Genomic DNA, 144179 nt, shown 5'->3' on the forward strand with positions numbered 1-144179 from the left:
ATTTTAATTGGACTACATTTATATTCCGTTCTTAAATATGACAATACCGTATTGATTTGCCATTTCTTAATCTACATAAACAATTTAGAAGGCCAATCTGAACAATCATCTTTGATTGTTTGCAGATGATGCTGTTATTTACCATCTAGTAAAGTGATCAAAATTAATTACAACTTCATATAAACTATGTATCCGTACGGTGCAAAAAAATGTAGTTACTCTTGAGCAATAAAAACTATGAAGCCCTACATATGACAGCTAAAAAACTTCCAGTACATTTTAGTTACATGATAAATTACAAAATTTAAAGATTTTTAATTCACCTAAACATCTAGAAATCACAATTATGACCAACTTCAATTGGAACCATCACTTAGAAAATGCTGTGAGAAATGGGAACTGAAGACTGTTTTATCGGCTGCACACAAAAAAAAAAAAAAATACTAAAGAGTCTGCCTAACACTATACTTGTCCATCTTCTTTCGGAATACTGCTGTGTTGCATGATATCCTTGCCAGACAGAATTGATGGGGGACACTGAAAACATTCAAGAAGGGCAGCTTGCTTTGCAGTATTGCAAAACAGGTGAGAAGATGTCAGAGATATGTTTGCCAACTTGGGCTGGCAATCCTAAAAGCAAAGGCGTTTTTCAGTGCGACAACACCTTGTCACAAAATTACAATTGCCATATTCCTCCTCCAAATACCCAAGTATTTTACTGACTCCCATTTACATAGACAGAAATGACTATAACGGTTAAAACACAGAAATAGAAGCTTACAAGGAAAAACTTGGATATTCATTTCTACCACTGCTGTTTCAGAGTTGAACTGTAGAGAAATATAAGTCTGCAAATTTTTGTGGCCATTGTCACTGAAACGAAAATTTTCTAGGTTTGTTAGGCAGCGTCATGTTTCTTCTGTACGACTGATGTGCCAACCCCTCGACTGGAATCTTCTTCAGAATCTTGTGGTATTTACACTTCACTGAACACACACTATTCAGTCAACACTGGACAGCAGAAGATCCTGAATAAGATCCCGGCAGAGGCGTTGAAGAGTTGATTATATAAAAGAAATATGACACGGCCTAACAACCCAGAACATTTTACCTTCCGTAGAGAAATAATCCTGACATTTTATAAATCCTCTGCCAAACTCCTAAGTGTGGATTGCAGAATAATAGTGTGTTTGCAGATGTTCCCTTTCTTCATTTAATATAGGGTGACAATTATTAAATTATATATGGCTTGAACACCACGGGACTTAACTTCTAAGGTCATCTGTCCCCTAGAACTTAGACCTACATAAACCTAACTAACCTAAGGACATCACACACATCCATGCCTGTGGCAGGATTCGAACCTGGGGCCGTAGCGGTCGCGTGGTTCCAGACTGTAGCGCCTAGAACCGCTCGGCCACCTCGGCCGGCATTAAATTATATAAAAAAAAGAAGGTAAATTAGTCACAAACTATGGTGTGCACACACTTTATTAACATGTGAACGTCACTGCAGATATTCGGATTTAGGTTATGACATGTTTGATATGCCTGCCATCATTGGCAATGATGAGGCGAAGATGAATAGCGAAATTCCACAGGACATCGATGCTGTTGATGACCTCACGAATGGGTTTTCTGCTCAGCAATGGATTTAGGGTTGTAGCTGTGTTCAGATCCGGAGAATACGATGGTCAATCGAGGCCCATGCCACTGACCTTTTGGTGCCCCAGAGCCAGCATGTGGTCCCCAATGTGCTCCTGCAGGACATCAAACAACTTCCTGCTTCAATCTCAGTCTTGCACAAACCTTATCTTATCGAAATAAGGGTCACTTTGGATAATGGGAATGAAATCACCTTCCAAAACCTTCACATACCATTCAGTAGTCACCATGCCATCAAGCAACATCACACCGATTATTGACTGGACATTACACACCAAGGAGTCACCGATTGAGGGTGAAAGACTTCTCGGTTGCGAAATGCGGATTCTCAGTCCTCCACATGCGTCAGTTTTGCTTATTGACGAACTATCCAAATAACAGTGGGCTTCATCACTAAACCAAACCATCATGTCCATACCAATTCCCATTATGTCCCACAGCCGACTGAGCATTGAAACTGCAGGTCGACCGTTCCGAAGTTACAATGATTTTATTTCATATAGTTCAATAATTATCACACTGTTTCTTTAAAACACATTTACAGCCAGTCCAATGTATACATAGACGCTGATACTATCTTGTATCTTCTGAATGTGGTTGTTTTTAACCAGGGGGAGGGGGCAGATACTGAACATAACTGCATCTCACATACAGTATATGGCAATATGCAGACCATTTACATTATTGTGTGTGTGTGTGTGTGTGTGTGTGTGTGTGTGTGTGTGTGTGTGTGTGTGTGTTACATTCTCTCTCTCTCTCTCTTTCTCTCTCTCTCTCTCTCTCTCTCTCTCTCTCTCTCTCTTTCCATAAAGTGATTTCCACTTATGTTCATTATCCATTTTTTTTAAACACACACACACACACACACACACACACATACACACACACACACACACACACACACACACAAAAAAAAAAAGAACTGCACATTTAGAAGAGAGCCACATATGGAGTTTTCACCTTTTATGCGAAAGGATGCTCATTTGATTCTCACTAAGTTTTTTAGACTTTTACTCTGCAATTATTAATGAATTTGTATTATTAATTAACAAATCCTGAATCACATTTGTTCAATAAAAATTACATCTTCTTGTTTTCAACTACCAATTACATGAAAATGAAAGTATAGACAATAAATTAAAATTTGGTATCAAAATGCGCAGCACCTCGTTAAATACAGAAACAATTTACACATCAATAACACTATTTAATATTTTATAGCTTTCACAGTTTAGGCTGTAAGATGGAATTTACAAGTCTTGTTGCTGAATATCAATTCTGATTCTGCATTCTCATGTTGATTGCGAACAAAACAAAGAATTATGTTTAAATACTGTTAATTACCATTTCAATTTGACAATAAATCTAGGGATTTAAGAATATGAAAAAAGCACCATTTAATGTGAATTGAGCAAATGAACTCATGATTACAACATTAAAATGCTACTGAGAAGTGCCTCGTACGGCTGTAGATAATTGATGTCTCAGCAATAACCACCAAATCTTTCAAGTATTAAGGAAATCAAAGAGGGTAAGTTAGTCCATAGTCTTAGCAGAAATAAAGGCAAAGAAAATTTGGCTGTAAAAGTAGTTAGATAATGATATACCTGATGAGTAAACAGAGTCATATATTATTACAATACCTAATTAGTATGAAGAGGACAAACAAAATAAACCATACATATTGAAAATGAAATACAATAACTGGAGGCACTATTTCCATATACACCACTGATAAAAAAGAATTACAACACCAAAAAATAATGAATTTAAAGTAATGAAATTTCAGGCTTACATTTGTGTAGGTAACATATTTAAGTGATCAACATTATGTGATCATAGGTCAATGTGTGAGATAAGCCATTGCAAATATGGAATGCTGGTACATTAATAGCCAGTGTAACCACCACAATGTTGAATGCAAGCACGCAAAAATTCATGCATTTTGTTGTACAAGTGCTGGGTATTAGTTTATGGGATGAAGTTCCATTCCTGTTGCACTTGGTTGGTCAACAGAGGGACAGTTAATTCTAGTTGGGGATGATGCTCAAGTTGTCATTGAATAATATCCCGTAGGTGCTCAACTGGAGACAGACATGGCGATCAGTTAGGCTAAGGCAACATGTTGGCACCCTGTAGAGAATGTTGGGTTATAAGAGTGGTATATGGGAGAGCATTACCCTGCTGTAAAACACCCCCTAGAATGTTGTCCATGAATGGCATCACAACAGGTTGAAAGACAAGACATACGTACAAATCTGCAGTCAGGTCGCATGGGATAACCACAAGAATGCTCCTGCTGTCATGCAAAATCGCACCCCAGGCCATAGTTCCAGGTGTAGGACAGTGTGTCCAGCATGCAGACAGGTTGGTTGCAGACCCTCAGCTGGTCTTCTTCTAACCAACACACGGCCATCACTGGTACCGAGGAAGAACCAGCTCTCATCAGAAAACACAACAGACCTCCAAGCTGCCCTCCAATGAGCTCTCGCTTGACATCACTAAAGTCACTGTCAGTGGTGGCTGGGTCAATGGAATGCATGCTCATGGCATCTAGCTTGAAGTTGTCTTTGAAATAACCGATTTGTAACAGTTTGATGTGTCACTGTGGGGCCAACTGCTGCTCAAATTACTGCTGCAGATGCATTTTGACACACTAATACTGTACGCTGAACACAATGGTCTTCCCTCTCAGCAGTGCAACATGGTCACCCAGAGCCCAGTAATCTTGCAACTGCATCTTCTTGTGATCACCACAGCCAGCATTCATGTACATTCCTGCCAACTGTATCTGCAAAGTTGCAGAAGTAACATCCAGCTTCTTATAGCCCAATTACAGCATGCATTTAAAGCAAACCTGATTTTCACTCTCATAGTGATGCTGCTAACGCCACTCTTATGGTATTGGTGCAAAATTTGAATAGATATCATCCTTCAGATGTGCCCACACCCCCTCCCCCGCCTCCTCCAAATCAGTGTACATAGAAATAATTTTATTAAAAAATGCAGCAATGCAAAAACTAGCACATTATAAAAGAGAAATAAATATTTAACACTCCAGTTATGCACAAAGACAGGGAGTTGTACAGCTGCTGCTTATTTCATTATATTTTTTAGTTGAAGATTAGTAGGTAATAGAGCTACGCAAAGTACCCTCCACCATACAATGTAGGATGGCTTGTGAACTATAGCTGTAGATCAGAAATAATATAGGTAGGAGCATTAGAAAGTGGCTTCCAGTCAGCTTCCAATCATGAAATAGAATTTGTCTTCATTGAATTATGCTTCACGTGTTCTAGCCCACATTCAGACAAACTGAAGTTTTTTTTAACTGCATGTTATGGACATCTTATATTGTTACTTCCAAGAATAATCTTGAACAAATACAATGTTGGTAAATAATACACTTTATTTGTGTTAATCAAAACTCAACAAAAATTTGTAATTACCTTTTGACATAAAAACTTTACAACCTAAACAGCTGAAGTGTACCCACCAACAAACTAAAACATAAAATTACACTTACAAAGTGTGTGCCCATTATATACCACTCAACTGTAGATACAAGATCCAAAATTTCCCATACAGATGCCCAGCACATCTGGATGAAAATTTATAAGATTGTAGTTGATTTATTTCCCCACAAAACATATCCAATATCAATCATTCATCAATGCAATAGATGTTGCAGTATTCCTTGTCGAATGAGGGGTTCACACTGTGATCTTGGCAGGAGATGCTGGCTGTTTTTCTTCAAGACAATCACTTCACCATCATCCAGCTCAAACTTACCATAATCAACAAGGCATCGGACCTGTACACATAAAATAGTGAAAAGTTTTTTATGCACAAAAGAGGTGCCAACATGTGTAGATATTTTTACATAAAATGCACTTAAAGAGTTCTGAAATTTAAATGAACCCTATAAACTTACCTCAATGTATAAAGATTTTGGTGGTTTCAGATCTTGCATCAAATTTAATCCATGATTATCACCAATGGATCTCATATATGATGCCAACGTTTTACTGTAGTTGCTAAACCACTGTATCTGCATGGATAAACAAAATACGTAAGAGTAACAAGGCAGACAGCATGAATGACAAACTGTTTTACAATATATCAATACTAGTCTATGTATCCAAAAGTCTTATAGAACAGTGTTGTTGTTGTTGTGGTCTTCAGTCCAGAGACTGGTTTGATGCAGCTCTCCATGCTACTCTATCCTGTGCAAGCTTCTTCATCTCCCAGTACCTACTGCAACCTACGTCCTTCTGAATCTGCTTAGTGTATTCATCTCTTGGTCGCCCTCTACGATTTTTACCCTCCACGCTGCCCTCCAATAGTAAATTGGTGATCCCTTGATGTCTCAGAACATGTCCTACCCACCGATTTGTGCCACAAATTTCTCTCCTCTCCAATTCTATTCAATACCTCCTCATTAGTTATGTGATCTACCCATCTAATCTTCAGCATTCTTCTGCAGCACCACATTTTGAAAGCTTCTATTCCCTTCTTGTCCAAACTATTTATCATCCATGTTTCACTTTCATACATGTCTACACTCCATACAAATACTTTCAGAAACAACTTCGTAACACTTAAATCTATATTCGTCGACCATTATCAGTTATTTTGCTCCCCAAATAGCAAAACTCATTTACTACTTAAAGTGTCTCATTTCCTAATCTAATTCCCTCAGCATCACCCTACTTAATTTGACTACATTCCATTATCCTTGTTTTACTTTTGTCAATGTTCATCTTATACCCTCCTTTCAAGACACTGCCCATTCCGTTCAACTGCTCTTCCAAGTCCTTTGCCGTCTCTGACAGACATACAATGTCATTGGCGAACCTCAAAGTTTTATATCTTCTCCATGGATTTTAATACCTACTCCGAAATTTTCTTTTGTTTCCTTTACTGCTTGCTTAATATATAGATTGAATAACATCATAGATAGGCTACAAGCTTGTCTCACTTCCTTCCCAACCACTGCTTCCCTTTCACATCCCTTGACTCTTGTAACTGCCATCTGGTTTCTGAACAAATTGTAAATAGCCTTTCGCTCCCTGTATTTTACCCCTGCCACCTTTAGAATTTGAAAGAGAGTATTCCAGTCAACATTGTCAAAAGCTTTCTCTAAGTCTACAAATGCTAGAAACGTGGGTTTGCCTTTCTTTAATCTTTCTTGTAAGATAAGTCGTAGGGTGAGTAATGCCTCACGTGTTCCAATACGAGGTCGGCTTCTACCACTTTTTCCATTCATCTGTAAACAATTCGTGTTAGTAATTTGCAGCCATGACTTATTAAACTGATAGTTCGGTAATTTTCACAGTGTCAACACCGGATTTCTTTGGGATTGGAATTATTATATTCTTCTTGAAGTCTGAGGGTATTTCACCTGTCTCATACATCTTGCTCACCAGATGGTAGAGTTTTGTCAGGGCTGCATCTCCCAAGGCTATCAGTAATTGTAATGGAATGTTGTCTAATCCCGGGGCCTTGTTTCGACTTAGGTCTTTCAGAGCTCTGTCAAACTCTTCACACAGTATCATATCTCCCATTTCATCTTCATCTACATCCTCTTCCATTTCCATAATATTGTCCTCAAGTACACTGCCCTTGTATAGACCCTCTATATACTCCTTCCAACATTCTGCTTTCCCTTCTTTGCTTAGAACTGGGTTTCCATATAAGCTTTTGATATTCATACAAGTAGTTCTCTTATCTCCAAAGGTCTCTCTAATTTTCCTGTAGGCAGTATCTATCTTACCCCTAGTGAGATAAGCCTCTACATCCTTACATTTGTCCTCTAGCCATCCCTGCTTAGCCATTTTGCACTTCATGTCGATCTCATTTTTGAGACGTTTGTATTCCTTTTTGCCTGCTTCATTTACTGCATTTTTGTATTTTCTCCTTTCATCAATTAAATTCAATATTTCTTCTTTTACCCAAGGGTTTCTACTAGCCCTCGTCTTCTTGCCAACTTGACCCTCTGCTGCCTTCATTACTTCATCCCTCAAAGCTACCCTTTCTTCTTCTAAAGTATTTCTTTCCCCCATTCCTATCAATTGTTCCCTTATGCTCTCCCTGAAACTCTCTACAACCTCTGGTTTAGTCAGTTTATCCAGGTCCCATCTCCTTAAATTCCCACCTTTCTGCAGTTTCTTCAGTCTTAATCTAGTTCATAACCAATATATTGTGGTCAGAGTCCACATCTGCCCCTGGAAATGTCTTACAATTTAAAACCTGGTTCCTAAATCTCTGTCTTACCATTATATAATTTATCTGATACCTTCTATTATCTCCAGGCTTCTTCCATGTATACAACCTTCTTTAACGATTCTTGAACCAAGTGTTTGCTATGATTAAGTTATGCTCTGTGCAAAATTCTACCAGGTCTCTTCCTCTTTCATTTCTTACCCCCAATCCACTTTCACCTACTATTTTTCGTTCTCTCCCTTTTCGTACTATTGAATTCCAGTCACCCATCAATATTAAATTTTCATCTCCCTGCACAACCTGAATAATTTCTTTTATGTCATCATACATTTCATCAATTTCATCATCATCTGTAGAGCTAGTTGGCACATAAACTTATACTACTGTTGTAGGCGTGGGCTTCGTGTCTATCTTGGCCAGAATAATGCATTCACTATGCTGTTTGTAGTAACTTACCCGCACTCCTATTTTTTTATTCATTATGAAACCTACTCCTGTATTACCCCTATTTGATTTTGTATTTATAATCCTGTATTCACTTGACCCAAAAGTCTTGTTCCTCTTGCCACTGAACTTCACTAATTCCCACTATATCTAACTTTAACCTATCCACCTCTCTTTTTAAATTTTCAAACCTACCTGCCCGATAAGCGATCTGACTTGCCACGCTCTCATTCGTAGAATGCCAGTTTTCTTTCTCCTGATAATGATGTTCTCCTGAGTAGTCCCTGCCCAGAGATCTGAATGGGGGACTATTTTACCTCCGAAATATTTTACCCAAGAGGACGCCATCATCATTTAACCATACAGTAAAGCTGCAGGCCCTCAGGAAAAATGACAACTGTATTTCCCCTTGCTTTCAGCCGTCTGCAGTACCAGCACAGCAAGGCTGTTTTTGTTAGTGTGACAAGGCCAGATCAGTCAATCACCCAGACTGTTGCCCCTGCAACTACTGAAAAGTCTGCTGCCCCTCTTCAGAAACCACATATTTGTCTGGCCTCTGAACAGATACCCCTCCATCGTGGTTGCACCTACGGTACGGCTATCTGCATCAAGGCACGCAAGCCTCCCCATCAACAGCAAGGTCCATGGTTCATTGCGGAGAGGGGGGGGGGGGGGGGAGGGGGGGAGATAGAACAGTGGTCAGTTCTAAATCAACAGTTGTCTGCATTTTTACTTGTGGTGTAAGTTTCTATGCACAAGAAAGCATACTTTTACTCTATAGGAATGCTGCTAGGTATCCCATTAGACCAGTGGTTCCAAATCTGGGAGTAATTACCCTCTGTGGGATTAAATGTAATTTTCTAGGGGGACTCAACTGTGTTATGATCATGAAACGAAATTTTTAAAATTTTGTTACTATTACCACTATTTTGTAAGCCTGAAATACTAATTACATAAGTTACCAATAATTACCATGATGCAATATAGTTGAGGCTACAACTTGCAAAACACTTGTATGTAAATATTCCTCATATAGGCCATCCACTGCACACATACTTTGCACTTTGCACCATGCATCAATGACAGTACAAATGAGACATATATAGCACACATGCTTAAATATCACATGAAAATGTCTTCTCAGAGTTGTAGGTAGTTTTACAATGGACTAGAAATTGCTTCATTATTCATTTTGCAACAAGAAATGAACTATTTTGTTCTAATGCGAGTTCACAATTTTGTGAAATTCAGACTGTCTGAATGTGGCAATCTTGTAGTTCACCCATGAGATGAAATGGTTATTTGCTTCCAGTATGATGTTTTTGATCTCAGATTACGATGCAGATGTAAGGATAAAGATTTGGAATGGTGTTTTTGATTGTATGCCACAACACATAATGCATACAGTGAATTTCTTATGAGTAAGTGCTGGAAAATTGACTTAAAGGGCCGAAATTGGCCAGTCTCACAACAAATGAAGGAATAATTACAGCCTACTATAGACAATGCTTTCTTTTACAGTAAACAGTTTAATTGAAAGCACAACAACGCAGTAACAATCTAACAGCTACTACACTGCTGTAAAGCCTATGCAATATTATTATTATTATTATTATTATTATTATTATTATTGGCAGTGGTAATTTCTTTCAGTTGAGGAGCAAGAAATTCAGCATTCAAGTGATTACGCACAGTAGACCCAAGTATAGTGCAACATTTTAATCTGGTTGATTTCAGATGGGGGTGTAGGTTGTGGGTGACGCGAGAGCCACTAGGAAGATGAGTGGTATATAAGAATTAAATTTTGTTGTAAGTGTCTACCCTCACAGTGGATAGTTAGCTTTCTTTTCTGAGAAGAAATTGTAAGTAACATTTGCGATACACTGAAAATTGCTTCATCCTGCTATAAAAAGGGGTTGTTAGTAACAAGCAGTACAGACTGTATCAGAGACTCACTAGTTCATTGTTTATTTAAAATGAAGGCATTCAAAGAAAATTGCTGTTCATTCTAAAGTTTAGCCAGGCACTAACATTGATGAGGGGAGGGGAGGGGAGGGAGGGAGGGGGGGGGGGGGAATACCTAATAAGCTAATACCCGATTGCACTCGGGCATAATGGTTTCAGAAATGTTTGGGAAACCACTGCATTAAGCCATGGATGTATCATAAGACACAAACACCACTTACATTTAGGATGTACGTTGAAGCACCTACTTTTCTTTAATACAATACTCCAAAAGCAATAACCTTTTACACAATTTTCCAGTCAGTTGCAGATTTGAATCCTTAAAAGATTTAAGAGTGAAACTCTTGATTTGCAACCTCTTTAATGCCACAATGTTGTAAAATGCTATCGTTCCACAATTCCGTCACAACAGGAACAATGATACACATCTGGTGTTAGGTTTGACAGTACTCAGTATTGTTCTTCCATCTCATCCTGTTGATGAGTGTGTCAAAACATGGGATGCTAGCTACAATAGACACAGATTGGGAAACCAGATGCAGCCTTTTCAAAGGAACCAGTTGTGTAATTACTGTAAGTGATTTTGGAAAACCATCCAACGGCAAGGTAATCAGCGCCCTGACGCTTATTAAAACAAACGAATGTGGAGAAGTAAAAATTGTCAAACACACATGCCCTCGGAATGACCACATAGTCACTATCTCACATGCACTAAAACCAATGAGGAAGGTAGACAGCTAATCGAGAAATTAAAACATAGGGAAAACAAAACACAGGAGACCTAAAACAAAAGCACAGCAAAATGTGACTAGGTGAGCTAGCCACTCTGTTGACACATTAAAAACATGTCCCCAAAATCTTGTTAGAAATGTTGGACAATTCACAAAACTTTAAACTGCGAACCACATTCATTTGATCATTACTTAAAATAGATTGCAGATCTGCCGCAGTCCACTGGTCAGCAAATAAAATGCGGTCCAATAAAATGTGGCACACCAGGATCTGCACACCACAAGCACCACACATTGGAGGGTCCTCCCGCCGGAATAAAAATCCATGCGTCATAGCTCTGCAGCCAGTGTGAAGACGAGTAAGAAGGACCTTCTCCCATCGACGTGGTTGGAAGGAAGTTCTCCACGGCCGAGTTGTGGGCTTGACGATACGGTGCTTGTTGTCGTTCTCTTCTAGCCACTCATCTTACCATCGACACTGGAAGACCTGACGATCATGACATGCCTCCATGGCTGCTCAATCCACCCTTTCATTCCCCACAGTTCCCACGTGTCCTGGTACCCAGCAGAAAGACACCTCCTTCCCCAGCAGCTGTAGTTGGAGGAGGGCGTCCTGGATAGTCTGGATTACTTTATCTGCTGGGTACAAACATTGGAGAGAGTAAAGGGCACTCAAAGACTCTGAACAGACGACAAGTCTAACACTGGAAGAATATCTCATCTGCTCCAGGGCCTGCAAGATCGCATATAATTCTGCGTCGAAGATGGTTACTTCGGGAGGCAGTCTGACATTGAGGACATGATCCGGGAAAATGACAGAGCAACCAACAGAGTCACCCTGCTTAGAGCCATCCGCCATAAAAACAGCTACATGGTTGTGGAGCTCAGATAAAATGGTAGAAAATACCACATTAAAAATGGAAGGAAGAATGCTGCCTCTGCTGTACCGCAACAAATCTAAAATCAGTCTGGGTCTCTTCAGTAACCAGTAACCAGTTAGTTAAGGCAATGCTCTGATAACTACTGGGACATGTGCGGTCCTTTCCTGCTTTGAGGAGAGGGATCAGAACTGCCTCCCTCCACAAGTTGGGGAAGTTGTCTGTCTGCCATATTAGATTAAAACATTCGAGGAGGATTTCTTTCAATACTGCTGGCAAATGTCGAAGCATGCAGTAGCAGACGTGGTCAGGACCGGGCACTGTGTCGTAAGTCTCAGTCAGTGCCTATTCGAGCTCTCACATTAAGAAAGGGTAATTTAGGCCTCAGAACGGTTGAACATGAAGTCCAACTTTGACCTCTCTACTGCGTATGGTAGCGACGAAACACTGGATCCTTGCTTGCATTGGCAGTAGTTTGTGCAAAATGCTTGGCCAGCATCTGTGTAATGTCTCTGGGTGTTGTTTGGAGGCACTCCAGTTTCAGCACTGCTGTTAACGGTATAAACGGCTGTGTGTACCAGAAATCCTCCGAATGGCTTCCCATACTTTTGCGGAAGAAGTGGAACTGTTGATGGAGTCCAGGAACTCCCGCCATGACCGTTCTTTGCTCTCTTTAACGACATAGCGAGCCTCGGCTCTCGCGATTCGAAAGGCGGTGAGATTGTCCACTGTTGGGTGGCTTTTAAACTGTCGAAGAGGTGTATGCCTGTCCCGGATGGCTCAAAGACTTTGATATGGGTAGGTCAGAAGCATGATATATCATATGTGTGATGTGATCACCCATTCCTGGATGCTGTCTCAGTGTTCAAACGCAGCCAACTGGCTGAACAGCATCCAGTTAGCTTGCCTGTCATTCGTGTTGGTGGCTTCTGTTATAGCAACACACAATCCAGTAGATGAATGCAGATGTGAAACTGGTCACTGGAATGGAGGTCATCAATAAGCTCCCAGTGGACAGAGACAGTGGGGGATGGAGAGCAGAGAGATAGGTCAATGGCTAAGAATGACCAAGAAGGAGCACAGAAATGAGTCAGAGTACCAGTGTTTATGATTCATAGCTCTCGAGATGTCAGAAGTCTCTCCAAGACTCGACGCTGAGGGCAAGTAGAGGTTGAGCCCCACAGGACGTGACGGGCATTGAAGTCTCCCATGAGGAGAAATGGTCAGGGGAGTTGTTCCATAAGGTCTGTGGGAGCCTCAGCGTGTACTGCATCCAGTGGCGGTAAATAAAGAGAGCAAACTGTAAGCCTCCGATGTGGATGAAAACTGCTTTCACATCAGTATCCAGGGGGAGAGCAGAGGAGAGGTGCCTATTATCGACGAACACGGCAACCCCTCCTTTGCCCCTTTCCCCAGTCAGGTCATCCTTGTGATATAGTGTACAGCCCCTTAGTACAGGAGCATAAGACGCTTTTAAATGTGTTTCCTGTAAACACAAGTACAAGGGACGTTGCTCCGCAAGGAGTATCAGTTCCTCCACATGTGTCCTGAATCCATTCATGTTCCATTGTATAATGGGAGTCATCTATCAGGATGGTAGTACTTTCATCCTGACTTTCTGCCGGAAAGGGGAGCCCATAGTGGATGGAGGCTCAGTTTTGGGGTGAGATGATTGCCCCAGTCCGACATCAACCTTCATGGACTCTGAAGAAGATTTGAGAGACACGCCAGATAGAATGACATCGACATCATTGGACTGTGTACTGCCTGTCTCCTTCAGTGGGCAATTCTTTGACTTCGATTTTTTGGTCTCAGGTGGCTTTGGAGCCACTATTTCAGAAGTGGTAGGGGGTGTAGCAGCATTGGGCAGTGCACAAGACCTCACCTGCGGAAGGGCAAGAAAGTCCATGATGTCAACAACCATAGCCTTGTATGAAGTTTGGTGGGAGGGGGACAGGCTTCAAAGGAACTGCAGCAGCACATGTGCATTGACAAACGCAGGTGCTAGTGCGGACAGTAGCAACCTCCTTTTGTGTATTGGCATCAGTGTTCAGGACTGGCTGTTTCAGAATGGAAGAAAAGGATGCAGCAAATGTGGGTGGCTGCATGGAATTGTACAACTTCTTGGCTTCACCATATGGGATGTGCTTTGTTGTTTTGATCTCCTCGATCTTCCGCTCCTGGAAAAAAAAAAAAAAAAAAAAAAAAAAGAAAGAAAACTCTGCAGTTCCTGATCCACACAGGGTGATCTCCAAAGCAGATGACACAGGCTTTGGAGGCGAGGAGCAACCAACTCCGTCACGGGCAGCTTTACCACATTTCCCACAAGTGGCTTCTCCTTTACAGCCCAGAGTAGTATGCCAAAAATGCTGGCATTTAAAACACCGCTCTGGAATTGGGTAATAAAGCAGTAATACTGAGGCTTAGGAAACATGCTTTCACATGTTCTGGTAGTTTGCTGTTGTTAAAAGTGAGGATACAAAGAGTCTGACTTTACGAGATCGCCATCCACCCATTTCATAGCACGTTGCACATCAAAAATGGCTTCCTGGTACCATTCGGCTTTCAGTTCTTCTCGGGGAATATCAACTAGATCCCTGCAATCACAATGCCTCTGCTGTAGTTCAAGGTGTTGTGTAATTTAGGTTCTGTCGCATACTCCCTGACGCATTGAGCTTCCGGAAGGTTCTTGACTTGTTGGGAGCTAGATGTTTCAACAACAGGGTCCCATTGCAGGTTTTGAAACTCTTTCAAAAAAAAAACCCTCTTTTCTTTTAACTATAAGAAACACATTCTGCAAAACAGCACGCCTTCTGTTACTAGTGATTGAATGAGAAGGACTGGCTACATGAACCCTCTTGTTAGGCTGGGTCTTGGTAGCTTCTAGCAGCCCACCCTTTTCACTAGGAGGGGGTAAAGAAAACTTCAGAGGATCCATTTTGGTCTCACAAGCAGCTACGGAAATAAGGGTCTACTCAGACAGAGCCCCACATGCCTGAGTAAGCCTTATACAACTGAGGTGCACCAGGTTCCCCAGAAGCTGCCCACTAATGACTGTTTCATCTCAACTGCTATGCATCCGATCAGCATGTAGAGGTTTATTCCGTCCTTGCAATCCGGGTGGTCAAGCCAAGATCCCCGTTTCATGAGACACACAGTGTTAAACCACCACGCCACATGGTGGTCACTGAAGCATGCCCAGAGCTTACGGTGACAGAGGACTGGCGCTTACCAGTCCCAAGCTCAGGAACCCAGGGTCACCAAGCCCGTACCTGACAAATGAATGCCAAGCCCCTGGGGGCAGAACCAAACAAAAACGGGAAAATGAGCACTAAAAGGGAAAAAAAGCAGTGGAAGCTATTATAAAATAATATAGCAGATGGCCTGGGCTTGCTGATCATAAGAATAAAAAGGATGAACCAGCCACTCTGTAACATACTAAAACTCCTGCCAAAAAACACAAGGTAAAGAAACACAAACAGAGAAAAGACAAACAAACAGTAAAGAAAGAGCAAGGAAGAGCTAAAAAAAAGGGGAGGCTTGTGAGAGAAGGCCAGACCCCTATGCTTAGATTGAGTAAAGAAACCTATCTCTCGAAGAAAACATAAAACTAGATCAGCTGTTGAGGCATTGTCTCCCAACACCATAGGCAGTGTGGTGGGAAGGTTAAAACACCTCAGAGTGTGTAAAACCGGGCAGTCCAACAAGATGTGGGCCACAGTCATGTGGGAACCACAGTGACACTGAGATGGGTCCTTGCGATGGAGAAGGTGACCGTGAGTCAGCCAAGTATGGCTAATGCAGAGTCCCTACGAGTGGCTCACATGGATGACCTACACAACTTCGTTGTTTCCTTGATAACAAGTGTACTGAGAGTGCGCCATTAGGTATCCCAGATCCTGAAAACTTAACCGTGAAAGACCGATCAGCGATCAGTCTTCGGCGTGCTGATATCCAGAGTCGGTTTACTGGTAGCCTGTTTAGCTAGCCTGTCAGGAAGTTCATTTCTTGGGATTCCGATGTGTCCTGGGGTCCAAATGAAGGCCACTGAACAACCATGGTTTTTGAGGGCATAAATAGACTCCTTGATAGTCATTACCAAAGGATGATGAGGGAAGCAGTGGTCAAGAGCTTGTAGGCTGCTTAAGGAGTCACTACAGATGAGGAAGGACTCACCTGTGCAGGAGGGGTACGCTCAAGAGCAGGACAGATGGCTACGAACTCTGAAGTGAAAACACTGCAAATCACCCGGCAAGGAGCACTGTTCAGTATGTTCACCATGAGTATAAGAGAATAAACATGACCATCGACCACTGGGCCATGAGTGTAGACTCTTTCTGAACCCTGGAACTCACCAAGAATAGAGAAAAATTGGCAGCGGAGGACCTCAGGAGGAACTGAGTGTTTTGTGGGGTGTGATAGGTTCAGACAAAGCTGTGGCCAAGGCTGGGATTATGGAGATTTACACGAGTAGACCTGGAAGAAATGTGGCATAGGGAAAGACACAAATTCAGTGAGAAGGGCGACTGCAATTGGAATCCCCGATCTGGGCCCCTGTTGTAGGAGATGAAACGCCATGTTGGGGAAAAGGAGACAGTAATTCCGATGTTGAGGCAAACTACAAGTTTGGGCATTATAATTTGGAAGGAGATGTTTTCACCTGATCCACAATGGAGGAACCCCAGCTTCCATGAGCAGGCTGTCACTGGGCTTGTTCAGAAAGCTCCTGTTGCAAGTTGAACTCCACAGTGGTGTATAGGACCCACAAGCTGCAATGCTGAGGGTGATGCTGAACCATATACCAGGCTCCCATAGTCAAGACGGGACAGCACAAGGGCTTTGTACAGCTGCAGCAGTGTAGGGCGATCTGCACTTCAGTCAAGTGTGGCTCAGGCACTGAAGAATGTTTAGATGCTGCCTGCACTTTTCCTTAAGCTGATGAAGATAGAGAATCTAAGTTAAGCAGGTGTTGAAGACCAGGCCTAAAAAGTGGTAAGATTCCACTGTGTTAAGCAGTTGGTCATCGAGGTAAAGTTCCAGATGTGGATGGACAGTTCAATGACGACAGAAGTGGATGACGAGTCTTCGTGGATGAAAACTTAAAGCTATGGGTGAGGGACCAAGACTGCACCTTTCGTTTGGCTTCCTGCAGTCGATATTCAGCTGCACCAATAGAAGAGAAGGAGAAGGAAATACAAAGATAATCAGCATAAAAGAAAGGGGACACTGAGGATCCCATTGCAGCTGTGAAACCATTAATGGCCAATAAAAAGAGTGGAACACTCAGTACAGAGCACTGTGGGGCACCGTTCTCTTGGATATAGGGTGCACTGTGTGAAGCACCAACTCGAACTCCAGAAGTGTGGACCCATAAACAGTCCCACGTACAAATCAGGAGCAGGCCCCAGAGACCACACTCATGCAGAGCAGCGAGGATGTGGTATAGCCAAGTGGCATCATAGGCTTTTGTTTGGTCAAAAAAGATGGCCATAATGTGTGGACGGCAGGAAAAAGCCATTCGGATGGCAGACTCCGGTTATACCAAGTTGCTAGTGGTGGAGTGATCTCGGTGGAAACTGTCCTTGGATGGAGCCAGAAGGCCCCGAGACTCAAGCAGCCAACACAACCGCTAGCTCACCATCAGTTCGAGCAGCTTGCACAGAACACTGGTGAGGCTGATAGGACGATAGTTATCCACATCTAGCAGGTCCTTACCAGCTTTCACCACTAGAACGATGATACTTCCTCACCAAGGCAACAGGAATTCTTCATCACTCCAGATGCGACTGAAGATGGCAAGGAGGTGGCACTGGTAATCAATGACAGATGTTTAATCGTTTGGGGATGGATGCCATCTGGCCCAAGGAATGTGTCCAGGGAATCAGCAAGGGCACTGAGAAATTCCCACTCACTGAACGGAGCACTATACAGCTCAGGGTGGCTTGGAACCATAGATAGGTATTGTCTTTCCACCCACCGTTTTAGGAGGCAAAAGATGGGGCAGTAATTCTCAGACGCAGAGGTGTGAGCATAATGCTTGGCAAGAAGCTCTGCAATTATGTCCAGGTCAGTATATACAGCTCCATTTGTGGAAATTGCAGGTATACCTGCAGGGGTCTGATATAAATAAAGACATCTGAGCTAGGGTCCAAACATGGGATGGAGAGGCGTGTTCCAATAGTAGAGATGTATCATTCCCAAAACTCCTACTTCCGTTGTCTGATGAGTTGACGGATGTGGTCATAGAGCCGTTTGAAGGCAATGAGGTGCTCCAGGGACGGATGCCGCTTATGACACTGGAGGGCCCCCCTAGGGTTTCCAATGGCTGCAGCAATTTCCAGTGACCACCAAGGCACTGTCTTCCGGCAGGAGCAACCTGTGGAACAAGGGATTGCCAATTCAGCTGTACCAACAATGGTAGTAATGATGGTCTGGATCACCACATCATTGTTGCAATGCAACAGAGGTTCAACAGTGGTAGCAGAGCTGAAAGCATCCCAGTCAGCCTTTCTAAGAGCCCATCTGGGCAAGTGACACTGGGGAGGGACAGGAAGAACAGATAGTGGTCACTGCCACACAAGTCGTCATGAGCTCTCCAGTGGATAGATGGTAGAAGGGCGGGACTGCAAATGGAGAGATCAACGGCCGAGTATGTGCCATACACCACGCTGAAATGAGTAGGGGCACTTGTATTTAGGAGGCAAAGGTCAAGTAGAATTAGTAGATTCTCAACACTTTTCCCAAGACCAGCAATCTTGGTTCCCTCTCACAAAGGGTTATGGGCGTCAAAATCACCCAAAAGTAGGAAAGGTGGGGGAACTGGGAAATAAGAGCAGCCAAATACATGGTACAGCATGCCACCATTTGGAGGAAGGTAGATTTTACAGGTGGTAATTTCCTGCATTGCCCTCACTCTAACAGCCACAGCTTATAAAGGTATTTGAAGTGGCACAGGTGCGTTCTACACAGAGGTATGGACTTAGAGACAGACTCCATCTGACATCCTGTTATGGTCAGTACAATATTTGTAGAATCCCAGATAGCCATGAACGGAGGGGGAGGGGGGGGGGCTGGAGGTGTGTGTCCACATTGATGGAAACTAGGTATCCTGAAGGACAGTGCAGAAAGGTGTATCGCGTAAGAGTTGTCATAACTCAGTCAGGCGCAGGGAAAAATCGCCACAATTCCACTGGAGGATGACGCTGTCTCCACCATGCCACACTGATTTCCACTGCAGCTGAGGTGTCGACGAGATCTAGGTCTTCGGACGGGGAACTGGTAGGGAGTTGTGGCATGGGTGCTAATGGAGTTTCATGTTTCTTAACAGTATTCTTCTTGGACTGTTTGCCCTTTCATTGCTCTTTAGGGGCTTGCAGGGAGGGCTTCTCAGAAGTAGCTTCAGGTACAGATGAAGACTGGGAAGCCATTCAACCAGCAGCTTGTGGCTCCTTCAGCCACTGACTGGTGTCCACTTTTGGACAGGAGGAGAGCTTGGAATGTAGGAGTCCGAAGGGACCTCTTCCATGTGAGGGGAGCCAGAGGAGATTGTTGCTTCTCTGGCTAGGATGAGTGGACTGATGTCCCCGGCATTTGTGGGAGGCGGTGATCCCAAAGGGGAACCTTTGGGAGCAACATAAGAAGATGTGCCCCCAACCACTAGGAGGGGGATGTAGATGGATGGCCCTGAGGGCCCACTGTACAATGCTGAGACAAGGAGAGTGTCATCGCTAATGAGGGGGACATTGTCGTGGCTGCAGCATAAGACTACAACGATCAAATGTGGTGCAGCCTTCCATATTTCAGTTTAGCCTGTCTCTAAGTCATCCAGTCCAGGGTCTTTTACTCCATAATTTTCCTCCCCTTTTGGAGTACTGTGCATTCCAGCAATCGGGGAGCGTGATGCTCTCCACAGCTGACACAAGTGGGAGGAGAGGCACATGGAGTATTTGGATGCAGTGGTTGGTTGGTTGGATTGGAGAAAGGGACCAAAGAGACGAGGGAAAGAAAGTGACTAATGACAGGGGCATGAAGGAAGAACACAGGTAGACAATAGACACACTCAAGATAAAACAGACCCCATAAAGAATGGAGTGGAAAGGCAGAGGGCGGAGGTGAACCACCAAGCCCAGTGGAAGCCAGTCCAACTGGGGTGAAGGGGGGAGCAAGACGGCCTGCCATCCCCTCCACCCACCGATAAGGTTGAAGGTCCCACCCTTAAATAAAGTTGTAAGAAATTGTAAAACTAGATCAGCTGCTGAGGCACTGTCAGCAATGCCAGGGGTAGCGAATCAGGAAAGCTAAAAGTCCGGCACAGGGTGTCTAAGTCGGGACAGTCCAGTAAGAGGTGAACCACAGTCAATATTGATCCACAATGACAGAGAGGGGGGTCCTCAGGATGGAGGAGATAACCGTGAGTCAGCCAAATATGGCCTATGTGAAGCCGGCAAAGAACGACAGAGGCTTTACGAGAGGCCGGTAAGGAGGACCACCACATAGTTGTAGAATCCTTTATCGCCCTGAGCTTCTGCGGCAAAGAAAGTGTGTGCCATTCTGCATTCCAAGGTCCCAAAGTCCCCGATGACATAATGCTGAGCGAGGGTATTTTTCTGGAATGCCAATAGCAAGAGATGCCCCGCTATTAGCCAATTGAGCCAGTCAATTTGCAAGTTCATTGCCAGGGATCCCAACATGACCTGGAGTCCAAATGAAAACGACTGAGCATCCACACTGCGCAACAGGAGAAAGGGAGTCCTGGACAGCTATGACAAAGGGGGTAGCGAGGGAAGCACAGGTTAATAGCATGCAAACTGCTCAAGGAGTCACTACAGATGGTGAAGGACAGTCCTGAGCAGAAGCGGACATGGTACAATGCGTGCAAGATGGCTACCAATTCTGCAGTAACAACACTACAGCCATCTGGCAAGGAACAAATTTCCGCGTGTCTCACATAGGTGTAAGCATAACCGGTGTGACCAGCAACCATGGAGCCATCAGTATAAATCACTTCTGAACAGTATAAATCACTTCTGAAGCCTGGAATGAACTGAGGAGAAGTGGGAAGTGTTGGTGGCGAAGCGCCTCTGGAGGTATACAATCCTTTGAATTGATGGAGATATCAGGACAAAGCTGTGACCGAGAACGCATCACAGAGGGGTACGTGCATGAGCAGAGAACAGAGGTGGTAAAGGGAAATGTTGGAGCTCAGAAAAGAGCAACTGAATGTGGACAGTCATGGTACGCCCACATCGTGGCCGCCGCCGCGGGGTCCACCACCTCGAGGGATTGGCCATTGAGGAATAGGTCTGGATGACACACGACTTGGCCACCGAAAGCTGAAAGCCATGGGAGAGGGCCCAAGATTGCACCTGGTAGATTGCCCCCTGTAGACAGCATTCTGCAGCGCCTGATGGAGTAAGCAATGTAGATACAAAAATTGTCAGCATACAAAGAGGGGGACACTGTCAGCCCAGCAGCCGCCACCAGTCCATTAATGGCGATGAGAAAGAGAGGAGCGCTCAGCACAGAACCCTGTGTAACCCCATTTTCTTGCCGATGGGAAGTGTTGTAGGAGGAACCAACTTGGACCCGGAAACAGTGACAAGAAAGAAAGTTACGGATAAAAATGGACAGAGCATCACGAAGGCCCTAGTCGTGAAGAGTGGTGAGGCTGTGGTGTCGCCAGGTGGTGTCATAAGCTTTATGCAAGTCAAAGAAAAATGCAATGTGGTGTTGCTTATAGGCAAATGCCAACCGGGTAGCAGACTCAAAGTGGACTAAGTTATCCACCGTAGAGCAGCCATGGCGAAAACCACCTTGAGTCGATGACAAAAGGTCGTGGGATTCAAGGATACAAAACAGCCGCAGACTCACCAGGTGTTCAAGGAACTTGCAAAGGGTGTTGTTAAGGCTAATTGGACAGTAGCTATCCTATTTTAGTAGGATAGAGGTGGCTTCCCAGGCTTCAACACTGGAATAACATAGCTTTCCTGCCACTCGGTAGGAAATACCCCCCACTCCACAGACGGTTGAAAAGTGGTGGCCAGCCACCGATAAGTGTTGGAACATTTGGTTATGTATCCGATCTGGTCTAGGAGCCCTGTTGGGACAAAGGGCGAGGGTGCTGGCGAATTCTCACATGCTAAATGGGGCATTATAAGTCTCCAAGCAGCAAGAAATGAAAGAGAACGGCAGTCATTCTGAGTGCTCTTTAAGGAGGAGGAATATGGGCGGATAATGAGTCGATCAGAAGCTTGGGAAAAGTGTTGAGCGAAATGCTCTGCGACGAAGTCCAGATGGGTAAGGACAACACCATGCACAGAAATTGGTGCAACGCTGGTAGGAGGACGATAGCCAAAAATTTGCCCGAGTTTTGCGCAGACTTGTGGAGAGGGGGTGTGCGGTCCTATGGCTTGCCACACATCATTCCCAGCAAATCCGCTTCTGAAATATGATTAGGTAACGGGCCCGGGCACGGAATCGTTTAAAGAACAGAAGGAGAGCAGTAGAAGGGTGCCGCTAGAAGCGTTGAAGAGCACGGTGGAGGTCTTTTATGGTTCCACCAATTTCCAGAGTCCACCAAGGGATCATCATCTACATGGGGAACCCGAGGAAGAAGGGATGGCTGAAACAGCTGCGGCAGGAATGGTGGCAGTCAAAGTCTGTGTAGACTCATCAATATTATTGTGTGGTAGTACAGGGGAGATGGAAGCAGAGGAGAAGGCACCCCAATAAGCTTTAGAGAAGGCCCACCTGGGAGGGTGACTGAGCGAGACATACTGAAGGTAGGTCAAAACAATCAGGTAATAATAGCTGTCACATAAGTCATCGTGGACACCCCACTGAATGGAGGGAAGAAGGACGGGACTGCAGACGGAGAGGTCAATGGCAGAGAAAGTGCTGTGTGCCACACTTAAGTGTGTGGGAGCGTCAGTGTTTAGGAGACAGAGGTCCAGCCCTGCCAGAACAGCTTTAACTGTCCTGCCCAGGGCAGTAGTCATGTGCTACCCCAAAGAGGGTTGTGGGCATTTAAGTCCCCTAGAAGCAGGAAGGGAGAATGGATCTGTTGAAGAAAAGTGGTTAGGGCAAGGGATATGGGCGGCCTGTCAGGCAAGATGTAGAGACTACATATTATGATTGGAGTGGCCAGCTGCAACTCTGAGAGGTGATGCAAATAGCCATTACAATTCCACTGGAGGATTCTCAAGCTGGTGCCCAAATGGGAAGTGAATGGACTGGAGCCGGTCACGCCGTCGAGTCGCCATCCGTCACTGATAAGGATGGGGTAATGTCCTTATAGGTGGGGTCAGACTCTGTTGGTTCATTGGCTGGAGGAGGGGAAGGCGGCAGTTCAGGGGGTACCGGAGGGGCTTTGCCCTTGTTCTTGTGTTTCTTTTTCTTCTCTTGTGAAGAAAGAGAAGGCCAGACTGCAGTGAGGTCGAGCAAGGAATTACACCTGCCAATCTTGGCGTCCACCGGCTTCGGATCGGACGACTACGATGTGGAGCTGAAGATCACCTTTCAGGGGGTGCCGGGAAGAGGAGTCCCAGGAGGGAGCTCCAGTACCAGCAGCTGCCAAAGAAGGGGAGCGCTTCCCCGGTGGGGGAGGGGAAGCAGCAACTGAAGGGGTGGGTATGGGTCCTGATGGGGAGGGGGAGAGGGAAGTGGGAGATGAGAGTGAGGCAGAAGGTGTGGGGCGAATGGGGCGGGGCTGGGAAGAGGAGGGGGTAGGTGGGGGGAATGGATGTAACTGAAGCAAAAGTGGAAGTTAGAGGAACGGGATGGAGCTGGTCATACTTTCAACAACTGATGCACACTGGCGGGGGAGCACAGGCACTCCCCTAATTGGGGGGGGGGGCGCCCACAGCACCAAAGAGAGGATCATTAGTGCAGTGGGAAGACGTGTCCAAACTGTAAGCATTTAAAGCGTCTCATAGGTGGTGGAATGTAAAGTTTCACATTACCTTCTCTGGGAGGGTATCCTCCTCGAACGCCAGGATAAAGGTGCCCGTATTGGTGTGATTGTTTGTAGGGCCTCGCTGTTAACGGCAGATAAATCAGACTCCTCACTGCTCGAGGTTTGCATGGAGCTCCTTGTCAGTTTGGAGAAGAAGATTCCAGTAGAAAATGATACACTGTACCGAGTTCAAGATTGGTGGGATGCGATGGAGACTGGGATGTCACTGAGATGGTCAGAAGCACGCAGTGTTGCAGATTGGGCAGCAGAAGATGTCTTTATGAGCAATGAAGCGGACCGCATTTTACTCATGGATTCCAGTTCGCCATACTTATCTTCAATCAAAAACTTGGTCATGGCAAAACTATTGCTATCTGTCCTGGTACAAACCAGGTACCAAGGGAAAGGTTTCAACCCAACCCGGCAAGCTTGACCTCCTTCCCAGGGGTGGCCAGGGAGGGGAATGCCGAAGGATCAGAAGAAGGAGTGTCATGTCTACTATCACTCTCAGAGATAGTGCAGGTACTAGCAGTGTGATCCCTGTGTTGTCAGGGGCCTCAGCCAAGTGGGTACTTAACAGCCCCACCACACAGACTGCCTACTGTGCTGGTGACCTAGCAGGAAGGGGGCCAGGGTGCATTGGGAAAAGGGAGGGGAGGGGGAGTGGAGCCTGCACCATGGAAATTAGGTAGGGAGTGCATCCCCAAATGGCTCACACTGAACGGAAAACTTTGGAGATGGGGATCAAACCCAAATAGGGGGCCAAAAATGCCGAAAAGAAGATGGAAACAGCAAACTAAACAATAGCACATACCAAAACAAAGCCGGGAGGATAGCCAGGTCGATATAAAGAAGTCCACCAAGAGGGAAAGGAGGAGGCAGGGAAAAAAGAGCAACGACGGAAGGAAAGGAACAGGGATGGTAATGCAGCCGGGAAGAAGGAAGGAGACTGCAATAGCTCGGGGTCACATGCACACCACACACATGCCCACAAAAGGGGCTGTGGGCCCCATGGGGGGATTTGGATGTAGTGGATGTCCACAGTGTTGACATGTGGTGCTGGAATGGCACCGGGAAGACGTGCTTGACTTTACAGCAAGTAAAGCACTGCATTACGGGAGGGACAATTGGTTTGATGTCACATCCACAGACCATCACCTTGACTTTTTCAGGTAAGGAATCACCCTCAAAGGCCAATATGAAGGTACAGGTAGCAACCCTGTCGTCTTTAGGTCCCCTATGATGCGCCAGACGAAGTGAACACCCTGACGTTCTAAAGTGGCATGCAGCTCATTGTCGGACTGCAACAGGAAGTCGTAATAACAAATACTCCCCTGGACCAGGTTGAGTCTTTTATGTGGGGTGACCGAAATGGGAATATCACCCAGCTTCTCACATGCAAGTAATGCCCAGGACTGAGTTGGGGACGCTGTCTGAATCAGTACTGACCTATTGCATATTTTAGAGAGCGCAGCCACGTCCCCAAACTTATCCTCCAGGTGATCTGCGTAAAGAGTGGCTTGGTAGCCAGAAAGGAGCCCTACCAATTCTGCTGCACACTGGACAATGAAGCAAATACAGCTCTCTTCTGTCTGCAGCCTTATGTTCATCCCATGGTGTAGTTAGGGAGGGGAATGACTTGGGGTCATATGTCTCAACATTGTATTCAACCTTGCCTTTCTTAGAGATGCTGGGAGCATTTGGTCCCCAGAAAAAGATGACTTGGTCCACTTTTTGTGGGTCATCTGCCCTGATGCCACCCACTCCAATCATGGGCTCTCCCCACAGGCGCCAACCAGAAGACAGGCATCTACTTCTTGGTGTACGTGGGGAGTTTGAAGCTCAGGCATCAGCAGTGCATTCTCTCTGCTGTCAGGGGGCTACAACCAAGAGGGTACATGACGACCCCACATGACAGACTGGCTACCCATGCTGGATATTGGGTACAAGAAATCCAATATTGTCAAGGGGGCAAAAGAGGACCGTGGACAATTTATGATGTAACCTGGATGGTGTGCTCACCCAAACAGCTCAACTGCGGGTGGAGTTGCAGAGCCATTACTGTAAGAGGTGCAGAGGTCTAATCGCAGTATGGATATACGGAGCACCAAGTAAGGCATCCTTCCCCAAATAGCCTGCACTTTTGTAGAATTTTGGAAGTGGGTGGTCAGACCCTAAAAAGGGACCGTAACATATCAGACCGAAAAGTAGGAGACTCCTTTTAGTTGCCTCATACAACAGGCAGGAATACCTCGGGCCTATTCTAACCCTCGGACCCACAGGAGGAAAATGGTATAAGGTGGATCTCACACAATACTACCAAAGGAAATGGAGGGAATTCCCTCTGCACACCTAACAGGCTACTGTGAGGAGGATAGACAAGTGAAGTTTGTAAATGCCACCTCCTGCATGCAGATGATAATTCTCAATTCTTCGTTGAACGGAGCAACTACCGGTTTCAAACTTTAGTTATATGTATGTTTAAATCGCAGAAATTCACATAAAAACTACAAAATGACAGGCGACACACAACAATAAAGACTTTAATTGCTACTGTACCAATGAATTGCTTACTTACAAGTGTTGACCAAATCCCGAAGCATGTGCATTCTTTGCCCAAAGGCATCTAATATATGCAGATTCAGATGCAGGGAGCCCAAAGTTAAAGATAAAATGCAAATAATAAAAATACTGGAGGGCACACTGAGTATTTGAACAACCACTCCTCTCAAATGTGACTCTAATACGCTAAGCACTATGGCATACTGAAGTCCAAAACAAACATTAGAACTCATTTTTCTAACGACACTGTCACTCTTATGCACTTTTTTTTTATGAAAAGAAGACGAGCATATCTGCTCTGAGAAACATCGGTAATATCAACAGCACCAGAAAGTAGTATAACAAGGGTAAGTTTCTTTGCGAATAGGATGGTTGAGCAGGAGTGTGTTACCATGAACAGTTCAGTAATAGAATATTCGAATATTCCCATCAGAATCAAAGCCAACCCACCCTCCCTCCCCATCCCTACACACACACACACACACACACACACACACACACACACACACACACACACACAGAAAGAGAGAGATAGAGGGAATATGAGCAAATTACACTGAAGTGTGAAAGAAACTGGTATAGGCATGCGTACTCAAATACAGAGATATGTAAACAAGCAGAATATGGTGCTGTGGTCGGCAACGACTATCTAAGACAATAAGTGTCTGGTGCAGTTGTTAGATCAGTTACTGCTGCTACAATGCCAGATTATCAAGGTTTAACTGAGTGTTAATGTGGTGTTACAGTCGACGCACGAGTGATGGGACACAGCTTCTCACAGATAGTGATGAAGTGGGGATTTTCTCATACAGTCATTTCACAAGTGTACCGTGAATATCAGAAACCCGCTAAAACCTCAAATCTCCAACATCGCTACAGCTGCAAAAAGATCTTACAAGATCGGGACCAACGACCACCGAAAAATTGTTCAATATGACAGAAGTTCAACCATTTCCCATTTGCTGCGGATTTCAATGCCAGGCCATCAACAAGTATCAGTGTGTGAACCGTTCAACTAAACATCATCGATATGGGCTTTCGGAGCCAAAGGTCCACTCATGTACCTTTGATGACTGCACAACACAAAGTTTTACACCTCGCCTGGACCTGTCAATACCGACATTGGATTGTTGATGACTGGAAACATGTTATCTGGTCGGATGAGTGTCATTTCAAATTGTATCATGCAGATGGATCAAGCTGGTGGAGGCTCTGTAATGGTGTTGGGCGTGTGCAGTTGGAGTGATATGGGACCTCTGATACATCTAGATATGTCTCTGACAGGTGACACATACGTAAGAATCCTGTCTGATCGCCTGCATCCATTCATGTCCATTGTGCATTCCGACAGACTGGGAAACCCGGCAGGAGAATACAACAACCCACATGGCCAGAATTTCTGCAGAGTGGTTCCAGGAACATCCCTCTGAGTTTAAATACTTCTGCTGGCCACCAAACTCCCCAGACATGAACATTATTGAGCATATCTGGGATGCCTTGCAACATACTGTTCAGAATAGATCTCCACCACCTCATACTCTATTCAATTTATGTACAGCCCTGCAGGATTCATTGTATCAATTCCCTCCAGTACTACTTCAGACATTAGTCCAGTCCGTGCCATGTTGCGTTGCAGCACTTCTGCATATTTGCGGGGGCCCTACAAGATATTAGGCAGGTGTACTGGTTTCTCTGGCTCTTCAGTGGAAATTAGTAATTCAGTATGTAAGAATAGCTGAAAATATAGAGATCATTAGTGGCTGAAACACTGTAATACAGAAAGAGTAGAAGTCAGAGCTATGGGTTCTGAACAGGAATAAGAGAGGAGAAAGACTTCTTGAGTTCTCCAAGAAATTTCTGGTAGTAATAGCAAATATAAGAGGAAGAACGTATCCAAAAGAGGAGGAGGAGGAGGAGGAAGTGTTCTTGGAAATGACCAGGAGAGAGAAAAAGATATTAGCTGGATTCAATATGGTGAGCTAGAGATTCCAAGCTCAGATATTAGATTGTAAGACAATCTCAAGCAGCATAATTTAGTACTGATACAGAGTAGGCACAAGTTTAAGAAAGGGACACTGTAATACTGAAGAATGATGTGCATTTGAAGTTCTTTGATACTGTGGTTACTGAGATAATGTACTGTTGCAGAGGGTAATTACAGAAGCTGGACAGGAAAAAACACATGCTAGAAATGTAATTGTGAAAAAAATGTGGACAACAGAAGAAAGACTCCAACTGAGTGATGAAAGAAATATAAAAATGCTATTAAAAAGAAATGATGTAAATAAAATAGAAAGAAACTTCCACATGGGAAAAATATATTAAAAACAAAGATTCCAAGACTTACCAAGCAGGAAAGTGCCGGTAGACAGGCATAATAAATAAAACACACACACAGAATTTATACAGCCCTGTAGAAGAGATTCCACAGTTAAACTAAGAACAAAGAGCATATACTGAAAAGAGTACAGTGAGGGCCTCTGTGAGAGGGAGGAAAAGCCTGAAATATGATACAATAAGAAATGGATGTGAAGATAGGAGACGTAGAAGGTCCAGTATTGAACTCAAAGTTTGAAAGTGCTTTGGATGACTTGCAGTTCAACGAGATAGAAGGGGTAGATACATGTCTGCAAAACTTCTAAAACTGAAAACCAAATTCAAAGGAAAATAAAGAATTTCATCAAAATAATTCACAAGACAGCGAAGGCATATAATAACAAAAACAACATCAGTGAGCCGAAACATACCGACTTAGTGGTGGACTACCTCTGGAAAACAATGCAAAGTGATCCTGCACTGCATGGATTTGACAAATCCTTAATAGGTTTCTGAACATATGTGGCACCAAATGTCAATGGACTGCTCACGTAAATCCCGTAAATTACAGGCCAGAGATTTGTGGGTGCAATCTGGTGTCCAATATTGTCTCAGTGTGTTCAACTGGGTTCATATCAGGCAAAGTTGATAGCCAGGAGACCAATGTATGTTCACTATTATGTACCCCATTCCATCATACACATTCTTGCCAAGTGGCCTGCTAGAAGGTAGCATCACTGCTGCAAAAGACATCAAGATGAGGAGATGCAAGTGGTCCACAATAATGTTCACATGGTCCACAGCTATCATGGTACCTTCAGTTACTACCACAGGTCCAATGCAAATGCATTTGTGTGTCTACCATATCAAATGACTGCCCCATTAAGCTAGCTGCATCAGTGACACGGTTTATGTTTCAAGCAGCCTTTTACCTGAATGACACCATATACGGACACAAACAGAGGAATGTGATTCAGAGATCCTCTGTCCACTGCAGTTGTAGTTGACGATTCCTTGGCTAAACACAGAATCATCTAAGGGTCATCTGGCAATGACCAACAATGTGCACTCAATAGTGTGCTCCGAAACACTTGTGCCTGCATAAGCATTGTACTTTGTCATCAGATCTGACACATATTGCTATGTAATCTGATTTACAGAGCGGGTAAGACCCTTGACCTACACAGTCTAAAAAGTGGACATCGAACAGCTTGTCGTCTACTCTTGGTTTTCACTGTTCTTCAATCACTTTCCATAGATACGACAGTAGCTGTGAACAGCTTCACTTTTTCTGAGATGGTGATTTCCAGATGATGGACCATTACAAGCTGCCCTGTGTTAAAATCATTTATGACAGTGGATTTCCCCCTTTGCAGCCTGTATTGTCACTAGAATGATGCCCCATTCATCTCTGCTCTGCTTATATACTTTCCTTACTGCATCAAATGCCCTAAAGGCCACCATGCACATTCAAGCTCACAGTAGGCAATGGTCAGAATGCTTTCGCTCATCAGTATATCAAATGATCAGCTAAACAGCTCATGCATTTAAGTTGTTGACCACAATAACAAGACAATCAGTTTGGCTTTATGAGTGGTAAACACTCTCGGTAGGCAGTTATGATGTTATGCTTCATAATGAAAGCAAGATAAATCAACATTTTTCATAGGACCTGTCAAGTTAAAAGAAGCAACTGACAATGCGAAGTGGTGCGAGGCATTTGAAATCCTCAGAAACATAGCTATAAGCTGCAGGGAAAGAAACACAATATTCATTATGTGCAAGAACTGAAAGAGAATATTAAGAGTGGAACACCAGGAGAGATGTAAATGAATTAAAAAGCATGCAAGGGCAGGGATACAGTCATTCTCCTCTAGTACTGACCCTGTATATTGAAGAACCACTTAAGGAAATAAAGTAAATGATAAGTGGGACTGAAATTCAAGTTCAAAAATATCAGTGACAAGATTCACTGATGACACTATCCTCTATGAAAGTGAGGAAGAACAGCAGGACCTTTACAATGGAATCAACAGCCCACTGACCACAGCATACTCACTGAGATAAGCCAAAGGAAGATAGACATACTGAGTAGCAGTAGGAATGAAAATGGCTTCAAATTTAACATCAAAATTGGGATTACAGAGTACATCTACATCTACACTCTGCAAACCACCATGAGGTCCATGACAGTGGGTACATCCCATTGTACCAATTAATAAGGTTTCTTCCCATTCCATTCACTTCCAGAGCATGGGAAAAATGATTGACTGAATGCCTCTGTGCATGCAGTAGTTATTCTAATCTTATTCTCACGATCCCTACGTGCACGATATGTAGAGGGTTGTAGTATACCCCTAGAGTAACCCTTTAAAGCCGGTTCTTGGAACTTTGTTAACAGACATTTTTGGAACAGTTTATGACTATCTCCAATACTCTTCCAGTTCAGTCCCTTCACAGTATCTTTGTGACACACTCCCACAAATTAAACAAACTGTGACCATTCGTGCTGTCCTTCTCTGTATAAGTTCAATATCCCCTGTTAGTCCTCTCTGGTGTGGGGTCTCACACACGAGAGCAATATTCTAGAACCAGTCACACAACTCACTTGTAGGCAATCTATTTTGTAAACTGATTGCAGTTCTCCACTATTCAACCAATAAAATGTAGGCTACCACCTGCTTTTCCCCACGACTGAACCTATGTGATCATTCCATTTCATATCCCTACAAAGTGTTACACCCAAGTCGGCCAATTCAAACAGTGACTCACTCCCGAACATTCAGAGCAAGTTGCCAATCTCTGCACCACATTGAAATCTTACCAAGATTTGACCGAATATTTATGCAGCTTCTCTCAGACAGTAATTCATTACAGATCACTGTGTCACCTGCAAGAAATCTGATTTTACTATTAATATTGTCTGCATGGTCTTTAATATACAACATGACCAACAAGGGTCCCAACACACTTCCTTGGTGCACACATAAAGTTACTTGTGCATCTGACGATGACTCTCCATCCAAGATAACATGCCACATCCTCCATATTCTAAAGACCTAAAGCCAGTCAAATGGTTCAAATGGCTCTGAGCACTATGGTACTTAACATCTGTGGTCATCAGTCCCCTGGAACTTAGAACTACTTAAACCTAACCAACGTAAGGACATCACACACATCCATGCCCGAGGCAGGATTCGAACCTGTGACCGTAGCAGTCGCCCGGTTCCTGACTGAGCGCCTAGAACCGCTAGACCACCGCAGCCAGTTCAATCCAGTTACAAATTTCATTTTATACCCCATACGATCATACTTTTGACAATAAGTGTAGGTGCGGTTCTGAATCAAATGCTTTTTGGAAATCAGGAAACACTGCGTCTATCAGGCTACCTTGATCCAAAGCTTTTAGTATGATCTATGAGAAAAGCGCAAGTTGAGTTTCACATGATTGATGTTTTTTAAATCCATGCTGGTTGGCATCGAAGAAGTCACTTTGTTCAAGATACCTCATTATGTTTGGGCTCAGAATAGGTTCTTGGATTCTACAATAAATCGATGTCAAGGATACTGGGTGGTAGTTTTGTGGATCACTTGATTACTTCTACTTCCCTTCTTGTAGATGGGTGTGACCTGTGCCTTTTTCCAAGAACTGTGCATGGCTCTTTGTTCAAGGGATCTCTGATAGACTACAGTTAGTAGAGGCGCTAATTCAAGTGCATCCCCCAGGATGTGGCTAATCCATCTCCTTACAATATGCTTTCACTCAGGAGTGCTATTTCACTAGTTATGCAAGGAGAACTTCTGTGAGGTGCTGGCGAAAGTACCTCACAGTAATAAGTCATGTTTGGGTATCTCAGTTGGTAAAGCACTTGCCCAAGAAAGACAAAGGACCGAGTCCAAGGTTCAAGTCCCATGCAGCACACATTTTTAATCAGCCCGGATTTTTCATGGTTTACGTAGTCTGAAACCATATCAACTTGGTGGAGTCATTCAGACATTTTCTTAGCATCTTGGTAAGGCAGGCAGTCTAGCATTTTATATTTCTAGATTTTCTTTTCCTTCTTGAAAACTAAGTGTGTCGCTGAACGAGGGGAGGGGGGGGGGGGTATGGGCAGTTTCCGCAGATATGGGGGTTGTTCACAAGGCGCAAGGGCTGTCCTCATGTTATCCTTCTGCTTGTCCCACGAGTAGCCTTATTAATACAATGGACAGCATGGTACCCACAACATCTCAAAGGAGGAGAAAAATACATTTTGACATCGCATCTAACAACATGTCATTAACTTCATGAGGTAAAATATTTCCATCAAAGGCTCGGATGCAAGGGCCAGTGTCCTCCCTATTATCCTTAGACCCTTCTGGAATGCAACCGACAAAATGTACTTTACACCACTGTAGGTCAGTGTGCAGTTCTTTATCTGTTTGTACTGTTAATTTCCATTGGAAGATGACATCTTGAGTCCTGTTGAGTATGTTATGAGAAGAGATTGTGACTGGTGTGTTTCCAACCTTGCCACAGACCAGGAGTGCTTGAATGGTTTGACCAACTAAGATCTATGTCGCATTTTCTCTATTGCAGCAACCTCTCCAAAAATTACAATCAATATTTTCAACAAGAAACAATGGCTCCATTGTTGCATAAGATTTTCTGTCAGTTCCAGAGCATACCACAAACGAGTGAATTGTCCGCCTTGATTTATCTTTGGCTGACTCTCATCCCATGGCATGGTCAAAGACAGGAATGCCACGGGGTTGTAAGCCACTGCATTAAATTCTTGTTTCCTGTCAGCTACGATACTGGTATGGGTGAGTTCGGTCAATTTCATTACAGATAATCCCCTTTGATGCCACTCGCTCCAACTGGAGGCTCTCTGCATATGCGCCACCCAGCTAAGGCAAAGACTGCTTGCCATAGTATTCATCCCACAGAGTCCCAGTGTCCCGGATTGGACAGGCACCAACTCTACAGCATACATGGAGAGGTTACGCTTAGTAATCAGAAGTGTGATCCTTGCCTTGTTGCATTGTCAGGGGGCTACGACCATGAGGGTACAACACCAATCCCCTCCATGACAGAGTGGCTACCATGCTGGATTTCGGGTGCGAACATGAATCCATTCTAAAAGTAGGTGCGGAAGAGCAGAGCGTGCGGTGCACAGAATATCTGGGTGCAGCTGGGGTCTGTTACTATTCATATATTTTGCTTGACTATGCTCTGGCATGCTACATAGCCAAGATCTCTTTACTGGTTGGGTATTAGTGCTCACCAGTAGTCCTCTCAATCAACTGGGTGCATCTTTTGGTAGAATTTTTAGGCTATGTTGGCATCCCACAGCAGCTAAGGAAATAATGGTCCACATACATGTGCCCCACTTGCATAGATAAGCCTATACAACTAGCATGCAGCAGACACCTCAGAGTCTGTCCGCTAATGACAGTTATGCCTCCACAGCCATCCACCCCATCATGTTTTCTCCATGCCTTGCAGTTAAGATGACATCCACACATTCTGATGCACACAATATTCCACTGCTGCAGGGCTTGTGGCATTTATCCGTCCCTACCTCAGAAATATGGGTTTCCTCAAACCTGCACCCAGCCAATAAAGACTAAGCTCTCTGAGGCACACAGTTTGGCATATCCTGAGGGCAGCTGCAGTTTATTTAACTCCATGGACGTGATAAGCATTATCCCTTCCAAGAGCAGACTACTCTTTCTCAAAAAGCAACCAGGAAAAACTCTCTCTTCCAAATCCTTACATCTATGCCAAAATTTAGTAATATGTATGTATTTATGTAAATCAAAGTTAAGTCAGTTTAAAGTCATTTCAGTTTAACACAGTATCTGTACTGCAATTTGGTCTAAATCAGGAAGGGGTTAGGAGTTGTCTTGTACTACTGGATGTCCATAAGGACAGTATTAGACAAGCTTTTACAGAAGGTCGAAAATTATCACAGACTTTGATGTGAGATGCTTTTAATAGATTCTACAATGAAACTCCATCTTGAAATGTGGCAGAAAAATCCAAAGAAATTTTGGTTGTATATAAAGTATATCAGCAGCAACACACAGTCTACACCTTCACATAGCAACAGCAATAGTAAAGTTACCAACGGCAGAGCTGTAGTGTCACTGCAGCAGGTTTATTTAACACAGTATTCTGGAATTTCTTCACCAAAGAAGGTGCAGTAAATACTCCAGACTTCAAACCAAGAACAGCTGTCAACATGTGTAACTTGGAAGTAGATACCCTCAAAATAGAAAAGCAATTTCTTTCAATTAATAAAGGCAAGTCTTCCAAACCAGATTGTATACCAACTGGATTCCTTTTGGAGTACACCAATGTAATATTTTCTCTGTATATGCTCTGTATTTGATGACGACAATATCACAGAAAGGAGAGATATAGCAGAGATGTTGAGTCGCAGACTGGCAGAATAAAAAGACTACTAAAACATAGGCTTTTGGCCAAAGGGCTTCTTCTGAAATGGACAACACACACACACACACACACACACACACACACACACACACACACACACACACACACGACCACTGCCTCTGGCTGCCAAGGCAATCCTGGATTTTCCATAGTTTCATATTTAATAGTCATATACAATGATCCGGTCAACATTAAGATCTGTATCTAAGAACTGAAAAGTTGCACAAATCCAGTATAGAAACCTTCACTTGAACTGTACAGCTCAAACCATGTCCATGATACCAAGCAATCAAAACTCGTTCATATGGCTGTTATCAAAACCCTAATTTGGCAAAACACAAAAACAAACTTCAAGATAGCCACCAACCACAATCACTCACTACCACCTTAAATGCAACATCCAAATAAAAACATAAATCATACCCCCTCACTTCTCCAAATCTCCCCCCCCCCCCCAATCCCAACAAAGACATCAACTTGACACTCAATATCCAAACCCAAAATTAAACCCAAAATTAACCCCAACAAAACAACTCAAACCAAAGTAAACATTGGTGTCCTCCTCTTCCACCAACCCAATCATTAAACTAACTTACAACCTTTGGCCTTTTAAGTATTGTCAATAACCTTTAACAAACTATGGAATGGATAAAAGTTACCTGGAAAAAGACTTCCTCCAGCCGTACTCATCTATATAAGACTGCAAGGTGGAAGAGCATCTCTCCCCCCTTCCTTTATTTAACATTCCCCCATTACCCTTCTATTGTATTTGCACAAGCCTCCATTCAACATTTTTTAAACTCCACACCACGAATGAAAACTATATGCTGAAATCCCCAGTCCCTAAATCCCTGTAAGATGACAATAACTTAGAAACAATAATAGACCCATCCTCAATATATTCCTCAAACAACACAATTAATATCAGTTTTGTCTGTCTACCCACTTCCCTAAACCAATTCCAAAATACTCAGCCCTTGAAGTAACAGCCTTCCCTCCACACCCACAACACCACTACTCCAATACATCATCTTCCTAAACGCAAACTCATCAATTTCCACAATATTCCCCCTCCCAACTGTCACCTTTACTTAATGAACTCTGAACGAATCTCCCTACACAGAATGGTCGCAAATGCCTGTCACACCCAATGGATGAGCAAAAGCAAAAATAATATGTTAACAACACAGTGGGCTATCTCAAATGGCCAGCCCATACTTCTAGAACCAGGAAACCCTCCAAGTGGATCACCAAACTCTGTCACGCCGACAGTGCCACATGTATTTGGTGCTGGTCCAAGACACAGCAACTTTGATTAAAATCATAACATCACCATAAATGTGACGCTTTATGTATGCACTAATCAGCCAGTAAACTTCATACCCATATCCATAACTAATAATAAATGAAAAACAGAATTAACTCCCTAACCATACACAACACATCACACTAATAACTCCAAAGCTAAAAACAAATATCTAGCCAATGATTGCCTATGTTAAAAAAACTCACGAACAAACAATCAAAGACACACTTCCAATATGAATTTTAGCAAATGGCACTCTAGCAATCCACTTACTTACTACCATCAATCAAAACAAAATTCCAAAACATCAACATTCAACATCCGAGTGTCACCAGATACTCCAAAATGCCCTCTTCAAACACAGTCTTCCTTTTGTGCTGATTACTTGTCATACCATATCATTAAAAAATGTGCACCCTTAATAGTTAGGGCCACAGCTGACATATGCAATAGCTCACTTTCTGAGGAAATCTTCTCTCAAAAGCTAAAAATAGCTATAGTGAAGACAGTGCACAAAAAAGATGAAAACCAGATGTAACAAATTACAGGCCAGCCTCTCTACTTCTCTGCTGTCTGTTTTTCTAAAATAATTGACAAGAAGTTTTACGAAAGACTCATGGATGACACTGAAAATAAGAAAAAAACTTTTCTCGATCACACAGCATGGTTTTTGGAAAGGTAAATCCACTAAGGCACCTATTATCAATTTCCTAAATGAAGCTTTGCAGACATTAGACAGGAAAGAACACATAACAGCAATAATCCTAGAGCTGTCAAAAGTATTTGACAATGTTAACCATGGTCTATTGCCTATAAAGCTAGAAAATGTTGTTGTCAGAGGTCCAGCCTGTGAGTGGGTAAAGTCATACCTACAAAACAGACAACAAATAACTGAAGTCTTATACAAAGAAATAAAAAATTTAATTTCCTATCATTCAGAAAAGCCACTCTGTTAAATACAGTATGCCACACGGTTCCATACTGGGACCAGTCTTGTTCTTGGCATTTGTAAATTACTTGGAACCACCCAGGCTTAACCCTAAGTACATTAAATATGCTGCTACTACAAATATTCTGATCACATGAAAGATCCCAGAAGATCAAAATGAAATGGAAAAGAGCACTTCACATCAGAACGGTCTGCTCTGTACAACTTGATAATAAACACAAAATGAACACTATGCATCTACACACAGTGCAGAATAAATAGCTTCTAACTGTAATCATAGAACTGTTAGGCAAAAATCTTGGAACTGTAAATACCACTGAATTTCTAGGAGTTTGGATTCTAGATGACCTAAGGTGGCAGAATTACACACACCTATGTAGTAAAATATTATTTGTTATAGAATTAAAATTCTTGCTGCAGGCACATCAATTCAAGTCATGAAAAAAATGGCTACTACGCCCAAGCAGAATCGCTAGGGAAATTCTCCAACCAACAAAAGTTGTTTCATTGCTTAAAAAAGAATTATAAGAACCATGGAAGGCACAGCATCTCGGCCTTCACGGAAACCTTCATTTAAAAAGGTTCATATTCTTCCATTACCAAACCTATAATGTTTACAACGAAAACCACAGACAACAGCAACATTGCATATATATAAATCTCCATTCATACAACAGAAGGAATAATCAGGATTTATATGTGCAGTTTGCTCATACAACACTTTAAGACCCCTGCAAACATGAAAAAACTGTACAAGTAACCACCTTTAAAAAATTATGGCAATAACTGGCTTGCATAAATTCAAAACTGCACTGAGTGACTACTTGCTATACAACTGTTACTTTAGTGTTGATGAATTTTTATCTACTATGTAAATATATGAACAAATTTAAATAACTTACACAATTAAGGCCAAAATAAGAAATGTGTGTATAAATTTGTGTCTTCTGTGTGTGTGTGTGTGTGTGTGTGTGTGTGTGTGTGTGTGTGTAAAACATATATATAGAGTCTGCTTGTGTCTGTGAATGTGCGGATGGATATGGGTGTGTGCGAGTGTATACCTGTCCTTTTCCACTCCCGGGATTCTAACGACTCCTTACCCTCTCCCTTAAAACCCACATCCTTTCGTCTTTCCATCTCCTTCCCTCTTTCCTGATGAAGCAGCCGCCGGTTGTGAAAGCTCGAAATTTTGTGTGTGTGTGTGTGTGTGTGTGTGTGTGTTTGTGTGTTATTTTATTGTGCCTGTCTACCGGCACTTTCCCGCTTGGTAAGTCTTGGAATCTTTGTTTTTAATATATTTTTCCCATGTGGAAGTTTCTTTGTATTATATATACCAGATGTTCATAGCATCCTCCTACAGGCCAACCGCAAATTAGAACAGCATGCCACCCTACACCTCAAAAAACTATCCAAACTCCTGGTTTCCCACCTCCGGAAAGGCAACTCACTCACCCTCCACAACCTTTCCAACAAACCTCAACCTCCTCTCATTGCACACAGACCCAGTCTCTCCCATCTATTCAATCTCCCACTTCCAGCTCCACTCCCCACAACACCTCAAAATTCTAGTCAACACAATCTGGAACCACAACACCCCAATTCAGTAGTTAACTTTTCCTCCAAACCTCTCTCCCAATCCGAAACCTCTGTCCTCTCCAAAGGCCTCACCTTCAGCCCCACTCCCAGGTTCAACCAAACTGCCCTTGTCAAAGATTTACTGTCCTACACTCGTAGTCTCTGCTGGAAATATCACTTTGCCACAAAGAAAAATAATCCTGATCCCACTCCTAATGATCCAACTCCCCAAGACACTATCCAAATTGAACCCTGCCTGAAACAGTTCCGTCCTCCATCACAGCGGGACCCACCTCCTCTTCCTCAAAATCACCCTCTCCAAACCTTCCAGGAATTTCTCACTTCCAGCATTGCCTCTCAATCTTTCCTGAAAAACCTTAATCCTGAAATGCGCACACTCCGCTGCAGAGTGAAAATCTCATTCTGGAACCTTAATCCTACTCCCAACATCACCACAGCCGAAGCCCAGGCTATCCGTGATCTGAAAGCTGACCGATCCATCATCATTCTTCCGGCTGACAAGGGTTCCACGACCGTGGTACTTGATCGTCGGGAGTCTGTGGCCGAGGGACTGAATCAGCTTTCAGACAACTCTACATACAAAGTTTGCCAAGGTAATCCCATTCCTGATATCCAGGCGGAGCTTCAAGGAATCCTCAGAACCTTAGGCCCCCTACAAAACCTTTCACCTGACTCCATCAAACTCCTGACCCCACCGACACCTCGCACTCCTACCTTCTACCTACTTCCTAAAATTCACAAACCCAAACATCCCGGCCACCCCATTGTAGCTGGTTACCAAGCCCCCACAGAATGTATCTCTGCCTACGTAGATCAACACCTTCAACCCATTACATGCAGTCTCCCATCCTTCATCAAAGACACGAACCACATTCTCGAACGCCTGGAATCCTTACCCAGCCTGTTACCCCCGGAAACCATCCTTGTAACCACTGATGCCACTTCCCTATACACAAATATCCCGCACGTCCAGGGCCTCGCTGCAATGGAGCACTTCCTTTCACGCCGATCACCTGCCACCCTACCTAAAACCTCTTTCCTCATCACCTTAGCCAGCTTCATCCTGACCCACAACTTCTTCACTTTTGAAGGCCAGACATACCAACAATTAAAGGGAACAGCCATGAGTACCAGGATGGCCCCCTCGTATGCCAACCTATTTATGGGTCACTTAGAGGAAGCCTTCTTGGTTACCCAAGCTTGCCAACCCAAAGTTTGGTACAGATTTATTGACGACATCTTCATGATCTGGACACAGTGAAGAACAACTCCTGAATTTCCTCTCCAACCTCAGCTCCTTTGGTTCCATCAGATTCACCTGGTGCTACTCCAAATCCCATGCCACTTTCCTAGACATTGACCTCCATCTGTCCAATGGCCAGTTGCACACATCCGTCCACATCAAACCCACCAACAAGCAACAGTACCTCCATTATGACAGCTGCCACCCATTCCATATCAAACGGTCCCTTCCCTACAGCCTAGGCCTTCGTGGCAAACGAATCTGCTCCAGTCTTGAATCTCTGAACCATTACACCAACAACCTGAAAACAGCTTTCGCATCGCCCAACTACCCTACCTACCTGGTACAGAAGCAAATAACCAGAGCCACTTCCTCATCCCATCAAACCCATAACCTCTCACAGAAGAACCCTAAAAGTGCCCCACTGTGACAGGGTACTTCCCGGGACTGGATCAGACTCTGAATGTGGCTCTCCAGCAGGGATACGACTTCCTAAAATCCTGCCCCGAAATGAGATCCATCCTTCATGAAATCCTCCCCACTCCACCAAGAGTGTCTTTCCGCCATCCACCTAACCTTCGTAACCTCGTGGTTCATCCCTATGAAATTCCCAAACCAACTTCCCTACCCTCTGGCTCCTACCCTTGTAACCAACCCCGGTGTAAAACCTGTCCTATGCACCCTCCCACCACCACCTACTCCAGTCCTGTAACCCGGAAGGTGTACACGATCAAAGGAAGAGCCACGTGTGAAAGCACCCAGAGATTTACCAACTGACCTGCCTACACTGTGACGCTTTCTATGTGGGAATGACCAGCAACAAACTGTCCATTCGCATGAATGGACACAGGACACAGGTCAAACAAATCTGTCAGCATTCATCCTGCCATTTTCTGTATAAGTTCAATATCCCCTTTCATTCCTATTTGGCAGGGGTCCCACACACTTGAGCAATATTCTAGTATGGGTCATACAAGTAATTTGTATACAACGTCCTCTGTATACTGATTGCATTTCCCCAGCGTCCCACCAATGAAGTGCTATCTGCCACCCACTCTATCTACAACTAAGCCTCTGTGATTGTCCCACTTCATACCCTTATGAAGTATTACACTCAAATATTTGTTTGAATTTACTTATTACAACTGTGATGTGTTGATACTGTAGACATAAGAGAGAACTTTTTTATTCATTTTGTGAAGTGTGCAACTTTACATTTCTGAACACTTAAAGCAAATTGCCATGCCTAACTGTCAGTCATTTTGTTATGCTGATCTACATGTAGTGCAACCAATGGAGGTGCTGTTCCAGTGTACAAGAGTCCTTAAAATGTAAACATGACATAGAAATCTAATACTGTAAGTACAAGCATACGTAATAGCTAGGATCATAATAAGATTGGTATGCTCTATATCAGAGTGTTAACACTGATGTCTGGATAATATAAATGACAATCATTGGAAGAAACTTTATCAGATAAATTTAGGGGGAAAGGGTATTTGAGTGAAACTAAGTGGTAATTCCAGGGCTGCCATCAGGTATCTCATGTGAGTATCATGAGAACAGAGATTATGGCATGCACAAAGGCACACAGACATTAATTCTTCTCTCGATCTATATGCAAATGGATTAAAATAGAAATTCACAAATACTGCCAGCACGAAGTATCATCTGTGATTCTCTGTAATGCTGTGTGAAACTATTGTGCATAGTTATGCTCATTCTGGGAAAGTTCATGAAGATCATCTACACATCAATGCAAAATATCACGTCATGCAGATTTGTTTTACTATTTGTCCAATACACATTTTTCAGGAAAAGCCCTGCAGCTCCATGGGTAGTTCTCCTCCTAACAATTAGAAAGCATTTGAGAATGGCACAATCTTTTATTGATGTCTTGGATGCATCCACATTGGAAGATCAATGGTATTATGAACAGGATACATTGCTACTCATTGTAAGGATGACACTCTGAGTTGCAGAAAAAAGTGCTATACATTGAGCTTTTGCCCAAACCCTTCTTCAGAAAAGAAAATACACACAGTTTCACACAAGCAAACACACATCACCACTATCTCCCTTCACCCCGGCCAGAATGCGACTGTCACACTGAATGAAAGCAGCAATCCAGAGCGCAGTGGAGAAGGGAGAGAACAGCAGGGTATGGGTAGGGGAAAGAGGAGCAGTGTCTGGCGAAGTGTGCAGAGCTAGTTGGCGGTAGGACAAGGCGTGCAGCATTAGGAGGCTGTGAGGAAGGGAGGGAGGGATTTGGGGAGTGGGAGAGGGAGAGCAGGAAAGAAGAGGAGCAGAGAAGGTGAAAAGACAGATGGTTGAGTTGGCAGAGTATGATGCACAATGAAGGTGAGAGGACATGAACTGGGAGTCCCATCCTGTCCTGACTAGAACAACTGAACCAGCCCATAATCAGGGCTTCGTTATTATTCATCAACACCTGAAATGAGGAACAGCCTACCCAAATTGTTCCCACCCCTCCTGAAGTGATCTTCCATTGCTTACCCAACCTTCACAACACCATAATCCTTCCCTATGCCACACCCAACTATAACCCCTTGCCATTGGGATCATATCCCTACAGAAGACCCAGGTGCAAGATCTTCCCAATCCACCCACCCAGCACTTCCTACTCAAACCCTGTCAGAGCCTTACCCTACCCCATTATAGGCCATGCCACCTGAGAAGGCAGCCATGTCATATACCAGCTCTGCTGGAATCATTGTCAGCTTTTGATGTTTGTATGACTACTAACCAGCTGTCTACCAGGCTGAATGGCCACTGCCAAACTGTGCCCAAGAGCAAAGTGGACAACCCCGTGGAATAATACGCAGCTGAACATAACACGCTTGATTTCAATGGCTGCTTCACAACCCAGGCCACCTGGAACCTCTCCTCCACCAGCAGGTTTTCTGAAATGCACAGATGAAATTTATCCTTACAATACACCCTCCACTCTCAATGTTATCCCGATCTCAACCTATGGTAACCTACTGTCCTCACAGCCTCTACCCAATATTTTAAAAACTGTTTGTTAACTTCGCTGTATTGAATTTTGACTCTTCAACTGTATCTCATATGAAATGTAAAGGTCATATTCTTTGATGGTTGAAAACTGAAACCAATCGGAATAAGTTAACATGCATTTCTTAAATATATTCATGTTTAAAACTGTTGCCTAAAAGAAAAGTCTGAAGCTCCACCCAACAGGTTCCATCCATCTGTCCCCTCACACTCATTGTTCGCCACTCCCAAAGCACTCACTAGTCTTTCCCCTTACCCTTCTCCACATTTCCTCAACCTTCCCCTCCTCCCTCACAGCCTCCTGGTGCTGCACCTGGCAGTCTCATCCTGCTGTCATCTAATCCATGCATGTTCCACCAAACAGTGCTCATATCTCCCCACACCCGTATTCTGTTAATGTTCCCCCTCACTCTGGATTGCTGCTTTCACCCAACACAACAGATGCAATCTGGCCAGAGATAGCGGTCAAGTGTGCATGAGGTGTTCTTTCTTGTGTGAATATGCCTGTGTTTTCTTTTCCGAAGAAGGCTTTGATAGAAAGCTCAATCTGTAACAGTCTTTTCATTGTGTCTATTTGCAAATCAGCAGGTCATATTTATGGGGAGAAGCACTCTAAGCTCTTCATAATGTTGTTGCCTTTGATCTGTTATATCTGTATGGCACTACTAATTTCTTATGGCGTGTGAGTGGGACTAAATAATGTAAGAGCTGCTTTCTCTGGTATGCTTTTACTAATGATTTCCTTTCTTCTTCTCATCCACTCTCCTCCCCCCTCCCTCCCCACTCCACACACCAGCATTTACTTCCATGTTAATTTTATAACCTCATACTTACACAAGTATTTTGGCCTGTTATTATTGTTGTTGTACAGTCGAGAGAGAGAGAGAGAGAGAGAGAGAGAGAGAGAGAGAGAGAGAGAGAGGGGGGGGGGGGGGGTAGATGTGTACCAAATAGGATTAGGGGTATTGAATATATACAAATAAGGGTAGTGCACTAATGGTCACATGTTTGTTGGAACTGTGGGAGAGTGTCAGGGATGTTGAAAGACCTGAACTGGCAAACAGACAGAAACGATTCTGATGAAGCTACTTACAATGTTTAAGAACCAAATTTAAATTATGGCTCTATGAATATACTACAACTCCCTACATATTGCTGTCATAGACAGAATGAGGATAAGATTAGATAAAACTACACCACACACAGACACTTAAACAATTCCTTTCTGCAACCTATATGTGAATGGAATGGGAAGGAGGCCTATAACTGGTACAATGGGACCTAACCCCTGCCATACACTACACAATGGTTCACAGAGTACAGATGTACTTTTTGACGCATTCTCAGTAAGTAAAGTGCAGGTTTTTCCACCTTGCCATAATGTGAACCACCATGAGAAACGGGGAATGAACACAAATGCTACATAATTCCACTTGGTCTGGGACTACTTTCAAAACCATTAGAAATCTGAAATGAGTTTATCATAATGAACAACAGTGTAGTGCTGCTTCTTAAGAAGCGAGGCAAGAATGTCTTCATTGTGCAAAAATTTGCTGTGAGAAAAATATGTAGTGCTCACCCATGATCATCTTATAGACATTTGCTTATGGAGTTGGGAACTCTGACTACTGCTTCGCAGTATATTTATTCCCACCACAGTTCAAGAAGAACAATGAGGTACATAATTACAATACTGAAAGGAAAAATGACATTCATTACTCCACATAAAGTTGTCTTCAGCACAACACTGCACCAAAAAATTCTGACATTTACCCAGGGATATAAAATGTCTGACAGATAGCAAAGTAAACTTTGATAACAAACTGAGGAAGTTTCTCCTTGACAACTTCTCCTATTTTGTCAAAGAATTTCTACTATTGTAATGTGGAAAAGTTCGTTTGTAGGTTTTATTTATTTATTTGTTTTGATCCTCTGAATCATACATTGTACAGAAATGCACATCATGATACAGGACAGGTCATTTGACACATATTAGGCATTTATAAGAAGAGGTGCATGTCTATGAATCTATAAAATGATTACATATTTTTATCACATGTGTAATATACTCAGGCCTTATATTTATCCTGTACCAGAATTTAGCATTTATACCAATAAAACTTACATTCAGTTATGTTACGTAAGGTCAATAGTTTGGGATCCATTATCTGATATTTTCGTTGAGCAGTTCATTATAGCATTTCATTAAAGCATGCTATTTTCGAGGAATTCCTGTATGCTGCAGAGGCAGTGTTTAATTAGGAGTGACTGTAGTTTTACTTTGTAAAATCCTTCACTTGTGTAATGTCCTTCACTGCTATTGGGAGATGATTGTAGTTTTATTCCCATATATTTGAGGAACTACTCATACAGAGTTCTTTGACCTTGTATCATGTTGGTGCCAGTTTGATTTATATCTAAGTTGGTAATATTTTTCTTGGTAAAACATAGTAGGTCCAATATATACTGACATGGGAGGGGTAATATGTTCAGATTCTGGAACAGTGGTTAACAAGATTCTTTCTAATCTTGAAACATACTTATCTCACTTTGGTGCAGGTAATATCAATATGACTTCTCCATGTAACAGTAATGGTAACACCCAAAAATTAGGTTTCCTTTACATAGTTGATTTTATCATCACTCAGTGATATATTTGGTACTGGTGGGTTTTATTTTGGACTGTTTGGAAAGTAATACTAGCTGTCTTTTTTATATTTAGGAATAGTATGTTTGAATTAAGCCATGAGTTTAGTTGTGGTGTGCTCCTGTTTATTGTGTCTTTAAGATGTTCATTTGAGCCGGATATCATAATTGTGGTATCATCAGCAAAGAGGAAGGTTCTGTCATTGTGTAAATTTAAGGGGAGGTCATGATTTTTTTCCTTTTTGTACAAAGAAATAGAAATGTGCAGAATGCATGTACAAATTGATTTGCGATGTGAATGTATAATCATACATTTCATATCATTACAATTTTTTTTGCAAAATGATCCACACAGCTTGTTACTAACTTACAGACATAAGCGATCATCCCCACTCCCCAACCATAGCTTAGAGTCGAGAGTATAAACAAGTATACGAAAGATTCCCCTCTTCATTCATCAGCAATCACCGAATAATGGCAGCAAGTCTAATTAACTAAAAATATGTCCACAGCCAACAACTCAACCCAGAACGACACATTACGGGAATATGCTCTACTGTCCCATTATAATAACAACATTAAAAAAACACAATGAAAGAGAGAGAAAGTGAGGAGGGGGGGGGGGGGGGGGGATGAAACTAAACACATTAAAATGTCTTACCTCTGCCTCAGATAAATTATATTTGACGTCAGCTGGTAATATACTTCCGAATTCCCATCGCATTTTCCGAATTTTTTGCAAACGGTTGTATCTGGAAAACAATGCCGCAATTGTTAAAAATTTCAAAGAACTGTCCACTTAGATACACACGAAATTACGCAACAGGAACTCACATGTACGCTAGAAGGCACCTTTGATTTCTCTCTAGGGCCGTATGACGCAAGTGTACACCATGAAAATAAGACGCATTTCCCGAGACGGTGGTGTTTCTGAAATTGTGTTTGTTATAAACTTCGTCGCAACTAATTTATCAACGAAAGCTACACTACAGCCTGTAATTTACTTACGCGTCCTTTAAGTTCTGTTCATACAGGGCTTGCATCTCTTCTAAAACCTGTCTAACCAAATCATCCTGGAAATTAAAATGTCAAAAGTGTGAGCAAGAATTTAGAAAAGTTATTCCAAGCTATATACATCGGATCAGTGCTTAATTACATTGAATGCTGGAAGGTTATCCGCTGCTCTCTGGAGGTCCTTAATTAAGCGGAAGGCTTTTTCGCAAAACATAACTACAGAAAACTAACAATGTTTGTTTACTTAAATTCGTTCACATGCTACCCGCATTTCGCGCGTTATTACGCATAACGCAAGTCTACTGTTCAAAGTTAGCAGCTATTGTGGGTGTAACATCGTTGTTGATATAAGCTTTGCAGGACAGAAACTTTGACATACCGCAAAAGTGGAACAGAAGAGTTGCTCAGAGCGGCGGTTTGTTTAAAAAGACAGTTTATGTGCATGATGGACCCGTTGTACATGGCTTTAAGCTCGTATCGCAGGCGAAAATATGACCAGTGTGCATCACTTTGCACAGAATTACTGGAGAAAAATCCATACGATCAGGTATAATACTACACGAGTTACAGCATGAATTATTTAACTATTTAGTAAATACCCATATAAATTTATGAATAACAGTACTTGAGCTCTTTCTAATATAGTATTTGCCCGAGAGTATACATTTTTTACTCCATTGTGTACGTAAAGAACGATTTCTATTACGCTGTTTTTAGGCCATATGGACACTTAAAATGAAAGCCTTGACAGAACAAGTGTATGTGGATGATATAGAAGCTGAAGAGGAGGGCATGGCGGATGCTATACTGGACGATGATATCATAGCCCAGGTTCCTCGCCCTGGAACTTCGCTCCGCACATCATCTCAAGTTCAGCGTGGTGTCAGCCAGGGTCAGAGGTATGTTCAGACCAGTGATAACAGACTAAGCATATGATAGAAGAAGAACTAGCATGTATAGTATTTATTTGAATTTTTCACAGGCCACTGACACAAACTGGTCGTCCACTGAGTGGAGTTGTTCGACCAGGTACTCAGACAAGTCGGCCAGAAACTATTGAACAGGCTCTGAAAACTCCACGCACTGCACGGACAGCTAGACCAGTGACATCCCGCTCTGCACGAAGTGTGCGTTTGGGAACAGCATCCATGTTGACAGAACCAGGTGGACCCTTCATACAAATTTCGAGACTAAATCTTGGAAAATACGCTGCTAATCCTTCCATCGCTAAACCTCTTTTTGAATACCTGTTTTACCACGAGAATGATGTGAGACATGTAAGAAATTTACTGTTGACGTCTTATGCACAGAGTGGTAGTTAGCCTCATGCACTTGGAAGTTTGGAGGAGGATGCTGTTGCCAACAATGAAGCACCACTGTACGTCTATTTCTTTGCACTTGTTTCTCTTTGGATATGTTATGTTCTCAGATGGAAATACATATTATTGTTTTGTTGATTTCCTGCTTGTTTAAACTTTATTGTTAGAATTAGTTGTTATGATAATAAGAAACTAATGATTCCTTAGCAAAGATAAAGGTTACTCACTACTTTTTTTCATTATCAAATATTCGTCTATCACAATACATTTAATTGTAGTTTAGGCCTATATTATTCATTACTGAAAAGAGTGTTTTTATCAACATGATGAAATATAAACACAAAAGGCACACACAGAATTAAATGATGAACTGTGCTATTACAATGCAACTGAGTAGAGATCATTCTGGTATTTACATGTCCCCTTAGGGAGGAATAGGGTTCAAACTTAAGAGTGATTGTAGTAATGTTGCCAAAGCTAGGCCATGGCCAATTTCTTCCCCTGTGCTATTACAGTGCAGCGGAGTAGAGACCATTCTGGCATTTACGGATCAAACAAGATTTACAGTTTTAGCTCACTGAACTTGCCTTAGGGAGGAATGGGTTTCGGACTTCTGTGTGGTTGTTGTAATATTGCCAAAGTTAGGCCATGGTCAGTTTCCTTCGCCATTGTTGTCCAACTGAACTAGTGTTTCTACATCTGCATTCATACTCTATAAATCATATGGCACAAGGCCCTTCCTGTTGTACCACTTTCACCCCCATGTCATTAATGTGGGATTTCATGAATGCTTCTGTGGATGGTGCAATTAGCTTAATTTTGTCTTCATAGTCCCATTGGGAGTGATACCTATGTGTCCAGAGTATATTAATAGATTCTTTACTTAATACTGGTTCGTGATACTTTGTAAGTAGCCTTTCATTGGATGGCTGACACATGTCATTGAGTGACAGTTGATTCAGATTTTAGAGCATTTCCATTATGCTTTTCAGTGAGTCAACTCTGGACCATCTGTGCTGTCCATCTGTGTATGCAATCCCCTGTTAGTCATATTAGGTATGAGCATTATTCTAAGGTGGGACGTGTAAATGTTTTATAAGCAGTCTTCTGTGTAGACTGACTGCATTTTCCTAGTATTCTGTCAATGAACCCAAGTCTGCAACCTGCAGTTGACCTATGCTACAAGGGCTATCCACAAAAGTACATTACGTTTTGGGATTAAAAAAAAAGTATTGGAATTTTTTTATTATATACAGATGAAAGCCACACTTAAATACTACTTTTCTACATAGTTGCCATTTAAATTAAGGCACTTATCGTAGTAATGGACGAGCTTGGAAATTCCTTTGTCGTAAAATTCAGCCGCCTGTGCCTTCAACCACATGGTTACCTCTTCTTTTGGGACAGAAAAAGTGCGATTTTTGTGGATTACCTGGAAAGAGGCACTACAATACTCTCTCAAAGGTGTTGCCAAACTCTGCACAACCTCAGAAGAGCAATACAAAACAAGCGCAGGTGAAAGTTGGGCTCAAAGACCTTGCTGATTCATGACAACGCCTGGGCCCACACGGCAAATGCCACTCTCGAATGTTTCAAGTGGGAGTTGTTTCCTCATCCGCTGTACAGTCCCGACCTGGCACTGAGTGACTTCCACTTATTCCCAACAATGAAGAAGTGGTTGGCTATGCAGCATTTTGATGACGACGCACAGCTTCATAAAGAGGTAACCACGTGGTTGAAGGTGCAGGCGGCCAAATTTTACGACAAAGGAATTTCCAAGCTCATCCATCGCTACGATAAGTGCCTTAATTTAAATGGCAACTATGTAGAAAAGTAGTATTTAAGTGTGGCTTTCACTGTATGTAATAAAAAGAATTTCCAATCCTTTATTTATTTTTAATTCCAAAACGTAATGTATTTTGTGGATAGCCCTCATATATCCAATTAATATTCCTACAAACTGTCACATCTAGGTAATTTTGACTGACTTGATTTCACTTGTGACTAGGTGATATTGACATCATATATTACTTTTTTGTGTTTTATAAATTGTACAACTTTACATTTCTATACATTTAAAGCAAGTTGCTAGTCTTTGCACCACTTTCACATCTTATGAAGATCTGCCTGAATATTGGTACATCTTATTTCAGTTTTTATGTGACTATAGATAACTGCCTCATCTGCGAAAAGTCTGTCGTCCACAAGTGCCATTTTGCAGCATGAATAGCAAGGGTCCCAACACACTTCCATGTTGTACACCTGAAGTTACTTCTACATTTGTTGATGATTCTCCATTCAAATATGTTGCATCCTCGCTACTAAGAAATGTTAATTCCAATCACAGATTTTGTTAATACCCCATAAAATTGTGTAATTGCTGATAATTTTGATGTGTAACTGAGTCAAATGCTTTTTAGAAGTCAGGAAATACTTAATCCCCCAATTGTCTTGATCTGTGGCTTTCAGGATGCCGCATGAAATGCGAGAGTTATGCATGACATGTTTTTGGAATCCATGCTGGGTGATGTGAAGAAGGTAACTGGAGGTGCCTCCTTATCATTCAGCTCAGCATATGTGCTAAGATTCTAAAACAGATGGATATCGAAGACTTTGGATAGTATTCCCAGGTAGTATGACAATACTCCTTATTAGCACAACACACAGAATTTGTTGTTGTTATTGTGGTCTTCAGTCCTGAGACTGGTTTGATGCAGCTCTCCATGCTGCCCTATTCTGTGCAAGCTTCTTCATCTCCCAGTACTTACTGCAACCCACATCCTTCTGAATCTGCGAAGTATATTCATTTCTTGGTCTCCCTCTATGATTTTTACCCTCCACGCTGCCCTCCAATACTAAATTGGTGATCCCTTGATGCCTCAGAACATGTCGTACCAACCGATCCCTTCTTCTGGTCAAGTTGTGCCACAAGCTCCTCTTCTCCCTAATTCTATTCAATACCTCCTCATTAGTTATGTGATCTACCCATCTAATCTTCAGCATTCTTCTGTAGCACCACATTTTGAAATCTTCTATTCTCTTCTTGTCCAAACTATTTATCGTCCATGGTTCACTTCCATACATGGCTACACTCCATACAAATACTGTCAGAAACGACTTCCTGACACTCAAATCTATACTCGATGTTAACAAATTTCTCTTCTTCAGAAACGCTTTCCTTGCCATTGCCAATCTACATTTTATATCCTCTCTGCTTCGGCCATCATCAGTTATTTTGCTCCCCAAATAGCAAAACTCCTTTACTACTTTAAGTGTCTCATTTCCTAATCTAATTCCCTCAGCATCACCCGACTTAATCGGACTACATTCCATTATCCTCGTTTTGCTTTTGTTGATGTTAATCTCATATCCTCCTTTCAAGACCTTTGCTGTCTCTGACAGAATTACAATGTCATCGGCGAACCTCAAAGTTTTGATTTCTTCTCCATGGATTTTAATACCTACTCCAAATTTTTCTTTTGTTTCCTTTACTGCTTGCTCAATATACAGATTGAATAACATCGGGGAGAGGCTCTAACCCTGTTTCACTCCCTTCCCAACCACTACTTCCCATTCATGTCCCTCGACTCTTATAACTGCCATCTGGTTTCTGTACAAGTTGTAAATGGCCTTTTGCTCCCTGTATTTTACCCCTGCCACCTTCAGAATTTGAAAGAGAGTATTCCAGTCAACATTGTCAAAAGCTTTCTCTAAGTCTACAAATGCTAGAAACGTAGGTTTGCCTTTCCTTATTCTTTCTTCTAAGATAAGTCGTAAGGTCAGTATTGCCTCACGCATTCCAGTATTTCTACGGAATCCAAACTGATCTTCCCCGAGGTCGGACTCTACTAGTTTTTCCATTCATCTGTAAACAATTCATGTTAGTATTTTGCAGCTGTGGCTTATTAAACTGATTGTTCGGTAATTTTCACATCTGTCAACACCTGCTTTCTTTGGGATTGGAATTATTATATTCTTATTGAAGTCTGTTTCATACATCTGGCTCACCAGATGGTAGAGTTTTGTCAGGACTGGCTCTCCCAAGGCCGTCAGTAGTTCCAATGGAATGTTGTCTACTCCGGGGGCCTTGTTTCGACTCAGGTCTTTCAGTGTTCTGTCAAACTCTTCACACAGTATCGTATCTCCCATTTCATCTTCATCTACATCCCCTTCCATTTCCATAATATTGTCCTCAAGTACATCGCCCCTGTATAGGCCCTCTATATACTCCTTCCACCTTTCCGCCTTCCCTTCTTTGCTTAGAACTGGGTTTCCATCTGAGCTCCTGATATTCATACAAGTGGTTCTCTTCTCTCCAAAGGTCTCTTTAATTTTCCTGTAGGCAGTATCTATCTTACCGCTCGTGAGATAAGCCTCTACATCCTTACATTTGTCCTCTAGCCATCCCTGCTTAGCCATTTTGCACTTCCTGTCGATCTCATTTTTGAGACGTTTGTATTTCTTTTTGTCTGCTTCATTTATTTCTGCATTTTTATATTTTCTCCTTTCATCAATTAAATTCAATATTTCTTCTGTTACCCAAGGATTTCTACTAGCCCTCGTCTTTTTACCTACTTGATCCTCTGCGGCCTTCACTACTTCATCCCTCAAAGCTACCCATTCTTCTTCTATTATATTTCTTTCCCCCATTCCTGTCAATTGTTCCCTTATGCTCTCCCTGAAACTCTGTGCAACCTCTGGTTCTTCAATCTTCTTTGGTATGCCATTAATGCAAGGATGCTGATGACCTTGCTGTTTAGCGCCCTCTGCCATAAATTGTCATCTTCATCATCATCAAGGCTTTACCACACTTTCTAAACAAGGCATGAAGGTAAGTCAATATATGAAACAGAACACTCTTAATTCTAAAGTGGTCATATTGATAAAAACCTGATTAGAGTAGATTTGGTATGCATTCAATAGACCCAACAATGAATGGTTTTCATGGGTGTGGAACTAGTCAAGAAGTGTAACATAATAAACATAAAATTTGAATATAATACTTGCTACCCTAATATTTACAGAATTAGAATGAAACATAGTTATGCACTTTAAATAAATTTGTCATACACAGAATACCTAATCTTGACTGCTGTGACCAAGTCCTCTGAAAACTGTAATCTGACAGACATTTTTACTTAAGCTTGTCTAACAGTCCCTGTTAGGATACTCATTTATAGAGTAGAAAGAGTTAGTTGCCTATCAAAAAATCTTTCAAACTCTGTTTAGACTGTGCTTTATCAGAAACTAAGTTTTTAATGGTTGCTGGCAATTTATTGATAATGTGTATTCCTGAATATTGGACCCCTTTTTGAACCAAGGTAAGTGATTTTAGTTCTTTATGTGGATCGATACTACGTATTGAGCTATTGGTTGGAAATAAATATGTATTACTTGCAACAAATTTCTTTAAGGAATTAATATACTGAGAAGCGGTGGTTAGAATACAAAGTTTTTGAACAGGTTTGTACATGGTGTTTTTGAATTCACACCACAAATGAATTTTATCTCCCGCTTTTGCACTCTAAAAACTTTTTGCTTGGTTTGATGAGTTGCCCCAGAATATGATCCCATGTGACATAATGGAATGAAAGTATGCAAGTTTTTTTATATATCACATCTAACACCATTCTCACTGCAGATACAGATTTATTTAGGTGGTTCAGCAATTCTGTAGTATTCCCTTCCCAACTAAATTTGTTATTGAGTTGTAATCCCAAAAATTTAACAATGTCAACCTCTTCAATCTGCTTGTCTTCATAAGTTATACATATCCTGGAAGGAAATCTCTTACAGGCTTTGAACTGCATATAATGGGTCTTCTCAGAGTTTAATGACAGTGAATTGGCTTTAAGTTATTTATTGATGACAGTGGAAGTTTAATTAAGATCCAGTTTTAAATCTGTACTCGACATGCTACTTATTGCAAGCTACTTACTGAACTGGAAATTGCAATATACAAATCGTCAACAATGTACCAACTCTACAACTTTTGCATTTCTGATATCATCATATTTTGGAGATGAAAATTTAAAAATGTTGTCTTACTTTTTCTACTTTCATCCACTTATGCCTTATGGCATCATTTTCAGGGGTAACTCATCATTTAGGAAAACAAAATCTGTTGCACAGAAGCCTGTAATAAGAATATTATGTGATGCTTACTCCAGAAGAACTTAAACAGTTGGGTGTACTGACACTTAAATATAATACTGTAAGGAGAAACAATTTTAACTACCAATCACTCAGCCTTAGTGTGGCACAGAAAAGAGTGATGTACTGAGGTGTAAAAATCTTTTATCATCTATCAAGTTAAGGTCAAAAAAATTAATGGATGATAAAATTAACAAACTTTCTGCACTGAAAAGGTTAAATTTACTAAAATTCCCTGGACGATAATGCCATTGTCTTCTGTGTTCTGTTAGACAACAGCCCACTGCATAATAGCCTAGAGAATTTTAATAATTTGAACATAGTTAAGTATAAATTATTATATGCAGGCAAAGAAACAACCTCTAAAGTTATCATGTAAAGGGTCAGCAAGTTGCCACATTTTTCGTTTGGAAAATAAACTATAATTGTAAAACTGACTTGTTCTGTATCATAATGAAAGCTCTCAATTATCATCTATGGAACATACAAACAAGTAACTGACCATTCTGGAACACGTGAAAAAAATCTATCATCTGGCAGATACAATCCGAGTTTATGTATCTCATACCCTTTTACGTATTTTTGCCACACTGGGCTTGCACATCTCTATCCATTTCTCTTTCTTGTAGATGTAGTTTGCTAATGATATTAATGCCTCCTTGATCCCTGTTCTCCACCTCATAATCAAGAAAATATAGGACATTGTGAACCTGCATTTCACCACCTACGTTAAATATACACGCAGAACCCTGCATTCAGCAGCTGCTGGGAAATTTTAGTAGAATCTGACATAGTGAAATTTCATTTGTAGTTTCTAAGCTTTCACTGTTGTCATTCTCAGGATTCAATCCTTGCCATAGAAATTTGCGAAAGTTGAACAAATGACTGCTAAACTTGATCATAAAAACAAAAATGGGGAACAAATACTAATTCATAATGAAAAAGACTACATCCATTTGCAGAGCAGTATAAGATCTGCTTAACACACCTGTGGGCCAACCAGAATGGTATATACTAAAGTAATAATGTAAGGAATCTGACAGAAATAGTCTTTTCAAAGAATGGAAAGTACAAGTGGGAATGTCAACAATAATGGAAAGGAAACATTGCTGCTTACCATAAAGATGACACATTGAGTTGCAGATAAGCACAATGAAAAATTTGTTACACATTCAGCTTTTTGCCAAAGCCTTCATCTGAAAAGAGAAACACACTTGCATTTACAGAAGCAGGCACTCCTCCCATGTACATAAGCACTATCTGTGGCTGCTCAGGTGATACTGGCCTTCAGCCGAAAGCTTAATGTGTAACAGTATTTTTGTCATGGCTGTCTGCAATTCAACGTGCCATCTTTGGTGAGTGGAAACAGTGTTTCATGTCATAGCTAGTTTTCTGTTAATTATTACAAATTGTACTTCGAATCATAAACACTATGATAAAGGAAATTTTAAGGGCACACCATCTCACTCGTCATATATTTAGTGTATCATGAAATAGGTAACAACAGACCACATTAAAGATTTTCAACAAGGTCTTTGTGCTAACTAAGTTGTTGTCATCCTCTGAGTCTCCTATTAGGAGAGAACTCATTACTTTAGTCATCAGCCCCTCAGGTGGAAGCCTTGACAGAAAGTTAACGGAATGCAGTGGTCACATGTGTTCTTTACACTCAGTAGGGGATAAGTGCCATTGAGAAACAAGTCAGTTAATTCTGTAAACATATTTATTAAACACAATTCCTTGTCATTGCAGGCTATCTCATCATATTCCAATCTTCTCGGTGGTCAGCCAAGTGGTGGTGATGTCGTGTCACAATGTTTTGATGAGTTTCGTTCCCATCATCTTCAAGCAAAGCTATACTTGAAAATGATGAGTATGAAACTGAACTGCAGGGTATGGGATTTTACTCACTGGAATGTTGAAGCAAACCCACTGTGGTGCAAGAGAAATTTGTAGCTTGTACAAATTGAGGGTATATACTAATATGTGATGGGATAATACTAAGAGTGTTACCTTCTCTGGAGATGTTACTGTGTTTACTAACTATCATACTTGTTACAGGCTATGGAACTTGCTGTGCAGGCAACTGAGGCCTCTTTGTTCAAAGACTGGTGGTGGAAAGTACAACTTGGGAAATGTTACTTTGTAATGGGCCTGATGCGAGATGCAGAGCAACAGTTTCGTTCAGCTCTGAAGTGTCAACAGACAGTTGAGACATTTTTGAGGTTGGCAAGGGTTTATATTCGTCTGGATCAGCCTCTGACAGCACTCGATGTTTGCAAGACAGGACTAGAGTACTTTCCTAATGAAGTGACACTTACAACAGAAATAGCCAGGTGGGGCACTGACATCGCATTAAATTCTTAATATAAGACACCAAGAGTGTCTTTCCGCCGTCCACCTAACCTTCGTAACCTCTTGGTTCATCCCTATGAAATCCCCAAAGCACCTCCCCTACCCTCTGGCTCCTACCCTTGCAACCGCTCCCGGTGTAAAACCTGTCCTATGCACCCTCCCACCACCACCTACTCCAGTCCTGTAACCCGGAAGGTGTACACGATCAAAGGAAGAGCCACGTGTGAAAGCACCCAGAGATTTACCAACTGACCTGCCTACACTGTGACGCTTTCTATGTGGGAATGACCAGCAACAAACTGTCCATTCGCATGAATGGACACAGGCAGACAGTGTTTGTTGGTAATGAGGATCACCCTGTAGCTAAACATGCCTTGGTGCACAGCCAGCACATCTTGGCACAGTGTTACACCGTCCGAGTTATCTGGATACTTCCCACCAACACCAACCTATCCGAACTCCGGAGATGGGAACTTGCCCTTCAATATATCCTCTCTTCTCGTTATCCACCAGGCCTCAATGTCCGCTAATTTCAAGTTGCCGCCACTCATACCTCACCTGTCATTCAACATCATCTTTGCCTCCACACTTCCGCCTTGACTTACATCTCTGCCCATACTCTTTGCCTTTAAATATGTCTGCTTGTGTCTGTGTATGTATGGATGGATATGCGTGTATGTGTGTGTGCGCGCGAGTATATACCTATCCTTTTTTCCCCCTAAGGTAAGTCATTCCGCTCCCGGGATTGGAATGACTCCTTACCCTCTCCCTTAAAACCCACATCCTTTCATCTTTCCTTTTCCTTCCCTCTTTCCTGACGAAGCAGCCGCTGGTTGCGAAAGCTCAAATTCTGTGTGTGTGTTTGTGTGCTTTATTCATTGTGCCTATCTACCGGCGCTTTCCCGCTTGGTAAGTCTTGGAATCTTTGTTTTTAATATAATATAATTATTAGATGAACATAGAATACTGTAGAACAAGAAAGGAAGCCACATTGGTGCATTGTCCTGACTGGTATATAAATTCTTAGGAAACACCGATCTCCAGGTTACATATAAAGCTTCAGGAATGGAGGATATCTGCAGAAAAGATCAATATACACACTCAGTTTAGTTTCATACTCATCATCTTCAAGTATGGCTTTGCTTGAAGATGATGGGAACGAAACTCATCAAAACATTGTGACATGACATCACCAGTTCTAAAATACGTAGTTCTCTTTATTTGCCTTAGGGTCGTTTAATATACTTGTGTAGGATACATCAAATACATTACACATATAAAAACAAAAACAGTCAATTTTTGGCAAAATAATTTAACTGGATAGATAAAAAATTTACTCACCAAGAGGCGGCAGAACAAACACATAAGATGGTTGTAATGGGCAAGCTTTTGGAGCCAGTGGCTCTTACTTCAGGCAGAAGGAAAAGGACTTACATAAACAAACAGTTACACATTGTTTATGTAATTTTGTTATTCTGAATGTATACAGTGCACAGAAAATTGTGTGTGATGTTCAACCTGTGTGAGACTCTGCACAAACTGACCATAAGAAACCTTAAAGTCAATAGAACAATGCAGAAACTCAAACCAAAAATATTACAAAAAATGGAATAACACGCTGAGAAAAATGAACTTGAAAATGGGAATCATTTTCCACAATGCATTGCATAAGGTGATAGCATAAAAGTTGTTTATAAACAAATCCATAATTTACATGAGCTATCCTAATTAATGTTGAGACAGTTCTCATGTTATAAACTTGACTCCAGAATGAGATGTGTGTTCCTCCATGCAGCAAATAATTGGGGCAATGTGAAACCACTTTCTACATAAAAATAACTTTGTATGATTTTTCTGGGATTAATTTTGGCCAGTGTCTTTCAGCCAAATTCTAAAACTTTCTATGAAATCTTACGTAATTTCTTTTGCTGTTTCACGGGTGCAGCCTGTCAAATACAGCAAACTGTTAAGGTAGTTACCCTTGGTGTAAAACATTTTTCAAGGTCTTGCTTATAAGCTATTCACAGGAGAGGGCTCAGAATGCCTCCGTTAGAGAGAGCACTGTCAACTATCTGAGGCCCAGTAGTATTTACACTGTGCTTAACATAGATTTGTTGTGTCTGGCATCAAAGATTTAATTCCACATATAAGTTTAAGAGGCGATCCAGTTGGAACAACCTTTTTTTTCCAATGCTGTGGTTTTCACGTTATCATAAGCTCTGGCCAGCCATATCACAAAATACCGAAAACAAGAACCTCTTATTCACGAAGGTCTTGAGCTAAGTCTCGATCTCATTCTGTAAAATAATAAAGAGTCTACACCAGAAGGGTTGTTCTATCATCTTTCATGGCTTTGGTAAATCACACCAACAATCTTCCTTGCTTTAAAATGACATGCTTTTGTTTTCTATCTTTGTAGTCAAATTATTGGTTGAGACAGCCATTATGGTTCGCAGTGTTTGTCTTTCCTCTCCAATCCTGTCTGTCAAATTTTCTCCTTGAAAAATTTATCATACAGCAAAAATGAATTTCAGTTTTATGAAAAGGACAGCTGCCTATGCAGCCAGAGACTATGGTCATGTCGTGAGTGAGTGAGTGAGAGAGAGAGAGAGAGAGAGAGAGAGAGAGAGAGAGAGAGAGAGAGAGAGAGATTCCGATGACGGCCTTTTTGGCTGAAAGTCCTTTTGTTGTGCCTAAGTACGACTCAGCATCTCCAGGTTGAGTACCAGCTGTCCTTTTCATAATATTTTTGTTATTCCATCCTGGATTTTCCGTTGTTAAAAATACATTTCAGCAAGATCAAGATACATTGACATGGGTGCAGATGTTGAGGTCATAAATTTTTTAGCTTGGTTCCACATGTTTGTGAACATGGGACTATCCACTTTCTGTTAGTGACAAAAACTGTCTAGTTGTCCGCATTAATTGCACTAAGGCTACCAAGTGTCGTTGTGAAATACCTATGCAGTAAGCAGTCAGTCTTCTTCTGACTGGGAATTAATTACATGTGGTGTTCCTCAAGGTTACATCTTGGGTCCGTTGCTTTTTCTTGTGTGAGTTAATGACCTCTCATCTGTTATATTGCCAGATTCTAAGTTTGTTTTGTTTGCAGATTATACAAACATTGCAATAAGTAGCAAGCCAAGTACATATTTAGAAAAAGCTGCTAATAAAATTTTCAGTGATATTAATAAATGGTTTAAAGATAATTCACTGTCATTAAACTTCAAGAAGATCCACTACAAGCAGTTCAAAACCTGTAAGAGATTTCCTTCCAGCATGTGTATAACATATGAAGACATGCAGAAGTAGTTGACAGTATTAAATTTCTATGATTACAACTTGATTATAAATTCAATGGGGAAGGGCATACTACAGTATTGCTTAAGCACCTAAACAAGTCTGCATTTGCAATGCGAATGATGTCAGATGTAGAAGATATATTTATTAAAAAAAAAAAAAAACGCATACTTTGCTTGCTTTCATTCTATTATCTCATATGGGATCATATTCTGGGGCAACTCATCAAACCAAGCAAAAAGTTTTTAGGGTGCAAAAGCATGTGATAAAAATCATTTGTGGTGTAAATTCAAGAACATCATGTAGAAATCTGTTCAAAAACTTTGTATTCTAACCACTGCTTCTCAGTACATTAATTCCTTAAAGAAATTTGTTGCAAGTAATACACCTCTATTTCCAACCAACAGCTCAATACATAGTATCAGTGCTAGGAATAAGAACATTCTACATAAAGACTTAAAATCACCTACCTTGGTCCAAAAAGGGGCCCAATATTCAGGAACATACATTTTCAGTAAATTGCCAGCAACCATTAAAAACCTGGTTTCAGATAAAGCATGGTTTAAACATAGTTTGAAAGACTTTTTGGTAGGCAACTCCTTCTACTCTAGATCAATATCTTAACAGAGACTGTTAAACCAGCTTAAGTAAAAATGTCTGCTAGATTTTAGTTTTGACAGCACTTGGTCGCAACAGTCGAGATTTATTAAAAGTGCATAACAATGTTTCATTCTGATAGTGTGTTAATTCTGTGAATATTATCTGTTCTAGTTTACCACATTGTATTCACATTTTCGATAATCTCCTGACAAATGATGAGGGTAGTAAGTATTATATTCAAATGTTTTATGTTATACTTTCTGACATGTTTCACACCCAAGAGAATCATCTCATTTTTTGGGTCTATGGAACGAAAACCACATCTAATCTGTGGGGCCACTTGTGGTGAGATACTGCCTTTTCGATTTTCTCAGTATCCCCCTGCACAGATTCATTACAAACTTCTGTGTCTACTCATTCCACTGTTTGCATGCCACTTGCGATTTTCATAAGAAGGATTTCAGTGCAGTTGATGATGAGGCTATTAGAAACTGAGAAGTGTTGTATGAGTTAATGAGAATTAAATGAAACTTTAAGCCAGGTTGAGTAAATACAAAACTTAGCAGATTCATTCTATCCAAGTATATTTTTTTATTTGTTTACTTTATCATTATTGTTCAAAATATCTAGTAATAAAGGCATGCTAGTTCCAGCAATAAAGACTGCTAGTTGTATGTATATTGTAAACTGTTCAGTCATTGAAAGTTTGTAAGAAGTAAAATGAAGTACTTTATTTTTTAAACAGTGTAAAATCCAGGATGGAATAACAGCAATACAGAAAGGACATATTGTTACTCATCCCATAGGGGAGGCATTGAGTTGAAGAGTGGCAAAATGAGAGAAACTGCTCAAATATGTAACCTTGTGAATGAAGTCCTTCCGAAATAGAAAACACGCACAAACACATTCACACAAGTGCCACCCTCACGCACATGGCCACAGCCTCTGGCCACTTTATTCACATATAGTGGAGAACTGCTGAATTGAGATACATAAAGGAAAAAAAAAATGACTGTTCTTATCATCCCATAGCTATTACCTGCATTCTAAAATGTGCGTTGTAAATATTTATAGGTAAGGAGTGACCAGTGTTTCTGTTGATCAGTTTGTGTGCTTAAGTTGAAACGATGTAGATGGGTAAATGGTGAGGAAGTTTTACATGAAAAATGTAGGTAAACTGCTTCATCATGTGATGTATAGAGGTTCATTGAGTCCTGAACCTTGAAGAAGGAGTTTTCTTTCTGAAGTACAGTACATATAAACTCAACAAAAAATTAAAATATAGACATGTGAACAACTTTCATTAATAAAATATATTACTTGGTCTGGTTATAATTTTTTTGTTTTTTGTTGCAGGTTGTTTGAGGGCATGAACAAGATAACAGTCTCTGTAAAATATTATAAAGACATTCTGAAGGAAGATGCCACCCATGTTGAGGCTATAGCATGCATAGGGATGCAACACTTTTATACAGACCAACCAGAGGTAGCTCTTCGATTTTACAGGTTAGATTTATTCCAGTAGTTCATTGCTCTTTTTTTTTCAGTTTAGAAAGTAAAGAAGAGAAAGATACACAAATCACTATTTAGCTCAGTTATAAATGTGGCACACTCAAACTAAGAAAAAAATTGAATTTTTGAACTTGAAAACTCTGATTCACATTGTTAGCCTGATGACTTGTTTCGATTCTGTGCGATTTTCTTATACTGTTTTGAGGCAATTGTAATGCTTTAAGAATTTACACGTAAATTCTGGAACCACTCAACTTTCTGCCTCCTCAAACACTAGAGATAAGTGAGAGAGAGAGCCTATTTACTGCACAACACATATCTGTGTATGCAAGATTGACGTTTGTCATGGGAAAACAGGAGCTGCATTAGACAAACGACACTGACAAGTGTTTGCCTTAAGCACCACAGACACTGTGGGAGAGGATATGGAGTAATTAAATGCTACTCTTTGCTGTATTAGTGAATGGGATTGTTGGGAAAAAAAAGAAAAATGAACATTTGACTATAGACTTTTAACTCACTTCATATCTTAGCTCTGAACGAAGCAAGTCATAGGGGATATCTATAAATTATTTGTTTGTTAAAACCAGACGATTGTGGTTATGTTTAATTGTATCTAACGGGTGTTGTCATAGTTGACTTACAAGAATTTGTATGTTTATGTGAAACTTGTGGAGATGAAAATATACCTAAATTGAACTGTAAGTATGAGGTCACCGAGGTATTTCCAGTGAGAGGGAGAGAGTATTTGTTACTTCCTCTAACCAGTGATGATCGATGCAGCCGCATATCTAGAGAAGAGGATCAGCTAAAAGTTTCAAGTAAGTCAACTGCAGTAAGAGAAGTGTTAAGATTACAATCCAGCTTTGCACCGCTTCTCTTGTCACCAAAACCGTTAGAACATGGTGACTGACATGATCAAGACTCGAAGAAAGAGGAATTTCGAAACAAAATAAAAATAAAAGGATATTGTGAGTTGCCATAGCAGCCATTAGTAACAAGACAGGGAAATGGTTCACAGAGTTGGATTCTGCATAAACGGCAAAAAGAAATGAAAATTAATAAATATGATATAAGAAAAGACACAAGGAAAATTTCAACAGTTTAGACTAAGAAGAGTTACGATGAGACCTATTCAACGACGAAGATCCAGTGTGAGGAGTAAGCAGCCCGCACACACATAGTGGGGGTGTGGACCCTGTAACCAGCAATCGACACTGACGACACCAGCTGCTGCTCATTGGTGCTGACTACAAATCTGTTCACCAATGCTAAAACTAACCTTTGATTTCACCGGCACAGATTGCACGCCTGCTCACCAATGCAACCTAAAACTCTATGCCGGGTGAGTGAAAGACAGTTAATTGAGTGTGAAATTAAGGACACTGTTCAATAATAGACTTTTAGTATAGGTATTATACTTAGAGGTTAATTTTGGTTTTAATGATAACTCAATCTAAAAGTAGGAAGAATGTGGATCAAGAACAGCAACTCACAGAACCAGCCACCGCTATTAGAGTGACTAGGGAAATGCCAGACTGGACTGAAGCAGTGAATTTAATCAAAGCTCAAAACACCCAAATTACTACTTTAAGTAAAAATCTAGAAGCTCAGAGTTTAAGTTAAATTCAGCTACTTTAAAACAAGAACTAAGTCTTAAGTTAGATTCAGTAAATACTCAGTTAAATGATAGATTAGCTGAACAATAGGTGGATTCAGTTGGTATAAGAAAGGAACTAAGTGCTACTTTAAGTGAAAAACTAGAAGCACAGGGTGAGGTTTTAAATGTTAAGTTCAATGCCTTAAATGATAAAGTGGAGAGTTTGAAATTAGATTTAAAGAACGAATTAAGTAATTCCCTTGCCATTCATGTAAACCAACTGTTCACTGACTTTAGTCGGACACAGAATAACCAATTTCAGTACATAGATAAAAAACTAGAATTCGATATTGAAGATAAATTTAATAATGTAGAAACTGAACTTAGCGAAAAGTTAGGATCATTTCAAAGTGTATCCAGTGTTACTTTTGATGCTGTAAAGCATAGGCTGCACCCCTTAAAAGAGAGTTTGGACAAGTGTCAAATTGCAGATGTGACCATTTGAGTAGACGACATGGAACGAAATGTTAAAGAGAAACTAGCCACTTCAGACAAAGTAAATATAAGCAATCTGGAGGAACAGGTAGAGGAAATAATTGACCGAAAAGTTGCCGAGAGGGTAACTCCCAACAACATCTCTTCAAATTTAGCTTCATAACTTAATGATACTAAGAGAAAAATAGGTAATTTATTGAAAGAATTCAAACTTATCCAGGATAAGGTAGACAAGAAGGTGATTTCTCCTAACATGGTGTTAACCAGTGAGGTAATGACCGACCTACAATGGGGGGCAAATTCTGGACTATCCAGACAGTTTCCGAAGTTTAAGCTAGATGAGGAAGTATATCCTACTCATTTTATGAAAAGGTTTAATCAAGCCTTGCCAAAAAAACTGAAAAGATTGAATTTGCGGTGGGGTACCTTTTTGGAGAAGCGTCAGAGTGGGGCACAGTGAACATAGAGACTTTTTCGTCTTGGGCAAACTTCCAGAAAAAGTTTAAGGACAAGTATTGGTCAGTGTGCACCCAGGAAAAACTAATATCCAACTTGTGGGACCCAAAGTATTACAACAGTTCGGGAGTGAGCTCCCTGCCGTCATCTCGGATAAGCAGCAGCAAGCCGTACTCTTAGCTCACTTATTTGTTTCATAGTTTAATTCTTGATTTCTCTGAATGTTTTTGAGTAATTGCATAGTTTAACTCATAAATTTCGTGCGTATTATAGTATTTGAGAGTTGTAGCATCGCGTTTTGGTACCCGTGTAGTGCAAATTCGCATAGACATCAGTCATCTGTTTATTTTGAATGGCTTGTGAGATAAAAGAGAGGAAAAAAATTGTTAGCAATGGACAGGGACTGCACCTGTTGTGTGCAGATTCAGGCGGAATTGGCCACTATCCGTATGGCAGGAAGAAAGCCATTGTGCACTCCATGTACATACCGGGGAGAGTCATCCAAGATGTGGAAAGGGTCCTTCCGGATGCCATGAAGGGTACAGGGTGCAGCGAACTGCAGGTTGTGGCTCATGTTGGCACTAATGACGTGTGTGTCTATGGATCGGAAGAGATTGTCTCTGGTTTCTGGCAGCTATCTATTTGGTGAAGACTGCCAGTCTTGCTAGCTAGATGAAGGCAGAGCTCACCATCTGCAGCATCGTCGACAGGACCAATTGCGAACCTTTGGTACAGAGCCGAGTGGAGGGTCTTGAATCAGAGGCTCAGACAGTTCTGCGACCGTGTAGGCTACAGATTCCTGGACTTGCGCCATAGGGTGGTGGGGTTTCGGGTTCCGCTAAATAGGTCAGAACATTAATCACATAACGTAAATCTACTGTCTGGGTGAGTCAAATGGATGATGATGATGATGATGATGATTTAATTTGTTGTTCTGCTTGAAGGGTAGTCTGTGTTAGAATTTTTGTGTAAATAATTCAAAAAAGTGAGTGTGTGTGTGTGTGTGTGTGTGTGTGTGTGTGTAATTTCACAGGAGTTTAAAATGTACTGCAGATGACATCCTAATCTAAGTTTTTATTTTTTAAAAGTTAAATAGATATTTTGGATCCATGCAATATTTTATATCAGGCTAAACCAGAGTCTTCAATGGCACCGTGCTTGAAGACTTGCAGTCAAACCACCCTTGTTAATTGACTACAGCTACCAAACTCGTTGTTCACAACTGTGCTTTCATAGTTGCTTTCTCTTTCAATTTACCACTGTGCCTCCATTGACTCTGAACCAACTTGAGTTATTGACATAATTCTGGAATAGTTTCATTTTTTAAAACTTCTCTCGATTTTTGATGAAGAAATGTCGTATTCCTAAAGCTAGAATTCGTTTTTCCCTTTGGTTCACTTTTACGTTTGCCATTATGTAGTAAAAGAAGATCATCTCATTTTCTTGTTTAATTGTTGTTTAATTTTAGAATTTTTCTATTTAGTGTAATTTTAGTTTTAGAGTTAAAGATATGAGGACCTTGAACATAAAGGACATGATAAAAATTCCAGTAACAATCTGCAGATAAGAAAAGAAACATAATAATCATACTCATAGCATTGACATTGTGGTCCAAGATGCTTGAGTTGTCGGTTGTATGTGTGTGAATGGTGTGTCTCTTTTTTACTGATGAAGGCTGTGGCCAAAAGCTTTATGTAAGTGTCTTTTAATTGTGCCTGTCGGCAACTTGACATGTCTTTTTTATGGTAAGTAGCAATCTGTTTTCTCCTACATTGTTGATATTCCTACCTGGACTTTACATTGTTTAATCGTAATCACATGTAGACATCTTTGTGTAAGCAGGTGTTATTCATTTGATCACACATTATGATCAATAAAGCCAGTCATGAAGCAGAGCCTTTAGAAATGTGAAACAAGTCAAATCATATATTGTGCTGTAACATACCGTTTTGAGGAAAATGATGCATTACCCCGTGTCTCCTGACCTACATATCACCTTTGTGACTGTAGGAAGAGGGTGTTTTAAATTTTGTCACGCATACTGTGGCAGAATTTGTTTCTGTCGTAGATGTGCACAGATGTAGATGGTTGCAATATGTTGTTTGGGCAGTTATTCCATGCTCCTACACTCATGTCCAGGAATTGCAGTGCGGGCCACAGAACAGCAAACATTGTGACAACTGTGGAGCTGTCACAGTAAATGAAGGCAGTACTCGTTTGAGAGAACTGTACTGAAAGAGACTGCTTTTGTGTACAGTCTCCTATAAACTTCTGTAAACAAATTGCGTGTGAAATGTCTTCATATTGTAATGAAAATCAAGACATACATAATTTATGTAGAAGAACTTTATGTCCCTTCCCTAAAGTAACATTTCAGCTAGCACAGAAGTAGTGGTGAAGAAGTCTACAACTGGGAGACACATGTGTTTGTTCCGACATAGTACTCCAGTACAGGTGGTCAGAATTAATAAGCAGCTGCATCTGAAATCTTTCCACAGTCAACCAACATAGAATGTGAGAATAGGAAATATTTAACAAGAACTGTAATTTGGATCTTTTTGATGTATATGATACTACATTGCAAAGGTTACACTAAATTGTGTAAATGTATGAGCCTGTGTTGTAATATTGTTTATTCACTGCATTGGTGAATTTAAGTCACCGGGAGAGTAATTAACATGAAATATCATTAACATAACATTATATCTAATCATTAACTGAAAATACGTTAAGACATATGTAGACAAATGCCTAACCTAGCATTTACGAAATTTGTACATGGAAACGTGATAGCTAGTGTTCTTTAGCTAACCATAAAGTTTCAAAATTCATGTTAGTGATCAAAGCAAAACAGTATTTATAAAGTTATTAACCAAAGTAATTCAAACATTGTTGTAGAAAGGCATTTTTTGTAATTCGGTCAAGATAATTGTGATATTTCAGAATGTTAACTGATTTATAAATGCAAAGTGCCTCAAACCTTTTGTGTCAAATTGAAACAATTGATAGCTGATCCACAACTGATTACATTGAGATAGGGAACCAGTGGTCAGAAATATATGCTTATTGTGTTATGGACATTCAGCACACACCACATAAACATATGTCCACATGATGCCTCTTTTGTCATGTATAATAACAGATGCATGGGAATAAAAGAGCGTGCACAAAAATTTGTGGGTAGACTACATGTATGCATGGGTGTTCTCGTGTCCATACATTGCTTCAGTGTGGAAGCAATCTGCTATGAATTCCCTTCTTTGGTTGGGAGCTTCTGTTGTGTTTATTGTGATGAAAAGGTGACAGAAAGAGAAAGCACAAAAGTGACTGTAGGTAAATGAGTATCTAAATAACAACAGTATGAGAGATACAAGGTGGTGATAATATTTTGTGAGCAAATTTCAAAGGAGATCACAGTGAGACTTTAGATTTCTGCTTGAGAACCTACAGTGATAAGCCTGGCAATAAAATTTTGTTAGCTATTAAATAGTGACTTATATACCAGTTTCTATTCTTCATTTCAAAACAAAGCATTTCAGTAGTTATTCCTGAAATCATTTCAGTAGTTATTCCTGAAATTGAGAAATATTGAAGGGGGAGGTTCTTAATCATTATAGGAAGGTTAATTAACTTTCAATGCGTCGTTTGCATTTTATTTGCTTATGTAACTTTAATGATGAAAGATGATAGGAAGATTAACATCCTTCCACTTGAAAACTCTGGGACTTTCATAGTCATGAGAATCAGCTTCCCCCCCCCCCCCCTCCCCCCCACCAAATGTCAGGCTTCCCAGTTGTGCTTTTAAGTTGCTGTAGCATGAATATTCATCCAGTTTTCATATAGGCTCACACTTTTCATAAGTTTTTGGCTTATTCTTCTCAGTTTTTCTACTTCTAAATATTTGTATAGTATTTGACACTCAGGAAAACAAATCTCAAATTTTTATTCAAGTAATCTTCAGAAGGGGCACTCCGTACTACTTTCTTCTTTGTCTGTAATCATGTATAAACTTAAGTATGCTTCCTTAGGAGTCAGCAGACATTATTGCGCATAATTTGCTTCACAGTCTAAGCTCAACACATTACACAATCGAACACATGTGGGCCTCGGCTACCTGTTGTCTGCTAAAAAGTGCATTTTATGCACAGCCTCCATTTCCAGGAAATTATGTAGGCACAAATGCACACGCGTAGTTGCACTGTTAGAAATTTACACACTTGTGCAAAGTTGAACACAAAAAAGGCATCATATGGATGCATCTTAACAGCAACGTAGCTCATAGTAATTGTTCAAATCGATGACCGCCAGTCTCAATGCATGTATTACAATGGTGCATGCAGTTCTGCCGCACTCTTGCAAAGATCCCAGGGGTACAGTGTGGAGAGTACTAGTACACTGTGGAGAGTACTGAGGAACAAGTATAACTTACCTATCATAAAGAATGTGTGCAAGCATTGGGACTAGTGAATTTTGAGCCCCGTCTCACTTTTGTGGATGGATTATCCATCACAGTCCTGTAGTGCCAAACTTTGTACAGTTTTTATTGTTCGTGGATGAGGCCTCATTCACCTGTGATGGTATTTTCAACAGCTGTAACAACCATGTCTGGAGTGAGGACAATCCCCATGCCACCCACACTGGTGGCCACTAGCAACAATTCTCTGCCCAGCATACATTCGTGCATTGGTAGTGATCACCTAATAGGATCTTATTTGCTATATTCCTGTTTGACTGGTCAACATTACCTAGTGTTCCTGTGAGACGTGCTGCCATAATTCTTGGAGACTGTACCCCTTGTTGTGTGCAAAAGGATGTGGTTTGAACATGACAATATACCAGCCTACTTCGACATTAATGTTCACAAGCAGCTGAACAACATGTATCCTCATCGTTGGATTGGAAGGGGAAGTGCTGTCCCATGGCCAGCACAATCACCATGTCTCGCATCTCTAGACTTTTTCCTCTGGGGTTACAACAAGATGTAGGTCTATGAAATCCTGGTAGGAATGGATAAAAATTTGCTTGCTAAAATGCAAGCTGCTTGTCTCCTGGTACAACAGACACCAGGGATCTTTGGAGAGTGTGGCAGAACTTTATGTGTCAATGACATACATGTTGGCAACAGGCGGTTGTCACTTTGCACAATTACTATGATCTACGTTGTTGTTATGCAGTACACACAAATAAGCACCCTATCTCAATATAATCGGTTGTTGACTCACTGTCACTTCTTTCAATTTGACCCAGAAGGATTGAAACGCCTTGTACTGTAACATATTATAGAACCAAATTCTGTAAAATTGTAAAAGCAATCAAATTTTAACTGATAACTTTAAAAAGTCTCTTTGAAACAACATATGAACTCACATGTGATTATTAAAAAGTATATAAGAAACAACAGTTTAGACGTGGTAAATCATCTTGTAGACAGTAAACTTGTGTCAGTGTGTGGTGCAATAAATAAGTTTTTTTTTTCTTTTTTCCTTGACTATTTCACTGTTTCGGCTCCATCATTAGATTTGATTAACTAGACGTGTAGCTCCTGACACGTCAGAAGAAATCATACATTCATTTCAGGTGGAGACTATACAACCTCGCTCAGAAACAGATATCTGGTACCCTATCCCTCCAGTCAGCCATCGCCTCCAAAAGTCCTACTATCCTGTCACAGAGGAGCATGCCCTCATGTCTCAGTAGTACGCAGGGGTGGAGCAACTGAATCACTTTCTCAGCCAGGGTTTCGACTACCTCTGAAATAAGGAATGTACTGCTTGTTAACCTTCCCTGTTCTCCCACAGTGGTATTCCACCACCCACTGAACCTACAACATCCTCCTCTATCCCTGTTGTGTCTAGGAATCCTGCATACTCAGTTCGCTAGACAAACAATCAAACAACTCGCATTAATGAGCTTTGTTACAACAAAACAGTTACAATACTTAAGTTTGATAGATGTGTTTCAAGCAAAGGGTGATAGACAAAATAATCAGTCTTCTTCAGAATAGACAAACTCAAGTCTGTGCTACATCAAGAATGATAGATGCTACAATGTGTTGGCTAATGAAGTGGCTAACATTGAGGCTGCTATCAAAGTGGGCTGCCCTCAGTCGAGCGTGGCGCTTATGTCCTTTTCATCTAGGGGCCACTGCTGTTGCATTGTATCCTTGGGGGAGGTCGCTCAGCATGTGGTTGGCTGACCTCTTCTCACAGCTGTCTCTTCTCTGTCATTCCCGACTAGTGTGCCAGTGCTGACTTTACGCTGCAGCATTCCTCCACCCCCAAAGTGACTGACTGTTGTCATATATGGAGCACAGGAACGGGGAGGGGGAGAAGCAGGGGTGTGGACACTCTCATGGACCAGAAGCTGTAGCTGCAGGGGACATCAGACATCCAGTCATAAGCCACCATTCAGCCTTCACTCTGATGGAAACGTTTCCTGGAAAATGCCCATAAGGGTATGTGTCCACTTCCTGAGGCCCATAACATGATGTAGAAGATGTTGGCCACTGCAATGTGGGTGGAGCCAGCTCCATCAGTAGGACGAGAGGAGGCGAAGGCTCCATCTCCATGGGGTCGTCCTGCAGTGTCGTGCTGACACCCTCTGGCAGCTGCTGTGGCCACACTGTCCTTGGGATTTGTGAATCTGGAGGAAGAGATACAGAAGGATCGCCGTGCACGTAACAATGGCAAATTTGATTGTAAGGTCGGCACAGAAATCTCTCTGGGCCTGCAATGAGATAATGCATGTGCCAAGCCAACGAAAGATCTCGCCTTGTGCCCACTGTCTGCTGTCACAAAAAAACCTGAAAAAAATTGGTGCTGGATGCTGAGGTGGGTCGAGCAGTGTCCAATGGCAGGAGCTGTGAAGCAATTCTGATACCAAAGGTTCATCTCGTGGATACAAATGACAGGAGGTGGGAAACAGTCGAAATGTTTGCTCTCTGGTGTGAGCGGTGCAAAGTTTGGCCAACTGCCGCTTGAAGGTTTTGACAAAACGTTCCGCTTCGCCGTTTGACTGTGGATGGAACAGTGCACTAGTTAGATGCTGTATGCCATTGTGTTCACAGAATGTTTCAAATTCATTCGATGTAAACCAAGGGTTATTTTCCAACACTATGACTTTAGGCAAAAAATAGAAGACAACGCCTGAGCTGTGCTTTGTGACATCATTTAGCTCATTGGCACAGCAAAAGGAAACTTGCTGTAAGAGTCTACCATAATCAACCAACGATTGTTCCGAAAAGATCCCGCAAATTCTCTGTGCACACGTTGCCACTGTGATTGCGACTTAGGCCAGGCAGAGAATATTTGTGACATTGGCTTATCTATTTGGGTGTCCATACGCTGCCAAGTAGTGTTGACACGTTAACTGTTTTGTACAAACAATCCTCCAGTGTCCTTGGTGAAGTAACTGCAACACTTCTTTTTGCAAAACTTTGGGGATAAACACACTTGACTGTTCACTGTCATTCTGAACAAGAATCATACCTTGCTGTGTAGTGAGAGTATGTTGTTGTGCGAAGTGTCAGTGCACTACAGAGTTCTTTATGTTATGCAATGAGTGAGGCCAAGCTGTGTGAATGTATGTTAACAAAATGTTCAAATTTGAATCAGCTTCCGTTCTCTGTGCAGTTTTCCTATAGTTCAGAATTGTGAGCATCGATGTGATGAGAAGATTCAGCAGAAGCATCAAAGTCTGTATCAGGGCCAATCGGAAGACATGAAAGTGCTTTCACTTTACCATTTTAAGCTGTGGGACAATACAGAATCTCGTACTGGTATTGAGACATCAACAAAGCCCATCTTTGTAATTTTTGGGCAGTTCATAGAGGAACCAGCTTCTTTGGATGAAACAAGGACTGCATGGGCTGTGATCCATTACTAAGTAGAATTTTCTGTCATACAAATAGTGGTGTAATTTGGTGACACCATACACAATAGCCAATGCCTCTTTCTCTATCTGTGAATGGTTACACTGAGCTGTGGACAACATTTTTGATGCGAAAGCAATAGGCCTGTCTTTATCACCAAATCTGTGTGAAAACACTGCACCGATTCCGTAAGAAGAAGAATCAACTTGCAACACAACCGGTTTGTCAGGATCAAAGTGAACCAAGCATCAATCACTGACCAATGCATCTTTAAGTTTTTGAAAAGCTTCTTAGCACTCATCTCTCCAAACAAAGGGGACGTTCTTGCAACACAAGCGATGCAATGGAGCTGAAATTCGTGCAGCAATCGATATTGAGCACATATAATAGTTCATTTTCCCTTACACTGACTGAAATTCTGTGACATTGCGATGAACTGGTAGGTCACGTATGGCTAACAAATGTGACTAAAGAGGATGTACACATTGACTGACTGACATGACCAAGATACTGCAACTCATGTTTAAAAAAAAAAAAAAACATTTGTACAGTCTACACTTTAGTCCTGCATCAGATAACACACAAAACGAAGCACGAAAATTTGCAGTATGAACTGCTACAACAATATCATCCAAATAGTTTAAACTTTTTGGTACTTAAGCAGTCGTATGTTCTAAATACTGTTGGAAAATGTTGGGTGTGGAAGCACTGCCAAAAGGAAAATGCAAAAATTTAAACAAGCCCATATGAGTGTCCACAACACATACAGCGTTAGATTCTTCATCTAGTGGTATTTGAAGATATGCATCGCACAAATCAATTTTTGAAAAGTAGCGACCAGTGCCTAATCTGTCCATGAGATCCTGTGGGCATGGCAATGGATGAGTAGCAATCGCAGTTTGTGGGTTGACTGTAGACTTAGTCAACACAGAGGCAAATACAACCTGAAGGTTTGGGGAGCAAAACCAGTGGAGTTGCCCATTGACTAGCTTGTATGGGCACAATAGCTCTGCTGTCTTGCGATTCTCTGAGTTCAGCAGCCACTTTGTCCCATAATGTAATGGGACCAGTTCTGGTGCAGCAAAATTTCAGCTTAACATTGTCTTTCATAATAATATGTGCAAAAAAATCGTTAGTCTTGACTAAACCTTCAGAAAAGAGTTCAGGGAATACTCTCAGCAAGCTGGCTACATTGTCTTTGGCATTGAATGCAGTCACTGACAACACCTTGTCCTGAGTTTTAAAGCCAAACAAATCAAGGCCAAATATGTTCTCACAATCATTTGATTGTAGCACCATGAAAGTCACAGTTCGTGTATGTGAGCGATACGTGGCAGGCAAAGTACATTTTCTGAGAATGAGAATATCTTGTCCATTACCGCCGTCAGGTACATGCTAGTTTTAGACAGACGTGGGGAGCCTAATAGTTCATGTGTGTTATGATTCAGCAATGTAACAGAGGTACCCATGTCAGACTGAAATTTCACACATTTTCCATTAAAATGCAAGTGAACAAAAAGATTGTTGGACTGGCGTAGCACTAGGGAAACTGTTTGCTTGCTAGTTTCGCTAATGCCTGCAGCAGGCTTTGAACACTGCATTGATTACATGGGCCTTGTGACTAGATTTTTGTGAGTGGGCAGAATACTTACATTTGTTCCGTTGTAAATACACAGATTGTACGTGACCTTCCTTGCCACAAGCGTAACACTGTGCTTGTCTGGACAGGCAATCTTGGCATTTGTGCCTTGAATAGCACCGAGGGCATGACTTCATTCTGTTCACTGTTGTAGCCACCTGTTTAGGGAACTGTTTACATTGCTTGGTGCCTGGGTGTTGTTGCTGCCTACTGGGCCGGTTGTGAGCAAGGGATGACTCAACCCAATAAATTGGCGGTTACCGGTACTCAGATTTATCGGCCACCAGGCACCTGAATCATACTGATATAGAATTTGCACTATGTGATGAAATGATGGATCTGACTGTTTCAAAATCTGTTAGAGAACAGATTGACATCAGTTACATTGTACACGATCACATCACACAATATAATATGTGAATATAAATCACCACAAGCACATTCGAATTTGCATTTTCTTATCATACCCTGAAAATCTGTTACACACTAACAATAAGTTTGTTCTGGCCTTTTCTTGCAATGAAAGAATTGGTACCTAGCTGCCAACACATTCACTTGTTGGTCATAATAGTTAGTTGGAGAACCTACAACCTGATCATGGGAAAGTTCACTCGGAGTGGTATTAGGGAAGAATTTCTGAACAGATGAAAGACTGCACTTCCTACCCTTGACAAAAAGTAATGTGGTTTCACAGTACCTGATACTTTGTGAGCAATGATGTGGGCTTCATACAGTTGTGACCACTCGAACCATTCCTCTTCTTTTTTGTTAAACTGATGAAAAGGCGATATGGCACTCAGAGCTACAATTGTTGCATGTTGGTTGGGTGGTCGCACTGTACTTGTGTCTTGGTTGGCGAGTAACTGCTGTACCGTGTTTAGAAATTTTGCAGTCTGCAGCGTCTGAAACTGAAACATCTGTGTTAGCTGCATGCATCTATCGCTTGCAGCTGAGGCGCCTGAGCAGGGCTTGGGAAAGATGGTTTGCTTGTTTTGGAATAGGCAAATGCAAGAAACAGAGACTGCAAGCAGTAGAAACAAGCACACAAGCAAAGAAAATTTCTGCAACACCCACATAAAAACACTGAATAGAAAGAAACACTGTAAAAGACATTGTTAAAACACGCAAACACATTCCTGAGAAGAGTAGAATTAAGGCGCCAGCAAAACACAAAAGTCCACGACAAAACAAAACAGAGACAACTGGTGGCAGCTGATGGCTGGGGTTCGAATGTTAACAAATTGTCACTAAGTTATTCATTTGTGTCTAGGAATCCTGCATACTCGGTTTGCTATACAACCAACCAATCAAACAATTTGTATTAAGAGTTTTATTACAACAAAACGATTACAATACTTAACTTTGATAGCTGTGTCGCAAGGAAAGGGCGACATACAAAATAATTAGTCTTCTTCAGAAGAGACAAATACAAGTCTGTGCTACTTAGAGAATACCGTGGGCTGCCATCAATCAAGTGCAGTGCTTATGTCCTCTTAATCTAGGGGCCGCTGCTCTCGTGTTGTCATCCTGAGGGAGGTTGTTTAGCGTGCAGTTGGCTGACCTCTTCTCACAGCCGCCTCTTCTCTGTCATTCCCAACTGGTGTGCTGATGCTGACTTTATGCTGTAACAATCCCTATTCAATCCCTGCTCCCAACCCCTTGCCTCATGGCTCATATCCCTGTAATAGACCTAGATGCAAGACTTGTCCCATACATCCTCCGACCACCACCACCACATACTGCAGTCCTGTCATAAGCATCACCTATCCCATCAAAGGCAGGCTGCGATGTCCCACCCAGTTCTGTCCTTATATGGATCAGTTTTCACTTATAAATGACAGTGGTTGTTGATCGGACTTGTGATTGTAATAGGTGGACACTCACATGCAGTAAGACCTCAGTGTTGATTTCACTAATCACTTTAAGTGCTGCAGAGCTAAGCTCTTATCACACAATCTTTAATTTTGAATAATTGGAAACAAATTAGTAACTTGACAAGCAAACAAGGGTGAGGAGAGCACACAATATAAGTCATAACCACTTTGAAATAGTGACATACTCTGCATATGGGCAATATGGATCATACAGGTGTATTGCTTTTGTTACCGCAGCAAAAGACAGCTCCATGAGTACAGAATAAATCTGTTTCAAACTTGAGATACTTTTATGAATAACAACACTGAAATGTTTAGTGAAAAGATCCTGCTAAGCATTAAAGATGTATTGCTACTGTGGTGGTGTTATTTGTAATTTTTGTAACTAATAAACATCTTTCTTTAACATTATCTTTACAAAGAATTGACCACTGATTGAAAATAAGTTTTTACACTGGCATTTCCTGATAATTTTCAACGTGAAGAATTTTTGAAGTGCAACATAACAAAAACACTTTACTGCACTTTTGTTGAAACATAAATTTAGTTTGTCACACGCCCTGAATCAGTAAAATTGTGTGTTCTGAACACCACACTAATGATCTTTTTTGTAGTAATGAAAATATGCACAATATCTTTTGTTGTCTTCTTCTGTAACTGCTTTTATTATGCTTGTCAATATAATAAAATACTGGTACTTTGTACACAACCTGATGCTTTGATTACTGTGGCAGTGATAATTTTAAGCTCTTTATATAGACCTGCGTATAACCAGCTTATGATCTGAGAGTGGTGCTGATTAAAAATCACAGTATGTGAAAAGGACGTACTAAACATCTACTGAAATAATAACACTGTGATGAAGCTTGTTGCTTTTAAACACTGAACTTGTATTACTTAACTTGTACAAGAGGACAAAAATCATGACTTTTACAATATGTCCATCAGTATGAAAAATAGAATATACTGAACTTCGCCATATAAATAAATACTGCAGTCTTTTTGTGGAGTTGAGCAACATATTGCAACCTCTGGTGAGATTTTGCTACTGATGAATGGTTTAGTAGCTTTTACACAGTGGCTTCCAAGTTGTTATTCCCATTGTAATATTTGGTCAGTACAGTGGGTAATGCTGCAACATAGTGTCTGTCTCCTTCACAGCGAACGACAACTTCCCACTGGCCATCATAATAACATAGCCACTTCTGCTTGGTTGACAAATAGCTGCTTAATACTGTAGAATTATGTGTAGCAATAATTTCCTGTGCATCTGAGCCCATTTAACAATGATTATGCTCCTTTTAATCACCACGCAATACAGTATATGGAAATTGCACCACATGCTACTTCACAACCCTTCTGCCTCACAAAGAGAACACTCTGGAACTTCTTGCTGCAACATTTCTCCTGCCTTACCCTTCCATGGAGAAGTTTCTTTAGATTTCAACTTAAGCCTAAAGCCATAACTCATTACAGCTTTAATTACAATGGTTGATAATACTTTTAAAACTAAGATCTATTATTTACAGCTATACATTTAAAACACAGTTACAGAGTTTTGGTTGCATACTTCACAGGCTGGTGGCAGCACCTTACAGCAGCAAGCTGCCTTACTTTACCCTGCTGCCATTAGATGGCACATGCGCTCTCAGTGCTGTGTCATCTCACTCCTTGCTTTATACACATTTTTTCAACTGCCCTGCTACTGATCATATTTTTTAAGTTACGAAATAACTTCTACAAAATGAAATGGAATAATTCCTTCACTGTGTGACATACACTTGTATTGTTAAAAGGGCAAGCTAAGCTGCAACCACTGTGCTGTGTTCTACATGGGCTGTACAACCAACAAGCTATCTGTACTCATGAATGGCCACCCACAAAATGTGGCTAAGAAACAGTTGCTGAGCGTGCTGACCAACACAGCATTCTTCATTTCAATGACTGCTTCACAGATGTGCCATCTTGATCCTCCCCACCAACACCAGCTTTTCTGAATTGCACAGGTGGGAACCCTCCCTGCAATATATGCTATGTTCTTGTAATCCTCCTGGCCTCAGCCTTCGTTACTCAATGCCCTCCACCTGCTTATTGCTTTCCCTGTTTCCACAAACACACCCACAGTCTTTCTTCTCCCCCCCCCCCCCCACCTGCCCCCCTCCACTGTCCTCTGTCTAACCTCCTGACTGCACCTAGCTGCCCTTCCCCACCTCATCTCTGTACATGCTCCCACAAGCTGCACTTTCCCTTCCTCCACCCCTACCCTGTTATCTCCCACACCCCAGGCTGCACCTTATCCACACCACCCAGGCTGCTTTTCCCATCACGCACTGTAGCTCACAGTTTGGCCTTAGCAGCGAGAGTTAATGATTGATTGTGTGTGTGTGTGTGTGTGTGTGTGTGTTAGTTTAATTCAGAAGGCCAAGAGCTTACTTGAAACCTCCTGGCAGATTAAAACTGTGTGCCAGACCGCACACTCCGCAAAATGAAAATCTCATTCTAAAAGCTTACTTGCTCAGCAAGAAGTCAAGTAGCTGAATTGTAGCCACAGAAGCTGGTCGTGTCGTGTCTTAAATGGAACACTTCATCTTCATGAAGTTCAGTGTAATAGGGGAATGAGGACCATCAACTTGGATTACTAAATTTTATTTTTGGTGACTAGTTTTGGACTACATTGTCCATGCTCAAACCATAACCTTCATTGTAAATGTTAACATACATTTCCACCCTGCACACACATAGAATAGCCATAACTGGTATTCTTATATATTTATGCCATACTTATACTTGCACAGGATCCAATAACTTCACAAAGACCAGAAATGACAGCTCCCTCCAACTGTCCATAGTGTGCACCCATTCTGGCTTAGTTCTATGACAGGACTGAGAAACACTTCAGTACTAGTAGGCAGGGCAACCATGGCAGGCAACGTCTGTAAAGTATACTGACTACAAACTGATGTTTTTGCTAATATAATCATACTAATAATAATGGGACTGACTTTTAAATTACTTTAATATGATTTTACTTTAGTTTTGAGTATGTGAAGATGTCTGACTGATCTATCGGCAGACTGTTACATACCTTTGCATCAGAATGTAAAACTCTGTTATGAACCTTAGCCAGGCACGCATAGCCTGTATAGATATTAGCTTTAGTTCCAGTTTACGACCATCCTAGTCCATCCTGTGCAGCCCTCTTTCTCTCTGCATAAGTACTGCAACCTACACCCTCCACCCCCACTTAACCTACATAACAGTAATCAAGCTGTGGACTTCTTGTACAATTTTCACCCACCACACTCTCTTCTGTTACCAAATTGAAAATTCCTTAATACCTCAGAATGTGCCCTGTCAACTAGTCACTTCTTTTAGCCAAGTTATGCCACAAATTTCTTTTTTCCCCAGCTCTGTTCAGTACCTCCTCATGTGCTGCTTGATCTATCCATTTGATCTCCAGAATTCTTTTCAAAAGTTTCTGTTCACATTTACTCTGAACTGATTATTGTCCACATTTCATTTCAGTATAAGGCAACACTACTGACAAATACTTTCAGAAAAGATTCGCTAGAAAAGATACACTAGCACTTAATTAAATTGACGTAAGATGCTAACAAATTCCTCTTTTTGAAAAATTCTTCTATTGCTATTGTCAGTCTGCAATTTGTATCCTCTCTGCTTCAGCCGTCATCATTTATTTTGTTACCCAAACAACAAAACTAATCTACTACTTTTAGTGGCTCATTCCCAAATTTAATTCCATGAGCATTGCCTGATTTAATTCAGCTACATTCCGTTACCCTTATGTTACTTTTGTTGATGTTCATCTTGTAATCTCTTTTCAAGACAATAACCATTCCATTGAACCACTCTTCCAAGTCTTTTGCAGTCTCTGATAGAATAACAATGTCATCGGCAAAGATTAAATTTTTTATTTCGTCTCTCTGCTCTTTAATTATCTTTCCAAATTTCTCCTTTGTTTCCTTCATAGTTTGCTCAATATACAGATTGAATGTCACTGGGTAGACTACAACCCTGTCCCACCCCTTCTATGATACTGCTTTACTTTCATGTCCTCCGACTCTTATAATTGCAGTCTAGTTTCAATGGAAATCGAAGGTAACTTTTCGCTCAGTGTATTTTATCCGATACCTCCAAATTTTCCAAAAGTAGTGCATCAGCACTTTCAAAAGCTTTCTCTAAATCCACAAATACTATAAATGTAGGTTTGCCCTTCATTAGGCTAACTTTGAGATAAGTTGTAGGCTCTGTACTGCCTCGCATGTTCCTTAGATATCTCCGGAACCCAAACTGATCATACCTGAGTTCAACATAAACCGGTTTTTCCATTCAACTGTTAATAATGAGGGACATATTTTGCAGCCATGTCTTATTAAACAGATAGTTTGTGACACTGGCACCTCTCAGCACATGTCTTCTTTGGAAATGAAATGATTCAGACTTCTTAAGTCTGAGGGTATTCCGTCTGTCTCATATATCTTGTACACCAGCCAAAATAATTTTTGTCATCGAGGTAAGAAGCAGATTGGCTTCAGTGGTATTTGGTGTATTAGGGAAGAGGTCTTTCAACCAATTTAGGACTGGGAGAATTCAACAATGGAAAATCCAGGATGGAGTGTGGCCTCAGCAGCCAGAGACTGCAGTCGTGTGTGTGTGTGTGTGTGTGTGTGTGTGTGTGTGTGTGTGTGTGTGTGGTCTCCGATGAAGGCCTTGTTGGCCGAAAGCTCATTTTCGAACAGTCTTTTTGTTGTGCGTATCTGCGACTCGGCATCTTCACTATGTTGTGAGTAGTAACTATCCTTTTCACAGTATTGTTAGGACTAGGAGAGGAAGTTTGTACATGATTGAAGAAGAGTCTGTGGTCATGTAACCTGGAGCTGTATACATTTTCGTTAAGATTGAGTAAGAGTGAATTTTTGAAGATATGATGTAATGGTAAAAGTATATGATGAACCCTGTATAGGACATTTATGGAAATTTTGGATTTTTTAGTGGGAACTGAAACTTTCTTCTGGAGGTTGAAAGTTCTATGTGGCATGCTGTTTAAAGGTAAAAGTCTGTCAGGGTGGGGGTCGAAATGAAAGTGATGAATACCTGCTTTTAAAATATCTCGCTTCTCCTTCCTGAATTTTTGAACACCAATAACCATGTAATATTTATCAGATCCAGACTTCATCCATTAATCCATTAACTAGTTGCTCCAATTACTGCTGCTTCACTTTTCAGTATTTTTAGCAGTTAAAGAACTCTTCTTTAATTTTAGTGAATTAATTACTGTCCAGAATTATTTTCTTCAAATAACTTCCATCATTTTTGAATAATGATGCACTTTTATTACATAACACCTGCCATGACATAGGGATGTTTAATGTCAAACTCCTTCGCCACATGCCAGCCAAGGAGTTCTTTCATTTCTGAAACTGTATCTTCAGATTCTTTTCTTCATTTAGTAGTTAAAACCAGACCTGGTAAAATTAACTCTTTTCTGTTAAATACATTTGTGCACCTTTTTGGTGAGTTGTAGTGCAGATAAAGTTTATACAACTTTTCTTACCTGAGGAACATTAAATGTCACTGGAAGGCAGGCCATGTTTCTGCAGAACCACTAAGTTGAGTACTTTCGGTGTTAGCAGAAAAGCTGAAAGATAAACAGTGCTAGCACACTCTGCTGTCTTCTCTGTTTCATGTGTCAAAGCTACTCATTCATATTCTGGTATATTCATTTCCCCCGTTTCAGACCAATATTGCCTCACGATCCCTTGAAACTCAAAACAAAGTCTGGTTCTTTTAATTCACCCAGGTCCCATTACCTTAATTTCCTACTGTTTTTCAATTTCTCCAATTTTAATGTGCAGGTAATAACCAGTAAATTATGGTCGGAGTCAGTATCTATCCCTGGAAATGTCTCCAGGTTTAAAATCTGGTTTCAAAATGTCTGTCTCAGCATTATACAATTAATCTGAAACATGCATGTTTCTTCAGATCTCATCAACATATACAGTGTTCTTACATGACTTTTAAACTGAGAGTTAGCAATGACTAAGTTATGCTCTGTGGATTCTATGAGGTGATTATATCTTTCATTCTTTTCCACCAGCCCATATTCTCTTACTATTTTCCCTTCTTTTCATTTCCTTATTCCCAAATTCCAGTCCCCTATCATAGTCAAATTTTTGTATCACACATTTGAATAATTTCCTTTATTTCATCATACATTTTTTTGAATCTCTTCATCATCTGTGGAGTTAGTTGATCTATAAGCTTGTGCTACTGTTGCAGGTGTTGGCTTTGTCTCTGTGTTGACTACGATAATGCGTTCACTATACTGTTTATAGTAGTTTACCCACATTTCTACAAACTTATTCATTATTAGGCATTCTCTTGCATTACCTGTATTTGACTTTGTTTGAATAATCTTGTACTTATGTGAACAGAGGTCCTGTTCTTCCTGCCGCTGCACTTCACTAACTTCAACCTATCTATTTCCTTTTTTAAATTGTCTGACATACCTATGTGATTAAGGGATCTAACATTCCATATGCTGACCTGTAGAACACCAGGTTGTTTTATCCTGATGGTGAAATCCTCCTGAGCAGTCCTTGCCCAGAGATCCGAAAGGGCTTATTTTACCTCCAGACTAATTCACCTAAGAAGCCAACTGCTACATCTGCACTCCCTTACAGAAAAAATTATGGCTGTAATTTCTCTTTGCTTTCAGTCATTCATGGTACCAGCACAGGAAGGCCATATTTGCTAATATTACAAGGCCGGATCAGTTGATCTTATCGACTGTTGCCCCTGCACTTACAGAAAAGGCAGCTGCCCTCTTCAGACACCACTGGTTAATTTGACTGCTCCGCAGGGACCCCTCTGTTGTGATTGCATCTATTTTATAACTATCTATATCATGAAGTTTTTGGCTCATGGGGGGACTAATGTTTCATAGCATCATATTCTGTGAACAACCCTTCACTGAGGAAGAAAGTTTGTTGCACAAAATTATCTAATAAAGATGATGTGTAGTGTCTGCTTTAGAAACTCTTGTAGACAGTTCTATAAACAGTCATGCATACTGGCAGTTGTCTGTGAATTTACTCCACAATAAGTTTGTTGCCCACCATCAGTCACAGTTCAAAATAACAGTAACATTCGTTAAAAGAACAGTAGGAGGAGAAATGACACAACGCATTACTCAGCCCTGATGTGACACAGAGAGAGAGAGAGAGAGAGAGAGAGAGAGAGAGAGAGAGAGAGAGAGAAGTATAACAACCATATGGAAAAAATAAAGGCAATTTAGGACTATTATAAAAAAACAACTATGTTGTCGCATTTCTCACTGAGAAAATGATTACATTTGTAGAGTAACAGAAATATTCTACATCACAGTAAAAGAGTACTATTATCTCTATTGAAACTTGCAAGCTGTAAAAGTTAATGAGTTAATACCAAACACACTAGACTAAAAATTTGTTATAACTATCTTCATTCTATGTCTACTCATGTAAATAGTACCTTGTGCCTGGTTCTCATAATGGACAGAGACACTACAGAAAAAAAAAAAGCTTAAGAGATGCCTCACCGATATATCATCTCACTTACCAGTTTGCAAGCAACTGCTGGAAAGTAAGACTGTTGAAACTCGTTATAAAATTTTTATGTGAAGGAAGACACCCATAGAAGATTTAGAGGAGAGCCTTGTGGTTCATGTCTAGTGTTTATAGATGGCTTATCATCAAAATTATGTCAACAGGCTCCAACGAGCAACATTGCAATAAATGTGTTTTGCATCATGACAAGGTTTAGTGTTTCTGTGTTCCAAGATTGGATGAGAAATATATTGCTTTGTCCCACACACATTTTACATATGCCCCCTCTTCTTCCTCCCCCACTCCACCCCTCTTACAGGCACCTATTGTCCTAACCTTTCATCATTGTGACTTTGGGGTGTACTACAATTACTTTTATGTATGTTAGTATCTCCTACCTTTAGGACAATAAGCAAAATATTAAGAATAACATTTCCTTTTCAGACGTCTGCTGCAAATGGGAGTATACAATGCAGAGCTTTTCAATAATCTTGGACTCTGTTGTTTTTATGCTCAGCAATATGACATGACACTGACATGCTTTGAGCGAGCTTTAAATTTAGCAACAGATGAAGTAATTGCTGATATATGGTATAATATTGCACATATAGCAATTGTAAGTACTTTCTTTTAATTTTGTAAATATATTTGTTCTGAAATATTGGACATTGAGCCAAATCAGTAATTTGTTAACATTGTCTTTGCATGCTGTATTGGGACTGCAAATGATGTAGCCACAGAAACAAGTGTGCCCACATCCCATTCATGATAAGCAATTAACATTCATTCTGCAGTAAAATTTTATATACTAGCAGCAAAAGATGGGTCTTATAAGTAAATGCACTGGAAAATTTGTTTCTGAAAGGAGCAAGTATGTTGCCAGTCACATTGGCTGTAAGAACAAATCCCCCTCTTTTTTTAAAATCAATTGATGCTAAGTTATATATTTTGTTGTTAGGATGGCTATACCCTTTAATTTTATGCTCAGTGGGGCTTTGAAACAACTAGTATTATTTTATATGCAATGAAAGTGAATTGGGGTAGAAATGAGCCAGTTAGTGAAGTCAGGTGACTGGCAGGAACCATCTGAATGTGTATGGAGAGTTCCAAGTTAATTTTTTTGTGATTGAATTTTCTGTCTGGAATGATGTGTTCCACAACAAATTCTATTCCTGTGCCAACCTCTTCATCTCAGAGTAGCATTTGCAGCCAAAATCATCAGTTACTTATTAGATGCTTTCCATTCTCTTTCTTTCCCAACAGTTTACCCTCTAAGCTCCCTAAAGTATCATGGAAATTATTCCTTGATGTCTTAACACTACCGTATCACCATAGGCATCCACAGAAATTTATTGGGAGGAGGGGGGGGGGGGGGTAGGAGCTATAAAATGCCAAAAATTGTCATTTTGACACCTGAATAAAAGTAAGTTGTTATTTGTTCATATTTTCTCCTACCAGTCACTATTGTTTTAAATAATAGAAACTCCACATTGGAATATCAGCAATATTAGGAAAAGAATCGACTGCTACTCACCATAAAGATGACCCATTGAGTTGGAGACAGGTACAACAAAAAGACTGTTACATTGTAACGGTTGGCCATAGCCTTCTTCAACAAAGAAAACATGCACATTCACACAAGTAAGCACGCCTCACACACACATGACTGTTGCCATGAGCAGCTCTGAGTGGAATGTGACTGTCACGTGATTAGCAATCTGGAATGGGGTGTAGAAGGGGGATGAATAGCAAAGTACGGGTGGTGGGAGAAAGTGAGAAGAGTGCTGTCTGGCAGGGTGTGCAGAGACCACAGACTGCAAGGCACAGCATTGGTGGATGGGAAGTGGGATTGGGGGAGGGGGGGGGGAGCTGGACTAGGGGAGCAGAAAAGGGGAGGGGTGGGGAAGGGGAGAGGACAGGGGAGTACATTGGCAGAGGAAGGCACATAAAGAGTGTCAGGGAATGTGAAAGGTAAGGATCTGATAGGATTGGGGGGGGGGGGGGGGTAGAAACTGTTGAATGGAGGTTGTGGGAACAGTACGTTACCTTAGGTTGAGGCCGGAATAATTTCAGGAGCGGAGAAAGTATTGTAAGAACAACTCCCATCTGCACAGTTCAGAGAAGCTGGTGGTGGAGAGAAGGATCCAAATGGCCCAGGTTGTGAAGCAGCTATTGAGGTCAAGCATGTTGTTTTCAACTGCATGTTGTGCCACAGAATGGTTTACTTTGCCTTTGGCTACAGTTTGGCAGTGTCTGTTTGTCGTGGTGGATGGTTGGTAGTCATACCAATATAACTCCATTCCATACATTATACCTGCAGTGTCAAGGACTCCCTTTCCTGGTATACTGAAGTTCTCACAGGGCTTTCACAGACAGGCACTGTCCACTAAACCTAGTTTGCAAACAGATTTCCTGTGCCATTTCCCCATACACCTTCAATCCTCCTACCACCTCGAAGAGCCAGCTATGAAAGCGTGCGCCCTTCTTCATCCAGTGCCACCCTGGACTGGGACACCTGAACCACATCCTTAATCAGGGCTTTGATTATCTATCATCGTACCCTGAGATGAGTGACAGCCTACTCAAGACAGCCTACTCAAGATCTTTCCCACCCCTCCTAGGGCAGTGCTCTGTCACCCACCCATCCTGCACAACATCCTAGTCCATCCATATACCCCTCCCACTCCCAACCCCTTGCAACAGGGATCATATCCCTGTGGAAGACCAGGTACAAGACCTGCACAATCCACTCATACAGCACTTCCTGTTCCAGGTCTGTCGCAGGCTTATATTGGCCCATCAAAGACTGGGCCATCGGTGAAAGCAGCCATGTTGTATACTGCTGCTGCAACCATTGCACAGCTTTTTATATTGGTATGACTACCAGCCAGCTGTCCACCAAGATAAATGGCCACCGCCAAACTGTGGCCAAGAGCAAAGTAGACCGCCCTGGGGCACAACAAGCAGCTGAACACAGCACGCTTGACTTTATTGGCTGATTCACAATGTGTGCCATCTGGATTCTCTTGTCCACCACCATCTTTTCGGAACTGCACAGATGGGAGTCATCCTTACAACATATACTGTGCTTCTGAAATTATCCGTGCCTCATCATATGGTAACCTACTGTTCCTACACCCTCACCCTCACTGAGTGCCACCCTCTGCCAGTGCACCCGCCTGTCCTTTACCCATTCCTGAGCCTCTCCTCTCCCACTCCCCATTCCCCCTCCATGCCCCACCTCAAAACACTGTGCCTGGCGGTCTCAAGTCCCTGCATGCTTCACCAGACAGTGCTCTTCTCCCCCCCCCCCCCTCCCCTCCTCCCCTCTCCTGTATCCTGCCAGCCCCTTCCCCGACCCACTCCAGATTGTTATCCACGTGACTTTCGCACTCTGGTCGAAACTGCTGGTGGTAGTGGTCATGTGTGCATGAGATGTGCTTGCTGGTGTGAATGTATGTATGTTATATAACAATCAAAACAATCAATTATTGACAAACTTATTTAATTATATGGATAAAAAATCTACTCCTTTTTGTCCCATATGGTAAGTCTCCCATGACCTGCAGTTCTGGGTGACTTTAACGAAATCTAACCCTTTTCCTAGACCCCTCCAGTCCTTTTTCTTCACCTCTCTTCAACCTTTCTGCCTGAAGAAGGAGCCACTGGGTCCAGAAGCTTGCCAGTTATAACCGTCTTTTATGTGTGTGTTCTGCCACCACTTGGTGAGCAAATTTTTCATCTTTACAATTATATAATGTATGTGTGCTTTATGTAAGGCTCCACAATCCCAATATGTGGACGACTCATTTTTGTTGTTGTTGTTGTTGTTCTTGTTGTTGTGGTCTTCAGTCCTGAGACTGGTTTGATGTAGTTCTCCATGCTAATCTATCCTGTGCCTACATCCTTCTGAATCTGCTTACTGTATTCATCTCTTGGTCTCCCTCTACAATTTTTACCCTCCACACTGCCCCCCAATGCTAAATTTGTGAGCCCTTGATGCCTCAGGACATGTCCTACCAACCGATCCCTTCTTCTAGTCAAGTTGTGCCACAAACTCCTCTTCTCCCCAATTCTATTCAATACCTCCTCATTAGTTATGTGATCTACCCATCTAATCTTCAGCATTCCTCTGTAGCACCACATTTCAAAAGCTTCTATTCTCTTCTTGTCTAAACTATTTATTGTCCATGTTTCACTTCCATACATGGCTACACTCCATACAAATACTTTCAGAAACGACTTCCTGACACTTAAAGCTATACTCGATGTTAACAAATTTCTCTTCTTCAGAAACACTTTCCTTGCCATTGCCAGTCTACATTTTATATCCTCTCTACTTCGACCATCATCAGTTATTTTGCTGCCCAAATAGCAAAACTCCTTTACTACTTTAAGTGTCTCATTTCCTAATCTAATTCCCTCAGCATCACCTGATTTTATTCAACTACATTCCATTATCCTCGTTTTGCTTTTGTTGATGTTCATCTTATATCCCCCTTTCAAGACACTGTCCATTCTGTTCAACTGCTCTTTCAAGACCTTTGCTGTCTCTGACAGAATTCCAATGTCATCGGCGAACCTCAATAGTTTTTATTTCTTCTCCCTGGATTCTAATATCTACTCCAAACATTTCTTTTGTTTCCTTTACTGCTTGCTCAATATACAGATTGAATAACTTCGGGGAGAGGCTACAACTCTGTCTCACTCCCTTCCTAACCGCTGCTTTCCTTTCATGCCCCTCGACTCTTATAACTGCCATCTGGTTTCTGTACAAATTGTAAATAGCTTTTTGCTCCCTGTATTTTACCTTTGCCACCTTTAGAATTTGAAAGAGAGTATTTTCAAAAGCTTTCTCTAAGTCTACAAATGCTAGAAATGTATGTTTGCCTTTCCTTAACCTTCCTTCTAAGATAAGTTGTAAGGTCAGTATTGCCTCACGTGTTCTAGCATTTCTACGGAATCCAAACTGATCTTCCCCGAGGTCAGCTTCTACCAGAGTATTTTGCAGCTGTGACTTATTAAACTGATAGTTCAGTAATTTTCACATTTGTCGACACCTGCTTTCTTTGGGATTGGAATTATTATATTCTTCTTGAAGTCTGAAGGTATTTCGCCTGTCTCGTACATCTTGCTCACCAGGTGGTAGAGTTATGTCAGGACTGGCTCTCCCAAGGCCGTCAGTAGTTCTAATGGAATGTTGTCTACTCCCGGGGCCTCATTTCGACTCAGATCTTTCAGTCCTCTGTCAAACTCTTCACGCAGTATCTTATCTCCCATTTCATCTTCATCTACATCCTCTTCCATTTCCATAATATTGTACGTCACCCTTGTATAGACCCTCTATATACTCCTTCCACCTTTCTGCTTTCCCTTCTTTCCTTAGAAATGGGTTTCCACCTGAGCTCTTGATATTCATACAAGTGGCTCTCTTTTCTCCAAAGGTCTCTTTAATTTTCCTGTAGGTTGTATCTATCTTACCCCTAGTGAGATAAGCCTCTACATCCTTACATTTGTCCTCTAACCATGCCTGCTTAGCCATTTTGCACTTGCTGTCGACCTTTTTTTTTTTTTAGACGTTTGTATTCCTTTTTGCCTGCTTCATTTACTGCATTTTTGTATTGTCTCCTTTCATCAATTAAATTCAATATTTCTTCTGTTACCCAAGGATTTCTACTAGCCCTCGTCTTTTTACCTACTTGATCCTCTGCTGCCTTCACTACTTCATCCCTCAAAGCTACCCATTCTTCTTCTGTATTTCTTTCCCCCATTCCTGTCAATTGTTCCCTTATGCTCTCCCTGAAACTCTGTACAACCTCTGGTTTAGTCAGTTTATCCATGTCCCATCTCCTTAAATTCCCACCTTTTTGCAATTTCTTCAGTTTTAATCTACAGTTCATAACTAATAGATTGTGGTCAGAGTCCACATCTGCCCCTGGAAATGTCTTACAATTTAAAACCTTGTTCCTAAATCTCTGTCTTACCATTATATAATCTATCTGATACCATTTAGTATCTTCAGGGTTCTTCCATGTATACAACTTTCTTTTATGATTGTTGAACCAAGTGTTAGCAATGATTAAGTTATGCTCTGTGCAAAATTCTACCAGATGGCTTCCTCTTTCATTTCTTAGCCCCAATCCATATTCACCTACTATGTTTCCTTCCCTCCCTTTTCCTACTGTTGAATTCCGGTCACCCATGACTATTAAATTTTTGTCTCCCTTCACTACCTGAATAATTTCTTTTATCTCATCATACATTTCTTCAATTTCTTCGTCATCTGCAGAGCATGACTCATTACATAACATAAATCTAGGATTTAGTCTGATATGACCAGTGTGGAGGCAATATAGGATGATGGATTCCTTCTGGGATGAATCGCAGGAGGACCACTGTGTAGCAGCAGTCTCATTGATAGTGCAAGGTTTATTAGAGAGGCAGTAGCCCACCTGATGTATTTCCATCTCTGAGTGAAGAGAGGTCTTACTTGTACCCTTAGATCTGCACACGGGATCATCACAGTGAATGTTGAGTAGTAATCGCTTCTCTAACCAAATGGTCTGTCAGTTCATTCCTCACAATACTTAAATGACAAAGGTCAGAGGTAAAGTCATGAGTAGCAGATATCATAGGATGATCAGAGTAACATCAATCAATAGCCTAGAGGCTCCTCGCTGAAACACTACAAATTAAAACGTTGTCGAGGAAGGTTTGTTGCACAAAATGTAGGGCTCTTGTGATGACTGTTAGCTCCACAGTAAAAACAATATATAGACATATAAACATAGATCAATCCTACCTCATGGCCTGTGTACTAACCGGCAGGGGGACCAGGGAAACATGGGTAACGTAGTCAAAGGGGTCGGGCAGAGGGCTTTCAGATGCATTCCAATAATCCCAGCCGAGAGGTGTTCCTCCAGCCGATAGTTCCACCTGAGGACAGGTGGCAGGTGTGAGAGGTACTGTGCCCCATGTATGCAAAAAGAATTTGGTATGGATGGTCAGGAAATACTTGGACTGAGATTGCAAGAGTTGGTACTACCAGAAATGAAGAGTTAAGATCCCTGCTTTGGCAAGGAGACTGTCTCCAGGACTAGCCTGAGAGGTGTCAGTGACCAGTCTTAGTCTATAATGATTGACTGGGCCCAATGATTTCAAAGCTGAAGATGCCGTTCAGCCATAAACCTGCCAACCATAGTCCATTTGCACCAAGACCAGAGATCAGTAAATATAGACTAGAGTAGTGTAATCTGCAACCAAGAAGTGTGGGCAAGGAAGCAGTGTCTTAAGCTTTCGCATCAAGCTACTAGTTGACAAATATTAGGCAGGCATGTTATCAAAGAGGATTCCAAAAAGTCAGGACTGCAACAATGTCCAAGCAATGGGTACTCTAGTACAGTTCTAGGTCAGGATGGAATGTAGTATGACCAAAGGAGAGAACTGGAAGCCATGGGAAAGGTCATGAGAAAGGCTCAAGTGGAGGGCCTTCTGATGGCTCATTGGAGTTGGAATTCAGCCGAGGATACAGATTGGGAGGTACACCAAATACAAAAGTCATCAACATACAGCATGGATGTGACCACTGTTTGGATAGAGTTCACTACCCCACTGATGATGGCATGCAAGAGTGTAATCCTCAGCAGAGAGCCCTGTGGGATGCCATTCTCTTGGACCTGTGCTGAATTGAGAGATGTACCAACTCTAACACAACACAACCAGTGGGATAAAAAACTGACAAATAGAGGAAGCCAGTTCTGTTACAAAGTGAGTCGAAGGTGTTCAATAAGAATTGACATATCAGTAGTTATGCCACCTTGATGGAAGAGACCTGGGACTGCTGGTAATCTTCAAAAGCCCAGGAGGCAGTGAAACTTGACCCACACCTGAAATAAAGAGGCATGCATTCCCAAGGAGGAGACTAGAGCTCCTAGGATTCTTTTCTTACTGTGTTTAATTAGATAGTGAACCTTAGCATGTAGCTGGTAAAAAGTGTTGAATATCTTTGGTCAGCCATGGCACCAGCTGACTGTGGAGTGGGCCCGTAGAAAGGAGGGTAGCAGTTCCAGCGATGCTGGTGATTGCATCAAAGATATCTCCCACATCCTCGTTGATGCACCTGACAGAGAGAGGACAAAAGTTATGATAGAGGAATATAACTATTAGTTAGCTCTTTGAAAGTCCATCGTGACAAGTGGTCTACCAGGCAGTGACAAGGAGTGACAGGATCACTGGAAAGTGGACATTGTCATAAAGATTGTTGTGCAGTTCCCAATTAGCGAAGCCACAAAATTGAGGGAAGAGAGCATAAGGTCGATAGCTGGAATGGTGCACAGGCTGCACTAATGTGGATAAGAGTGCCATCATTGATGAGACAAATCAAGATCAGAAGACTCTAGTCAATCAGAAGGCCCCTATCAGGTGAAATGGTACTTCCTCACAAGGGTTGGTATAGAGAGAATTCCCCAAGTAGGAGAAAATGGGAAGAGAGTTGTTGGATTAGGATGACCACATCAAGCCGAGTAAATAAACTGCTTGGGTGTAAACAAGCATTACAAATGGTGACTGCTGGGGTGAACTGCAGTGGCACTGCTGAACTTTCAACACGGTACGGAGAGAAATGCACTCATCGACGACAGCTGTGCAAACTAGTGTTACAGACTCCTCCAGATGCTGGCTTGGACCCAGCACTGTTGTGATAGCAAAGAGTTAGAGAATGATCATCAGTGAAGCATGTTCCTTGGAGAGCAACACAGACTGCTGGACAAGCAGGAAGTAGTTGTAATTCTGGCAGGTGACAGAGTCATTGCAGTTCCATTGAATTATCCCATGGTGGGTGTCCTGCTTAGGCATGAAGGAGCTTGTAGATCGCACCCCAGGACCACTGTCACTGGTGGGGGTAGAACCTTTTCCTGGTATTTCTTCTTTTTCTCTTTAACAGCTTTTGGCAGTCAACAGTCTAGTCAGAGCTTATCCACTGTGGGTTTAGGAATGGCAAAGGCCGGGCAGCTCTAGAACCTACGACCCATGGCTCCTTGAGCCAGTGGCTGGTGTTAGATAGCTATGTATAGATGTCCAGGGACAGCATTCCTGAGGAGGAAGAGGAGGAGGAGGGGGATGCTTCAGCTGGGTGTACTCCCAAAAATGATGCCACAGGAACCTTCAGAGGTGTCAGGTTTATTTGTGTGACTACCAGAGGTTTACATGACCTGCCACAGTAGTATGATCATATTAATTTCTGAGCTTCAAAATATAAGAGGTGATGGATGATCTTCAGTTCCTGGGTTTTTCATTCCTGGAATATGATAGCACACATTGGGCGTTGGACCACAGTCTCCACAAATTAGGTCATATGTGCACTGGGAAGACATATGCTTGAATGGCTGGCATTTCAAGCACTGCATTGGGATGGGAAATTGGCTTCACATTGCAGCAGTAAACAGAGGTTTTGACCTGAAAAGTGGGGACGAATGCACTGGTGTCAATCTTGATGTCTGGCAGGCCTCAGCGTATACCACATATGAAGTGGATCTGTCACCTGTTTGTGTGTTTGTGTAGTTCATCGGTCAGCATCATTAGGTTCCCAGGGAAAAGGGGTGAGGCTTACCAAAAATTGTTCTTCTACAGATACCATTCAAATTGGAATGAGGAAGAAGGGCTGTGACAGTGGTACATAAAGGTCCCTCCACTATACACATATACACAATAAGGTGAGCAAAGTAGATTTAATGAGTGGCAAGAGTTGGTTTTTCTGGCGCTAGCACAGTAAGGATTTTCATGCTTTAGGGCTACAGGGATAATTATGAGATGTGAAGACGGTGAGAAGAGAGGGTACATATTTCTGTAGCACCTTGAACAAATTCATATACAGTATGGTAGAAGAGGAGGGATGTTTAGAAACAGAAGAAAGGCAAACATACATTTATAACATTTCTAGATTTAGGGGAGACTTTTGACACTGTTAATTGGAATACACTCTTTGAAATTCTAAAGATAACAGAGATAAAATATCAGAAATATAATATTAGAAAATGGGACACACAACATAGTAGATAATTTTTGCTATTTGGGCAGCAAAATAACTGATGATGCCCCAACTAGAGAAGGTATAAAATTCAGACTGGCAATTGCAAGAAAAGCATTTTGGAAAAAGAGAAATTTGTCACACTCTAACACAAATTTAAATGTAAAGTCTTTCTTGAAGGCATTTTGTCTGGAGCATAGTTTTGATCAGACTGAAGACCAAAACAAATCTGGCAGCAAGGTCATATCTAATTTCTTACATTATTCACATTGTTAGATGTAAGCCTAGAACCATGGTTGAACATGAAAAAGTAACTGCTCAAGCCTAGAACCATGGTTGAACATGAAAAAGTAATTGCTCAAAATAAAGAGCTCTTTGATGTTAAATAAGAACCCATGTCACCTGTAGGTATTGTGTGACTTATTGTTTGATCTGCCACCACAAGCTTTATAATCTGTATTTTAACAGACAATTTAATTAATTTAATTTCTGTTATGATTAAAAATGTAGTCTGTCACAGGTAATCAAAGGTAAAGTGGAGAAATGGATGTAAACAAATACAATGTGGACTGTAAGTGCTAACAAGAAATGATATGGTACTGGATGCATAATTTCATTCAGAGTCCATTACGCTAACTATGTACGATAAGTGTGAGTGTGTACTTTAGTTTGTGACTGATACGATTGATGAAAGCAGAGTGTAACCAGATACAGTTTTTTATGATATTTAATGATTATTCATCCTAATGAACACTGTGATCATGATGAATCACTTCTTCCACACATTTCTGGCTCTCAATTATTCAGAAGCCAGAATTTTTCTATAGTAGTATTGTTGGATCTTTCTCACACAACATTGTTTTGCCATCCAAAATTATACATAATTATAAATACTAGTTTATTCATATTGCAGTGCTGTGGTCTTTTTGTCACAGCACAGGAAATTCTTGGTCGGTTACCACCTCAGTTGGAAAAATCTCCTTTTTGCTTCCTCTTAGCAGAACCAGTTTCGAACCTCACACTCATTATCAAGTGCTATTTCAGGAGAGGAGATGCATAAGGCATGCAGAAGTTAGGATGAATTCAGATTACGACATTTGCTTTACAAACGAAAACTGATGCTGATCAGTGTATCTTCTGCCCAAAAATATCTTGTTCTTGCATATCACTTGACATTCAGCATGTTCAAAATAGGTTTTTAAGTTTTGACACCAACTTGCCAGCTATATTGTAATCTGTAATGCAGGCACATAATTTCTCAACACTAGACCCCTCCCTTCCTCCAATACTCGCCTCTTCCACCACCACTACCACTGTGTTAATTATAGAGGTGTAGGCTTAATGCTCCAACTCTAGAACAGTGAAAACTTGCTGAGAAAAATCTGGTTGTTCTGATCTAGAAGAATGCATAAAAGTCTCTCTTCCATGAAACATCTCAACAATGGTTCTATAACACATACTACCAGGCAGAAACAGAGGCTATTAAATAATCAGTAAAGACACTACTACTACTACTACTACTACTACTACTACTACTACTTCTATTTCTATTGCAACTTGGAGATACATAACAGTGCTGAAATTACATAAGAAGTCTGTAAGAAAAGTTTAAATATATGTGAGGGGAAAAAACATGCTGAGGCACTTACGCTAATCATTTGTGGGGGCATTGTGGAAAGTTTTCATGTTAGAGTTGCTGCAAGTTGGAGAGTCAGTTACTTGCAGTCCAACTAAGTTTTCCATGCATGCATATTGTATGAGACCTTATCATTCTCCCATCCATCTTAACTATTTGCTGAACTTGCACCATTAGTCTGGATAATTTTCGATGACATAGCATGTCTTCTACACTCTCACAGTTGAATTTATGCCAGAGCACCTCCTTTAGGTGGATCTGCGATGGGGAAACTGCAACAGGCACACTGAAATTTAATATTGAATGAAGGTAATTCCTCATATAATAATAGGACTACTGGCTGAAGTTGCGCAATATAAATGTTTTAAAGTCTTGTGCAGTTAGTATAAATCATTATGCCATTGTCAGCAGCATGATTGAAAATATTGGTACTTCATAAGCAGCATTACAAGTGTGTACTGTCATAGTCTATCAATGTGCCCAGTCACTAACATAGCCATAGTCCAGTAAGGAGATTCATTAAATTGGAAAATTGTTGTACATGTTACAAAGTGCATGTGTTGCAGGGAGACAAGCATGGTACAAAATGTCAATAATTAAACCAGTGTACTGGCTATTCAAAGATTGTTTGTATCTTCAGATGAGAGGATAGCAGCTTGTGTGTAGTAGGCCCACCAGTCTGCTGACTACATAGGTGGACAATTAACAGTACACACAGCAGGCTGTAAGTGTAGAAATATGCAGGCATTGTCGTATAACACAGTGAACAAAAAGGCATTAACAATGGCAGTGGCTGATTGATTTCTTTATTAAACCATGAAACAATTTACATTAAAACAGTAAAAAATTAACAGCATAAATTAATTTCTTATGCTGTAATTGATAATGCATTTTCTTTATATGTGATTGAAAAAAATTAAATTAGATTGAAAGAAAAATTGTACAATAAACTCTGCCGTGCTGCTGTGTTAAGTTATTTTTTTCCATTCAGATGCATATAACACTGTTTTTAGTTTCATAATCATGTACTAAACATAGTAGTCAAATTTATTTATTTTATATTTTTACATACAGTACGAAAAATATATTCACAAGGGCCAATTAAGATTTAGAGCATTTTAAAAAGTTTGAGGCAGTGAGGCATGTCGCCTGTCTTGCTGTTTTTCCGCAGTCCGAGTACAACTTGAATATTTATCCTATTTGTTCCCCAAAACATTATGCCATAACTAATAACAGAATGAAAATAAGCAAAATATATTGATATGACACGAGAAATATCACTTACCAGGGTAAAAATTTGGAGCATGTAGCACGCTGTGGAGCAGAGGTTCCCAAACTGGTGGGCACGCCCCCCTGGGAGGGGGCGTGATGATGTTGCAAGGAGAGCACGGGTGGAGTCAGCGGTATAAACCTAATATTTCTTTTTAATGTTGATATTTTAATAAAAATGAATGTGCAGGTATTAATGATAGATTATGGTGCTAAATGCAATCGTATCTCAATAACCTATCCTAGAACATACAGCTTTTGAAGATCACGGTTAAAGTGTCATGTTTAGAATGTCACACATAGAAACTCAAAATTACGAAGGCGATAAGCGTTAATTCTAATATATCAGACTTGTAAACAACTTACTTCTGACAATTGGAAAACAGGAAAGTCAGGTATTAACTATTCCGTACATTTGTACAATGAACTGAACGTAATCTTGTTATAAATTTTAGCATAGTAGGCTATGTTCATTCAGAGTAATAATCACTTATACTGCGTAACCGCAAAAATGCCGTTTTATTACCCTGTCAACCTGTGGATCCCCATGTGATGCGATTACAGCGAGTTTAACAGACTATACAATTCAAATGAACTGGCGGGTTTATAATTTGGATGCCTGGGTTATGCCCTTTGTCACCAGAAAAATGTGCACGATGTGAATGTGAAACTAGTACAAGTGTTTTTTCTGAGCAGAGTACTTTACGCCGTTCTGGAAACATTGTCGTGAGTGCTAACAATGAAACATAACCCAGCTAGGTAGACAATGAAGTATTCTTTGTATTGAACGGTCAGTACTACAGCTCTTTCATTTGGATTACTTATCTGACAAAACAGTTATTTTTCTTCTGCCTTTTAGAAAGTTTGAAATACGGCATAATTTCATTTGAAATTAGTGTACGTTCTTTGCTGCGACAATGGCTTCTTTTGATACGAGTACAGAGATAACTGCTTGGCACTGTGCACAGTTTCCAGCAATGTGTGAGGTGTATCCATGACCTTACTTAATTACTATGAAATTTGACAACCAATTCATTGATGTTATCTCAAAACTTATAACTTTTCGTTTATAAGAAACGAAAGATAGGGGTTCGATAAAGATTTTCATATAAAACCCCAGGCTGCACTGCTCAGAACAGCACCGCAGAACAGGTAGCAAATTCTTAGGGTACCTGTGGGCTGTTTCTGCCCTAATCCAGGAAAAGCCCATTTCTCCCAGCAAGAGCCCTGCCCGGCCACTAGGTCGCAGACAGACAGTGCACTGACTACCTGCGCTGTGGCTGGGCTTCCCCGTTCTTCGCCCCACTCCTCACAGGCAGTCATCTGAGGTGCCGACAGATGACAGTAGCTTTCCTTTATTTCAGTTGGTTGCTTGGAGTTGTTGACACATGTGATGTATTGGATTTTGCTGAAATTGTGTTGAATCTTTCACAGTTGTGCCTCAGTAAAATCAGTGTTAGTGTGAAATTATACTGTTAACTTCTTGTTTTCTTTTTACTTCACCATGAGTGTTGTGAAAAAATGTAAATATAATGATGATTATATCAAATCCGGTTTTGCTTCTATATAAAAAAAAAATGGTGTTGACCAGCCACAATGTGTTATTTGATATGAGGTAGTGAGCAATGATTCCACGAGATCTTCTTGTCTGGAACGCCATTTGTGGGCAAAGCATGGTGAATCGAAAGAGAAGCCGAAGGAATTTTTTGCAGCAAAATGTGATAATTTGAAACGGATGAAGTTGGACACTGCTGGATCCTTCGCTCAGACATCAGAAAAGGTACTGGAAGCCTCGTATGAGTTATCACTACTTATTCAAGGACCAAGAAAAGTCATATTATCGGAGAGACACTAGTCAAACCCCGTTTGTTCAAAGCTGCTGATATTGTTCTTGTGTCAGAAAGCAAACAAAAACTTTCACAAATACCACTGTCTGACAATGCTGTGAAACGTCGGATTGATGATATGGCCAAAGACATACAATATCAATTAGTTACGGCTGTCAAACAACCGCAGTTTTTCGCAATACAGTTAGACGAGAGTACCGACATTGCGAATTGTTGCCAACTGCTAACTTTCATTTGCTATTTAGAAAATGAAGCAATTAAAGAAGAGTTGCTGTTTTCTACAAAGTTAAAGACAACTTCAAAAGCAATTCATATAGTGGCAGCCGTCTCTGAATTCTTTTGTAAAAATGAGTTATCATGGCAGAAACTGATAGGCCTATGCACAGATGGCACCCCATCAATGCTTGGATGTTGCTCAGGGTTCGTGCATATGGCCAGAGAAGAAAACCCTAGTGTTACTGCTATCCTCTGCAATACAACGTCAAGCATTGGCAGCTAATACACTTCCAAAGGAACTCAATGATGTCTTGAAATTGTGCATCAAAATCGTGAATCATATTAAAAAGTGTGTGTTAAATTCCAGGTTATTTATGGCTCTTTGTGAAGACTTGGGAGCAGAGTATAAAACACTTATTTCATACAGAAGTAAGCTGGCTCTCAAAAGGAAATATGCTAGGAAGATTATTTGAACTTCGAGACAAAGTGTTGCAGTTTTTGGAAAATAACAAACAATCTGAATTGTATGTGGAATTTAGAAAGCCCAGTGTTCATGTTCCATTGGCTTATCTGTCAGATATTTTCGAATCTTTAAACACATTGAATTTGAAATCACAAGGTGGAGAGTCAAACATAATTTTTCATCGGGATGCCATCAAAGCGTTTACTGATAAGTTGCAACTATGGAAACGTAAAATTTTAGCCTGCAATATTCCTCCTTTCCCAGATTGTTTGGAATCCTGGAAGAAGACTGATTTCACAACTCTTTTAAGGATACTGATACTAAGAGATTTCACGTTGACATGGATGTGTTGCCAGACAGACTACAAGAGGAAGTCTAAGAAATTAAAAATGATTGTGCAGCGATGTATGACTTTGAGAAGATGGATAAGCCTTTATTTTGGGTGAAATATCTCACGGTGTATCCCAGCACAGCAGAGCAAACACTGAAGCTGTATTTACCATTTTCAAGCACTTATTTGTGCGAAAGAGCATTTTCAGTGGTGGTGGCGATAAAAAATAAGCTTAGAAGAAAACTCAGCATTACCAATGATTTGGTAATGCAGTTTCTACTATTCAGCCAAGAATTCAAAATCTTGTAAAAAAAAAAATATGCAAGCTCATCCTTCACATTGATTTATTTGATTGTTTCTTGCCATATGTGTGTGGAAATAATATTTTTATAATAAATAAGTCACATTATAAGAGAACTTGTTATTTTTCTCCAACTATCCTTACATATAGGTGATACTGTAAAATTATAAAAAAACTATTTCGAAGAAACAATATAAAATAAACATAGTGAATCTGATTTAAATATAAATACTGCGTGTGAGCCTTATGGATTCTGATTTTACGTGTGGTATGTTATTTCAACTAATAATAGTATTTCTTCTGGATGAAGACACAGCGAAAGTTTATACTAGATATGGCAAGTGAAGAGTAGTCCTGAAATCGTATACTGATGAAGAAATGGTGTGCAGCAAGGGAATATAATCAAGGTAAGGAAGTTGTTTTATTCATATTTTTTAAAGTTCTGTGTAGTCTGCAAAATTATTTCGTAAAACTTATTTGCCTGGTTGTGAGAACTGGGCATTTGTCGCCGTTCAGTAACTTTCGTCGTTGACATGAATGCCAACCTATGCGCAATGACAATGGGGAGTGCTATAGGCGTACAAATCAGTTATGTTCATTAATACTGTGAGTGGGTGACTATTTTTGATAATGAGTGAAAGTAATAAGCTACACTCAACTTAAAATAATGACCTGCATCCACTAATCTGCAAAGATTGCAAATATTTTTCCTTGTTTACCGAGAACTTTTTTTACTTTACGAGTGGCTTATAATCACAAGACTAGACTGATGACGTAAGAACTGTGACTCGATACATGAACAGCCCACCATCTTACATGACGTCACCATCAGAAATTTTTCAATAGTTTCTTGATAATTAATAACAATCTCTATATTTTTTTTTAGGGGGGGGGGGGGGGGGGGGGGGGGCAGCATGGGAGTTTTCTTTTCGGCAGAAGGGGGCGTGACAAACAAAAGTTTGGGAACCTCTGCTGTAGAGGCTGGAATTACAAGTCCTCTTTGTTGCGAGCAACACTTCCCTGTATGTTTGCTGGTAATTTTTTATAGCATTGCGAGAAAGGTGGATTAATTTGGCTGCTTTTAATTGAACTGAGGTACTTCAATGTTTTGGGATGATTTTTTGGTACTTTTTGTCACCCATTTATTTTGTTCCACAGTTGATAATGGATATTATACTTTTTGGAAAAATCTCATCAAATTTAAGTTTGAGCAGTGTCATGAAATTTTTGAATTTTCATTTGCATCTACCTCTGTGTGTACTGTTCCCCATATTTTATCTGCTATTTGTTTGACAAACTCAGACCTTTTTTGTTTAGAAAACATTCATATATATATATATATATATATATATATATATATATATATATATATATATATATATATATATATATATATATATATATATATATATATATATATAGTTTCTTTTTAATGATGTAAATAAAATAAAAAGAAACTCACACACACACACCCATTCATACACAGGCAGACATATTCAATGTCTGCTTGTGTCTGTATATGTATGGATGGATATATGTGCGCGTGGGCGTGTGTGTGTGCGTGTATATACCTATCCTTTTTTCCCCCCTAAGGTAAGTCTTTCCGCTCCCGGGATTGGAATGGCTCCTTACCCTTTCCCTTAAAACCCACATCCTTTCATCTTTCCTTCTCCTTCCCTCTTTCCTGACGAAGTGACTGCCGGTTGCGAAAGCTTGTAATTTTGTGTGTGTGTTTGTGTGTTATTTTATTGTGCCTGTCTAGCGGCGCTTTCCCGCTTGGTAAGTCTTGGAATCTTTGTTTTTAATAAATGTAGTTTCTTTGTTTTATGAAGTGTATGGACCTATTGATTTCTGTACTATAGCTGTCTCACATTGAGCAGAGAGCTGAAGGCTTTATCAGCATTCGCTCCACAACTCGTGACGTAGTAGGTATAGTAACATAAGCTGAAAAGCAGGATCAACATTAATAAATTCGTTGTCTCACGCTTACATACCTTTTCATAGAGTTATTTATTGTTGATTGTATGTATTTTATTTCTCTTTACTTTTGATCATTAAATTATTTATTTCATTATGAAATATACTGGCTGGTTTTATATTTTAAAGATTAGTTTACATAGGATTTTCTATGTTTGAGTTGTTGCATATTTTATTGGTTTTCCTGTTCATGTAGGGAGTTGGAGACTGTGGGCTGGCTTCTCAGTGCCTGAGACTATCTCTTAGTGCAGACAGTAACCATGCACCTGCTTACAACAACCTGGGTGTACTGGAACTCAGGCGGGGTCATTATGAGCAAGCTCGAGCATTCTTCCAGGCCGCTGGCTGCCTTGCACCATATCTGTTTGAACCTCATTACAACCATGCCTCTCTATCAGAGAAGGTAAAAATGAATTTTTCTTGCAACAGACTTTTTTGCACCTTTCATACACATCACAGTAAATAGTGAAAAAAAAGTGTGTAAAGACAAGACAAATGAATATCCTACCCCCTCGTCCTTGTACAAAAATACAGCTGAAATTCCCAATTTTTAGATGTTCTATGCTGACCATTAAAATTACATTATCAGGAAGGATAATAAATAATGTACATATATGATACAGGAGCAAGAATACAATATTAAATTTGTAGGTGATTTTGAGGTGCAAAGGGTGTGAAATTCGATTACCCCTGGCAGCAACAGTGGCTCTAATGTGGCTGTGCATCATCAGTCAAACTGATGTTGGATGGAAGATAAGTGTACATCATTCCATTTAGATCTATTTTGTATCTAATTATCAAGAAATATCTTGTCTCATCTTCCCAACCATTCTTGGGGTCTCATGTGCACCACCTGCCCCCCCCCCCCCCCCCCCCCCCCCCTCCTCCCCTAAATAAGATTAAATAGCCCATCCATAATCATTATAGAGACCTTTCTGTCCATAAAAGTAAAAGAATTTGACAATAACATTCCATTATAACCAAAGAGCCAGAGAATAAAGTATTTAAGATGAAACACCTAAATATGTGTTACCCTTCATATGATTCAATATGCATTTTTCTAAACTTAAAATAAATTAAGTCAGATATTAGAAATTGGGGATTGCCAACTACAATGCAGTATGTGATGTTGAAAATACTACTTAGAACAAACAAGGATAAATTTATGACAGTGGATGTAAGTAATACACAGCAGCATTAAATAATCAGTCAAGCCATTCGAAATGTTGCAGAAAATGTATACAAAAAATATTGTCTCCACAGCTGAGCAGTGAGAGTTTTTGACTGCAATGTTGGCAACCCAAATTTAATTCCCATGACTGCCACAGGCTTTCTTGGTTGGAGGATGGAAACTAACTTGTAACCACAGCTTGGTCCAGCATACCAAAGCAAAAAGAAAAATTTTAGAAAATTTTTGTTTTGGAACTGAAATTTCTTACCAACAGTCTAAATCTCTCTCAAATTGTGACTGTAAGCAAAGTCAATTAGTATCACCAATACCAAAAACTTGTAATCAGTACTGGAAATTTTAGCAAACTGGGTTAAAACTGTGTCCTCTAGGAGGCGTTTTAATGCCATAGAACCAGACTTGATTGGTAAATAACTTGCTTGACATTTTCATATGCATAATTGAAAAGGTGACAGCTGGTTACACTAAGATATTTTAAAGAGTCAGTATCAGTGATATTGCTTGGGCATCTGTCGCTAGTGTGAATTTTTTTAATTGCATGTGTTTGCACTAAATAAATTAGTTAACAGTGAATGATAAGTAAAACTTTTTTATTTATTATTATTTTTTGATGTCAGTCTAGCCATTTCTTTAGTTTGATGCAGCCTCACTTTTATTACACGCCTTCAGGCAGTCCCTACTTTCTGCTGTTGCCACTTTACGTGACTGCGACAAGGGCTTGGCATTATATAAAACGATAGCTGGTTTAGAAATAACAGTATACACCAATCATTATTTTAAGATCCTGTCCAGTATGTTTCCCATACTCCCTATTAATGGAGATGAGTAAATGTCATAATAAGCGCTTCGAAAAAAATACAATGAAAGACAGTAAGCGTAACATCTCTAAATTAGGTCTGTATTAGAGAAGTGAGACATGGGCATTTTGGCAGCAAGGGAAGAGAAGAATGGAAACATTATATGTTAGATTTTTATTATATACCAAGAAAGTAATTTTATGATATAATATTAGAAGTGGCTTTATGCATAGGGAACTTTAATATTAATGAAATTATTGTTAAAGTACTCAACTATCAAAAGCAATGTATTTCACATTAACAACAGATGATGTAATGCCGTATGATGGGGCTAGCACACTTTTATAGACCCAAAGGAAGATGGGATGTTAGCCGACAACAAGGAAGATGGAGCCATGCTCCCATTAGTTCTGGGAGATGACTCTTTTACCCACCCTTCTTTGCAGGATGGAAGAAGAATTATTTTGGGTTGTTCCAGGAAAAAGAAAACAACTTTGACAATGTTCTGAAAATAACAAGAGGTCAAAACAGTTCAGTTTTTAGACTTCTTGTAATACTCTTTTGTTGCATAGTTCTGTGTCCTTTACTATGTCTTAGGTCCCTACAATTATAGCTTGTACTGCTTCATAGGAAGTATCTTTCCAGATTGTAATATAATATTAAACGTGTATTAATGGCTTTGGCAGCAGATGCAGATATTGTAGATTATATGACATGGCAGTTGTTTCAGATGATACTGTTAAGAACTTCATACAAATAGTAGCAATACATGGTGTATTGTAGCATTACAGTAACAGAAATTCAATTTTGGAAACAGTAAATAAAACTGAATGAAGGTAACCACTCTCATGTAGCTGACTGACACATGGTACAGCAATCAACTGCAAGAGTAGTTCCCTTTCCTCATTTCTCTTAATTTACTGTTCTATAGTATGGTATGTGTAGAAACCTAAAGTTTCATTGCTAGAAAAGAATGTTATGGGAGGCAGGATCCCATATTCTACATTGCACATGTAGTTATAAAAATAAGTTCACCAGACAAAATATTCCTACCCGCATTAAAATAGCACACTGGCAACTTTGGAGTGCTGTAGATCTAGTTCCAGGCAACTATATAATCCTCCTGCGCTGATGTGAGCAATGATAGTGATGTGTTGTGTATGAGCCATTTAGTTGTACAGAACCAGAACTGTAAGATGGAAGACACTCGGCATCATTTACCTCACAAAAGGCCATTCCTCACATTGCACGGCTTCAGTGAGGCAAACAACACAGAAACAAGACAGTACCTGGTTGGAAGTGTTGTCTGATGAGCCTCAATTTGGCCTCTTTTCAAATGGCACAAGGTGTCAGGTGTGCACCAATAGCTTGATAAAGCATTTAACCCAGTATGTGAAGGGTGTAGTTCAGACCAAATATGGTCCTGTAATGTTTTTGTGAGTGTTTTTCGTACCATGACTTGACCCACTCTTTAAGGTCACTGTGGACATGCTGGTTCACATTTATTTCAACATTCTCTGTGAACAAGTGTTATCCTTTTTCTTTGTTGTCATGATGAGCATTTTTCCACCTTCCAAGATATCAGTCTTTGTCACAGGGCTGCAAGCATACATTTCTGATTTGACAAACACTTGGGCACCCTGTTGAAACTTGACTGGCACACTAAAACACCCAGTCTTAATTGTATAGCAAATGTCTGGGACTATTTGAAATGTTGGGTGAAATGTAGCCATTAACAGCTCCATAATTTGGTAGCTATACAGGATATAATCATTAATGAATGGCTTCAGCTGGACATCCATACGTGTAGAAACTTATGAACTCCCTTTCTCACCAAAAAGAGGTATAATCAGGGTTAGAGGCAGAGTTACGTGTTATTAGCACAATGTCTCCTGGGAAGGTGACTAATTTTTTTGTCTGGTGTACTTAGTGCAGTAGATCCAGTGTTTTCACAAGTTTTTAGTATCCCTAAAATGTTGGAGAGAAGAAACAGAATAAACTATTTCAGATAATTAACTGAAAAGTAAAATTAACTGGTACGGCACAGGAGGTGTCTACTATGAAACCATGACTCCGTAACTTGCGAGAGGGAGAAGCATTAAAATATTTGTATTGTTTTGTTTCAGATGGGTGATCTGCAGACTAGCTACATTGTTATACAGAAAGCTCTTGAAGCATATCCTTGCCACACAGGCTCCCAAGAACTACTAAACTCGCTTCAGCGGCATTTTGCATTTATTTAAATTTTATGAAATTACATTTCGTATAGTGGCTCAGTGAGTAAGTGTTAGACTTTATTTGGAGGTGCAAGGTTCAATCCTCACTCAGGCAAACAATATTTTCTGTTCACAGAAATTGCAGGCCTGCAGCCAGATGAGGTTTACTACACTTCATGCTATTTTGACTGGAAACCTGTCAGTAATCCTCATGTGAACCATCAAAGACTGCAAGTGTACAGTCGAAATATTGTGGAGTATAATAAATCTCATTTAACATTCAGTTCACGGGGAAAATTTTAAAATTCACATCTTTTTTCTGTCACTTACAGCTTCTTTCACCTGTAAAGTTGCACCATGGTTCTTGGGCCACATTAAATTGTAAGACCCCATATAACTGGCCGCATAAGTCTGTTTAAAGGTCAAGGAAGGCAAGGGGGTAGCACATCCAGCCTTGTAAACCACTATCATATTCAAAACAATTTGTAAAAATTTTGCTTGTCGTGTTGTGCTCTCATCTAGTCAAAAACCTTGGTTTAATTCGGTGTGATGAATATATTTCATGATACATATTCCAAGCTCATGTTTCTTTCTAAAGATAGCTATTATGGCTGCCTGCTCGCAGAAGTTATACCCATCAAATCTGGTTTGCAGTGCTAATTAGGATCCAGAACTAAACTATTTTCATAAATAAAACACCCATTAGTGGTGATATTATAATTTATATGTATTGTTAGTTGAGTTCTAGCTTGCAAAGCCAGAGAGAATTAGCTATGCAACAGGATGCAAGTTTTTAATGATTCACAATACTGCAAATGAAGTGTCATATGGAAGCAAATGAGTAACTATCTTATCATTGTAACCTTGATATGTGCCCTATAAATTACAGTTAAAATTATTAATTTATAAATACAATTAAAATACTATTGTTCATCCAGATCATTCGATTTTTTATATGTTTATTGCTCTATCTTGTGCTGTGATGACTTGAGTCACCAGCAAAAGAGTAAATAGAGCTGCAGATATGTTTTACCTGCAATTTCTATACCCATTCTCGTGTGTTTAGGAGACTGTTTCCTGAGTCTCTATGTACGTACAGTGAAACCCCACTTTTACACTTTTCAAGGGACTTAAAAAAATGGTATAAAATGTGGGATGTGGAAAATAACATTTTGAGTGGCAAAAGTTACTTATAGAATCCCCTTTTGCATTTTTGCACGATATATGTATGTAGAAGGCATCAAAATACTTGTCAGGGACTTGTTTATTATCTAATAAAGTTATTGCAGCTGGTAACTGCCTGAGAAGTAGAAACAATTACTAACAAAGAGATAGAGGGGCTGGCCAGTACTTACCTCAGCTCAGTACAGCCGATAGAAACACAAAAAACAACCGAAAATTTAAGCTCCTAGCTTTCGGAATAAATGTTCCTTCATCAGGGAGGAGAGAGGGGAAAGAAAGGGAAGGAGGGAAAGTGGATTTAGTTACTCACAACCCAGGTTATGAAGCAACAGGGAAAGGAAAACAGGGAAGGTAGCAAGGATGGAGGCATGGTTGTCAGAGGGAAGCTTTGATGTAAACACTTTGGACGCCGCTAAGATTTGGACAATGGCTGTAACTCTGAAAACATATTTTTGTCTCCAACCTTTATTTGTTTCAAAGACATTAATAATGGAATGACAAGTAGATGTGGCGAGGAAGTATGGACTAGCACAATCAATGTTAGCTATATTCCTTAAAAAACAAAAAGAAATTTAAGATAGCTTTGTAGGTCGCAGACAGTGCTACACTGCGGTGGTTTAATGAGATACGTACATAGAATGTACCAATTAATGGTCCGTTGATATGTCAAAAAGCCTTAGATTTCGCTAATCTAATTTTAAGGTAAGTAACAGATGGTTGCAAAGATTTAAGGACAGACATGGGATGTGTATATGTTAATGACTTGCCTAATTACACTCCTGGAAATTGAAATAACAACACCGTGAATTCATTGTCCCAGGAAGGGGAAACTTTATTGACACATTCCTGGGGTCAGATACATCGCATGATCACACTGACAGAACCACAGGCAACAGAGCATGCACAATGTCGGCACTAGTACAGTGTATATCCACCTTTCGCAGGCTGCTATTCTCCCATGGAGACGATCGTAGAGATGCTGGATGTAGTCCTGTGGAACGGCTTGCCATGCCATTTCCACCTGGCTCCTCAGTTGGACCAGCGTTCGTGCCGGACGTGCAGACCGCATGAGACAACGCTTCATCCAGTCCCAAACATGCTCAATGGGGGACAGATCCGGAGATCTTGCTGGTCAGAGTAGTTGACTTACAACTTCTAGAGCACGTTGGGTGGCACGGGATACATGCGGACGTGCATTGTCCTGTTGGAACAGCAAGTTCCCTTGCCGGTCTAGGAATGGTAGAACGATGGGTTCGATGACGGTTTGGATGTACCGTGCACTATTTAGTGTCCCCTCGACGATCACCAGAGGTGTACGGCTAGTGTAGGAGATCGCTCCCCACACCATGATGCCGGGTGTTGGCCCTGTGTGCCTCGGTCGTATGCAGTCCTGATTGTGGCGCTCACCTGCACGGCGCCAAACACGCATACGACCATCATTGGCACCAAGGCAGAAGCGACTCTCATCGCTGAAGACGACACGTCTCCATTCGTCCCTCCATTCACGCCTGTCGCGACACCACTGGAGGCGGGCTGCAAGATGTTGGGGCGTGAGCGGAAGACGGCCTAATGGTGTGTGGGACCGTAGCCCAGCTTCATGGAAACGATTGCGAATGGTCCTCGCCGATACCCCAGGAGCAACAGTGTCCCTAATTTGCTGGGAAGTGGCGGTGCGATCCCCTACGGCACTGCGTAGGATCCTACGGTCTTGGCGTGCATCCGTGCGTCGCTGCGGTCCGGTCCCAGGTCGATGGGCACGTGCACCTTCCGCCGACAACATCGATATACTGTGGAGACCTCACGCCCCACGTGTTGAGCAATTCGGCGGTATGTCCACCCGGCCTCCCGCATGCCCACTATACGCCCTCGCTCAAAGTCAGTCAACTGCACATACGGTTCAGGTCCACGCTGTCGCAGCATGCTACCAGTGTTAAAGACTGCGATGGAGCTCCGTATGCCACGGCAAACTGGCTGACACTGACGGCGGCGGTGCACAAATGCTGCGCAGGTAGCGCCATTCGACGGCCAACACCGCGGTTCCTGGTGTGTCCGCTGTGCCGTGCGTGTGATCATTGCTTGTAGAGCCCTCTCGCAGTGTCCGGAGCAAGTATGGTGGGTCTGACACACCGGTGTCACTGTGTTCTTTTTTCCATTTCCAGGAGTGTATATTCATGAAGATGCAAACTTGGTTCTCTTTGCAGATGACACAAGTATTGTAATCAAGCCTAAAAAGCAAGAATCAGCTGAGGAAAATGCAAATAATGTTTTTCAAAGAGTTATTAGGTGGTTTTACGTAAATGGACTTTCATTGAACTTTGAAAAAACACTGTACATACAGTTCAGTACAGGGAAAGGCATAACACCGGAAATACATATAGAGTGTGAGGGAAAATCTTTAGCTAAAGCAGATTGTTCAAAATTTCTGGGTGTCTGTATTGATCAGAATTTAAACTGGAAGACACACATTGACAATCTACTGAAACGATTGAGCTCAGCTACCTATGCTATTAGTGTCATTGCAAATTTTGGAGACAAGCACATCAGTAAGTTAGCTTACCATGCATATTTTCATTCGTTGCTTTCTTACGGAATCATCTTTTGGGGCAATTCATCACTAAGAAGGAAGGTATTTATTGCACAAAAACATGTTATCAGAATAATGTCTGGGGCTCATCCAAGATCATCTTGTAGACAATTATTTAAAGAATTAGGGATATTGCCAGTAGCTTCACAATATATATACAGACTAATGAAATTTGTTGTTAGTAACCCAGATCACTTCAGAATTAATAGCACAGTCCACAGCTACAATACTAGGAGACAGGGTGACCTTCACTACCTTTCATTGAATTTGACATTGGCACAAAAGGGGGTGAATTATACTGCCACAAAGATTTTTGGTCAATTGCCAAACAATATCAAAAGTTTGACAGACAACCAATCGGCATTCAAAAGTAAGTTAAGGGATTTCCTGAATGACAACTCCTACTCCATAGATGAATTTTTAGACATAGGCCAAAGAAATACAGTAAGCATTAACAATTGTACCGTATATAAGACTAACAATGATTATTTGGGATAAATGAATCTTGTGTACTTTGACACGTTCCACATCATTACGAAAGAATCGTGTTCATGATCCATGGAACAAGTAATATAACTAACTAACAAACACATGTGGTGAAGAAAGCTTAATATTGGGCAGGAGCATTTTTAGATGTGATCCTGATACTTCTGTTTTAGAGCCAAGTGGAAGTCTTAAGCTAAAGACTCAGGCAATTCTGTGATGTCAATGCAGGGTTCCCAACCTCCACTACCAAGAGGACAATTTCAGGATACCTATTAATAGGTCATGTGTTGAGTACGACTTTGTACACAGTAATAAGTAGTGGTGGACTACAGAGTAGAAATGATTAATGTGTAAGTTAACACAGTAAACAGAAAATTTACTTAACTTGTATTTCTCCAAGTGCACGAAGACTCATCACAAATAATGCAGCAGGCAATAGAGTCCAGCTCAGGCAATAGCAGTGAGGAAGAGGCACTCTAAACTAAGCACAAACAGTGGTGTTGGAGCTGTGACTGCATAGTGTAATGTTAACTTCTGTTTAGGCAAATGACATTTCCCACTCATATTACTACAAGAAAAGGTGATCATAACAAAATAATAAAGTAGAATTAGGTAGGGAATAAGTCATGAAACACAAACTGTGTACAGTCATTTTGTTTCGCATTTGTGCAGGGTTGAAAGGAGAGGTGTACAGCTCGAGTAAATGGCAAGGTGTGACAGCAAGTAAATGTCTTCATCTGCTATGGATGGGGATTTTTATGTTTCGACTGTGAGCAGACACCCTCTCCAAGAATGTAAACAGCAATGAACAAAGGAAGCTCTAAAATGAAATGTCACTTAATTCTTGTCGAGCCTTCAAGGTGGACATTCTACTCAATTTATATTGTATCTGCTCTAAGTTACAGAGTAATTGTGATCCTTACACCCTTTGAAACAAATACAAGACCCCAATGATAAGATGTTGATCTAATTTCGTAATTATAGTAGCTATTGTTTTTCCTTACACCAGTAACAGCTGCAAACGAGAAGAGTTAAAGTCTTTCCAGGGCAACACACAGTTCTACAGAGATACTGCTTTTCAGAACCTCCACACGAAGAAGGCAATTATTGGTGACTGAATCACATTAAAGGTAAATGAACACACGATACATCATGTTTCAGAACAAATGCGAGTGTTCTGGCTCAGCTCCAAACATAAGGAGGAGGTCCAAAAACACTTCAGTGGCATCACACAGCGAAAAGGATCAAAGTGTGAATGGTGTCTCTAACTGCTGCTGTCCATCTTATATTGTGGCAGCAGAGGGCACTTGTGGTAACGAGCCACTGGATGTGAGGCTCAGCGGGGGTGCACCATTGGGTTTGGCAGAGCCGGTCTGGCAGAGCCCACGCGACTTATCAGCATCTGATAGAAACTTGAAATTCCGTTGCCAACTGCACAACACCTGTGGGGTAATACTAATACATGATATCACATCAGGTATACACTACACACAGGAAGCAGCTATTGTGTGGCTTGCACACTTCTTTTTTAAGGGGGTACATTAATGACACAGTTTACACACAGCCTTTGCCGATAAAATTGACTGAGCACCTACCTCACATTACTTGTGCATTGGCAAACTATGATATGGACATGTCGACCATGTATGGGTCGAACTTGACTGCCTCATAATTTTTTTTCGTGTAATGAGTGGAGAGAATGTAGAACATACATAATGATGTGTAAGAAACTTGAAATATACTTTCCTGTTCAGTGTATAATTCACTATTTTGTACGTAATACTTTGTGAAATACATTCATCCAAAACTTAATCAATCATTTGTAGACTCTCTGTATATAGTATATACTAGCTAACTGCATGAGCATCTATGGAACGTTCCAGGAACTTATCTTCTTTATAAACAGTAATAACACCCAAGTAATTCTAGGGGGCAGAAAACTGTTTAAAATCAGATGTTAGACGGAATAAAATTACAAATTCAAGTCGAAATATATATCGCATAAATACATTAATGCCAGTGGTGGCAGCAGCGTTTTTATAGCTGTAAATAATACAATTTTTATTGAAGTTAGTAGATTCTGAATGTAAAATAATTTGTTTGTTGGGTGACTTAAGTGTTAAAGGTGGATCAAACACTGTTATTGCCAGCTTTTACAGACCCTTTACCTTGAGAATAGTGGCAGAATATTTGAATAAGATTTTAGAGAAGATTTCTCACAAGTTTCCTGGTTATGTTATGGTATTAGGTAGATAGACCACTTAACAAAAACTAAGAAAGGTCAATTAGGGAGGTGAACATCACTTAGTCACAAATTTGTGCACAGTGCTAGGAAGCTGTGTGATGAACAGCATACTAAAAATCCTAATCTGGGTGGGGTGTGAGTGTTGGGTGGGGATGCGTTTCAAGGTCACTTTTTTGTTTATCTTAAATAACTTGAAAACCGCAACTTCTAATGAAAATGTTTCCCAGCGGAAAAGTGAAGTAGATTAAATTTCGTACGGAAAAAAGGTCTGCTCTCTCCTCCTTTACGCAAGGTACCAGCTGAATGATTTCGGCTTCTTCTTCTTTGCAACATGTGAAATCAGTTTCTGTTACAAACAAGTACTTTGCATTTTTGCAGTTGGTTGCACTCCCAGTTACACAAAATTTGCCTTGTACAATGTCTCTTGTATATTTTGGCTGCCAACTTCTCTTCTTAGATACGTAAACAAACAAACAAACCCTCAATCTCATAGGGGGTTTCGTGGAATGGAATCTTGTAGATGGGATTAAATGGCATGGAATAATCTCACTGCAGCAAGTGCCACAACACACTGTAATATCTCTGCCCACCAACTTGTTTCACAGATGTGTGTGTCCACAACAGCATACAGTACAATGCACAAACAAATCAAATATTCCGCACACAGAAGGCGGGTGGAAAACATCTAATAAATTGGGGGGGAGGGGGGGTATCATTTTTAAAAGTCATGATAGAATCTGTAAGATTGTATGGGTAAGGCATAACACATCACTTTAAGCCAAAGCTATCTCATAGTAACTCACTTGGACGATGTCATTATAGTCTTATCCCACAGGTAACTGAAATGTATGTTACCTACTTTTCAACCCACATCTTCAGTAAGTTGCATTACCAACATTTTTTTCCTTATGTCTTCCATCCCAAACAAAATGTTATCAAGTATAACACTAACTTTACACTGAATTAATCTCTATGTCTTAAACACACTTAGCTTCATTTCAAAGTCTTGTGTGTACTTAAAGTTTAATACCAGGAATGTGTGCACTTTACACACACAAGATTGTTCCTTCAGCACACTCCAGGTTCGACTATGAGGTCTGTTAAAAAATTGTGGCACTTTACCCACAAAATTTTTCTACACTTACCTTTTAGTTATTGTGCATGTTATCCTTCAAAAGAATCTTCTCCACAATTGATACACCAATTCCAGAAGGAGTCTTGGTACACCTCTTGCTGTATTGCACAAGGTGTTGTCTGTAGACTTTCTTTTATATCATTTATCACTGCAAATCTTTGTCCTTTCAACAGGATTTACAACTTTGAAAATACGATAAAGTCCGCAGGGGCCAGATCTGGAGAGTATGGAGGATAAGGCAGAACAGAGATTTTGTTTTTTGTGCAAGTACGTTACCCTGATGCAAGAGCCATGAATTCTCTCACCACATTTCAGGTTGTTTGCAACACATCCTGATAGTATAATCAATTAACAGCTTGCTCCTGTGGGACAAATTCATGATGAACTAATCCTTTGAAGTCGAGGAAAACTTTCAGCATGTCTCTGACATTTGACCTGACCAAACAAGCTTTTTTTGTGTTACGAATCTTCCCCGACCCCATTGTGAAGACAGAACCTTTGTCTCAACATCATAAGTGTAGACCCTTGTTTCATCACCAGTGATTCTCTTAAGGAACATCTTGTTCTCATTTGTGAGATCCAAAAGCTCTTCACAGAGAGTGAAGTGAAAGTCTTTCTGGTCTTGACTCATAAGCAGTTGGATGAACTTGGTGACAACGCAAATCATTCCGAGATGCAGTGTCAGGATTTCATGACATGATCCAACTGAAATGTTAGTCTACTGCAATATCTCTGACAGTGAGTCTTTGATTGGCACACATAATTTCGTTGTCATTCCTGCCATGAGCGTCGCCAGTAGACATTGGAGGGCACGCTCAATGAGGGTCATCTTTAACTTCTGCCTGGCCATTTTTCTACAGTGGGAACCATTTGTAACACAGACATGTGCGGGGATGCCAACTGCATTGAGCTCCAACACCCCATTGGCGCAAAATTACGAATGTCCTGGAAGTTTTTGAACAGTCCTCGTAGTAACTGTTCCACTGGTTGCTTGTGAAAGAGATAATTCTTTGGTGTAGAAACTAATCCTTGTTTTCTAGGCTGTTTAATGTTATCAGTCCACAGAAATGCACAGAAAGGAGTATTTACATTAAAGCCCCTCCCATAAGAATATTTACAAACCCAACCATGTAATTCAATACTTTTATCAAACTTGTATAAAATCGCCAATTACTAGTAACTAATGCAGCTCATGGCTAGCTACTATCCAGAACACATCCATTCCATCGTGTAGTGTGTGGTAAGTTCAGTAATAAACCATATTATTATGCTTCACTAACAGTAACTGTTATCAATAGAACCCATTTCCTCAAACTATCAATAAATAAAATAAATATATCGCCGATTTCTTGGAGTGGAGAGAGGCAGTCATCATAACATAGCACACCTGTGGGTTGTGTTATAGCTCAAATCCTGAATGTGACCACTAAGACACAGTTTGTTGTCATGTATGTATGTAATTGTGTTGGTATGAGGACCAATATGTCGACAGCTCAATATATTTGTATTTTGTTAACTAAGTTTTCCATCTGAGTTGCACATAATAGTTTTCTTAGTGACTAGTTTCAAACATTTTCATTCCTTCTCCTACCGTTACCTATGTTAGAGGTATAATCAGGGTTGCCACAAGTTTCCCCTAGTGAAATTCCCTGATTTCCAGACAAGTACAGCATATTTCTCTTACAAATTTAAAGATCTCGAGGGTAAGTAAAAAAAAAGGGGGGGGGGGGGGGGGGTAAGGACTTCCATAACTCTCCCCCATTCTGTTTCTTTTTGCTTTAGGGTGCAGACACAACTACGGTCATACGAGACCATGCCAAAACTGTGAAACACTAAGACCAAGAGAGAAGTTCAAAATACTATCCCCAACGACGGAAAAAGACAGCTAAAAACAGGTACATTGAGAAAAATCTATAAAATACGCAATAGAGAAATGGAGGTCCAGAACTAAAAATTAAATGCCCTTTGTCATATTGCTAAAGTGGATAAAAAGTAAAAAGCAGTCAACAGTCCTGTTCACTAAAAAGGCAGTAATTCAGATGGCAGACTCAAACAGAAACATAATAGGTGGAATAGACAGTTAAAAGTTGGGCGCAATGTCCATAAAGTGGTGTGGGAGTGCCACTTAATAAATGGCGATGGCCAAAAAGGTAGTTCCCAATAAGCTAAAGTCACACCACCTCGACAGACGGCGACACAGAGATCATCAGAGGGAATGTAAGAACTCTTAGGCTAAGGTACGAGGATTACAGCCATGGCAGCAGTGTGAGCAGCCTCGTTTCCTGTCATACCGACATGACCAGGAACCTACGTAAACATCACAATGGCTCCATCAAGAGTGAGCAAGTGCAAGCTATCCTGGACCCATTGCACTAAGAGATGGATAGTGTACAGTGCACAGAGGCTTTGAAGAGTGCTTAGACTGTCTGAGCTGATGACACAATTGAACAGCCTGTCGCCAGATTTACTCCATAGCCTGATATAGGGCAGAGAGCTCTGCTGCAAATACTGAACAGTGTGCCAGAAGCAGTTACCAAAAAACTTTGGCACACTTGACAAAACGATGAGTCCAAGAGCCACCAGTGTGCACGAAGGTACTACCGCGAAATTCCATGTGAAAATGAAGGCAATACAGCAAGGCTGATGTGGTGTCCTTAGGAAGCAGCTGAAGGCCAAAGTGAACACGGGCCGCCGCACGAAGCCAAGGTGGTGAAGAGTCCACACCCACCAGGAAAATCGCAGGGAGTGTGAAATTAATCTGCCGGAGCAAGAGCCAAAAGTGAACTCCAGGAGGTAACAGAGAAGACAGATGTGCCCCACAGTGGCGATCAAAGCAATCATAGAAATAGAAGGAGAAGGCACAGGATGGGTGGCCATGCATGGCAGACAAATGGCATGCATCTCTGCTGAGGAGGAAGTCATGGCGGTAAGACAACAGTAGTTCAGCACCTTCTGCATAAAGACCCTCAACCAGTCTAGTGTAAAAGGCACCTGTGGCCAAACGGACACCACGATGGTGGATAGTATTGAGACTGCATAGGAGGGACAGACGTGCAGATGCATAAACAAAGCACCTATAGTCTAGTTTCGAATGGACAAGGAACCAGTACAAACTAACGAGGGTGGTTCGATCTGCACTCCAGGAAGTACCATTGAGGACAGAGAGACTGCGCGCAGTGGGGACCAAGAGTGTTTCCTATTGAGCAGGAGCCCCAGGAATTTCGTAGTTTCAAAAAATGGAAATTGGTTGGTTGGTTGGTTGGTTTGTTTAAAGGCGGGAGAAGGGACCAAACTACAAGGTCATCGGTCCCTTCTTCCTAATAAAACAATGCCGCAACTGGGAGAATAAAACGAATGAAACATATAACACAAAACAGAAATAAAGGAAAAGCCACAAGAATGAAGGGAAGGCAACGAACACTAAAAGGACAAAAGAGGACAAGAAACAGAAGAGAGTAAAACATGAAAGCAGATTACAGTGGTTGGCCAACCACAAGAATAAAAAGGGAAAACCAGCCACTCTGCAACACATTAAAACCTCCACCCTAAAAGCACTAGGGTGGAGTACACAGAGGGACAAAGGACATGCGCTAAAACCTAGACTTCACTGTCTCAGTCTCCAGGACTGAGGATGAGCGTGAAGCCCTACGACCAGCTGCTTTTGGGCCCTTCAGCCACTGGCGGGTGTCGTCTTTCCCAGTAGAAGAAACCTGGGAAGGGAATGACCCAAGGGAGCCTTCCTAGCAAGAGAAGCCTAAGAGGACTTACGCTTCTCCGGCTTAAAAGTGGGATACGAATGCCCCCCATGGTTGGGGGAGATATATCCCTCCCTGTTGCTCCTGCACCACCTACTTTGGGAGCAATGCCTCCCCACCATCAAGGGGGCAGGTGTAGTCTTCCGGCTCTGAGAGGTGACCTGTGTTGGTGGAGCTGATGGTGCCAGAACTGTTGTAGCAGCGGTGTAAGACTGTCATATACACAGGATGCAGGCATTCAAATTTTCTCTTAGCCTCAGTGTAGGTCAGTCTGTCCAGGGTACTCAATGATTTTCCATTCTTTCTGGGGAATCCTGCAGTCAGGCAAGCAAGGCGAATGGTGCTCTCACAGTTGATACAGATGGGAGGCGGAGCACATGGAGTATTGGGAATCTGCAGTCTCAGCATGCGACACTGGAAGTACAGAGGGAAGACATATGATCGAACTTAAAGCACCGCATCGGAGAAGGGATATAGGGCTTTACATCACACCGTTAGACCGTCACCTTGATCTTCTCGGGCAATGTATCACCCTCGAAGGCCAAGATGAAGGCACTGGTGGCAACCTGATTGTCGTTCAGACCCGGTGGACATGCCAGACGAAATGTACACCTCGCCACTCTAAATTGGCACGATACTCATTGTCGGACTACAAATGAAGGTCTCTTTAAAATACGATACCCTGGACCATATTTAAGCTCTTATGGGGCACTATGGTTACAGAAACATCCCCCAACTTGTCACAAGTGATTAACTCCTGCAACTGGGCAGAGGATGCTGTTTTGATTGAGACTGACCAAGATCTGATGTTGGACAAGCCCTCCACCTCCCCAAACTTGTCCTCTAAATGCTCAACAAAAAACTGAGGCTTCATCATCATGAAAGATTCCCTATCAGTTCTAGTACATACAAGGTACCGGGGCGAATAAGATCAGCTGCCATCCTTGGCCTGATGTTCCTCCCATGGTGTGGCCAGGGAGTGGAAACGATTAGGGTTCATACTTCTGTGCACTGAATTGAGCTTGTGATTGCTTAAAGACTGCTGGTGTTTCACCACCAGCAAGAGATGATGGACTGTGCTTCAGTGAGTTTCATCCGCCCTGATGCCACCCAGTCCGACCGGGGGCACTTCCCACGGGTGCTACCAGCCGCAGAAAAGGCCATTGCGAGTCCCAATGGCCCAGGTGGCTGGGCATCAACCCCATGGCATACGTGTGGAGTTAATGGCACAGGCATCAGCAGAGCGATCCGTGTGTGGCCAGGAGGCTACAACCAACAGGGTACATGGCGGCCCCACCATAACGGACTGGCTACCGTACTGGATATCATGTGCAAAGACGTCCATGGTCATCAACGCAGAAATGAACACTGCATAGTCATGGTGGAAAACGCACCCAGGAAGGTGTCCTCAACCAAGAGGTGGGGAATGGGCGGCAGGACTGCAATGCGTCGACGAGAAAGTGGATTAAAGATCTCAATGCACAATGCACCTTGTAAGGCTTCCTTCCCCAGTTGGCTCGCTCTTTGGGAAAATTTTGAAGAATGGAGGTCAAACCCTACAGGGGACCATCACATAAAGACCGACACGTGTGAAACTCCTTTTAGTCACCTTGTACGACAGGCAGGAATACCTCAGGGTCTATTCCAACCCCCGCACCTGCAGGGTGGTACCATTGAGGACACAAAGGAGATTGAGGGACCATGTACATCGGGCTGCCAGGTAAGAGACATGGCAGGACTAAGAGAGTTTTCAATCAAGCATGAACCCCAGAAATTTCATTGTTTCAACGAATGGAAGGCAACAGGCCCAAGATGTAGAGTTGGTGGGAGAAACAATTTGTGTTGCCAGAAATTCATACAGTTTTGTCATGGGACAAGCGTAAGCCATTGTCGATGCTCCAGGAGTACAGCCGACCAAGACAGTGCTGAAGATGCCGCTCAGTAATAGGTCCACACTGTGCATTCGTTAGTAAATGTCAAGACTTGGGTGTTGGTTGGCTAGATGGTCTAGGAAGTCTTCATGGGAGCATTCTTTCTGTCTGCCAGTTGTGTAGCTGGTGACTTCACCCCATGAGGTGATAGTTTGATAGCTTGATGCACAGCTGGACAAAGGGACAGTAATGCTACCATGACAATAGGTGATTTCACAATCTCAGAGATGAATTTGAGGTCTCATGTGCATGTGGGCACGAAGGAGGCATCTACCTTTTTCATCACTCAATGGACGGCAATGACACCCTGATCAGAGATGTATGTTTCGATTTCGGCCTCCATCAGACTGTTGAGCACCCAAGTGTTAATAACCTCGCAGGAAGAATTCAGTGTTTGATGGGCCTCAACACCGAATAGGTGATTTCACAATCTCAGAGCTGAATTTGAGGTCTCATGTGCATGTGCATGTGGGCACGAAGGAGGCATCTACCTTTTTCATCACTCAATGGACAGCAATGACACCCTGATCAGAGAAGTGAAGCAGCAAGCAGTTGTGCTTGAGAGTCTGACGTAGTCACCAGCTGAGAGGGTCTTTAAATTATTAACCTCATTATGTTTTGTAGTCAGTGATTGTGAAGATGACTGGCTCATTGCGAGAAAATACCAGTGATTGCCAGCGACTACCTTCACAAGGGGGCACATCTGCCTTAGGTCACTGTTCACACCCCACAAACACCTGACAGAGGGACCAATTGGCAATTTGGGAAGGTAGCAGCTCAGGCAATCACACTCTCTGGGCCTGGCCGGTACCAGGGGGGTACGTATGAACCCTACCTGTCGACCCGGGGCTGGGAATTATATGTTACCCTGTTATGCGTCAGACTCATGGGGCTGCCTTCAGCAGCACATAGGGAGGAAGAAGAAAAAAGATGAGACTCAAACGCTGAAGAGGAAGGAAGGATAGGAGAAGGTGAATGAGAAAAGGAACAAAAAACAGAGGTGAGACTGCTCTTATGTCAGCTATTCACAGTGCAGCATATTCCTGAAAACACCCCAGACATGTTCCCCAAGGGAGGGGAAAAAGAACAGCAGGAGGACAGACATGCAGCACGGTAGGGGAAAGATGCTGCAAAGGCTGGGACCACATAGTAGATTTCTCCCCCGTGTGAGCAAACATCGTAAGTGCTAACATCAACATCTTTTGTAATGAATTGTTTTTAGATGGAGAAAGCAACGCAAATGGCATGTGTGTTTCATTAAGACCACTGTTATTTTATTTCAATAAAACTAAACACATTTCTGACAAAAAACGCATTTCGAAAAAAGAAAGAAAGAAAAAAGGGTAGGCTTCTTCAAAGAAGTGTATAAGGCAGGGAAGAGTTGTATAAACCAACCTTACTGGTGACCACCAATAAAATGTTGGTTCTTTGTTCATTATTGTTGATTATTAGTCACTGTGTTATGTCTATTATTTTACAGGTATTGTACATTTCTCTAAAGAAAAATCGCACGAGCATGTAGCGTACAAACTGCCACAATTCTCTCCTCCTTATTGTTCACACTTCCTAATACATCAATTATTTTTTAGGTGCCAAAATGTACTAGAAGAAATAAAATATCCATAAAACGCTACACTGTACAATGTACTTGCGGTGGGACAATCGCAATTCCTGAAATCAATCACCCTGATCCCCAGAGTAAAAATAAAACCATAATGGGTACAAAAAGAGACGAAGAAATGCAAGCAGCAGAAACGATAGCCTGGCTATATATCAGTAACTTAAAGAGAACCACCACAACTGATACAGTAGTGAAATACCTTAACAAGAACAAAATACTGGGACAACTATGATGTTAAGAACTGCGCACACTGGCTGACAAAAAAGCTTTCAAAGTAGGCATTCCGTTTGAAAAGCTACAAATCATACAAGAACCAGAATTCAGGCTAGAAAACAAAAGTATGTCGATTTCTTTTCCAAAGATGATCAATGGAAGAGGGGGCAGAGCTCAACTAAACAAAGAAGAAATCCAGAAGAGCAAGAAATAAAAGCAGTCTTATGGAATACAGAGGAAATGAAAAGTGCTCTTAACCTAACACCAACAGACATTCTACAAAACTCTGATCTTGCAGTTCTAACAGAAACCTTCCTGATAGACAACTGGCAACATAAAGAGTTCTACAATTATCACCTAATGGCAAAGAAAGGAGAAAGAGGATGACCCATGTGAGGAATATCTATCCTACAGAAACCCTGGATGACTCCCACCCAAAAAAAAACATCATAAAACAAGAAAATAGTATGCTAATAGAAGCAGCAAACAAATACAATTGCAGCCTATTTTAAACCACACACAAATGCTGTAGAAATAATTGACAAAATAGTCACACTCGTCAAACAATGTGACGGCAAACCCACCATTATTGCAGGCGATCTCAACTGCAGAATAAACACGGAAAACTATAATACAAAACTAGTCATTGAAACCCTAGAAGAAGGTGGTTTCACCCTACTGAACGATAGACAGATACCTACATACGTATGTCACAATGGGAAAAGCACCATTGATATCATATTAACAAGAGGAGAAATAAAAGGAAGTTTTCAACCAATATGGCATGACTGCGTTTCTCCTATACGAAAGCATATTCCAATGAAGATAAAAATAAATAACGTCACATCACTACAAGCAAGAAAGACCCACCAAATCACACAAAGAAAAATAGGTATAGAAAAATTAACAAACCAGCAAGAAGAAATAACACACAGAAACTTTAATAGAGGAAGGAGACCTTGAAAAAGCAACAGACCAAATAGAAGACTTTAAAAAAATTAAGTGATACAAACAAACCCAAAAACAAGGACAGCTAAAAGATGGTTCGATGCTGAATGGTATAGCAAAAGGAACACTGTTCTAAGAATGCTCCACAGACTAAGAAACCAGCACAATGTGGAAACATACAAACTGCATGCAGAAGAGAGGAGATTCTACAAAAAAACTAATAGAAGAGAAGAAAGAGCAATACATAGAAAGAGAGGCAAAAAGAGACGCGGTTGAAGCAGAGAAAGCCCCATAAAACGCAGCAAGACCAAGAAGTTGCCCCATACACCAAATATAGACATAAAGGAATGGGAAAACCACTTCAGTAAGATACTGAACAAACGAGGAATCACAATACCCCCAAAGAAAGAAATAAGGAAAAGGACAATGTATGGGAACCTCTAAATGAAGATGATGTAAAAGAAGTAATAAAAGTATTGAAGAACAAGAAAGCAGCAGGACCCAATAATATATTTAATGAAGATGTAAAAGATGCGAAAGAGGCCCTCCAACACGTATGGATCAAACTATTTAACAAATGCCTGGAACTTGGAAGAATTCAGACACAATGGAGACACTAAACAATAAAAGTTGTCTACAAAGGTAGAGGAGACCCAACGGACCCAAACAAGTACAGAGGCATAGCCCTGGAAAATACTCAGTTCAAGATGTTTTCAAAGATAATCACACACAAAAAAAAATCAAAGCTTATGTGGACAGCCATTTCCCAGAACGTCAAATGGGTTTCAGATCTGGAAGATCAACACCTATAGACTTTACCAAAGACTTTGACCTACTGGAAAGAGATCTCTTAGTCCGAAAACTAGAAAACACCATGGGAGAAGATAGCGTATGGGCAAGAATAACAAAGTCAATCCTCAAATACAACTTAACCACAATATCAGACAACCTCTCTTTTTCGAACCTCATTCTGCAATCGAACAGAGTCTTACAGGATGACCTAATGAGCCCTTTGCTGTACATTCTTGCCACTGAAGAAGTACTCCGAATTGGAGAAAATGAAGAAGATATATATGTATATGCAAACGCTAACGACATAGCCGTAGGTTCAACAGATATACAGAAGCTGCAGAAGATCTTGCAAAAATAGACAAATGGTGCAGTGAACACAAACTACACATAAACATAACAAATACAAAAATGATAATTTTCAGAAAAGGAGGCAAAACACCCAAGAACGCAAAAATCAACATCCGAGGACAAAAAATAAAAATCTCATCAGGCTTTAAATACCTAGGGGTGACAATGCAACCAAAAGCCAAATGCTTCACAAAACATACAACAGAAAGTGCAGCCCAAGCAATAATAGCAATACAGGACATCAAAAACATCTGCCTACTCACTCCAGAAACAGCCATGAAATTATTGAATGCAAAAATCTTGCCAATCCTGGCCTATGGGATGGAGGTTATATGGGACCACCTGACAAAAAAATCTAGGAACACTAGAAAAGGTAAAATCAACTTATCTAAAAAGAGCACTAGGTCTCACAAAGACAACAAGACCTAGACTAGTTTACCTACTAGCAAAAGAGACATTTCTAATTGAAGACCTCAATCTTTGATATATGATGCCACACACCAGGGCTTCCAGAAAGCAACCGAAGATCACTGAGGACAAACGAGAAAAAGTATGGCTGGAGTTCCATGGCACCGAAGCAATGACGAACCGCTCATGGACAGCGCCAAACTTCAAGCTGCGACATGTTGTAACTAGACTTTCTATTAACGGCTTTCATTGTCTAATTTGCAAAACCAAAACTTATCACAAGCCAACCACAACATACGTATGTGAACTATGTAACAAAGCCTGTGAACAATATCACAGAAAACTGTGCAGTAAAAAGAGTGAAATTGATAAATGAATATCGAAAAATGTAAATGTTAAGCAAAGTAACTATATATGGCTATTTGGCTGCAATTTTATTAAATAAAATAAATCAATGTTTAATTTTGGTCATTAAAATATTTTCAGCTGGAGTAAATTAACAACAGTGGAAACATATTTCACAAATTGCATACTGAACATAACACGAAACATTTACTGTTTTGTCAATAGCGTTGTCCCCTCTAATGTAGGTAATGGTATGAGAATGAACGAAAATGTTGAAAACTACACTACTGGCCATTAAAAATGCTACACCACGAAGATGATGTGCTGCAGACACGAAATTGAACCAACAGGAAGAAGATGCTGTGATATGCAAATGATGAAGAAGATGCTGTGATATGCAAATGAAGAAGATGCTGTGATATGAAAATGATGAAGAAGATGCTGTGATATGAAAATGATGAAGAAGATGCTGTGATATGCAAATGATGAAGAAGATGCTGTGATATGCAAATGATGAAGAAGATGCTGTGATATGCAAATGATGAAGAAGATGCTGTGATATGCAAATGACTAGCTTTTTAGAGCATTCACACAATGTTGGCGCCGGTGGCAACACCTACAACGTGCTGACAGGAAAGTTTCCAACCGATTTCTCATATACAAACAGCAGTTGACCGGCATTGCCTGGTGATACATCATTGTGATGCCTCGGGTAACAAGGAGAAATGCATACCATCACGTTTCCGACTGATAAAGGTCAGATTGTAGCCTATCGCAATTGCGGTTTATCGTATCGCGACATTACTGCTCGCGTTGGCCGAGATCCCATGACTGTTAGCAGAATATGGAATCGGTGGGTTCAGGAGGATAATACGGAACACTGTACTGGATCCCAACGGCCTCGTATCATGAGCAGTCGAGACGACAGGCATCTTATCTGCATGGCTGTAACGGATCGTGCAGCCACGTCTCGACCCGAGTCAACAGATGGGGACGTTTCCAAGACAACAACCATCTGCACGAACAGTTCGACGACGTTTGCAGCAGCATGGACTAACAGCTCAGAGACCATGGCCGCTGTTACCCTTGACGCTGCATCACAGACAGGAGCGCCTGCGATGGTGTACTCAACAACGAACCTGGGTGCACAAATGGCAAAATGTCATGTTTTCGGATAAATCCAGGTTCTGTTTACAGCATCATGATGGTCGCATCCGTGTTTGGCGACATCGTGGTGAACGCACATTGGAAGCGTGTATTCGTCATCGCCATACTGGTGTTATTATCCGGCACGATTGTACGGGGTGCCGTTTGTTACATGTCTCCGTCACCTCTTGTTCGCATTGACGGCACTTTGAACAGTGTATGTTACATTTCAGATGTGTTATAACCCGTGGCTCTACCCTTCATTCGATCCTTGCGAAACCCTACATTTCAGCAGGATAATGCATGAGCGCATGTTGCAGGTCCTGTACGGGCCTCTATGGATACAGAAAATGTTCGACTGCTACCCTGGCCAGCACATTCTCCAGATCTCTCACCAATTGAAAACGTCTGGTCAATGGTGGCCGAGCAACTGGCTCATCACAATACGCCAGTCACTACTCTTGATGACCTGTGATATCTTGTTGAAGCTGCATGGGCAGCTGTACCTGTACACGCCATCCAAGCTCTGTGACTCAATGCCCAGGCGTATAAAGGCCGTTATTACGACCAGAGGTGGTTGTTCTGGGTACTGATTTCTCAAGAGCTATGCACCCAAACTGCATGAAAATGTAATCACATGTCAGTTCTAGAATAATATATCTGTCCAATGAATACCCATTTATCATCTGCATTCCTTCTTGGTGTAGGGATTTTAATGTCCAGTAGTGTAGTCACTTATCAAAATACACACATATAAAAGAGTTTTGCATCACCCCAGTTCCCAGAACTAAGGAAGATAAACATTGACTGTGGATATTTTATCACAGACAGTGTCCCTTTTGACTGTTCAGAGATGTCGCTAAACCCTCCCAAATATGTAATGTCGCTAAACCCTCCCAAATATGTAATGTCGCTAAACCCTCCCAAATGTGTAATGTCGCTAAACCCTCCCAAATGTGTAATGTCGCTAAACCCTCCCAAATATGTAAACAATACTGCATGAGCAGCACCTGTTTGATGGAGGGGGTCAGACAGCCGATCAGTTTCAGTCATTCTAACAGCTTGTGTTGTTTGTAGTTCAACCATGCCTAGGCAGTCAATACGAGGGTTCGATGATGTCTGCATTGTTACTTTGTGCCAGGACGGGCTTTCAACAAGGTAAGTGTCCAGGTATCTCTGAGTGAACCAAAGGGATGTTGTTCGGACATGGAGGAGATACAGAGAGATAGGAACTGTCTATGACATGCCTCGCTCAGGCCACCCAAGGGCTATTACTGCAGTGGCTGACCGCTACCTAAGGCTAATGGCTCGGGGGAACCCTGACTGCATCGCCACCATGTTGCATCATGCTTTTCGTGCACCCACAGCACATCATGTTACGACTCAAACTGTGCACAATAGGCTGCATGGTGCGCAACATCACACCGAACATTCATGGTGAGGTCCATCTTTGCAACCACGACACCATACAGCGACGTACAGATGGTTCCAACAACACACCAAATAGACCGCTCAGGATTGGCATCACGTTCTCTTCACCGATGAGTGTTGTATGTGCCCTAAACCACACAATGGTCGGAGACATCTTTGGAGGCAACGCAGTCAGGCTGAATGCCTTAGACACACTGTCCAGTGAGTGCATCAAGGTGGAGGTTCCCTGCTGTTTAGGGGTGACATTATGTGGGGCCAACATACATCGCTGGTGGTCATGGCATGCGCCATAACAGCTGTACAATACATGAATGCCATCCTCTGACTGATAGTGCAACAATATTGGCAGCATGTTGGCGAGGCATTCATTCATCTTTGTGGATGACAATTCACACCCCCATCGCGGACATCTTGTGAATGACTTTCTTCAGGATAACGACATCACCCGACTAGTGGCCAGCGTGTTCTCCAGACATAAACCCTATCGAACATGCCTGAGATGTATTGAAAAGGGCTGTTTATGGACGATGTGACCCAACAAACATACTGAGGGATTTATGCTGAATCGCCGTTGAGGAGTGGGACAATCTGGATCAACAGTGCTATGATGAACTTGTGGATAGTATGCAACGATGAATACGGGCAGGCATAAGTGCAAGAGGACGTGCTGCTGGGTATTAGAGGTATAACATGCAATGTGTGGTTTTCATGAGCAATAAAAAGAGCAGAAATGATTATGTTCACCTCTATTCCAATTTTTTGTACAGGCTCCGGAATTCTTGGAACTGAGGTGATGCAAAACTTTTTTGATGTGTTTAACACAACTCTTATAGAAACCTTAATTAATAAATTACAAGTTTGTTTTCAGTTAGACAAGCCAAATGGTGTAATCACTGGACAAGTTTCCTGTAAATCCTCAGAATATTGCTACAGCATCTCTGCATTTTTTAATGTGTCCTACAAATGTCTTCTTGGATTGACCTCCAAAGCTCTCTGGTTGAGGACATCTGGCCTCTGCCAAGAATGATTACTGTTTGATTCACAGACTGAAGACAAATTTATGATAGTTGTTGCCAAAATTATTTGTGTTAAACAAATGTTGTTGCACATAAGTGGAAGTATAACAGTGTTCTTAACACTATAAATGAAAACCATATGCACATATATCATCTACTGTAATGTAAATTGTGTAAGACAGCCGATTGATTCAAATCAGTAACCCACTATGTGCATGGCCACAGTTCAAATCAGTTTTTCTTCCCCCCCTAGTGGGGGGGGGGGGGGTGTTTATGGAGATCCCGACAGAGGGAAGTAAAACTCATGCCAACCAGCAAACCCATCCGTGGGTGTTAGGACGGGGACATCTCTCATTGGCAAAGAGCACGGGCTACACAGGATGGTCAGGGAATTCGAAAATGGCAATTGCTTAACAAGGAGTTGGCACCGTCAGGTGTGTAGAGGTGGAATCTCCCCTTCTGTGAGAAGAATATCAACAGGATTAGTGCAAAAGGCACCAATAGCCAGATACACCCAACAATGACGGACAGGGTCAAGGAGTTTCACAAACTGGAAGGAGCTGCTGAGCCACAAACCTGACTACCATAATCTAGTCTGGACAAGACCAGAGCACAGTAAAGATGGAGAAGAGTGGAACTGTCTGGACTCCAAGATGTGTGGGCCAGGACGCAGAGAGCTTTAAGCTTCCGCAAACATGTAGTCTGTAGGTGGCAAATGTGGGGCAGCCATGTCAGCTTGTTATCAAAATAAGGCCCAAGAAACGAGATGGTGCTGTAACATTGAGAAACTGGCTGCCTAAATAAAGTTCTGGATCGGGGTGTACAGTGGGTAGACGAAACAAATGCATAGCAGTGTTTTGGAGGGAGAAAAGTGTAAGCCATGGGTGGTGGCCCATGCAGAGGCCCGTCAGATGGTGCCTTGAAGCTGGCACTCAGCAGACGCTACCAAGTGGGAGCTGCACCAGATGCAAAAATCGTTTACGTACAACACTGTGGTAACCAGAGGCCCAACAAAAGGTCACAAGCCTACTGATGGCAATGAGGAAGAGTGTGACACTTAGCACAGAACCCTGTGGGATACCATTTCCTGAATCTGAGGGGCGCTGAGTAAAGTGCCAACTCAAACCTGGAAGAGCCAGTGAAATAAAAACTCGCGGATAAAAATCAGAAGGGGAGCACAGAAGCCCCAATCATGGAGGGTAACTAAAATGTGATGGCACCAAGCCATGTCATACGCCTTATGTAGGTCAAAGAAAACTGCGACAAGGTGTCGGCAGTGAATAAAAGACAGTCAGATGGCTGATTCCAATCTGAGTAAATGGTCAGTTGGAGAACGCCCTACCCAGAAGCCACACTGATACAGGGACAAAAGGCCCCGAGATTCAAGTCCCCACATAATCTGAAGTTGACCATCCTTTTGAGAAGTTTACCAAGGACATTCGTCAGGCAATTGGGTGGTAGCTGTCTACAACAGGCATTGGGTTTTTCCCGGGCTTAAGGATGGGTATAACTATACTGTCTCGCCATTGTGACGGAAAAGCATCCATAAGCCAAATGCAGTTGAAGACCCTTAGGAGCTGTTGCCTCTGGGGAATGTCCAAGTGGTGGATCATCTGGTTGTGGATGGAATCTGGACCCAGGACCGTGTTTCGCAAAGAACTAAACCGGGACCATGTCTTGCGAAGAGCTAAGAGCCTGCACCAATTCCCATGCAGTCAAGGGTGCATTATATGGCTCAAAGTGGTGTGGGATGAAACGGGGTGGGGGGTTGTTCAACTTCGCGCTTCTGCCAGAGGAAGGTAGTATGGCAGGAAGAGGACAACAATGCCTTCACAAAGTTTGTCGTGAGGTGATCTGCGAGGACCAATAGATCAGTGCACAGAGCACCTTGGAGGTTGATATCCTGGACAGCAGATTGTCGCTGGCGGCCCAGAAGGCTACAGAGCCTGAACCAAACCTGCAATGAAGAGGCACACATCCCCAGGGAGGAAACATAGTGCTCCCAGCTTTTCTTTTTAGTCCGCTTAGTAAGGTAATGAGCATTAGCATGGAGACGCTTAAAAGTGAAGAGGTGGCCTGTGAAGAGTGTCACTTAAATCGCTGCAACACTCATCGGCAGTCCTGGACAGCAACTGGGACATCCTTAGTCCACCACGGTACTGGTTGACGATTAGGGGGATCTGTGGATAGGGGGACAGCAGGCCAGCAGCATGAAGAATAGTGGCAGAGATGCCTTGCTTAACTACATCAATGGAGTTCAAGAAGGTGTCAAAGTGCACAGCAGACGTATATAAAGGCCAATTGGCTACCATGTGGATGCCTAGCCGGCTAGGGTGGCCGAGCGGTTCTAGGCGCTACAGTCTGGAACGCGCGACCACTACGGTCGCAGGTTCGAATCCTGCCTCGGGCATGGATGTGTGTGATGTCCTTAGGTTGGTTAGGTTTAAGTCCCATAGTGCACAGAGCCATTTGAACCCCCTTTTGTTTTTGTTTTTTTTCTTTTTTTTTTGAATGTCCAACGTGGGGGCCAGTCTGCCTGGCAGCAGCAGGGGAATGATAGAATCGCTGAAAAGTGGTCACTGACACGAAGGTCATCATGGGATGACCAATGTAGTGAATTCAAGGGCAGGAGACAAGACTGTGAGATCAATAGCAGAGAAGGTGCCGTGAGCGGCACTGAAGTGGGTAGTGGAACCATCATTGAGGAGACACAAATCGAGGTCTGTGATAAGTTGGTCAATTAGGATACCCAAAATTGCTGAAGTGACACTCTCCCACAGTGGATGGTGGGCATTGAAGTCCCCAAGGAGGAGAAATGGAGGTGGGAGTTACTGGATTAAGGTAGACAGTGTACTTAAGGAAGAGGCCTACCTGGAGGGAGGTAGACATTGCAATTGGTGATTGCGAGAGTCGTTTGGACTCTAACCACTATTGCTTCCAAGTTGGGTATGTAGTCACTAATGACATCGGAGCAAACCAATGTTACCCCAGGCCCAGCATGGTTTTGACAGAACAACTGATGACCACTCTCCAACATTTCGTGGTTATCATGGAAATGCGTTTCTTGAAGAAAAAGACAGAATGCAGAATAGAATGATACAAGACATTGCATTACCAGTAGGTGACATTAGTATCGGTTGCAATTCTACTGGATGATTGTGTGGCGAGAGTCCAAGGTAGATATAAAAAAGCTGAGGAGGAGATCGGGTCACTCAGTCAGTAGTCGTCACTGACTAGAGTGACACCCATAAATAAGGTGTCAGATTCAGGTTGCGAGGGGGGGGATGGTACCTCCGGGAGCAATGGGGGCACCTTGTCTTGGGATTTGTTTCTTCTTCTTCTTCTTCTTCTTCTTCTTCTCCTCCTCCTGAGGTGGAGGAGGGCAGGGCACAGGGGGAGTATAAGCTTCAGCAAGATCTCAAACCGAAAGAGAGTGGGTGACCTTGGGGCACACAGATGGTGCACCTCTTGGCTGAGCAGTTGTAAGAGTCTTCTGGCCTGAGAGACTCTGGGGAGTCACTTTGCCTTTGCCTTTCGCGGGCAAGTGCTCTACCAACTGAGCTACCCAAAGGTAGGAGACGAGGTACTGGCAGAAGTAAAGCTGTGAGGACGGGGCATGAGTCGTGCTTGGGTAGCTCAGTTGGTAGAGCACTTGACCGAGAAAGGCAAAGGTCCTGAGTTCGAGTCTCGGTCCGGCACACAGTTTTAATCTGCCAGGAAGTTTCATGTTAGATGCTATTTATGATGCTCTAACTAGTAACTTAAAATCCAATATTTGCACCACAAATACAAGTGCTACAAAATTTTTAATTTTTCTATGCCAAATTTTGAAGCTGTGCAAGTGCACTAAAGAACACTGATATTGTGGATTTTCTTTCTTAGAGCAACACTCAATCTGAAATACTGCCCCCAAGAATACTATTACTTCCTTCCTCAAATCCACTGGGTAAGTGTTTAGAGAGTAATGAAGTGTCGTCGAATCTGATTATCTGAATACCCTGCCACTACTGCATTAGTTTTCACCATTTTTGGGATACTGTGTGATGGTGTGAAACCACAATTCTATCTTTCATTAATTAGATAATACTTGCTTCCTGACACACAAATTTTGTCCATGTATCATAACATAAACATGTACTTTCATCACTGAAGTTAACCATTATGGGCTTATAATCTTATTGGCAGAAACTTTAGAGACAGATGTCGCGCATCCTGCCACTGTAGCATAATAAACCAAGCTCTGAATGGTGTGTTTTGGAGAGATCATTAGTGCAGTTATCACTGAAACTATATATTTTTGTAACATACACGTATAAATATGAAAAACATCAATTACGACCTGTTAGTTTTTAAGGTGGTGGTACCTTCTGACGTTAATCGCTGGTGAGAGAAGGAAAGTGGCGTCAAAAAGATAAAGTGTTTTTTAGCTTTTATGGCATTGTTTTTTCCCTTAATCTCATATATTTGTGAAACTTGTCTGGTACTTCCAGCAGCTGAGGACAGAGTACAGTATTCGCCCCATTCATTTTGAGACAGATACAGCTCATACATGCATCTTTTGATAGGAAAATTTGCACTGCAACACCTGTCTCCAAGTACAAAGAGGCATTGTGGTATTCATCCTGTCTTTGGAGGTTATGTTTTAACCTACTTTACACATGAAATATATTCTAACCTAACCTCTTCGATCCCGTCAAAAACTTACGAATAAGATCAGACGCACAGTGACCAAGCAATCAGCAGATGTCCTTGAGCAACTTTTGATGAAGATGTCTGACAACAGTGTCAGTGCCACTGTGAATGCAGCCCTGGTAAATCATGAGCTAATTATCTACAAATTTAACAGGTTATGGATAATGTTCTGCAGTGGCTTGCTTCACAACTATCCGACAGGAAACTAAGTGTGTGTAGCAACTGAAGAACACAAGTCAGAAAACATGCCTGCAGTGGCAGCTGATCAGAGGCAGCATAGGAGGCCAGGCCTCCTATCTTTTTTTGTGGTAGAAGTTGTTATACTAGTAGGAATAATTATTTTTGCTATAAATCTTTGTGGAATTACATCAGCGAGTGTGAAACATGTTACCTTGTGTTATTTCTTCTACGTCACAGTTGAGAGCAAGTCAGAGTGCAGTAGCTTAACCCTAGCTTAAGGTAGATGGAGACAAAGCATATGGTGAAGAGGCCAGCACATACCAGGGCACTTGTAAATGGTCAGTTGGCATGGTACCCTTGATGTCATTATTAGGAACAGCAGAGAGGCTACAGGCTGTCATAGGAGTGTTGCCATGCCCTTCTGCAGCACAGAAGACCAGCAGCTGTGGTGTTGCTTCTCTAGGTTACTCTTACATTATTTGCCTCATGAACAGTAGTTGTCCCGCATGAAGTGAATACGGATGAGGCCCAACCTTCTACAAGTTCTGATGTAATGCTTTGCAGTGAGGACATCATTGCTTCTTTGCACGTGTTGTTGTTTTCAACAAGATGTGAAGCAGAATGGTAAGAAATTTTGAAGAAAGGATGTCCAGTACCAGCATACAACTTTTCAGAAAGTATGTACCAAAGACATGCATGTTCATGTATGAGCAGCACAAGTGGTTATCTGCAAGCCCTTCATAAGGAATATTATTGCACTGGCCATTTTTTCTTTTAAACAAGAAAAATTATAAGTTTCAAAAACTATACAGAACAAGCTGATTGAATATATAAATGAGGTGGTTTATGAATAAATACATCCATGTTTGGATAGAACCTCATTTCATCCCTGTATTGTGGATGAGGCAACATATCTAGGATAAGCTGCAAGGCTTCATTGTCGTGAGACTACTGGACTCCACTGGTGACATTCAAGAACAAATTCTTTGTTTTCATCATTTTAGCTAACCTAGAACTGCTACTGCTGCTGCTGCTTTATTCAATGGGCGGAGTGAGCTGTTCCAAAATTCTAACACAAAAAACAAACTAGTGGCCCAAACCTATGATGTTGCTTCTGTTCTGGCCGGAGAATTAAATAGCCTGCAAGCTAAGGTCTGTGAAATTGTCCCCCAAGATAACTTTACTCACTGTTTTGCATTGAATTTTGTTTTGCAGGAGAGCTATTTTTGTATAAAAACAGTAAGTTTTTTTTTCCTCCGTGGTTTAGGGTATTCCTGTTTTTTCCACTGGCCTTCCAAATGTACATCAATTTTCAGCAGGTATTGTTTGTAACTCTTTCCTTTGAACTTTGAATTGAGTTGGACCTATACCACCAGCCATTCATGAAAACTATTTGGGGACAATTGCCGTTTCGAATGAAATAACTGACAGTCCCGACTCTAGTGCACTGACAACAAGAGAAGTTTTTGGTTTCAAAAATAGCCTCTTAGACTAGCGGTTTTTCTCCTCTCTGTTTTTCCAAAACATATTTTGGAAGACTAAACTGCTTTTCAACATTCTTCAGAAAAGACAGTGATTCATAGTTTTGTACAGTGCTGTCTCAGAATCCACAGCTTGGGTAGAAAACTTAAGAAATAAAGATAAATTTATAGACTTTTTAAATTACACAAAATGATCAACTAATTCGCAATCTGCAGCTTCCTTGAGTAGACATGAAATGATGGATGAACACACTGGTAATCAATTTGTCAAAATACAAGCATGTGTACTCCAAGATTCTGGATAAAATTGTAATACAACTGGAAACAAGATTTTCACAATGTGAAACTGCTCTTCCTTAAATTAGGCGATACTACCCAGTTTGCCAACTATGGTCAGAGTTTCCCTGTAGAATCATCGAGTTAACTCTTTTACAAGTAACAAAGCTGAAATGCCCACTTTAACAGTTTTTTTTTTTTTTTTTTTTTTTTTTTTTTGTAAATAACACTATTATTATCATTAGCAGTAGTGATAGTATAGTGGTAATGGCTGTCACCATTGACATCGTTGTCTTGGCAGTGGTCATTGTAGTTGTAGTAGTAGTAGTAGTAGTAGTAGTAGTAGTAGTAGTTTTTGTTGTTGTTGTTGTTGTTGTTGTTGTCGTCGTCATTACAAAAGCTAGGTACGTGTACATTAAAGGGAAGAAAATGGGATTTTCTACATTGTTCCTTGGTTTCACCAGAATTTAGAGCCACAATTTGCCACTGCATTCCTATCTGGATCATCAGTACAATAAATCATCTATAAACATGGTTTCAGCCCAATGTATTACCCCTAACCTTACCAAAAACCCATCATATGATCCAGTTCAGTTCAAAATAGTCAAAATTCTAAGAAATTCAAAGAAATTAAAACGTTATAAAAATCAGGGCCTAGAAGAACTGCCTTCTGTCAGATTCCTAGAATTATAGTGGTATAAACATGTTGAGCATCTAATAAGCAAATTATGTGACTTTATATTTGCAGTGTGAATATTAGCTAGTGCCCCTGGCAGACAAGAAAAATCATGTATCATAAGTATTTCCAATCTATTGTAAGCTTTGATATTATTTTTTTGGGGAAGCTCATGTAAGACATCACATATACTGAAAACTGCAAAAAAGAATCATCAGAAACAGGCTGCACATCCAAAAGAATCATGTTGCCCATTATTTAAAAATCTATGTTCAACAATTTTCACCTTATGTATTTATATAATTTTTTACACAGGAATTTAGAAGTATTCAAGGAAACTTAATTTGCTCATTCATGTTGTTGTTGTTGTTGTGGTCTTCAGACCTGAGACTAGTTTGGTGCAGCTCTCCATGCTACTCCATCCAGTGCAAGCTTCTTCATCTTCCAGTACCTACTGCAACCTACATCCTTCTGAATCTGCTTAGTGTATTCATCTCTTGGTCTCCCTCTACCATTTTTACCCTCCACGCTGCCCTCCAATACTAAATTGGTGATCCCTCTATGTCTCAGAATATGTCCTACCAACTGATCCCATTTTCTAGTCAAGTTGTGCCACAAGCTCCTCTTCTCCCCAATTCTATTCAATACCTTCTCATTAGTTATGTGATCTATCCATCTAATCTTCAGCATTCTTATGTAACACCACATTTCGAAAGCTTCTATTCTCTTCTTGTCTAAACTATTTATCATCCACGTTTCACTTCCATGCATGGCTACACTCCATACAAATACTTTCAGAAACGACTTCCTGACATTTAAATCAATACTCGATGTTAACAAATTTTTCTTCTTGAGAAACGCTTTCCTTCCCATTGCCAGTCTACATTTTATATCCTCTCTACTTCGACCATCATCAGTTATTTTGCTCCCCAAATAGCAAAACTCCTTTACTACTTTAAGCGTCTCATTTCCTAATCTAATTCCCGTAGCATTACCCGACTTAATTCGGCTACATTCCATTATCCTCGTTTTGCTTTTGTTGATGTTCATCTTATACCCTACTTTCAAGACACTGTCCATTCCGTTCAACTGCTCTTCCACATCCTTTGCAGTCTCTGACAGAATTCCAAGTTTGGATTTCTTCTCCGTGGATTTTAATACCTACTCCGAACTTTTCTTTTGTTTCCTTCACTGCTTGCTCAATATACGGATTGAATAACATTGGGGAGAGGCTGCAACCCTGTCTTACTCCCTTCCCAACCACTGCTTCCCTTTCATGTCCCTCGACTCTTATAACTGCCATCTGGTTTCTGTACAAATTGTAAATAGCCTTTCGCTCCCCGTATACCCCTGCCGCCTTCAGAATTTGAAAGAGAGTATTCCAGTCAACATTGTCTTTCTCTAAGTCTACAAATGCTAGAAATGTAGGTTTGCCTTTCCTTAATCTATTTTCTAAGATAAGTCGTAGGGTCAGTATTGCCTCAAGTGTTCCAATATTTCTGCGGAATCCAAATTGATCTTCCCCGTGGTCGGCTTCTACCAGTTTTTCCATTCGTCTGTAAAGAATTCGCATTAGTATTTTTCAGCTGTGACTTATTAAACTGATAGTTCGGTAATTTTAACTAATTAATGGAAAATCTCATATAAAGATGTGAAACAATTACTAACAAAGAGATAGAGGGGCTGGCCAGTACTTACCTCAGCTCAGTACAGCCGTTAGAAACACAAAAAACAACCGAAAATTTAAGTTCATAGCTTTCGGAATAAATGTTCCTTCATCAGGGAGGAGAGAGGGGAAAGAAAGGGAAGAAGGGAAAGTGAATTTAGTTACTCACAACCCAGGTTATGAAGCAACAGGGAAAGGAAAACAGGGAAGGTAGCAAGGATGGAGGCATGGTTGTCAGAGGGAAGCCAAAGATATTCTACTGCAGGTACTGTGCCAGCTTCAAACCAAAGAGGATGCATACAGAAGTAAAGAGGTGTATAGTATAAAGATGTAGGGTGAAAAGATGTGTGAATGGCTAAAGAGGAAAGGGAAATAGGAGAAGACTGAAAAGTAAATGGGAGTGAGGTTGTTTAACGTAGGTTCAGTCCAGGGGGATGACGGGATGAAAGGATGTGCTGGAGTGAAAGTTCCCATCTCCGCAGTTCAGAGGGACTGGTGTTAGGTGGGAGAAGCCAAATGGCACATATGGTGTAGCAGGTTCCTAGGTTGGTGGAAGGAGGAATTGCACCCAGAGATGGGAACTTTTAAGGTAATTACCCCTAAAGGACTTACCTTAAAAGTTCCCATCTCTGGGTGCAATTCCTCCTTCCACCAATCTCTCCTGGACTTCCAGAACCTTCAATCCTTAGCCCTTACCCAACTTGTCCTGAATCTCTACACTACTTCATGAAACCACCACTCCTAACAGCTATGTCTCTTCAAAGTCCTCCACCTCTCAAACCCTTGCTTGGAGAACACACTCAGGAACATCATCCTAGAAGCCAGCCGCAAACTTGAGTCCCATGCCACACACCACCTGAAAAAACTATCCACAGTGCTAGTGCAACACCTAAGAAGTGGGGTCCCTCTCCCTGTCCCTCACAAACACCAACCACAACAGAACCGTCAACAAACCCTCCCTCATAGCCAACAAACCTAGCCTAGCCACCCTACTCAATCTCCCCATCCCAGCACATACCCCACACAGACCAAATCTCAACTATAACCACAGTCAAATGCCACATATCACCAACCCCAATTCAGTTCTAAACCTCTCATCCAGATCCCTCTCTCCTCCAGAGACATCTGTTCTATCTAAAGGCTTAACCTTTAGCCCCACACCTAAATTCAACCACACTGCCCTGGTTAAAGATCTCCTCTCATTCACCCAGAACCTCAACTGGAAATATCACTTTACTACCCAAACACAGACCCCAAATACTAGACCCAGTGTTGAACCTTGTCTAGAAATGTTCCGACCGCCTTCTCAAAGGGATCCTCCTCCTCTCCCCCAAAACCATCCCTTGCAGACATTTCAGGAATTCCTCACATCCAGTGTTGCCTCCCAGTCCTTCTTGAAGAACATCCCGACAAGCCCCAACATCACCACAGCTGAATCCTGTGCCATTAAGCAGCTGAAAACAGACTGCTCTATTGTAATCCTTCCGGCGGATAAAGGCTCCACAACTGTGGTACTTCACCGTGTGGAGTATGTGGCAGAATGACTGCGTCAACTCTCCGACACCTCAACCTACAAAGCTGTTACCCAGGATCCCATTCCCTCAATCCAGACTGAGCTGCAGAAAATCCTAAAAATCCAAGGTCCCTCACAAGGCCTCACAATGGCTTCCATAGACTTACTCACTCCACCTGAGCCACGTACCCCTACCTTCTACCTATTACCCAAAATCCACAAAGAGAACCATCCTGGCCGTCCCATTGTAGCAGGCTTCAAAGCCCCAACAGAACGTAACTCAGCTCTGGTAGACCAACACCTCCAACCTATCACCCGCAGACTCCCATCCTACATCAAGGACACAAACCACTTCCTAGAACGCCTCAAATCCATTCCCACTCCTCTCCCACCTGAAACCTTTCTTGTCACCTTTGATGCTACATCCCTTTACACAAACATCCCACACACCCATGGTCTCTCTGCCCTTGAGCACTACCTCTCCCAACCCCCACCTGAAGATCTTCTAAAAACCTCGTTCCTTATCACACTTACCAACTTCATCCTCACCCATAATTACTTCACTTTTGAAGGCCAGACCTACAAACAAATAAGGGGAACTGCCATGGGAACCAGGATGGCTCCGTCCTATGCCAACCTCTTCATAGGCCGCATGGAGGCGGCTTTCCTGAAGACCCAACAGCTGCTTCCCTTGGCCTGGTATAGGTTTATAGATGACATCTTTGTGGTCTGGACTCATGGTGAAGAAACACTCCTTAATTTCCTCCATAACCTCAACTCCTTTTCGAATCTGAATTTCACCTGATCCTTCTCCAAAACCCAAGCCACCTTCCTGGATGTTGACCATCTTGTTGAAGCTCACATCCACACCTCTGTCCATGTCAAACCCACCAACAAACAACAGTACCTTCACTTTGATAGCTGCCATCCATTCCACATCAAACGCTCCCTTCCCTACAGCCTAGGTATTCGTGGCAAATGTATCTGCTCCAGTGACGAATCCCTCAACAATTACACCAATAACCTGACCAGTGCTTTCCTCTCCCTCAACTATCCTGCAGACCTTGTCCACAAACAGATCTCCCGAGCAATACATTCCTCCCCGTCCAACAACAATATTCCTACCCTCAGACCACACAGAAGCATCTCCCTTGTCACCCAATACTATCCTGGCCTCGAATACATCAATAAATTACTCCGCCAGGGATATGAATTTCTCAAGTCAACCCCTGAAATGAGATCATCCCTTGACAAAATTCTCCCCACACCACCCAGAGTTGCCTTTTGTCGTCCCCCTAACCTCCGTAACATCCTTGTTAAACCCTACAATATTCCCGGACTACCTTCTCTACCCAGCGGTTCCTACCCCTGTAACCGACCTCGCTGCAAAACCTGCCCTATGCATCCCCCCACAACCACCTACTCCAGCCCCGCTACAGGTAAAACATGCACAATTCAAGGCAGGGCCACATGTGAAACTACACATGTCATTTATCAGCTGACATGCCTGCACTGCACAGCCTTTTACATTGGTATGACAACAACTAAACTGGCTGAGCGCATGAATGGACACAGACGAACTGTCCGCCTAGTAGATGTCCAATACCCAGTAGCGGAGCATGCCCTCCAGTATAATTCTAGGGACCTAGGAACCCGCTACACCGTATGTGCCATTTGGCTTCTCCCACCTAACACCAGTCCCTCTGAACTGCAGAGATGGGAACTTGCACTCCAGCACATCCTTTCATCCCGCCATCCCCCTGGACTGAACCTACGTTAAACAACCTCACTCCCATTTACTTTTCAGTCTTCTCCTATTTCCCTTTCCTCTTTAGCCATTCACACATCTTTTCACCCTACATCTTTATACTATACACCTCTTTACTTCTGTATGCATCCTCTTTGGTTTGAAGCTGGCACAGTACCTACAGTAGAATATCTTTGGCTTCCCTCTGACAACCATGTCTCCATCCTTGCTACCTTCCCTGTTTTCCTTTCCCTGTTGCTTCATAACCTGAGTTGTGAGTAACTAAATCCACTTTCCCTTCTTCCCTTTCTTTCCCCTCTCTCCTCCCTGATGAAGGAACATTTATTCCGAAAGCTAGGAACTTAAATTTTCGGTTGTTTATTGTGTTTCTAATGGCTGTACTGAGCTGAGGTAAGTACTGGCCAGCCCCTCTATCTCTTTGTTAGTAATTAGTCCGGTAATTTTCACATCTGTCAACACCTGCTTTCTTTGGGATTGGAATTATTATATTCTTCTTGAAGTCTGAGGGTATTTCACATGTCTCATACACATAATATGAGAAATATTGATAATTTTTTGCTCCCTGTCATACGTGCAACTACATTTTGAGACTCCTAGTAAACAGGAATGAAAATTTACAGCAAACTAAAGCCAAGAACATTCAGAGTATGAAGCTGAACTTAGCGGAAAAAAGTTACGCCATTCCTCCAATGATCTTGTAACTCAGTTGAAGATTTCATAAAGGATGAACTGATTATTTGGTGGGATGTAATTTATCAACTTAAAATTAATTACACTATCAGGTCTCGTTAACTATAGTTTTATATCACTTAAATTATACTACTAATTTTTTTGACCTGTCTCCTAAGCTCTAATCAAATGTTTATAGCATATGTATGTTAGGAGATTACTAAATCACAATTCATTTCTTTTTCAGTTTTAACAGACTTCTCGTTTTGTAACACTGTATGTACAAAATTACTGGCGCACAACAAAACTGACTTTAAAATACTTTGTCACTGATGCGAAGAAGTTCATAACAGTTGTATGATTCACAGTCACTTGAAAGGTCCAAGGTATCTGGAACAGAAGATTGTTTAGAGATTACAAAGAGTCAAATAACAATCAGTTTCATTTTAGATTTAGGATATATTCAATGTACAGCCCACAAAGTCTAACTAAAATTAGAATCTATGAAGATTAAGTGATGCTAAATTTACTATAACCATTCACTTTTTTATATTAATATTCTGTGACATCACAGCAAAATGAAGAGCTCTTACTTCAATAGAGTAAGAATGAATTACTGTAGGCCATTGATTGAATTCTTGCACAGAGTAAATTATGTAACTATTATTAAGTCGATGTTTCTGACCACTTCAATGGGAAGTAGTAAAACCTTTTAACCTCCCCATTAAAATGAGCAGAAACATTGTTCTAATTCTGATTGGATAAAAATGAGGGAGTCACTTGGTCTGTCTTTTTGAAAGACCACTACCAACATTCAGCAGATATTTAGATAGCTGGGTGAAGCCTACTTTACCCTATTCAAAAATCTGTGAATGATGATTTGAAACCACCTAATAATGTTTACAGAGTTTAGTTAATCTGTAAAACGAATAGTTACGGCATCTATATCCTGTTGCTGTCTTCATTCATTATGAAAAGGAATACAACTACACATGTTGGAGACCAGGATTAAATCTGTTTATCTCACATCTGAGAGATAATACTATATTTTCTCCAATCTTACCATCATGAACTACTTTAAGAACGACTTCTCCAAATACATAACCCTTTTAGTCCAACGACTTTGTTCAGATCATAAATGTAAATGCGGACTTTTCTGTTTAGCATATGTTACCCAATGCTTGATTATTAGTCATCTCTGCCACAGTCACCTAATTCTGAACACCTTCCATGCACTGAAGGGTTGAAAAAAATCTTAACTATGATACGTCAATACCTTTAAAAAGTGCATTTTTAGACCAAGAGTGGAATGCACTTTGTGTGTATTTACTGCATTTTGTGCTTGCTTTAAAAACCACAGTGACTGTGTGGCATAGGGTTATTAATCACTCATTAAGTGGTACGATTGACTGCCTTTCAGTATGCTGATGTAAACAGAGATTTAGTGAGACAGAACTCATTGGCGTGTGATGCCCATTCCAAATATGGTGCTGCTGTGTAAGTTTGTTGGGTCACTATGTCATACTCCAATCTGTTGATTAATTTTGTTTGTTCCAGTACACCACTTGCAGAAACACTTTCTTCGGCATATTTATATAATAATAGATCAGCATTAAAGTCTCAAGTTGATAACTTTAATAGTTTCTGAGGAACATAAATTTACTTAAGACTCTAAATTTTCAGTCTTTCAGGAAACTAGCTTCCTGGTACACTAGTGTAACACTGCACAATGATCCTATAAGTGTTGTAGCTAAACATTATTTTGTCCAACAGTGCTAAAATAGCTTCCAGCAACACAAGTAAGATTATATTGCAGATATTTCAGAATGTCTATTTTTATTTAAAATTCTTTTTATTTAATAGTGTACAGCTTTTATGCTATCTGAATATACAGTGGAACAAATGAAGAGTATAGATGATGAGATGTATGTAACAAATTACAGTCTGGTAGTGGATCACTTACATTGTATGAATTTTGTAAACCAATCAGTATTTGTATTGAGGAAATCAACAACCCTCATTGTCCACAGTCTGTCTCCCATCAATCACAAAACGAACATAGTACCATGTTCTAGAGACAGTACCAATTAATTGTACAGGTCTCAGGCTTTTGTTTTCACAGAGGAAATCTGCACCTCATATTGCTCTGAACATTTTCTTTACATATTCAATCACGTATTTAGGTAAAGAACAGGGGACCTATAAAATGGACATGACCATTAATATCAGATATAAACTATGCTCACAGCCCGCACCAACTGGATTCTTCCCATTGACATCCATTTTTCTGAACTGCACAAGTGGAAACACTCTCTGCAACATACCCTTTGTTACCGGAACTCCCTGGCCACTAGTCCCTGTCCTCCACCTGCTTACACACATCCCTGTTCCCACTTGTCCTATACACACACCTATTCCACAAGTGCACCTGCAGAGTTCTTACCCCACACCACCCCTTACATTTCTTTCACACCCACACCACCCAACTCAGCTAAATTGCTGCACACCTCAGACTCTGTCAGAGTCAGGCTTTAGTGCCTGGTGACAAAAGTGTCTGTCTGTCTGTCTGTCTGTCTGTCCCTCTCTCATATTCTAGCATTCTTTTTCATTGAGCCTATCTGTGAGTCAATGTCACCTCTATGTGATGAGTAGCAATCTGTTCTTTCTATTTTGTAGTTATTCCATCCTGAAACAGATACATGCATGATGAACAATACAGAGAAGAAGATAACATGAACTTCTGACATGTGGTACTGCAGAAAAATAGTGAAGATTAAATGGCTAGATTGGATCGATAATGAAAAACTGAATTGAAGGAGAAAAGAAATTTACAGCACAATTTTACAAAAAGAAGGGATCACTTAATGGGACATACTCTGATGCATCAAGGAATAGTTACTTTGGTAACAAGAGAAGCAAGAGCAGTAAACTTTTTAGAGAGAAACCACACCTTGAATACAGAAAGCAAATTCAGATGGGTGTAGGGGCTGTAGGAAAACTGTGACAAATAGTTTTTAACAGTGAAGATTAGTATGGAGATATGCATCAAACAGTCTTCAGACTGATGACTGCACACCACCACCAACTCTCCCCTACAGTGCATAGACCATACAATGTCTCACAGAACGTACATACCGGTCATGAAATAAACAAATAAAATATGGCCAGCATTGTAGAAAACCCTCATCGTAACTACCTTTCTGTTTATAATGAAGTGGAAATTCCTCGGTGGACAAATATGTTGTTGTTGTTGTTGTTGTTGTGGTCCAGTCCTGAGACTGGTTTGATGCAGCTCTCCATGCTACTCTATCCTGTGCAAGCTTCTTCATCTCCCAGTACCTACTGCAACCAACATCCTTCTGAATCTGCTTAGTGTATTCATCTCTTGGTCTCCCTCTACCATTTTTACCCTCCACACTGCCCTCCAATAATAAATTGGTGATCCCATGATGCCTCCGAACATGTCCTACCAACCGATCCCTCCTTCTGGTCAAGCTGTGCCACAAACTTCTCTTCTCCATAATCCTATTCAATACTTCCTCATTAGTTATGTGATCTACCCATCTAATCTTCAGCATTCTTCTGTAGCACCACATTTCAAAAGCTTCTATTCTCTTCTTGTCTAAACTATTTATCGTCCATGTTTGACTTCCATA

The 144179-nt window shown here is 41.2% G+C and overlaps 3 protein-coding genes across 6 annotated transcripts in view; 1 reads left to right on the forward strand and 2 right to left on the reverse strand.

Moving 5' to 3' along the window:
- Positions 1–2694: 2694 nt before the first annotated feature.
- On the reverse strand, positions 2695–47273 carry LOC126278301 (DNA replication complex GINS protein PSF1-like). Its single transcript, XM_049978314.1, has 6 exons — positions 47113–47273; positions 46965–47029; positions 46791–46886; positions 46618–46708; positions 5599–5715; positions 2695–5478 (listed from the first exon to the last, which is right to left on the reverse strand). Exons 1-6 carry the CDS (start codon positions 47182–47184, stop codon positions 5335–5337), a joined length of 585 nt encoding a protein of 194 aa, XP_049834271.1. The 5' UTR covers positions 47185–47273; the 3' UTR covers positions 2695–5334.
- Positions 47274–47379: 106 nt separating this feature from the next.
- LOC126278299 (tetratricopeptide repeat protein 8) lies at positions 47380–107701 on the forward strand. 4 transcript variants are annotated; one of them, XM_049978310.1, is made up of 8 exons: positions 47380–47517; positions 47688–47869; positions 47953–48247; positions 56504–56778; positions 62054–62203; positions 84195–84366; positions 102011–102217; positions 105927–107293. In XM_049978310.1, the coding sequence occupies exons 1-8, from the start codon at positions 47407–47409 to the stop codon at positions 106041–106043; spliced, it is 1509 nt and encodes a 502-aa protein (XP_049834267.1). In that variant the 5' UTR covers positions 47380–47406; the 3' UTR covers positions 106044–107293. The 4 variants fall into 4 exon arrangements, with proteins under 4 accessions (XP_049834267.1, XP_049834268.1, XP_049834270.1 ...); XM_049978311.1 differs by lacking the exon at positions 102011–102217 and having other exon boundaries at positions 105927–107701; XM_049978313.1 differs by lacking the exons at positions 102011–102217; positions 105927–107293 and adding an exon at positions 100148–100691.
- Positions 107702–140637: 32936 nt separating this feature from the next.
- LOC126278341 (uncharacterized) overlaps positions 140638–144179 on the reverse strand; it is a 138102-nt gene continuing 134560 nt past the window's right edge. Inside the window, exon 11 of the mRNA XM_049978378.1 lies at positions 140638–140913. Coding sequence (XP_049834335.1) covers positions 140837–140913 — 77 coding nt within the window. The 3' untranslated portion in view covers positions 140638–140836. The remainder of the gene's footprint in view (positions 140914–144179) is intronic.

This window comes from Schistocerca gregaria, chromosome 6, assembly GCF_023897955.1.
Source record: "Schistocerca gregaria isolate iqSchGreg1 chromosome 6, iqSchGreg1.2, whole genome shotgun sequence".
Lineage (NCBI taxonomy): Eukaryota > Metazoa > Arthropoda > Insecta > Orthoptera > Acrididae > Schistocerca > Schistocerca gregaria.

Coding starts and splice junctions, on each gene's coding strand:
- LOC126278299 (XM_049978310.1), top strand. CDS start 47,407: ATGTGCATGATGGACCCGTTGTACATGGCTTTAAGCTCGTATCGCAGG. Junction 84,367..102,010: donor ATATTGCACATATAGCAATT/GTAAGTACTTTC, acceptor CTGTTCATGTAG/GGAGTTGGAGACTGTGGGCT. Junction 102,218..105,926: donor ATGCCTCTCTATCAGAGAAG/GTAAAAATGAAT, acceptor GTTTTGTTTCAG/ATGGGTGATCTGCAGACTAG.
- LOC126278301 (XM_049978314.1), bottom strand. CDS start 47,184: ATGTTTTGCGAAAAAGCCTTCCGCTTAATTAAGGACCTCCAGAGAGCA. Junction 46,887..46,964: donor GAACAGAACTTAAAGGACGC/GTAAGTAAATTA, acceptor ACACAATTTCAG/AAACACCACCGTCTCGGGAA. Junction 5,479..5,598: donor CAAAATCTTTATACATTGAG/GTAAGTTTATAG, acceptor TTATGTGTACAG/GTCCGATGCCTTGTTGATTA.